The sequence below is a fragment of the Meleagris gallopavo genome, chromosome 1 (assembly GCF_905368555.1).
Source record: "Meleagris gallopavo chromosome 1, MGAL_WU_HG_1.1, whole genome shotgun sequence".
In the NCBI taxonomy this organism is placed as follows: domain Eukaryota; kingdom Metazoa; phylum Chordata; class Aves; order Galliformes; family Phasianidae; genus Meleagris; species Meleagris gallopavo.
Genome location: NC_139404.1, coordinates 18926719 through 19070897, shown reverse-complemented (window position 1 = coordinate 19070897; position 144179 = coordinate 18926719). Strand labels below are relative to the sequence as shown.

Here is a 144179-nt window from a genome sequence, read left to right as displayed (position 1 = left end):
ATAGTGGCCTTAAAAAATAATAATAAATAAAAAATTGTAGGATTGTCTAAAGAAGACAGAAGTGAATCAGTGAGCCAGTTTTAGTTGTCGATTTGATGTTGATGCACAGATGTTTCTTTACAGCACTGCTAAAACAAGGTGAACTCCAGTCACCTAACTGTGATCAACTGTATGAGAACAATAATTGGATTAATGACTTACTTCAAGGTTTCTTACACATGACCCTGGTACACTTCAAGAAGTGCACTTTATCCAATTATATATTTTACTACAAACTGCAAATATTCTCTTCAAATAAATTGAAATGTATGCTCAAGCTGCTACGTATTACATTTTTCATCATAATAAAAATTGAAATCATAATATCTGCTTATTTACATTTCACTCAATTAGAGGAGAAAGCATATTCAGGCATTTTGTTTTTGTTTTTGACTTGTACAAGATTAAGACAGACTCTTAGGTAATGTGGATTATTGTCCTTGTGTATTCTGCAAATAGGATATCTATAAATAACCTTAAGTCTTGATTTAGTTTGGTTTTTTCTATGTTCCAGGATTAGCAGAATAGGACCAGAGTGAGAATATGAGGTGAGGATGAAATAAAATTTTATATGACAAGAAGAATCATCCTGTGCTGCTTCTCATGTAGATGGCTTCAATTTAAGACTACTTTCTACTTCACAGCTTGATCAAGTATAGGAATATAGAATATTGCCATATTTATTCTGGTTGGCCAGTTGTTTATTGCTGGAGCACTCTCTGGCTTAATTAGAAAACAAAAATGCAGATAAGTTCACATAGCAAAAGTGAGGAATATCTAATGACAGCTGATAGATATGTCTGTTTACTCATTTATCATAACATCTAAAGATCTTGAACTGAAATTACAGAATAGTGGGAATGTTAAGGAATTTGCACTGCTGGGACTGCTTTGAGATGACAACACGAAGGTTTGTTTACTTTTTCAATGAGTCATGGTCTTTATAATGCTATAAAAATAAAGAAATGCAAATGTCAAGATAAAACCTCTCCTCAGAAGTCCATTAATATCCTAGGATTTTTATTGTTGATTATATGAGTTCCAATGGAGAAAAGTGGATAAAAGTCATCACTAAATGATTTGACTTCTATGATTTTATTGAAAGAACTTATATATGTGTATATATCATGATATAGCATTTCTTGAAAGTTCAGTAGTCTCCATACAAACAAGTAGATTTAAAAAAAAAAAAATTAAATAAAAATAAGTGCATTTCAGCTAAAAATAAAACGTTTCAGATTTTCCACTTGTAAATTTTTTAATGATTGATTTCTTAGAGGTAGATGATAATCAATTACAATCTCACAGAAGAAACATAAAAGAAAAAACATCTTAGATTAGAAGCTGGATGTATTGTTAAAATGGTAGATTGAGAGAAAGTATAAAGAAGAACAAAGGTTGAAAGTTGTAAAGAAAGTTATACAGAGATTTCTGTATTGTATTAGAACTGACTTTGAAGAGCTGTAATCTCAGCTCTTCACACTGATTTATTTTTCTGTCCTGAGCAAGTCACTGAATCTTTTTGTTTTGTATATCTATTTTTTAGAGCCAAAGTGCTGTTGAGATTGTAGATAGTAAGTGGCAATTTGGATTCCCTGGATAAAACTCTGTACCTGTGATGTGTGCACAAGTGTGGGACTAGGCAGCCAGTGACAGGACTAAATGTAACTTCACCATTCCCTGGCAAAGGCAGTAAGATTGCAGTGTTCCATATGTTATATTTCCCCACCAGCCAACAGGCAACAAAAATGAGAACTTGTCCTGGGAATTCCCAGGAATTAGTCTCTGCAACTAAAATTTATAGATGTTTCAGTAATGTCAGAAGAAATACTCTATTAATTTTACAGTACAAGAATGAAAATACTGACTGGACCACAGTACTTGTTTAATGGAAAATATAGAATCATAGAATCACCATGGTTGGAAAAGACTTTCAAGATCATCCAGTCCAACCGTTCACCTATCACCAATAATACCCACTAAACCATGTCCCTCAGTAATCTAAATGCTTCTTTCACATCCAGGGATGGTGTTTTCACCACCTCTCTGGGCAGCCTGTTCCAGTGCTTAACAACTCTTTCAAAGATAATTCCCTCCTAACATCCAATTGAATCTCCCCTGGTGCAACTTGAGGCCATTCCCTCTAATTCTACTGCTAGTTGCATGGGAGAAGAGGCCTAGCCCCACCTTGCCACAACCTTCCTTCAGGTAGTTGTAGGATTAGGGTTAGTACTGATCACTGTACTCAAGGTGTGACCTCACCAGAGCTGAGTACAGAAAGTACATATGGAGGAAAAGCTAACTGCATTTAAATCAGGCAAGGACTGGGGAGAAGATTTAGTCAAAAAGTACTTCTACTGAATGCTTAAGTGTGGGGTGTTTTTTTTGTCTGTGTTGTCCTTTAATTTAAAAAAAAAAAAATGTAATTGAAGCTGACGAGATGATTTTCAAATTACAGTGTATGATTCAAAGACCTGGCAAAGTTTTTTTTCATTTGTGGTGTTTGGAGACCACAAGGAGATAATAAATCTGCTTCAGTGAAGTATGCTAGGCTTTTATGTATACTCTCTTCCTGGTCTGCTTAAAAGCTTTGCTTCTCACCATGCTTTGGGTGCTTAAGTTTGGTGACAGTGGAATGTTGTTGTTTGACTAACTCAAGGTCATTTTAAGTCTCATGTTACAAGTTTGTTCATAACATCTGAATAAATAAGTCACTTAAATTCAGGGCCAGTACCTATTCATTTATACATTCTTGAGTCCAACAGGTGAACTCATAGACAGTAGCTTAAACAGAAAAAAATAATTTCTGTTAACTGTCTCTGGCTTAGTGAGTTAGCAAACAGGATTGAGTAAAAATAGGACAGTTAGTCATCTGCAGTACAGACAGTGAGGTTATTTGTGGGCTGGGGTCAGGTCACTCCGTTCTCTGTCATTTTGCATTGACTACTTGTATCTGTGCTAGAGAAGCAGTGACCACTGTTAGGGTCAGGCAAGCATTTCTCTTCCTGCTGACAAAATATTCTGCATGCTGAACCCTTTAGGCCCTCTGGTTCCTGCCTGATCAAGAACATCCTGAGTTCTGGGCACCAGGGCACAAACACAGCATGGACAATTGAAATGAAAAATCTATGAAGACAGAAACAAAAAGGACTCAGCTATTCCCTTGCTCATCTCCTTTTTTTGCCCAAACAACCCAAAGGGCCATCTGTACCCTTTGGTGCACCAGGCCCAGCACTGCCACTGGGCGAGAGAAGAGTTGTCCCACTCTACTCTGTGCTGTGTAGACTCACCTCCAGCATTGGCTGTGTTTGGGGCACCATAATATGAGAAGGATAAAAATATACTAGAGTGTCCAGAGGAGAAGTAAGATGGGGAAGGTTCTAGAGGGCAAGATATATGAGAAGAGGCTGAGGTCCCTTGGTTTGTTCAGCCCAGAGAAGATCTCTGGTGACAGTGACAGGACCTGAGGGGGGTATGGAGGTGTCAGTGGAGGGTCAGGTGGGTATTAGGAAAAGCTGCTTCACCAGAAGGCTGTTGAGCAGTGAAACATGCTCTGAGGGCAGTGGTCATAGCACCAAAAGTGTTTAGACAATGGACTCAGCACCCTGGTTTGATTTTGGGGCAGTGTTGTGTGGAACTAGGTGTTGGACTTGACCATTGTGAATCCCTTTCAACTCAGAATATTCTATGATTCTATCATTCATGTTGTAGTCTGTTTTTAGCCAGATACTTAGAGTTTGATTTTGCCTCACTTGCCTCATACTGAGCAGCTTTTAAGGGAAAATACTGCATTCAAGATGGAAGATTTTATTCCTCAAGAAATTCTTTTTGAGATGACTGCACTGTGGACATTCTCCTATTGTAAGGGAAAAGAGCAGACGGCAAGACTAAGAAACATTAAATATTGCTCATTCTAGAAAGTAGGCATTGCCATTGATGGTGCCATTTGTGCTGCAATTACATAGTGATGTGATGCCTTTCAACCATGCAAACACCATACATTACAGATTTCTATATGTACTTGGAGAAATACTGACAGGCATTAGCTGACTTTCCTTGGGATGCAGGAGATGCACTTTGTTAGGATGATGGAAAGACTAAACTTGAACCCATCCTCTTCTTTTCTGTATCGGAAAGGGTCTGTGGAAGCAAGAACCATATCTGTCCAGGTAATTGTCCCTACTCAATATTGAGTCTTCCACTCAATATTCAATATTTTCTTCCTTCCCCCACATTAGTGACTGTGAATAACCACAGATCCCATTTTACTGGTGCTTCCAAGTAAGTGGTGTTGTAGTCCACATTTAGGAAGTTCAGCTTGCTGAGCATACTTTGCCAAATGCTGAGAATTCAGCAATCAATGTCAGATTATTCATGAAAGTTAAGACATTGTTCAACTCCGACCATAAACGTTAAGCAGTAATAAATAATAACAAAATAATCCAAATTTCAAAACATATTTGCATCTAACAACATTTAGAAGGATAAGTTTTGTGTGTGGCATTTTTTTTTCTGTTTTTTTTTTGTTTGTTTGTTTGTTTTGTGTGTGTGTGTGTATCTGTGCAACCTTTACAACCAAGAAAGTTTATAACCATTATGTTACCCAAAGCTCATTGTAAATGTTGCAGATTCACCATTTGTTACTCTCCGTGCACCTACATGCATTCTTATGCATCCACAATTAAGAAGCCCAAAATTTGACTTCCTAAAAGCATCACTGTAACAAATACTAAAAAAGTTTCCATTGCCAGTGACAATGAGATCTCACTTGTGTACTCTGGTAACTGGTACATTCTTTCCTTCCCATAAGATAATTCACTTGATGTTTTGAAGCAGACTATGTCACTTTCTGGACTTCTGATTAAGTTGTGTTTGTTTGATTGTCTTTTTCTTTTCTTTTTAATTGTATTGTATTCTAATTTAATTTCTATTTCTTTTACAATAAGAACTACAGAAAAAAAAATGCTGAGATACTGAATTATATCTATTACTTGAATGTAGTCTTTTTTTTCAATATCATTTAGCCTATTCTGTGATATTATATATTTTATCCAGAAAATTTTTAGACTAGTATTTTTGATATTGAAAAATAATTTAATTTTTATTTTATTTTTTTTTAACACAGAGATTTTTCATCTCTGGAAAATGCAGGAGAAATCAAGTTGCATATATTAACCAATAGTTGCAGGTCAAGGACGTCCTGCAGGCCCAGTTTGTAAAAAGTTCAAAATCTTTTGTAAAAACACCCACATCTTTGACCCAAAAGAGCCAATGGAAATGAAGCTTTGTGATAGGTAGTGTATTTATAATGGATTATATGTTAAATTGTTCTAGCTGCAATTTTCTTCATGATAATCCTACTATGGTATTAGACTCGGAATAGAAAAATGTTTGAATCTTTTTAATGATGCTTCACCCTTTAATTTCCACTGTCTTGATTCCAGTTGAAGATGTGCAGTCTTTGCCTTGTAGTTTTGGAATACGATCATGTGCACAGTTTAAATCCTTACAAAACCCAAATTTTCAGATACATTTCAAAGAAATTGTGAGTTCTGCCAGAATCGTTTGGCTTGAATACATTTCAGTTCTTCAAAGGATCCATAAACTGAATATGGATAGATAGCTTATCAATGTATAAATAATCTTATTAAGAAGATGTAATTATCTAAAAAATATTAATTTTAATTCATGTATGAAGAAAGTAACCTGGTAGCTCATAAAAGATAATCCAAATTGCGCTAATTTTCTTTCCAGTAAATTACAAATGAGATCTTATAAATGTGAAGTTAATGAAACCTTGTTAAAATTATTAACCCTATTAATTTCTCAAGTGGAGTAGATAATTCCAGTTAATTCCACTAGCAAGCTATAGGAAAAAAATTGTATCACAACTTATAAAAACAGCTTTCACATATTGACAGTTATTTCTTAACATTCCAGAGGTCTTAAAGGAATTATAATTACATATTTTACCTTTAAATTATGTACTTATTAAGATTTGTAAACCATTCATCCGGCAGATTAAAGGGCAAACTGTTACATGTACATAGTCATGGGAAAAATTAACAGTGAGAGTGTGGACCTTCGTAACCAAGATCGGGACTGATATCTCTTGCCATTAAAGTAAAATCATGTATTTTCATCTTTTGCACTTTTGATTTTATAATTTTTATTTAACTCTTATTTCATATTTTGAAACTAAAAAAAAAATAATTCACAGAATCATAGAATCATCGAGTGACTTGAGTTGGAGGGGAACACAAAAATAATCTAGTTCCAACACACCTGCCGCAGGTAGGGTTGCTGACTGCTAGATCAAGCACCAGATCAGGCAGCCCAGAGCCCCATCCAGCCTGTCCCTGAACACCTCCAGGGATGGGGCATCCACAACTTCTTCAGGCAGCCTGTTCCAGCATGTCACAACTCTCTCAGTGAAAAATTTCCCTGACATCTCCCTTTTTTTTAGTTTAAAACAATTCTCTCTTGTCCTATCACTATCTATCTATGTAAAAAGTTGATTTCCCTCATGTTTATAATCTCCAATTAAATATTGGAAGGACACAATGATGTCTCCTCAGAGCTCCTCTGGACTGAACATGCCCGGCTTCCTCAGACTGTCTTTGTAGAAGTGCTCCAGTCTTCTTATCATCTTCATAGTTCTCCTCTGGATGCACTACAAAAGCTCCATATCTTTCCTGAGCTGGGAGTCCCGGGTGTGGACACAGTACTTCAGACATGGCCCTTCTCTTCCTCTACTCCTTTACCCTGCTGGCCACCCCCTCTGTTGATGCAGCTAAGACAATTAAGTGAAAGGCTGAAAGAACTGTAATTACCTATGATGTGATAGGTGCTTAGTCCCTGGTTTGGACTCATGAGAAGATGACCATATTAGAATGCATTTTCTTTATATTTCTTTACATTCATTATATAAATGATAGAATATACTTGTATAAAATATATATAAAATAATTATATAATATATATAACGCATATATATTTAACATATATATAATAGTTATTATAACAGGTTATTATAATATTATAATATAAATACAAATTAAATAGATATATAAATTGAATATTTTATATAAATTATATGTTTATTATTTCTAGTATATTTATATTATATTCTTTAGATTATATTGCATATGGGAAACTTTATTAACATTAACTGGATGTTATTCACAGCACCATCTAGAAAAATATTAATATCACTATATTGATAGGGAATATTGTTGTGGCCTGACTAGATTCACCAGGAAATTCCCTAAAAAACAGCTCCTACAGAAATGCACATGTTTTTTTTAGAGGCAGTCAGATGAATGCATTACTGTGCTTTCTTTGTGTGATTTGCAAATCCTTCCACTGAAACACTGGAATTAAATGCTGAAAAATCAGTCTGAAAAATGTCTGGTTTGTAGACAAAAATATAGTCACACATCAAACATTGAAGTACTGGGGCTTTTGGGCAATTTTGCCATCTTGACATTGAATCTACTTGCAAATTGCTCAGAGAATAATTTCCTTGCCCCTTAACGTTTTTGCTCTTTTTGTTTGTTTGTTTGTTTTGTTTTGTTTTGATTGACAGAACAACAGGATAGGAGGTTATCTAACATAACCTCATATTAAATTGTCCTATTGGATGGTTTTACGTAGAATGTTATGCTCAACATAGCAACTCACTATCTTGCTTATGTATTCACTTGCCATTCTTAAGTAGTATAGAAAATGTGTACTAATATGCTGTAAATGTAACTTAAGAGCTAGAAATCATGCAAAATCAGTAGTAAAAAGACAACTGATTCCTCTGCTACTAACTTCCATGCAGTTAAAGCTCTTGTTTTTTGAACATAAATGATGTGTTCCTGGAATTGGAAAATATAACTTTTCTCTGCTCCCATTTTCCTCTTAATATCTTAATTCAGATAAATTGTGATGAGTTCCATGCCAAAATCATGTGAGAAACTAACAATATCAGACACACAACTACCTAGATCAACCATGGTAGTCACTTGCGTGAATTATTCAAACCAATGATGCCGTGCCACAGTGCCTGTTGCTACTGAAGTGGAAACAAAATCAATTGTGTACAATATGTACAGTAATATGTACAGTGCGAAGAGAAAGCAGATGGCAGGGACATATAAAACTTTAATGTCCTCCAATCTGTTTACTTATTTTAAAGAGCTATCGTAATCATCACACTCTCTGTGCTTTGTTTACATGCGTAAGTGCTGGTGTGATCAAGCAGAAGAAAATCCCAAGAAATGTGCCAGTTCCAAAACCTGGCTAATATGAATTAGAAAGCTACAGTGTGCTACAAAGGGTTATGACAGATTAGGAAAGATCACGAGGAGTTGCCATCCATTTAGGACTACATTCAATAATAATGACATTTAGGCAAAATGGGGATAATGTATCAGCAAAGATTTAGCAGGGGACAGATAGAAGGACTAGCCATATTAGCACTGGACAGTATGCCTCAAATTTAACATCATGGTAACAGATTCTTTTCTAGATGGAACACATTTTCTACAGTTCTTATTTCCTTCAGAAAGAACTTTCTAGCTAAAAAATTCAAAATGTAGGCCAGAATATTATTTCTAAGCTAAGAATATTAATTAGTTGGACTGGAGCATGTTTGTTGTTGTTGTTGTTTGTTGTTTTGCTGCTTTTTTTTTTTTTTTTTTTTTTTTTGACATATGCAGATCTGAAGGAAGAAAGTTTCTGTCTTCCTATGCTGGAGGAAAAAGGACCATCTTAAATTCTGAGTCCTTCTGAGATGTAAAATATTTACAACCTTTTTTTTTCTATTTTTACAACAGAATCTTTTAAAGCTCAAGTATGGAATTAGGCCTGTGCTGGAGGGCTGTTGTGGTTTAACTCAGCAGGTAGCTAATCAGCACAGAATTGTTAGCTCATTCCCCTCCTTCCCAGTGGGACTGGGAGAGAAGAGAATCAGGAAAAAAAACAACCAAAGTATAACTGATGAGTTGAGATAAAACTATTTGCTAAGATAAAGGAAAAAGATAATAGCTGTGATTGTATATATATATAAATCTACATAACAAGTCTTGCACAAGCAATTGCTCATCCCCTCCCAGCTGACGTCTAGCTAGCCCATGAGTAGCAGAAGAGAGACAGACGAGCTTTCACCCTTTTCAAAAGTCCCTCTGCATGATGTCGTATGATATGGAATGTCTCTTTGGCCAGTTTCAGTCAACTGTCCTAATTCTGTTCCCTCCCGGTATTTTGGGCCTTTTGCTGCGATTGGCCTTGGCTCTGTACAACACTGCTTAGCAGCAGTAAACATAGTGAACATTAGTGTGTTATCAAGAGTGTTTTCCTCCTGGAACAAAAACATAGCGTCATACCAGACACTGAAGAAAGCAATTATGTCCCAGATGAAGTTAAGACAACTGTATTACTTTGGAGTTATGCTAATGACAACTAGGGCAAGGAAAGCCTGCAAATAGATTATAGAACATAAAACAACTGCACATGAATTTGTGAGAATCACATTTGTTCTAGATTTTCATGCTCTGCTCTAGTTCTCAGTGCTTATTATGATGCTATAAGGATTTTTTAGATCTAAGATTTGTTGTAGATGACTTTGTCCAAAAATCTGAATTTAACGGGGATAGCAAAAAGAGTTATAGATCAGTAAATAATACTGTTGTCAGAACAGATGCCACGCTATATACTGTTAAAAAATAACAACAAAGAAACGTTGGGAGAATAAAAGGAGTTACTTGTTAGTACTTTTAATGTGTGGCAAATAAATTGTATTCTTAAGTATTTGTTATAAACCACTGAATCTATGACATCTAGTTATAGAAATCTATGGAAAAAATAATCCCTCCGAGAGGGGAGCAAACTGGTGTACGGTAAAGAATTGGTGCTATATTAATGTCAGTTTTGTTTATCAGGGCCCATGTAATTTCATAAAATCAATGGAAAATACTTCTTCAGTAAGTAGATGGAAATGCAATTCCTAGGTACTTTGATGGAGATCTTGACATCCCTGAGTTTTGGAGATCCTAGCCTGTAATTAATACTGCTAAGGTAAGAAAGAAATAATCTTCAATATAGAAAGGATCACCTGTGGAGTTAAGACTGCTGTCCTGCAATTCACTTTTTTGTGGGCTACAAAAATACATGAGGGGAAGGAGAACCATTGAACCAGAGGACTTGAAAGCCAAAAATGGCCCCTTAGGAAGTGAACATATAGTTTAGCTTAGGTATGATGTGAGATGCATGGAAACAGGTGGGTTGAACTTCTCAGACAAACTTGAGCAAATATGGTGGAGTAGGAGAAATACAAGGCCTGACTGGTCTACTGTCAACTGAATAATAGCTTACCAGTGTTGACATATCTCTCTATAAAGCAGGGTTAAGGTTTATAAACCGCTTGCTCACATTGAAAGAAAAAGTCTTAATGTTTGGGTTACACCAATTGACATTTCCTGACCCTCAGCAAACTAACAAGCCTTAGCAAGTTACTGAAGAGCTTCAATATGTTTAAATGAAGATGCCTTGGTTAAAGGAAATTTATTTTATCCTTGCTTGACTTCTTACTTAAGTATCAGGCTGCATCTTTTCACTTCTGTCAAGTTTATATGTTTAGAAATTTTTGAAAGATTGAATCACAAAGTATTTTAATCACACACATTAAAATAAAAACCTAATATTGACCTGTCATGACATTCAGCCACAGTTTAAAATCAGCTCACAGGAAGACAAGGCTGTGTTTAGTTTGAAGAGTTTTTACATGTACTTTATATAAACTTACAAAGCTGAGAGAAGTGAATAGAACTGACATGAGAGCAAAGTAAGAGGTCATGTCAGGCAAAACTGATTTTTTTCTTTTCTGTCTTTTTTTAAGTTTAAACAAATGCATTTAACCATTTAACAACAAGTCAATTAACATAGAGATAATTCTATTTATCTCAGTTAAATACGAGGCTTAACTTAAGACAAAAAAAATCTTCAGTGTCTTTGATTTTTCACCCTTTAAGTATGACCTGGATTTTTGCCCAGTGCCCTGATAATATGGCCTTGTGACTGAAAGTAAGATATTTAAAATACTATAATACCATATCTTGGCACAGGAGGATACAGAATAAATGACTTAATATCTATCTTAGATCTCTGATTTGCTCAAAGGTTTCACACATAATACTTTGCTATATTCCAAAGAGAAAAAAATATGAGATGCGAAACAACTATGTGGAAAGACTTATAATAAGAATTTGTTTTATAACGATAATGAATGCTACATGCCATAGTCCATTTTGGAAAAAAAAAATCTGTTTTATCTGAAGTAACTAGGCTTATTGTTATTTTGTAAGAGATTTGATGTAGAATTTAAGACTGGAAAAATATTTGCATAGAACAATGTATTTTTCTGTGTTCAGCAGGAATAGGATATATTTATGTGAAGCTACAGCGGACACCCTTTTCTTCATTTCTCCTGTGATGTCTTTTTTTTTTTTTTTTTTTTTTGTACAGATGGAAGAGACATCACAAATACACTTATCCCCAAATCCCAGCCTTCACTTTCTATTTTCCACTGAAGTGGAGTTCAATTGCTAAAAGATACAGAACAAGAAAATTAGAAGTGAGATCAGCTTTTATTGAAAATCAGACTAGCAGAAAACACAGGGACTGAAACCTCATCAGATGAGCATTTCTCTGTATTTAAAAACCTATTCATCTATTAACCGCGATTTACACTTAGTACACAAATACACATAAATTCATGTGCAACACAAATGAAATATGCAACGTTACCTTACTATATTAAAGATGCAAAATCATGTATCTGAAGACTAGGAAATGCTGGAAGTAAGTTACCTGGCTGCTATTAATTCAGCAGACTTTTGTGAAAGCTTTTGATTTGTGAATTACAATGTAAATTTAATGAAATGGATTTTTTCTTTCCAGGAGACCTCTGTTTCATTCACAATACAGAGTGGATGATGCTTACTTAATGAGCAGCTGCTCAATAATTTGTTTTTGTTTCATTGTTCAGCATGTGTGGTCCCATTTGTTATTTGCAAGAGACTAACAATCCAGATCCCTATTCAGAACTATCCATTTCCTCACATATTTTTTTCTTCAGATTTCACTATCGTGTAAGAATACACCACAGAAGCCTTCTCAGTATCCTGTGATACCAGGACTTATGTCATCCCCATCAGAAAGAGAGTGGAAATGTGAAAGGATTCAATTCCAACATTTCTATTGCATGACCATCTTCAGACAACTGTTTATTCTTTATTTATAGACTAAATTTAACTTCGTATGCTAGTTCTGTCTATTCAAACATATCTCCCACTATCTCCTACTGTAACTGAAGCAGCCAACAGTACAGATTCCAGGAAATTTAGTTAGGCATCAAGAAAATTAAGGGCACCAAAGGAGTGACCTATGTTTATTTAGCAATTTGAAAAGCATCACACAGCTTTTATCTGGGGCAGTCTTCAACTCCCATAATGGTGAGACAGCTTCTTTTTTTTTTATCAGCAATCCATTCTGCCACTCTGCTTAAACTAAATCTAAATTCAGATTTGTTAACATGTGCTCAATTTTATAAACATTATGAACCTCATGAACCGGGTGGACTTTTATAAATCTTCACCATGCATTCCATATTGTACTTTATGTATTTAATAATAATAATAATAATAATACAGACTGAAAAGGCAAGTTTGAAAGCAGAATCTTCCTGAACTCAGCAGGATTAGATCTATGGATTGGATTAGCAAAATAATGTTTTTATCCTTCTTGTTTTTTGCTTCTTGCCTAGCTATCAAAGGTGGTATAGATTGAAAGATATCCTTTAGGGGTTATACTAGGCTTTAAGAACCACCGAGATTACTGCTTTTACCCTGCATGAGTATCTGGAATGCTTTCTCCCCCACAGTGCTGCATTCACTAGGTCTTGTCTTTCCTTCTTTGCTGGGAGATCCCTGCTGCCCAGGGTGTTTGGGAAGAAAGCCTTATCAGTTCATGATATGCAGCTTCCTACAGCTACCATTCCCAGTCACTACTTGCCAGCTTTCCTGGGCATTGACCAGGAATCGTCTCCACTCAGCTCTTTGGTAGCCAGGATCTTCTCCCACTTGCAAGACGTTTCTGCCAGTCAGGATTATAGTGATTTCCTTTCCAGTGCCTCTTTTTCTTTCTGAAACCATTTATTTTCAGGAAGTTTTCTTTTTGGAGCTGGATCCTTCCTAAGGATCTCAAGTCTTCCTTTTTTTTCCAATAGATAATATATGTGCAGAAGAACAATGTGATGCACTTTCTAATTGATGGTTCTATCGTGTGCCTCTTTTTTTAATTGGGGAATTCAGAATGGATCACTTTTGCTTAGTCCAGTTGTTACCAAAATGTACAACCAGCTGGCACCAGTTGCTTAGAGCAGGTAATAGATTTCTGCTACCTGCAGAAATTTCAGACATTCATACTCCTATACACATGTATCAAATTAAGTGCCACCTATGAGCATTCACAATTTAATCATTTTTGCCTACAGTGTTAACCAGACCTAGGTTTATGTCCTTCTCCAGTTTCTGGTACCATTAAACTCCTATTTCACTCTATCTCTTTGTTTTGATTCAGCCTCCTTGCTCACACAAGATTATTTTCTTATTTCCAAAGCTGGAGAGGTATCACTTAGCCTTCTGTGGTTCTATGATCTGATGATAAATTCATAGACCCGTTCTCCAAAAACATAAATTTTCTGTTTTGCACTTCTGGAGCATTTTTAAAATATGATTTTAATTTAATTTTACAAGGATTAATTCATATATAAGATATCTATTCATATTCTCAGCATAAAAGACATTCATTTGACAAAACTTGACCAAGGCTTTTATTCTTTGTTGTTGCTTCTTTTTTACAGAAGCCACTCATTTTGGAGTTGACTTATCACTTGGTGTTGGGGATTTTGTTTTCTTGTTTTACTTTTTTTTTTTTTTTTTTTTTCCTCCTTCAGTTTTGTTGTTGTTGCTGTTGGGTTCTTTTAATGTTTCAATCAAATATTCTTATGCTGATTATAAATTTAACTGACATTCCCATTCATATATTTTCTCTTTTAATTTAATTTTTTAAGATGTCAGGCATGTATTTGCATACTAAAAAAAACCAGGAATTATTGTCTATGCAGCCTTGCCATTAGTATTTTAAAGTATAGTGTGTAGACTGTATGTACTGTGCTTGGAATTGAAGATTTTGACTAAAAAATCTGAACTCAGTCACAGATTGCTAGTGTTTTTTTCAAGGGAATAATGATTTAGTGAAATCATTGTTTCAGTTCAGTTCTGCCATTCAATCAAAGTGCTAGATATTTCTATTTTACTTCTAAACTACACCATGACATCATTTTTGGATGACTACACCTCAGCATTCATGTTACTGAATCTGTATATAATAATCAGAATACATTTTGTTCTGAAGTTACTCTAAAATGTCTCTATTTTTCAAATGTTCACTTATTATCTGCTTTCTAAATACCATACTGGAATTAGAAGAAGTTATACATTTTAAGGAGTGGAAAGGGAAGTTTCTACTGCAAACCCCAATATATTCTGATTCAATTGTGTACTCAGTTTTTATACAGATGGACAAGGACTTGGTTTCATGAAGTGTACATAATATGGTAAATATGTTGATTATGTACTACTGACATCAGAACAGTGCCATTATATCCACAAGAACAGAAATTTGAATCTAATCACAAAAAAGTAAAGGAATAAAATATTCATAACTGAAAGGGCAATTCTGCTAACATGATCTCGTGAAGAACATAAAAAATTGCTTAGCTAAATGACAAAACAAAATTTAAGAAAGAATCTCTATGAGGTATGAGATATTTTATAGTTGTGGACTACGTACAGATGTTCATATTTCATTCACTTGCTGCAAAAGGTAGAGATACATGCCATTCATAACTGCAGTGCATGCAGCAAACAGAAAGGCAAAGGGAATGAATCATGAAAATGTACTATGAAACTGTTTTGAACATCTCTGTGTTAATTAAATTATCATTAAAAATTCTAATTAGGAAAAGAACCTCTCTAGGCACGACTACTGTTTAGTCTGGCACTATATTTTAACTGACTTGAGGATCACAATATATGATATCATTAGGCAGATTTCACTAATATAATTTTCAAGGGTAGCACACTCCTTGTACTTTGATGCTGAAACATGCAAGAGAATTAATGATTGGTTTATCTCTTATTTCATGCTTTATTCTGAACTGAGTATATTATTAGGACTTTCTCTTTCAGAGAACGTGAGTTAGAAAAAAATATACTATTTCCAGAAATATCCATACAATCCAGAAAAAATGGCAGTCTAGAAGTTTCCTTCAGGCTGATTTGAATATCCAATTACCCAACCTCACACACTCTTTGGTATAACTGACCCAAGAGAAATTGAGTTTGAGTAGGATATCATTCACTTCTGCCAGTATTCTGATGAACTTTTGTTCTGCTCTTTCTCAACTGGATATACATAGGCTCTGGTTAGAATACTGAGATCAGGAAAGGCAATAAAGAATACTAGATTGCTTTGTGTATGAACCCGCATGTTCTGATGTTGCATTTAAATTATTTCTTATGATTTGTTCTAATAGTAGAATCTTAACTCCTGAATAAATTTAATTCAAACAGGATAATCCTGCTACAACTTCATGAAATAAATTAGCAAAGAATCCTGGAAACTCTATCACTGTTTTTTAAAGATTAACTTCAGTGCTAAATAAAGGTCACATACGGGAAGTACCTGTGAATGCTAGGTCTACTGTGCTAGTATTGAGTACTGAGATGTATCTAATGTAGTTCAGCTGAGGTAAGAGGCAGAAATATTGACCTACAGAATCTCTTAAATATTTCAACACATCCATAAAAGAAGGAGAAGAAAAAGAAGCAAATTTGACTCCTCCTCTCTGGGCTGAACAACCTCATGAGGAACTTTAGCTGCTCCTCATATGACTTCCCTTCCTGACCCTTCACCATCTTTGTAGCCCTCCTTTGGACATTCTCTAATTATGTCCTTTTTGTATTGTAGCACCCAAAACTGCACACGGTACTCAAGGTGAAGCCGTACCAGTGCAGTAGGAAGTGGAAAAATTCCCTCGCTTCCCTCAACCAGCAAGCAATGCCGTGCTTGATACATCTCAGTATATCGTTGGCCTTCCTGGCTACCTGTACACACAGTTGAATGATGTTTACCTTTCAGTTGACCAAGACCCTTAAATACCTTCCTGCAGTTATGCTTCTTTCCAGCGTCTTATCTCCCAGTCTTTATGAATAGCCAGGATTGTCCCTTCCCAGGCACAGAATCCAGCACTTACTCTTGTTAAACTTCACGTGATTGGTGATTGCCACCCTCAGGACACCAGCCTGATGTAACTCCATTTACTGCAATCCTTTGGACCTGATCTGTCAGACAATTACTCACACATCAAATTATGTTTTTGTTTAGCTCTGTAGTGAACGTTTTGTCCAGAATGATACTGTGAGAAACAGTATCAAAAGCTTTAATGAACTCCAAGAACTTAAAATCTACTGGTTCCTTCAGTCAACTAGATAGTTGACCTTGCTCTGAAACTGAGACAAAGCTTCCAGTTTAGGCTTAATGCTTTTAATCTGTGACTTTACTTGTATGAATTACCTTTACAGTGAATGTACATATAGATAGATAATCATGATCTCAAATCCTTATAAACTACAATAAAATCAAACAACCCTCTCTACATTTCACCATACATTTTTTTACTTGTTTTTTTCTTAACCCATTTCCCAGGTCAACACCATGGCAGTTTTGCACTATTTCAAGGTATGTCAGTTTCACAGCCAGTCATAAAACAGCGTGTAAGTTAGATCCAAATTGGCAGTTCTGGAAGTTAGCACAGTTAGAAATAAATGTAGAGCCAGTAGCAAAAAAAAAAAAACAACTGAGTGATTTCAGTCATTCCTTTTAAGTATTTTTAACTTACCATGCAGATTTATCAAAGTAGAATGGACAGTATTCCATTCATAGAAAATAAATTCAGTATTTATTTTCTATTTATGACAGAAAAGTATATATCTTCTGATATACTGTAGAGTAGGTGTTATCTCAAACTCTTGAGCCTTCTGTTGCCTTCAAACCCAGTTACAAAGATAATGAACTGTCTAGGAAATGGAAGCATTGGTAAAGAGACTGAAAAAATCACAGGTTTGCCAGGTTCCTCTAGAGTTAAGGGAGCTAGAAGAGCTCTGAATGTCTCATTTTGTGCACAGCAGCTGGAAAGAACAGAAAATGCAACAGCAGATTTACTTTAAAACGTAGCAGTGGAATTTATATTTACTTTCAGCCCATTTTTTGTCATAAATGAAGCATACTTATTTTGTCAGTAGGGAATTTTTCATTTTTGTTAACAATATTTTTGAGAAAAAACATAGATCATAACAATTCACAGATATGAATTAGATAGGTATAAAAAAGTGAACATATATGTGTAAAAAACCATCCTGGATACATATTTCTGTAACTTCAACACAAAATTCCAGGTAAAGAAAAAAAATTTTGTTCATGGCAGTTGTTTCGTTTTTTTTTTTTTTCTCTTTTGAACTATTCTAGTATTAAGCCCTAATGCCATCAGAGGATATTTCTAGATTCACAACTATAAAATTAATTTGGCATATAAATATTTTCCACCTCACACAGTTGCACAGATTTTGCTATGACAGCAAAAACAAAACACTGTAGAAGTTACTTGGAAACATTTGTATTGATTGCAATAATTTTAAAATACTATGTTGAAGTCAGCAGTCAGCAGATACAACCACTAATAAAAATCTACAAAAACACAAGAAATACATGCTATAATGAATACAGACTCAGTCAAAACTTGTCAGCCATCACATCACAGACACTTGTAACAGAGATCTAGTCTGGTTTGGCTTAATTTGCTTACATGTTAACTCACTGATTTGAGATATATCAAAACAGTATTACTAAAAAAATTATGGACACTGGAAGTTTTCAGGGATTAAAAAAAATTTAAACTTCTTTAAATACATATTGTTAAATCTTTCCTCAAATTGATTTGATTATTCAAATCTAAGGAAAATCCCATTTGTAATTTACTTACTCTGTTTCCATCACCAAACCAAGTCATTAATTTATACCTCAATTTTTCCACAGAGATTGAGTAAACAAACCTAGAATAATTAATTTTTCACCCTATAAAATTTATGTTCAGGGAGCAGAAAGCTACAAATGAATGTCTTGTTTGTCCGAGCATCAGTTTTTGAAAAGGTCTTTGTTAATGCCTGGAAAGCAATTACATCTGAAGTACAATTGATGGCTTTGAATTCTGCTGCTGTATTCTAAATAATTATTGCATGTTTTGTAAGCTGATGGAACTTCAAAAGTTTGGGAGATTTAGGTCAGTTGAATACTTAAATAGGAATGGTTTTTCCCTGACCTTAATCAAAATGTTTTGATCTGTAAAACTGAGTTGAACTGTTACAAGAACTGCTTATGGGGTAATTTATGATGACTGTGTTTTCTCCCCAAATTTACTTTTCTTTATATTCCAATCATAAACATTTCAATTAAAACAGGCATTTTTTAAAGATAGCATTGTTACCTCATCAACTTTTATTTACCCCGTACAGCTGCAGACAGAGCCACATCATAGGTTATGCTATATTTTTAGGCCATGTCAAGGAAATGATGGTGCTAATTGTCAGGATAGCACTGTACTAAAATGCTAACTCAATTCTGGAAGAGAATTTCTTACAGGAAAAAAAGAGATGAAAAGCCTTATTCTTATTTGGCTCTAATATAACTGTAATCTTTTCTCCCCTCTTGTGAACAAGGCTAAATATCCGGAAGATAGCTAGATTCTCAGTGCAAGGCCTCATTACCCTTAGAAATTAATTTAAATGGAAATATTTAGCATAAAGGCCTCATTATAAGGGAAAATGCAGCACCTGTCAGTGGTAGAAAAATTGATTCTTGCAAACTATATTGTCTGTTTTGTTCATCGGAAGGTCACTGACCTCTCTGAAGTGCTTTAAGTGAAGATTGCTGTGATCTTCCAGAAGTAATGATAATAATATTATATCTACTGTATAGAACTATTTCCGTAATAGATACAGAGAATTTTACAATTGTTTGTACATAGTACTACTAAAATGCAGTTATCAGAGAAGTGGAAATCTCAGCCATACAACATGAAATACAACAGTGAAAACTCCGAATATTTCAGCCAAATAAATATACTCTATTCTGGAAAATTTATAAGGAAACTTTATTGTCAAATCAGAACAAAGCATATCTTTTTTTTTTTTTAGAAACTGTTTTGAAAGATATTTCTGCACTAAGTGTCATTTGATTAATTCATGTAATGTAAGACTTTAGATATTCTCAACCCACTGGTTGGCTGCTCACAAGCAGTTTGAGGCAATGAACCAGCTCTTTATACTTATTGTGCAAAACTGTGTACTTCTGAAATAATATCTACAATGATCTGCAATTAGCTTGATTTATCCATCTCCTGACTACTTTTCTGTTATCACACAGAAAACAAACTGGTGAACAAAATTGAAATGGAAGTTATTTAAAAAATAGTTATTTTGTAGGACATCTGAAGAACCACAGAGTGAATAATGCAGTAAGCCATGCAGCAGACGTTGAGCCCTTGAAGAACCAACTCTTTTTTTATCAAAAACTGTGCTACTGTATTGGCAGTTTAGGTTTTGGTAAAGTATTTTTATTAATTTATTACTAAATAACTTCACTCAAATAAAGCTAACTTGACTAGGTTATGTAGTCAGAATCGTATCAGCCTATGTACAACTTTATAATCCATGTTGGGTCCACACAGGAGATAAGGCTTTTCATGTTTTCAGAATCACAGAATCACACAGATGTCTGGTGGGGCCTTGAGCAAGGCTGGTTCAGAACTGCACCATGGCTGAGGTTGGCAGGGACTTCTGGAAGCTACCTGGCCCAAGCCTGCTCAAGAAGGTCCAGCCAGAGCAGGTTGCCCAGGATAATGTCCAGGTGGCTTTTGAAGATCTCCAAGAAAAAGGCTCCACAGAATCTGTGGGCAACCCATGCAGTGCTCCATTATCCACACAGTAAAGGTGCTTAGACTGAACCACCTGTGTTGCAACTCTTGTCCTGGCACTGGGCATTGCTGGAAAAACCTGCCTCCACCAGGCTGGACTCTGGTTATTACTGGCCTCCAACTAGACTTTGCGACATTGACCACTACCCTCTGGGCCCAACTATTAAGACAGTTTTTTATCTTAAAAAACACCAGAACTCAAATATAGAAACTTGGTTTATGGAAACAGAGTCAAAAAATTATTTGTACTTGAGCTAGATTTGGCAAAAACTTTCTGAATGGACAAGCCACCTCAGGGACAACTTGCTAGCATAGTGTTTTAACATAAGCTGCTCTTCTTGGAACCTGGTGGAATCCTTTTGCAGTGATATTTGTAGAATTGCCAAAATTGTACTCAGTTTCTCCAGGTAATAGAGATCTGATTATAGTCTGCACAATTTATAATATTTCTATCTGAAATTTTAAAGACAGTTATGCTTTCAGACAACCAGAAAGTATATCTTAAAATATTATACACCCGTTCCTCCTATGCATTCAGTTGTCCTGTGTCTACACAATGAAACGCTTCAGAAACAAACCACACAATTAGAAATGAATTAGCATTTCCAAATTGCAGCAGCTCATATTCTGTTATCCTAAATTAGCACTTTGAAATGCTTGATTTTACCCTACTGACATTAATTAAGCTCACCATGTGCTCATATATGACAAATTAAGGGAACTATTATTTTTTTTTTAAAGAGCTCATCTAGCTTTAATTACAGCAGACTGTATATTACACGGAAAATACTGCTCCAAACTACTGATTTCTATTCACATCTGATAAATTCAAATTAATTAATGGCTATAATTTAAAATGATTAACAAAGAAACAAAGATAGTTAAATTGGATACTTTAAATTACTGTATGTCCGGCTACTTGAGAATGAGATAATTATTGTCTCACAACACTCAAGGGAGATAGAAAAAATCATTGAGTAAATTAGTGTGGCATAAGCTAATTTTGTATTTCCACACTGTTTAAATAATTCTTTTTCAAATCTAACAAAGTCTTATGTGGCATATCCATTCCTAATTTAGCAAATTGTCCTAATTCATGTAGAGCATGTAATCATTTACTTAGGAGAATTAGAAATTTGATTATTTTTTCATATTCATTTGTCTATCTTGTTATTTTAAAAAATAAATCCTTCCAAGGAAAAACAAACAAACAAACAAACACACGTGAGGTTCAATCCCATTTAGTTGAGAGCTTTAATTTTGAAAGACAGCTAAGCAAATCTACTTTCCTGAGTCAGGGACCATCTCACTGTAATCTTTCATCCTGAGTCAGTATGGGACTTTGTTTCATCAATGGATGATGAAGAGCCAATGCAATGATTAGTTAAACCTTCCTGGATATTTTGATTAGTAAAGCTCATTTGGGCTGGCAGTCCACACTGTTAATAAATTCTGGTCATGGGGACTAGTGTGAAATCTCTGTCCAGACCTGTATTTGCCAGTCATGTGACAAAGAAGTTCCACGGGTTGCTTATTTATTAGATAATTAATAATCATTATCTCACTGTATACCCTCAATGAAAACCAAATCCAAAGCAAATAGTAAATATTTTCTGAAGTGTATGTAAAAAAAAATTTACATTAAAAATAAAAAAATAATATTTTTGAATTTAATCATTTTTTGAGACTATCTTTAATTTAACAGTAAATGGCTAATTAAAAAGAAAAAAAAAAAAGAATTGAAATGTAGAATAGTAAAGTCCCTATGCCCCTTCCCTCCTGCACCCTCAATTTCCCCCACTCAAAAAAAAAAGAGAAAAATTGGACAAATTAGGGCATTTTGCTTATGCAGTCTAGGATTTCAGTCTGTGGTCAGGTATTTAACAACCAGGCTTTAGGGAATTAATATGTCAAAAAGCAATCTGAAGTAAATATACAGTAAGTCATACATAAGTCTTTATGTAAAGTCAATGAACAGTATCCTATAGAAGCAAGAGTAGAGAAGAACCTAGATAATCATAAAATGTGACCTGGAGATTAAAAGGTAGAGATGCTTCAAAATATGAACAAAAATATTTATAAAAGAGTGTATCATAAGTTATCTATGTTAAGGAGAATGAATATGTTGATGAGATATGAAAACTCAAAATATAGTACACATGCAAACAGATAGTTCTAAAAATAAATAAATAAATAGCAGTAAGAAAGAATGACTTTCAGACTACAGAAAGTCTAAAAAGCCGGATTATAGCAGCAATTAAATGTGGTATTCCTTGCATGCAAATAAGTCTCGCTTTCTTTACTTACCTTAACAATGATTCAATGCTTCAGATATACAGGCTCTGAAATAACTATATAGCTCTTTTGATTTGAGAAAGAGGTGTAAACTATAGGTCAAGTCTGAAGCAAAGATAAAACTCCAGGACTTATGAACATTTCCTGTGAATTTTGCTAGATGTTTCAAGTGCCCTTGAGAGGACTTTATTCTGTTACACCCTCCTTCTCTATAAAGTCCTGACCTTGTGATGATTTAAGAGGTCCAACCACTTGTGAATCAAGATAAAAGATCAGAAAACACTAGCTGCCCAATGAATGCCACATTCTCTTTTCATGTTAACATAGTTCCAAGTATATTAATATAAGACACTTCACAAGTAATACAAAAGAGTTAGTTCATGGTGCCAGATTTAAAAACAAACAAAACAAACAAACAAATAAATAAATTTAATTATTTCACTGAGGCAAACATACTTTTAATAGAATAGAGCAGAACACCCTACTTAAGGTCCCATCCCATATGAACATTGTCTTCCCCACTCCCACATGTACTTCAGTGGATTGTTTCTATTTATATAAGACCATCAGCATCTATCTAAATCAATGTGGTTAAATCTTTCTTGTTTCAGTTGCAGAGAGGAATGAGACGTCCACTGCCTCTTTTGCATTTGGCAGTGACCACAGAATATTTGCAAAGAGGGTAGGAACAAATGAATCCATCATGTCATCCATCAGGTATACAACTTGGAAGAACACAACAGAAAATAACTACAGATGATGATGATGATGATGATGATGATGATGCCACCATTATTACTTCTATTGAACTTGCTTTAAATTCTTACAAACAATCCATGATTTCAGGATAATGACTGGCCATAAATAATGCCTAATGTAAGTGTTAACTAAACGTGATTTAAAGTCATTTCAGCTGGAAAACATTTGGATCCTAAAAGATATTCAGGAATTGAAACTCATAAAATCTAGATTTCAGTAAGGAGTAAATATCAAAACACTGATAAGAAGAAAAACACAATGCTCATTAGTTCCACACAGTATGTGTGGGAAAATCAATCATAGTAAAGTCTTTTGATTAAAGTATCTTTCTTATTTAATTTTTTTCCAATAATCCACTTAGATCACTCTTTACTAGGTACAAAGGAATGTACATAGAATACAAAAATGAGAATGAATAAAGATTTTTATATGAGAAAAAGGTAATTATTTGTCCTAAATATTACATATTACTACCAGGAGAGGACTCTATATTTGGAGAAGAAAAACCTGTAGCTGAAAGAAGATGATTACCTAGCCTCTGTTACAATATATTTTGCAATAGGCAGAAATGATCTCAGATATTTATTTTAGCCTTTGCATTTATCCTGCTTTCAGGAACAAAACAAATTAACTCCACCATTATTCCACTACCTTCCTTAATGCAGGCAAACATAGAACTTCCTGCAATAATTTTAGTTTGAATTGAATTGCATATTGAACATGAAAGTAAATAACTGCCTTCCCACATGGACATTAAAGCTGTCAGTGATAGAGGATCCATCAGAAGTGGGTAAGTTATTCATATCACTAATTGCCTTGTTAAATATGTGCATTTCAGTCGTAGTCAGAAGTATCTATCAGTCTCCTATGTCCACTGCACATAAAAATTTAGCAGTATCCCACATTTGGCAAATGTAGAAAAAACAGCTTCACCCAATGTTCTTCAGTTGCTATGTTTAAAGGTCAATCTAATCTAAAGGACTAATCTAATCTATCACTCCTGCTATCCATTCTCATGTTTTCAGTACTTTTGTAGAACATTTCCTCTCATGAAAACACATTAAATAAATGGTAGTTCCATGGTCTCTGTGTCTCTGTTGTCTCTAAAGAGCAGTACTGAGCAAGCAGAGTGATGTGAGTAACAAAATTTGTTTAAACTGGATGAGTGCTCCAGTATAGTTTTTTTCTACTTTCTGTGGTAATGAACAGTATCAGAGGATTAAATATTTTGCCTGCACCTGTGAACAGGAGACCTCTCTTCTAATACTAATGAGTTCATTGTAACATGCAGAATTCAAATCCTGTTTCTGAGAATTCTCATATTCAGAGAGGGATTGTGTCAGCAATACAGGATCTTCAACTTAAGAATTGTCTTTCTTTCTGCATGGACCTTTATTTCACAGTTCATTTTTGAAAAATAAGTATATTTTAGAATATTTTGGAGATCAAAACTTTTGGAAATTGAAGACCTCCTCAATCTTCAGTTATAAATTCTCATTTTTTGATTCCATGTTATTTCTTAAACAAGAGTCATATCATGCAAAATTACATTTAATAAAACAAAATCTTATTAAATGGAAAGCCGTGTTGGAGATTTAAAAGGGTGAAAGAATCTCCCACAGAATCTTCCATTAACTGAGAGGAAGATACTTAAATATCTACTGCTCTTCCTTCCTATACATCTGTTTGTTTCCCTTTTTCAAGGGCAATGTGGATCATTCTCTCAATTATTTTTCAAACATATCTGTATCTCTCGTATGTGGGAAATTCATGTTAAAGTATGGTCACACATTCTCCTTATATCATACTCCATTTCTGAAAATAAAGGAATTTATAAAGAAAGAAAAGATCAAAAGTAGGGTTTATACTTCTGGTAAACATTTACTAGATCTCTGCTCTATCCTCGTCATATTCTCACAAAACCTTCATATTTGTTCTTTTTTCATAAAGAGAATGTTAGTGAACTATTATCTGAAAATTTTGGTTTCACTGTATATTGAAATTGTTGTGACTGAGACTTCATGTGACTTTGATGAGTTTAGAATATGTGTACTCTTGTTTTTCTCTTTTGCCTTGCTTAAACAGATAAGATTCATTGGCACGTTTTACAATGTGATTTCTATCCAGAATGATTTGTCACTGTTGAGATTACACTCTAAAATACGTCTTCATAAATTCCAAACATGTTATGGTCAGCATAATAAAATATAAACTGGCACAAATAAATTATTAAATTTATGGAAAATTTAAAGAATTGGGATATGAAAATGTGACTTTGAATCTCATTGTTTTTAGAAAGAAAATTGAACCTATCCCCTAATTAATTCTTTATATATTTTAATTTTGTATTTCAACTGAAATAAATGCAGTGAAAATCAGTATGTGCACAAGCAAATACAAAGAGCAGTTTTGATTTTTAACTTGATATAAAATTTCAGTTTGTGGCAAAACTGTTCAACTAAACCTGCTATTATTTTCCTTATAGAATAAAATTACTTAAAAATTGCAAGTCCTAACTTTAAATAAGCAAAGTTATTAACCTTTAAAAGAGCCTTCATCTCTTTGGTATGTGAAACAAGGTAACGTTTTTGCTTAGTAATGGAACTGACCAATTTAGTGATACTAGTAGTGGACTAGTATTCTATATGGAAGTCCTGAATTTACTGCCTAATAAAAAACTTCATGTAAATTTTAAAATCAAATTATCTGTACATTAAATTTAAAAACTTAGTAATTTTGTATGATGCTTTCTGATATGCAGTTAAAATGTTCAGGTTAAATAGAACAAGTGCTGGTAAATATTGCTGGGATAGGCTGTCCCTTAATTCTAAATTTCCAGAGTTTAAAAAGCTTAAATTTGCTACTGTGCTAATGTGTGGTTATTAGCAAAGATTTTTTTTTTAATGGATATAAGTGTTTCTGTATAAATATACATAGATCATTTCTGGTTGTTTGCTGCCCTCCAAGTTATTTTTCATATTTGTTTACATTCTTTTTCAGTGCACTTTTTCAAAGGAAACATGAAAGGAAACATCAGTTATCAAGACTGCCTGCAGATCCAGTGATATAGAAAAGGCTACTGATTGTCATCTGTTTTATCCTTTCACTGAATTATATTCCGTGCCACAAAAGCAAGTCTTTTTTCCCCAACAGTTTTTCCCACATCTGGAAATAACAAGATATCAATAGGGAAAATATGATCATTCCTACAGTGATTTAAATGAAAGCAGAAGAGTTATACTACTACAAATTAGCACTACCGGTGTCCATTGAACACAATGATACATTCTTTTTCTTGCACCTCTGATATGGATTTAAGAAATTCTTTTTTTTTAAATTAAAGATTGCAGTTGAATGCCAGTTAAACTAAAGAACAGTGTCAATCATATCAATAAATCTCCTAGACAGTTCAATTTTTTCAAAAGATAGTTATTGAAAAATCTTTAGGCAACTTTATAACCAAATAAATATTTAGGTTTTGAAAATCAGATGTTACAGAACACTATTTTATGCTGTGAATCACTGCATTTTGAGTAATTTGGGAAAATCCATAATTTCATGAGAAATTATGAAACAGCTCTACTGTTCATGCTCTATAAATTCCAGTAATAAAAACATCATAGGGGATTTCAATACGAAGAATTAACATGTGTGTGAATATCTACTCTTTAGGCTTAAAAGGCCTAATGGGTTCAAGAGACAACAAATTACGGACTTGGAAAATTTTGCATTAGATACTGACATAATGGATCTTAGTGGTTTTCATTGACTCAGCTATCTACATGAGCTTGCAAGAAATGTACATGTAGATTTACATTCAGAAACATTAATAAAGGATGTATAGGACAGAGCAGTGATAGATACAGGCACAGGATGGGAGGTGATTGTCTGGAGAGCAGCTCTATGGGAGAGTATCTGTGGCTACTGGTGACAGCAGGCTCAGCACGGACCACCAATGTGCCCTGGCTGCCAAGAGAGCAAACTGCACTTTGAGTGCACTGAAAACAGCATTGTCATACAGTCAAAAGAGGTGATGTTCCTGCTGTGTTTAGCACTGGTGTGGTCTCATCTTGAATATTGTGTGCAGTTCTGGACTCCACCATATAGCTAATCAGGATGATAAAGTATTTGAATGCAACTACAGGAGGGCTGATTGGTTGATAGGCAACCTCATTGCTCCGTGCAGCTCCCTGATGGGGGGAAGTGCAGAGGGATATGCTTGTTTCTGCTCCTGGGAACGACTGACAGGACAAGTGGGAATGGCACAAAAGAGCACAAGGGTATGGTTAGATTGAACATTAGGAAGAATTTATTTACTGTGAAGATACTCAAATAATGGAACAGGCCTCCTGAAGAGATGGATGATGATCCAAGACTGTTCATTTATATAACGCCTTCAATAATATGCTCTAGTTTTGGTTAGCCTTGGAGGTAAGGCAGTTAGACAAAATGGTCGTTGAAGATCTTTTCCAGCTGCATTATTCTATTCTATTCTATTCTATTCTATTCTATTCTATTCTATTCTATTCTATTCTATTCTATTCTATTCTGCTCTGCTCTGCTCTACTCTGCTCTACTCTGCTCGACTCTGTTCTAATTATTCTATTCTACAGAAACCTTTGACTATAATATATATAGAAGAAATGATAAATACTAATGAACAAGGAAACAACATGAAAACATGAACATTTTTCAAAAGCATCATGAAGTTACCACAGATATTTGTATTCTAAGCCACAGAAAATTGTAGTAAATAAAAGGCACTTTTTTACACTCTTTAAATCACTGTTTTCAAAGGTTTTTCATCAGATTGCTAAATGCTATTGTATGAAAAATGTATATGATTCTATCTTTTAAGTCTTTAATGGAATAAATGTAGTTAAGAATGACTTCCAGATGGTGGAGAAAATTCAATATACTTAACAGTGTCTGTTGATTTAGATTAATTATTTCTAAATTTTCTCAATATTGTGATGTGTAGTAATCTATGTCCCATTCTTAAAGGGTTTTCATAACAGTTTCAATTTGTTCAGAAATTCAAACATATAAAGCAGAATTAGGAGACTTGCAATCAGTTTACAAGTAAGTTCACTGCTACTAGCCAAGTATTAGTGTGCATGAAGCAAAGGTGAGGCACTGAATTCCTCCATGTGGAAAAAAATTGCACCTGTTGACATTCATTGATGTTTGCTAAACATCTGTGGAGACCAAACAGTGGATGTAAGCACAGTGAGGAAGGGGTGGCACATTTGAACACTGATGACTGCAATAGCGTGTCCTCCACCTGTGCAGATTTTTATGAGTGCAACATGCAGGCTTTTGTTCATCTTTTATGACACTGTGCAACTAATGCTTGTGACTATGTTGAAAAAGTATCTTGTAGCTTAGAATTTGCTCTATCAAATAGTTACAGCATACTTTGTATCTGTTATATGTGTTGTTCCTATGAAAATAAATAGGAGACATTATTTTCAGAGCAACTTACACGTGCTTATACTTGAGAAGAATAAAATATTATTTGCCATTATATAGTAACACTTTAAACCAGTTTGATGTGATGTGTGAAGAATCAATATAGGCTCACAACAGATGCATGAATTTTTCATTTTCATTTCATTTTCATTTCATTCCATATAGCATGTGTTGGAAGCTATCTGTGAAATAGTTGTAATTCCATGAAACCTCCAGTGCCATTTGCATTGCAGTGGATTAGAGTGCTTACAAAGCAATCTACAGATGTATTTAGGACCTGTATTTTCTCTCCTATGAGATCAGAATTTCTGTCTGATAAACTAGTAGTTGACCAGGTCTTCTTTTTTCCTTTTTAAGAATGATCTGGTGAGCAAGAATAGGGGAAACATTCTTCAACACAATATGAGTGTTGCCTGACTTTTAACATTCAGAAGCAAAAATATCAAAGACTAGGACTGAAGCTTTTAAAATTAGTAATTACCATTCAGGTCCACTAAAACCTGTTTTCGTGGAATCAAAGAAAGACTCTTCAGGGAAGATTTTAGTACTTTGCTTCAAGCACATTGTATAGCTGTCAGCCCAGGGGCAGGGAATCTGAAAAAGGCTGTGGTCTCCTCTTCTCTCTGGGCTAGTCAGTAGCCCAGAAAAACTCCTGTTGGAATTTAGATGTGTCATCCCAATCTTTTCTGTTCAAGACCCACAAGCATGGGCATCATATTCAGATTTGTAAACTTCTTATTTATTTTTTATTTTGGTATATTTTGAATTCTCCTCTGGACAAACATGAGTCATTTTGATGTTTTTATGGCACTCAAATATTTTTACTAAGAGTTAGAGGCAGAAAGAGTTAGAGTTAGAAAGCACGTGAATCTCATCTCCTCATTGTAAATCTAATGATAGCAGGACATACCAGATATTGCAAAATGGTAAGTGAATGCCTGTGAGTCAGGGAAGACAATAGCGTAAGGTTGCTTAAGATATTGTCCTGTCATGTCAATGTGACAAAATCCAAGTTGTGGTATCTTTCTGCTTGAACAACACTAGAATATGCTACTACATTTTTCACAGAATAGTCAGTACAGAAAAATATCTAGTCATCACATTGTGTCCACACACTTGAATAAACCCTAATCTTTCACATCCTTTTACTGGAAGTACTCTTATTTTTACAGTTCACACACAGATACTGGGGGTGGAAAATAATTTTCAGAATAATATGCATGACATTATTTTATATTGGATTTAACAATTGATTTTATATTGACACACATAGTAGTTAATTAATCACTCAGTGATCTCTTTATAAAAGATATATGGCTTAGAATTCTTTTAAGAAGGATATAGGGCTTTATACAGTTACTGCTGAAATACCTGTTTGAGGGTAAGTGCTGCAGTCTTTTCACAAATAAACCACCACTGACTTTACCAGTAAGTGAAATGGAAGGTTAAATTTTATGTGAATAATTTTCAGTTTTTTAATCAATGACTATGTCATATCTGCCTGATTATTTCATAAAGATATTTTCAACATTTAAGGGTATCGTGAAATGGTATATTGACAGCTGTACCTAGAAAATGAATACTGAAAAATTTCCTGGAAATTTAGAAAAATGGATCCAAAAGATTACTGAAGTAAGAAGTATTCCTACAACTTCTATCAGAATAAGTCTTTTCCTATCTGAACTTAGCCAAATAACTTCATAGACTTTAATTTCTGTTAAGTTGTAGTTTCTGTGCAGTGAAGCTATGATTACAGAACCCTACCTTAAGTAATTAACAGAAGAGGAGTATATTCTTCAAGGCACAATAAACAAGAGTGATCTTGTTAAATGAATTGTTTTCGACAGAAGGAGATGGCATGTATGTACTTAACAAAGATGAGGCATAAAAGGAAGGCATATCAAGCATTCTGCAGGTTGTTATTAATCACATTTTAAGACTAACAAGGATTTTGTATCTATGCATTGCTATACTTCTCAGCTTTATAATGAGTCAAAGTGAAATTTCTCACTGCTTGCTGGAATGTTCTTTTTTTCTGCTACTAATAACTTTAAACTGTTGTTCTCTATAAAGCCAAGATAGTATTTCAAGCTTTAATAAGAGCCATTCTTATGGGTTTTTAAATTTTCCACAAATTAGTTATGTATTTTCAAAGAAAAAATATGTAAATTAACTCTTTAAATTATATCAAGAAATATTACCTATAAATAAATAATAGTAATAATTATAAAAATGAAGAATATGATTTTCAGCAGACTCAATGAGTGTTACAACTCCTGTGAAATTATTTAGTAGCTGGATGAATCTCCTCAAACTGTTTTGCTGATTTTATGGTGTGTTTTAATTAGAGGCAGAGAAAATCTGAATTAATACACAACTTGATTGACCTTTCCACGTTGAGTGTTATTAAGTTCTTTAAAATGAAAGCAATGTTAAAAAAATAAGGTATTATCAGTCATCAAGTAGATCTTGAACTACGTATAGTAAAATATTCTAAGGCAGCCTGAGAGCAGGAAGAAAGAATAACTTTGACACAAGAACAGTCACTAAGCAGACACCAACAGTGCTGATTCCCCTGGAAAAGAGCAGTGTCAGAAATTACAAAAAGGTTATTCTAGTTTACAGACAGCTTATATGTGGTTCTTTGGTTTGGATCTAATCACAATTACACATTAAATTTTGTGCTCTGAAGATACCACACAGAGTGTGTTCAAAATGGCAGTGAAATAAGAGACATTAAATTAAGTTCATTTCTCTGCAGTAGAAGAACCTGTTCTCAACTAAATTTGAGAGAATCAAAATATCTTCAGAGGAAAGTCTCAGTTTCTAAGAATAAGAATCCCAATTCTTCATCAGCAATGTGTAGAGTGTTATCCATGAAATAAAAGCATTTATTGGATCTAGTGGTTGACATGAAGGAAAAAAGAGATTGTTTTTTGCCCCTACATTTTATGGCTGTTCATTTTGAGATGCTTTAATATTTTATTATGAACATAAGAATGTTAAAACTTCGAATCACTACTTCCCTATTTTAGGGATATTTATCTTGCAGCTTGCTCTCTCCCCATTTCTATTTCTTCGGGTATTTTAAAATGTTCCTGATTATATTTCCATCTTACACACCCCAATATTTCTCTTTATAATTCTGTATGTTCAAACTTTTAGCCCTTTATTTGTTGGCATTTTTCATATTAATAATTTTACTTATGAAGAATTTGAATTTATTCTATATCGTACTTACTATTGGTTTATGACTTTACACATTATATTATGTGCCACTATATGCATACAAGACTGAGAGTTACTTGGAGACTGTCTGACAGGGCTTGAGATGGTGATAAATAGGGAATGTTCAGAAGAAGGAATAAAGTTAGGTAGGATTTTCTCCTGTCTATTCCCATGATCGTGATACTGAAGCAATGGGCATGGTGTTATCATGATAATGTAAATTTCCAGAACAGGACATATTTCTGATGCAACTTAAGATTTAAAAAAAGTAAAACAGTCTTGGATGATACATTTCTTGATTGCTACTTCTGTTAAAGTTCTCTTCTGCACACAGTCAGACCATTTATGTGGGAATGAACAAAGAGGAAGCTTTGAAAATAAGTTTTCTGCCTGATTCAGTTTTTTTGTAAACTGAATGAAACAATGTAGAATAATTTTTTCTGACATTTTATAGAATAAAAAAAAATTTTGATGAACTACATAGAAATCGATCTTTGGAGTTTGCTGAAGTTGATAAGCCATCTTCTCTTGGGAAGCGATGCAATTACTGCGAAAATCCTGATAGCATTTAGATGATGCTCATTATTATGGTTAAATAAGTGACAGTAGTGGTAGTGGTAATAGCAATAGTTTTGCCACAGGTAACTGAGAATCCAAGGATTATACATGGAATTTGTGTGATATAATGCCTTTTCTCTGGCTTGATCTAGTCATAATGACTAAAGAAAGAAAAAGAGTGAAGACTTGGGGAGGAGTCTAAGTGACAAACTTCACTTTGGGAATAACCTTCATAATAGAAGCTCCCACTTTTCCTCAAGAAAAAGGAAAGTGCTGATCTTTGTAGTTTGACGTTTTGATACAGTAAGCTGGGTTGCCATTTTCTTTGATTTTCCTTATTATGCAATCTTAATAGCAGCAAGGCTTTCCTCTGAAAGGGTGGTAGAATTGTCACTAGATTGCAGGAAATTCTAATGATATCTGCAGTCAAAATGACTCTATTAATCAATAGCCCATACGTTGGACTTAAATCTCGATGATACAGAATGATAACAAAAGTGATTGTGGTTCTTCCTACTCTGGTCTTCTGGCTTAAAGGAGATGAGTTTCATTCTCTAGTGAATTCATATAGGCTGATGATCCCATTTTCTACATCAGAAGGGAAATATTTGGGGATACAAAATGTTTAAGACTTGTTTTACTTTACAGGAGAAATTATCCATTTACTTTTTTGATAAAGTTTATCTATGTAAACCAAGCTTCTCTCTCATGATAACCAATCTCTTCTTTCATTGTAGCAAGGCTTACCAATTCTTACACTAATTCCTCACTTTCTAAAATTTAGAAAATTATTCTTTCCTGCTAATTTTCAAATAAAGCAAAATCCAGAGGAAACAAAGCTTATTGGTGGCTGCCAATGCTAAGACATATTTTGCATGAAATTTAAGACGGGACAGTGCACTTCTGTTTTTCTATCTGTTGAACTACTGGTCTACTAATCAATACGTCAATCTGTCTTTAAAATTTATCAAATAATATCTTGTCTATCCATAGCTGTATGTTTCTGCCTTGTCCTTTCTTTCCCCCAGAAAGAAATAATTTTCTCATAAATGTGTTTCACGTTAACATTGCTCTTTTCTTGGTTTTATTGAAGGTAGTTATGTAGCTTTTCATCAACTGTAAATTAATTAATTATGTAAACAGTTCAAATAGAGTTGTAAAGGGAAAAGAAATCAGAAATATATTACGAATTTGGTACAGCTACAATATAAATCAAAAGAACATTCCAGTGCTGCGACATATTTCCAAACTGGTAGCTTATCAGAAACCATCTCTCTAAAAAAAAGAAACCTCTCTGTTAGCAAGCCTGGAAGAAACTCTTACTTAGAACCAAAAGGTCTGATCTGACCTAGCGGTTGGCATTATTTGTATGAAATATTTCGTGGCATAAACAAAAAAATACTTCAACATCTTGTTTCAAGTATTGTTGAATGCAAATACTGCAGGCCAAGCACTTTCTTTCGGAATAAATGAATAGTTGCAGAACAATAAAAACAGTTCAGGCATTTATGCTATGACATGAAAAGCGGGATGCCAAGGCGGGTTTCTAAACCACATTCCAAGCATTTTAAATGCCTTTTGATTGTTACCACAAATCCACCGATTGTTGTGAAAAGCATATGTGTCATCAAGTCACAGGCGAGGTCTTGAATGTATCTGGCTCAGGATTCGTGGCATTGATGTTAAAATGCCGCACAGTCACAGTTATGCAGCAACTCTTCGCAATTCCACATTACCACCCTTCTGCAAAAGCACGTCTGCCTCTCTGCTATAAATTAATTCAGAAGATGAAGATGAATTCAGGAGCTATATATACACTGAATTATTTTCAGTGTGGAATATATTTATGCCTTTAAAGTTACACCACACAGAACTGCATTCATTCACCAGCTATTGTTTACTCTGTTCTCTTAAGGCTCCAAATCCCCTAGAATTTTCATCTCTACAACTTTTTGTTTGATAGAGCAAGGAGGCTGTCTGCACATATTTTAAGGTACTATTTTATGACACACAGAGTGTCAAGATAAGACTTAAGTAGTTTAAACTGAAATACTGCTTGTATAAACTGTCGCCACTCTCCAAACTGGTAATTGAGATGGTAGTGGGGGTCACCGCAGAGGATCTCATAGGCAGAACTTCCTTAATCCATTTCTCCCCCAGCAGCAGTTGGACCAGATGAAAATCCTTAATAATCCTTAATAAAGTAACAGCTGCAAACATAGAATGACTTTGCAACTTCTGTGTATTTTATCTACAGCGTGCAAGAAAGGATACTCAATATTCCTATATTGAATAGTCTCATTTCAGCTAGTCTGGAGATTCTGTCAGTGCATGTGTTCTCTTTAGAAGTGCGTGTACAGCAGTCTTATGCACCATGATCTTATTAAGATGTTGGTATACCTAATTCTGTTCGGAATTTCTTTTATCAAAATATACAGGAAATCAAATCAAAATTTCTTAGATAGTATTTATAGATCTGATCTGGGAGAAAGGTAACAGAATGAGATGACATTTTCTGCTTTAGAGACAAGATATTATATAATAAAGTAGCAAAAAGTCTTAAAATTTTATTTTACATCACAGGTGCAAAACATAGGTAAACTTAATGACAGCTGAATGACCTCTTGATAGCAATGTTTGTGATTCAGATATTACCTTCATTCTGAAGAAAAGCTGTCTCAACATTGCATGACATGGATGAGATCAGATCTCAGGCAGTTGATTCCTTGCTCTCTCTACAGGCAACATTTGGCTTTAAGAAGTAAGAGAAGAAAAATCTTTAAATTAAAGTAGTATTGGATAGACTTCAAATGATTTAGCAAGCTGTGATATTTATCTGTTCCTCTCTGATGAGATATCTGGAGGAATTTCCAGTTTCTGCTGTCTTTGAAAATGTTGAGACTATTTCTTTCAGAATAGTTTCATAATATTCCACTTTTGATGCTGCTTGTAACAAGGAGGAACAATCTCTTAATATCGGGAATTCTTTCCTTAAAAGTTCCTGAAATCTTACTGAGCTTCCTGGAAGTTCAGAGTTTGTTTCAGTCAGCATTAGCAATGTCTTGAGTCACATTTTCCTTTTTATGTTCTGACATGTCAGGTCTTGCTTGTATTTTCTTCACAAACAGTGAAAGAACAGAGGAAGAATTTAAGAAACCAGAAACCAAATATATGACCCATCATGAGCTTAGAAGTTCAACTTCAGTCTTCTTTAATTGCTTCACATGACAAGATAGAACAAGTCTGTCTTTTCCAGTAAATAGAGAAAAGGGGAGGGAAGATTACAGGGAGAGAACGATAACACATATATCAGTTTATCAGTGGACATACTGCTTGGGGAAATATTTTTCTCTCCTTTTTTTTTTTTTTTCTTTTTTTTGTTCCGAGACACTTCTTCTGGTTAATAAAAATTCTGCTGCAGAATATGCCAATGTGGAATCTGAATGGCCACAGAGATTTCTTTGTCCCTAGAACATCAGGTTTCCTTTCTAAACTCTTACACAATTCACCGGGGATAGAAATATAATGTTGTGACTGTAAATCTTTCGTGTGCTTTCAAAAATATTGCTTCAAAATTAATTTTATTTCTATTTCTAATGGGGATAATGAACTCCATGTGATATAACCAGGGTCAAGAGCAGATCTAGAATGATACGGACAGTGGTCATTTTTCTCAAAACTTCTGTGGGAATTTTGTAAATAAGAGCAGATAATAGCTGTTATTGAATACTCCAAAACAGAGAATCAATTAATAAGTTAAGAAAAATGGAATGAAAATTGAAATCTTTCTTCTCATTCAGGAGAGTAAATACTATCACCTGAATGGAGGAACATTAATTCTAGAGAAAACAAGAGAAACCGAGGGAGCATAAAAAGTTTAGACAATTTCAGCCAAACTGAATAAAGATAACAATGCAAGTGACACAATACAAGGAAAAATAGAGAACATTCCAAATATTATTTTTCTGAGAATTAATACATTAGAAGCCCAATTACTATTTCAGAGCTAATAATACTTTTCTTTGTTGAGAAATTGACACTCAATGAGGTTGTATGCTTGGAAAGGACAATAAAACTAAATGAAAGAAAAATGTATCTCTGAATATAATTGACTAGAAAGTACAGGACAGAAGCATCAAACTTGAAATGGAAGCCATAAGGACAGTATCAACTCATCCAACTGTTTTCACCAAATATTCTTGGGGTAGTGGGATCACTGATTACTATTGGTCATGCTGATAGTAAGATTTGCAGATCTAGTGGTTTCAGCCATACAAAAGATGCACAGGTTCAATATTAGATATTAGTTAGATTGGAACTACTGTGGGTATTGGTATGTCTGTGGGTTTTTTTGCAAACCTACATTAGACAGCTATTTCAAAACATAGCCAAGTATAACTACCATATTTCAAAAAGTTATAAACTAAGATTAAGAAACAACAAAATACTAGATTTCTAAGCAATCTGAATTAATCTCTTTTGTGTGTATGCTGAAGCTGACAGTCTTTAATTACACTACAGCCATTGTTTTTCAGCTTCCTTCAAGATTGAGGATCACATGGTTACAGTGTTAAAGAATGAACAGAGAAAGGAATTGAAATTTAATTTATTAAAGAAAAATATTTACTGCTTACTGAACAAGATACAATATGAGTCAAAGAGCTGGGACTGTGTTCAATCAAGTAAGGGGAATGCTGGGGACTTCAAGACTCAAACACGCTTGATGTTGTGCAAGGTCCACTGTCACTAATTTGATACTTTCTATTTTTCAGGTACCCAGTGTGATAACTCAGTGCCAGATTTGTAAAAATATTGAATGCTAACAGGTGCTCTTGAATTACATTGAGCTGCATGCTGCCATTTTAGTTGTTTAAAGGCTCTAATTCATCTTAAAACGTCAAGTCCTTCAATACTTAATAAAGCACCCTAAATTAGCAACGTTGATTTTTATTTAATATGCAAACCAATTACCTTAAACAGAGGAAATAATATAATTCCCTCTCTCCTTGATACATTTTCAAAATTAATTCCTCAGTCTTTTATAAATACATAAATGATAGTGATAAATATAATGAAACTTATGGGAAAATATTCTGACTTTTGAGCAATGTTTGAATAATGCGCATGAAATAGGATACTGGGCCATGGTTAAATTAGATGATCTCATAGGTCCACTCCAACCTTGTCATTCTATGATTCTATGATTCTGTGACACTGAATAAGAAAACAAAATATGAAATAATTTCTCATTTAGAGAAAACAACCTATCCTTTGCAATTATTGAGGCAGAATCCCTGTGAGGGGAAAAAATTATTTGATCATGTAATTGAAGAATGTTAAAAACAATTCTCTAATGTACCAGGAAATGCATTGAGATTTCAGTCTTAATTCTTTCTTTTTTCTTCACATTTGAATGGCTCTCCCTTAATAATGTTTTTCTTATTAGTCCTTTTTGCACATAATTTTGCATTTTAATCAAAGAAATTTGCCCAGAACCATGTTTGAATGCAAATTCTATATCCGTTAAACATTTTTTGCTGTTCCTTATGTTGCAACTTGTACTGATGTAAATAGCTGTGTCAGGATGATTTGTCAATATATCTTCCTGCTTGTTCACTCTCAGATTTTTGTAATCTTTACTTTGTGACATCAAAATAACTCACGCTGCATAAGACTGCAAAGTCTTTAGAGGATTACGGCACTTTAATTTACTTAAGATGGGGGTGGTATGAAATAAGGTGAGTTATATGGGTATTAATTATTGTGCCAGTGAATTTTCTATGCACAGAGGAAAAGGTTGGGTGCTTGGTTGCTGCTCAGTTGTTGCAGTAAGGACTCAACAAGCAGTCGTGATGGAATAGCTGCAAGGTGCCTGCTCAGGGTCTATAGGACCACATTGTCTTCAGCACTTCCCCGTCATCTGAAGGAAACTCAGCTACTTGGAACGGTATTTCAAAAGTTCATGTGGTTCAAAACTATCTGATATTTTTCAGAGCTTTTCTGTAAAGTAATAAAGCTATGGAAGTCCATTGAGGAAGCCCTTTTCAATCCAATGGCACAAAATGGGTCCCATGTCTTAAAAGACAAAAGGTAAGTAAAAATAGAATTCGGCGCTTTTACATAATTAGTAAGCTGAACCAGCTGGAACATGAAGGATGTTTAAATCTTTCTGTAAAAGGTCAGGGCCAGACTAAGAATGGGGTCATAAAATATGTAGCTAATCCAGCAGCTCTCCCTTAGCCGGATATTCACTCTTTCTAAGACCTTTAGGAGAAATCTACAACTTAGTATGAGCTAATAGGCTTCCTACCAGTAAGATAAAATTCAAAGTGAAATTCAAGTAAAAAGCTCTATTTATTTTTAACAGCAATGAATTTTCATGGAAAGCTAAATGTTTGTGAGACACAAAGCTGACAATCTAAGCCTCTCCTCGTGTGTGTCAGTCAAGTTTCAAACTGTTGTAGTATATCAGCAAAACAGAATAGCAGGTAGCTATTTCTCAGATATGCAGAAGGGTCAGGAGCCAATACTGTGTGCATTTGTAATTCTAATGACCACTAAAGATCAGAATGCTATAAACACTGCCTTGCATTTACCTTTGCAATTTACAGCAAGCTAATCAGATAGCAATTTTAAAGTTCAAACAGAGAAGGAAATGTTAACAGCAGATAACAGTTTTTATAGCTATTCACATAACAAAGCAGTGCAAACTCTGGAATGCTTCCAGCTCAGTGGAATGCAAATTACTTCTGAAGATATCTCCAACAATTATGATGACTATCATAAAAGCATTAAAGGCATAGCGAAAAACTATATATTGAAAAAAGTGAATACAGCAGCAATTAAAATCTACCCATGACTAAATAAACCAAAGATTGAATTGTGTCATACTCAAAATTTTGACAAGTAGGTTCCAATATTATTTTACCTTCTATTTGCTTCTGTAGAATGCTGTCTGTATTATGTGAGACAGAGAAGGAGAAAAGAGGACACTGCAACTAGTTGTATATAACCAGCAGACAGACTCTTTGAACAACCTGCTCTGATTTTTCTGAGGATTGCACTTGATGGACCTTCCAAATACTATCCATTTCTTTTTCTGACAATAAAGCTGTATTGCAATTTAGATTTACATACTATCAGAAAAAAAAAAAAAAAGGAAAAAGAAGTATCAACAATTCCTTTGTGGAATGCCTTGTATGCAGACTCTGGGTGTTACTACAGTATCAAAAGTGATCGAAGTCATATTTTCTCACTTGATGCCAATGTCTGTTGATTTTCAGTTCAGATCTTCATGTTGAGTGGAAATAAATAATCTGCAAATTCAAGAAGCAAAGTTTGATATCTGCTCAAGTTTACATCTCATAAAAACGTTAATATGTGGTATATACATGAATAGTTCTGATGATAAGAAATAATAAATAACTTGGAGAGTAAGTCCATGCTGTTTGAATAGCTTCCAAAAGATTTCCACATAATTTGACACCATCTCAATGGTATTTGAAATTTAGCGTGGTTCAGTAATATCTCAACTCTATTAACAAACTACCCTCTGATAGTAAGGAAATTACTGGAGGGCACTTGAGGCTATTAAAGGAAGAATGTTTTGCTTTCACATTCCAGATAATTCTGCAGAACTGTAGAAGTCATACTGAGACTGCTTCAACAATACCATTCAAACAATTTATAGCTCTCAGCGTTCAAGTTGTGCAGTAACTTAGGATTTTTAAATATATTGCAGCAAAGCAATTACAAATACAGAAGTGTTGTGGTTATTAGTCATCATCAGTTATACAAGGCCTGTATCTATGAGTGTGTTTAGAAGGAAAACTAAATTATAATTCTTCACACTCCATATGCTCCAGAAAGGAAAGCTTGAATGCTTTTTATCTCCTGTAAACTCAGACGACTAAACACTCTGTAAAACAGCAGTGTGTACATAGATATTTTTTCTATTTCCAGAATGTCTCATACAATATTTCACACTCCTCCCCTGCTCCCAGTACTTCTGGCACACATAGAAACAATGTCAAATTTCTATGGGAACATCTATAAAGAATCCATGAGCACAGCTTTAACAATATTCAGGCTGCTTCCACTGAAATCATGAGACTGCACAGGTATGAGGCTCACAGATGCCTTTGCAGGAAAGGAATCATCTATTTATTTGCTAAGTGCAAATTAATAAGTTTCTTCTGCAGAGAACTCCTTACACACGTATGTTTATGAGGAGACATTTCCTCTCTCTCTACTTATGGTTCCGAGGAAGAGGTTTATTTAAATAAGACAAGACATGATCCAATTTTTATATTCAAAGAAGGATTATCAGTTGTTTGAAGAAAAAATGAAGCCTCTGGAAAGCCTTGGTCAAAATATTTCCTCCATGTCTCTCAGGCATACAGGTGTGAGGCAACATAAAGGTGAACTTTTCCATGTTAAATTGATGTGACACAAAAAGGAAGGCATCCCAATGTCAGAGCTCTTCCAGAAATAAAAAAAAACAGGAATTTTTAGATGTTTCTGAAAGCCTTCTGATCAGGCTTTTAATCTTAGCAAATTTCATCCCATGCCTTTTAGGCTGTATTTTGGAAGCAGATTTCTTCCCACTCCTGCTCTGCACATTGCTCCTATCCCACACTGGTATCTCTGCTCTCTTTGTGAGGCTTACTTTTAAAGGAACACCTAGTAGATTTTTTTCCTCTGTCCAGGATGTGTCACAGTGTCTCTATTTCACTTCTTCCCCCAGGAATCAAGCTGATGGAATGACAAGTTTGATTTCACAAGCAGTAACAAGTAACTACAAGCCTGCTGGGGAAGGACAGGGAGGAAAATAGTTTAGGAATGCCTTAAGAAGATACTGTTTTAATTAGTGTCATCTAAATTATCAGCTTGAGATAAGCCAGAGTTAGTTAAGCATGTGAATAAACCTTGTACCCCAATTTTAAAAATAGTATCTGCTTTTGTGACAGAAGAAATAGAGTGGGATACAAAAGGACTTGAGTTGGTAGTCATTCATGTTTGAAAGTTAGTTTTAATGTAGCATTTCACAAAATTTAGCCTGAGTCCAGGACTGACTCATGGAGAGAGAACACCAGTGTTTGCCTTCTAATACTTGGGTGTTCATGACAGCAAATTACGCACCCTGTACTTTCTGTAAACAATTAAAGTTGCTTAAATAATTAAAGTTCTTGCTGCACTGCTTACTCAGGTAGATTATGCTCTTTGGTAAGCACAGTGACATAAGACGACCTAAGTAGATAGACTCAATAGAGTCTAAGGAATAAATTGCAAGATCATGTATTACCTGTTCAGTGACTACCGGCCCAAATGCTTTCTGAGAACACTTAAAAGTAATTCCAAGTGGCAACATTGAGAATTTCAATTATTTTCACAGATCACTGGTAGATATATCTTGTCAGAGATGAAAAAAATATATAATTGTTACCTGCACAAGCCTATTCCAATAAGGCCTATGTGATTACCTTATTTTAAAATACAAAATTGAATATACATATAGAAAATATATTATTTCTGGTACAAGATATGCATATCACCATCAAAAATAGAAAAGCATGCCACGTTCCAGGCTAAATCATTTCCCATTTAATTTTATTTAATGTTGCTAGCAGATGTTTTGAATTATAGGCTATATCAGTAGCACAGTATCAAATTACATCAGCATGCAGTTATATTTACATAATAAACAAACTATTAAGATACACTGGAGAGTGACCATAATCGGTTCTTATCCTTGTCCAGTTAGTCTTGGCTAATGAGCCCTAAATTAATGAACAAATACAGCTCTCATCAGCATAGTTCTGAGTAATCCCTTAGAGAACAAAATTTGCATGCTGTCAAGCACTGAGGTGAAATGCTGTAGAAAATAAACCTGAACATTCATTCAGCAGAAATAATTTGCATACATCTGGACTGAGAAAGCATGGTTGTTGGCTTTTTGTTGTTGTTGTGTTGTTGCTGCTGTTTGGATGATACATTTTACTCATATGAACAAATAGGAAGTACTTGAAAACATATTTTCTGGAAAATTTGCAATTGGTGATTTAATTTAATTTTTCTGACTTATGGTCAACACCATGAGCTGCACTTTTGCTAAATAATCAAACATGATTCTTCATCAATAATTTCTTAATTGTACATATATACTTCTCTTCTTTCTCCAGCTGTTTATCAGTCAAATGAAAAGCAAATATTTTTCCTACCTATTTAGAAGGTTATCTCTCTTTTTTTTTTTTTTTTTTTTTTTTTTTTTTTAAAGAGAAGCTTACCCAGCATAAAGTCCTCATGCTGTAATTGTATATAAGGAAAAAGGGATACTCAGATGGATTTCTGGGTTTGTGTTTCTGTTTGCATTTCATTGCTGTGGAAAGTATCAGAGGTGAGTAAAGAAAAATGACATGATGTGTAATTTGTGCAACTATATCTCCAAAATAACTACTTAATCATTTGGCAGCATAAATTCTTGCTACAAAATAAGATTATCCTGTGAACACAATAAGACTATGCTTTTATGATCTTAGCTAATATTGGATTACTTTCTTCTGTGCTTCAGTGAGAGGGGTAGAGTAGTACAATTTTTGTGAGTACAGGACGTTACCATTGCAATAACTTTATCAATTAAAAAAGACAATATGTTAAAAAGTATACAGCACTGACGTTGTTGATGGAATAATGTGTTTAAATCATTCAGCACCTGTGCTTTACTTATGGCCAGTAAATGCCTAACTCCTCACCTTATTTTTCAGTGACTACAGAGTTTGGATATGAAGCACTGATGCCTGGTTGGATACTTCCTTTATGCATAACACTACTGTTTTTTAGGTACCTGAATTATAACATTTGAAATTAGAAAACCTAGGATGTTTCATATCCTAGGATCATAAATTAAAACATATTTCACTGGCTTACATTGTACCATGTTGCCAAACTGTGTGTCTTTTTCTGCCTCTTAAAGCTTTTACATAGGCTATGAATTCCAGGAAGCAGAGGTGTATTATCATTATTTGTTTTGTTCAAAGAAAGACCCGATGGAAGTTACAAATAAAATTACATCCAGACTAAGAGAGGATCTAATATTAACTGACCTTCATTTCTTTTCATTCACTGGCTGAAAAAGCTGGCAGAGATGATTACTGAACCATTAACTGTCATCTTTGAAGGGTTTTGGCAAATACAGTTGCCTGAAGACTGGAGGATAGCGTCACTCCAGTCTTCAAAAAGGGCAAGAAGGAGGATCCGGAAACTATAGGCCAGTCCATCTCATGTCTGTTCCTGGAAAGGTGATGGAACAAATTGTTCTGTATGCCATCTTCAAATTACTATAAGAGAAAAAGATTATCAGGAGTAGTCACTGTAGATTCATCTAGGGGAAATCATGCTCAGCCAATCTAGTCGCCTTCTATGATGTCATCACTGGCTGACTAGATGGGGGGAGAGCAGTGAATGTCGTGCACTTTGACTTCAGGAAGGTATTTGACACAGCCTCCCACAACATCCTTGTTATTAAACTTAGAAAATATGGGATAGATGAGTGGACGGTGAAGTGGATTGAGAACAGGCTGACTAGCAGAGTTCAGAGTGCTGTCATCTGCAATACAGAGTCTGGCTGGAGGTCTGTAAGTAGCGGTGTCCCCCAGAGGTCTGTGCTGGGTCAGCATCATCAATTACATGGATGAAGAAATAGAATTCACACTCAGCAAGTTTGCTGAGGATACAAAGCTGGAACAAGTAGCTGACATATCAGAAGGCTGTGCAACCATTCAATGAGACCTGGACAGACTGGAGAGTTGGGCTGGGAGGAATTTGATGAGGTTTAACAAGAGCAAATGTAGAGTCTTATACTTGGGGAGGAATAGTTGCATGCATCAGCACCAGTTAGGGGATGACCTGCTGGAGAAGAGCTCTGTGGGGAAGAACCTGGGTGTGTTGGTGGACAACAGGTTAGCCATGAGCCAGCAGTGTGCCCTGGTGGCCATGAAGGCCAATGATATCTTGGGATGCATTAAAAAGTGCATGGTCAGCAGGTGAAGGGAGGTTATCTTCCCCCTCTACTCTGCCCTGGTGAAGCCACATTTAGACTACTGTGTCCAGTTTGGGGTTCCTCAGCTCAAAAAAGACCACAGTCTCCTAGAAGGAGTTCAGTAGAGAAGCACAAAGATGACTAAGGGCCTGTATCAACTCCCTTATGAGGAAAGGCTGAGCGACCTGGGTCTTTTCAGCTTGGGGAAAAGAAGACTGAGATGGATCTAATCAGTGTTTATAAATATATAAAGGGAGGCAAATGGATGAGGCCCAGCTTTTCTTGGCTGTGTGTAGCAATAGAACAAGGAGTAATAGCCTGAAATTTGAACACAAGAAATTCCATACAAACACGCGGAAGAACTTTTTTACAAGTGAGGGTGACAAAGCAATGGAACATGTTGCCCAGAAAGGTTGTGGAGTCTCCTTCTATGGAGATACTAGAAAACTTTCCAGGCACCCACCTGTGACCTATTGTATGGTACCTGCTTTAGCAGGGAGTTGTACTCAATGATCTCTTGTGGTTACTTCCAATCTCTGAAATTTTGTGATTCTGTGATGTATCTGATTTTTCTTGAATTAACAAATCATGCTTATATTAGTTCTGAATATCCAAATAATTCTGAATCTGCTTGAAAGTAGAAAGAATGAGTAGCTCAGCTAGTTGTCTCTGCAAAACACTGCTTCTTACTGGCTTTAATGTAGCACCAAAGAAGCAGGATTTTGTCCCAGTCCCCAGCTAGTCCCGAGTGACAAGAACTGCAAGAAACTCCTAAAATGTAACAGCAAAATGAAAGCCAGCATACAGGTCTTGGCATTGAGCTTCACAAACTGTGACATATAGATAAATATTTAAGTGTTTCTTTAGCGATACAGAGGACATAGTTTAGGCATTTTGTTACTTGAATGTCCTCAAGTGCTCAGCAGAAAGGGAGATTCCTTCAGAGAGATCTTAAGTAGCACTGAGTATGTAAGTGAATCCGGCCACACTAATTTCTAATGTTAGGTACCTAAAATAATATGCCTGTTCCAATTCCATCAGCCAACTTTAAGAGATGATTTAATTTTCATTGTCTCAAAGCTTGCTGGGGACACAGGTGGACTTGTTCAAGTGCAGGCAAGTCCTGGGCAAAGGTTGTGAAATCCTTTCTCTGGAGAACTTTGATGGACAAGTCCTGGGCAAGGTTGTGAAATCCTTTGTCTGCGGGACACATATGGACAAGGCCAGGGGCAAGGAGAGAGAGAGAAGATGCAGATTAGTAGCTGTGAAGCGATCTTTTGTGTGGACTTATCTCAGGATGACAGCCATCTCAGGGGGTACTCACATGACTCTTGTTCAAGTGCCCAGGGATGTCACATAGGCAGGAGAACAAGTAGGATAAAACAGGAATCGAAAACCATGAGGTTTTAGGTTTTCCAGGCAACAGATTCCTCATGAAGAAGAAGAGGTTTCTGCCATGAGAAGCCTCACGACCTGCCTCTCCCCCTCCTGGACTTTCTCTGTTCTCTCCCTCCTGGACTTGCTCTGTGCTCTACCAGCATGCTGAAGAAGAACCAAGGAGTCTGCCATCAGATTCCTCACTACAGAATTCATGCATGCTGACGGACTCTCTTGGGCCTGCTACCTGAGTCCTGCTTCCTTCCGGATTGGCTCCACGACTTCCTCCTGCCACCTACTTGCTGCCCAAGGCCAGCCACGTTACTGCTCTCTCCCCCCGCTGCTTCTGCCTCAGACCTTCAAAATGTCGTGCAACGGGACGGTTGCTGGATCCTGGTGATGACTATCCCCACTTTATGCAATTCTTGCTTCTTTCCTATCTTTTCTATCGCCCTTCCTTCCTTTCCCGTCTCCCTGATTAGGATTTATAATAAACTGGTTGGACTAACATATGAACCGTTGTTTCTTAATCTCACGCCAGGTATACAGATATTAAAAGAACCTCATCTCCCTTCTATAAATTGGAGCGAGACACCAGCATAAGATTCAGTATATAAACTTGTGTTTATTACTTGTTCCTGAAAATTCAGCCCTAATAATCACTGTAAAAAGATGAAGAGAAGAAATATATTGCCTTTCTTTGTGCCTTTTGGAGGCCTCTATGTATAAGTCTGAGAATTATTGTCCTTATAGGCCAAAGGGGAAAAAAAAAAATAAAATTAAATATTTCTTGGGTAATGGATAACTTTGCTCCACTGAGCAGGCAGATGAAGTTTATCTTGGTATGAACAAAGGAAATCAAGGATATTATGGTCTAGACTGAAACATACAACAACATGGTGATACTGGAAAAGACACAGATTTTAAAACTCAACACTTTTATGGAAGCCCATGTAGCATATGTGTGTTTAGAGACATATTTCCAGGGGCATCTGTTCTGGTTAGCACTTGTCTCCATGTGTAGACCACAGATGGACTGGCAAGTGACTGAACATCATCTGCACATGGAGAATTTATTAACCATGTATTATAATGATATACAGGGATAATGCACATCTTTCTGGAAAACATCAATCATGGCAAAAAGTGGTACTTTAACATATTTCAGCTAAGTCTCTTCCTTTCAATCTGAAACGAGGACAAAGACTGCTGTGCTTTTGACTGATGAGCTGAAAGAAACAGCAGCCAAACTACTGGACTAAAATTTGTAATATCAGGACTCATTGCTCTGCCACAAGTTTCCTGCATGACTTTCAGCATGATGTTCATTAAGTCTCAGGAACGCATTATCAAAATGTAGTAGTATGTCTTGCACAGAAAATTTGCAAGGAATAACATGAGTATAAAGAGACTTGTATGAAAAACAGTCTTGTCTTCTATCTCTCTTTAACTTGGATGAAAATTAGTACAAAATGTTGAAGATTTCGGATGCTATCCTTATGACTAACAAAGGAAATAATTAAAGAAAATACATAATCCCATAATATTAATGGGACATAAAACTAACTCTGGAATAGTAAACTAGTAAATATTATGAATAACAATGTTTTCTTCAGACTTGCAGCGATTTGAAAAAGTGCAGCTCAGGATGATATGGCTAATCTGCCTCTTGTGGATAACCCTTGGTCTATCCAAAATCTACAGCTACATAAGGAGCTACATAAGCTACATAAATCTACATAAGGAACTGTTTGGGAGATGGTGAATTAGTATAAATCGTAAATAAGTAGGGGTGTGGGCAATTTAATAGTGAGCTAAATAATCTAATTTTAAAGAAAGAAGAGTGAGCTTGAAATAGTCAAATACCTCAGGGGAACTGTTCTTTATATGGTAGTAAGTACTTCATGGCAGGATGTGTTTTAAGTCTTTAGACAGACATTTTACCCACCTTATTGATTTCTTCATTTACTTACAGAAAAGGAAAAAAAAAAACACAGCCACAAAAACAAAAAGAAATAACAGCTTTTTTGTTAACTGTAAAATTTTGCTAGTAATACATTTCTTTCATCAAGATACATCAAGGAACTATCGAAGGAGTAACTGAGGTTTCCTTTATTTTTTCTTAAAACAGCAAAAACTTCTAGCACATATTTTGACATAATTTGCCCCATTGTTTGAATTATTGTTGATAAATAGAGTCTATTGTCAAATAAAATTTATCAACCATTAATTTTATCCAACAGAGGAGTAAGAGTGAATGTGTGCTCTCACTACAGGAAGATTGTGGGGTTTTTTTTGTTTTTTTTTTTTTTCTTTTTATCCTCTTTTTCTCTTTGTCTGATTCTCCCTCTGGATATAAATATATGCCATGCTATCATAGGCTAGATGACAAACATAGATCTTTGAAGTCGTGGCTGTCTGATTCATTGCTCTATTGTGACTTCTCGATGTATTTAGGATGAAGAAGCTCTCAGGCACTGCATTTGCATTCCTCAGCATTTTCCAAGCCATTTCATTGGAGACAGTAACTATAAATTAATGACCTTGGAGACTGTCCAATAAATTGCCACTTAGATACCTCAGGTGCTGTTAATAGCATTGCTGTAACACATGGACATTGACAATGAAATCAAATGCACTCTCAGCAAGTTTGCTGATGACACCAAGCTGAGTGGTGCAGTTGACACGGTGGAAGGAAGAGATGCCATTCAGAGGGACTTCAACAGGCGTGGAAGGTGGGCTCAGGTGAATCTAGTGAGGTTCGACACAACAAAGTGCAAGGTTTTGCACTTGGACCGGAGGAATCCCAGGCATCCATACAGACTGGAAGGAACAGTCCTTGAAATCAGCCCTGCAGAGAAGCACCTGGGGGTCTTGATAGATGAAAAACTTAACATGAGCCAGCAGTGTGCTCTTGCAGCTCAGAAAGCAAATGGTATCCTGGGCTCCATCAGAAGAGGGGTGGCCAGCAGGGACAGGGAAATGATTGTCCCCATCTACTCTGCTCTTGTGAGGCCCCATCTGGAGTCCTGTGTCCAGATCTGGAGCACCCAGTACAAGAAAGACAGAGAGCTGTTGGAGAAGGTCCAGAGGAGAGCCACCAAGATGATCAGGGGACTGGAGCACCTCCCCTATGAAGACAGGCTGAGGGAGCTGGGCTTGTTCAGCCTGGAGAAAAGAAGGCTGCGAGGTGACCTCCTTGCAGACTCAGTACCTAAAGGGAGCCTACAAACAGGAGGGGAGTCAACTCTTTGAAAGGGTAGATAACAGCAGGACAAGGGGAAATGGTTTTAAGTTGAAGGAGGGAAGATTTAGGTTGGATGTCAAGGGGAAGTTCTTTCCAGAGAGAGTGGTGAGGTGCTGGAAGAGGCTGCCCACAGAGATTGTGGATGCCCCATCTGTGGAGGTGTTCAAGGCCAGATTAGATGAGGCCCTGGGCAGCCTTGTGTAGTAATAAATGGAGAAGTTGGTGGCCCTGCATGTGGCAGGGGGATTGGAGATTCATTGTCATTAAGGTCCCTCCCAAACCTGGTCATTCTGTGATTCTGTGATAGACTATTCAGTATGTAATATTTTGAAATACACTATCATGTTTCTGAAAAAGTAAATACATACAATCCTTCAGAAATCTAAAACTAATCAGAATTCAACAGGATGTGGTGGATTATTACTTTTCTAAGTCTTTCTCCTTATTCACTTGCTAATATTTATTCCTATAGTAAATTCACCATTTTTTTTTAACTTAATTTTTGTAAATATTCATGTTTTGGACATTTTAGACAGCTAGAATTTACAAATACCTATCAACAAAATTCTAATAAGAGCATGCAATCTGCATACATAAAACTATACTACTTGATGTGAAAATCATAGCATAGACAACTCTTAGATATTAATCACATAAACACAGAAGTCAGTTTGAAAATATAATGCCATGTAAAAGCTGACATAGGCTGTTAACATATGTTTCCATGAAGTTCCAAGGTAGGTGTTGCACCACTAGTAAACATACTTCTAGGTACCTTCTTGAAATGCCATAAAAGGCCTGTCATAATGATTTTCTGCACACAGATATGATAGAAATTCTTTGACATCTACTGTATATACATAGTAAATTACGATGGAAATTAGTGGATCTCAAATCTCTAAAAGACATTGTCATAAGATCCATGAATGTATAATATATTCTATAATAAATAGTTGCCTTTCCCAATTTGCAGAGGCATATGTATTCTACTGAAAATTACTTTTTAGTAGACACAATATACATTTCCAAGGCTAATACATAGCTCATTAGATATATTTTCAAGGTCAATCTGATATACTTTGACATGTTTTAGCAGTTTCATCAATTTTATAGAAATAACCATAATAATTTGTGCTGAAGAAACATTATTAGATGTAAGTTGCTTTTTCTAACATGATTATCATTTGATATTGATTTTCTGAATAGTCAGCAACACATGCAACATGGTTTTTCAAGTCCAGTGTTCTCTTTGTCTACTGCAACAAAAAGAGAATTGATATTTTTCATACAAGTTTTAGTGTACTATTTGTTTTGGGACTAAATTTTAATTTAGATTTTCTTGGAAAACTGTTTTAATCATTACAGATAACTGCCCATATTTTCCAATAATATGTATTTGGAGGAGATTTTCTGTGATTCATTACCAATTTAGTCAGTTTTCCAGCTAATTAAACCTGAGACCAAAGGCTGATGGTGCCTTTGCATTTACAGTAGAAAATAGCCATGTTTTCATAGCATTTACAGTGAGCTGGTGCCAGGTATTTCTCTGCTTATCTTCTTAGTCAGTGTAGTGAACAGAGATTCAAGAAAGATTTCCAAATATAGTGTTAAATTATTCTGTGCAGCTCTACTGAATTTGACTTGTGCCAGAGTGCAGCTTCAACTTAAAAATAACTTGTGCTAGTTCTCCATCTGGTTAGGCTGATGAGATAAAATCATTCTTCATTAATGCTTTTGCATGAACAAATGCTTCTACATAGACATAATCTGTGTTCTATTACCTCATCACAATACCATCTGAGCATCTCACACTTACTAATGAATCTTAACATCACAATAGTCCTGTTTCTGAAGATGAGGCAATAACATACAAATGCAGGATTACCCCAAGATCATCATGGGAATATGTCTACAACACATATTGCAGTACAGAGTGGAAACACCCAGGGTAATCCTACCATTGATTTATCCTATCAGGGTAAATTTTCCCCCATGATGTGTCCCTGGCTTTATCAGTACTGTTTTAGATATTTCAGTGTGGTGCTTCGAGTATATCTAGGCTTTTCTACAAACTTATTTTTAGATTCTGTCTAATACATGTTTATTCTCAGAGAGCTACTGTAGAATATCTGCTTCTCAGTGGTCTGTTAAGAGCCTTCTATTTGGGCACTATTCTATAACAAAAGAGACTATATTAATTAAAAAGTTAAAAAGTTAAAATTTGCTTTATATCCAAATTATTTTACATGTGTAGGTAATTCTTAGAAGGCAGAAAGAATAGCAATAAAATAAATAGAATTATTAAAATGAGGAAGGCACCCCCAAATCCTGAAAGACATGTTTCCTATCTCCATTTAAACTATACTTACTCCAAAGACTTTAAAGATGTGCATGCTGTTAAAGAATTAGATAGTTAACATATAGGATCTGAAAACTGTCTGATAAGATACTGTCAGCTCAAAGATATACATAGCACTGCTTATAATAGAATTTAAAATTCCTAGGTACAAATAATAATATGTAGACGAAAGATACATAGGTTTAAAGTATTGAGTTAAAAAAGTAAAAAGTTTTCCATGTTAGAATTTCTTGAACAAGTCAGAATACTGTTGAGATACTTACTATGATCAATTTGGTGATCAGATGATTCCTTCCTCCCCTTGGAAAAAGACACTCAGTGTTGTTAAAATTTTGCACTTTCCATATATATGCTCCAGCTGTTTCAAATCTAATTAAAACCTAGTTATTCAATCACAGAGATTTTCAGAATATATGGGATTCCATTACAGAGAAAAAGAATCGCCCTAGGAATTAAAATTTGATTCCCAGTGTTACCTTAGGCTTACAGGTAATTCTTTGGCACATCTCTTTCCACAAGAATTGCAAAATCAGAAACCAATTTCCAATTTTAAAATTTATTGTTTCCAAAATTGGTATTACTTTTAACCTCTAGAAAGAGATTTCTGAACAATAGAGGGTCTGTACCTCAAATATAAGAAGTGGTTTGGATTGTTGACTGGTTTTATAGTAATAAAAGTCTAGTTACCTTATCTTTCCTTATCTTTCCTTTTCTTTTTCCTATTTTCCGCTGTTTTCCTTTTATTTCTTTCTCTTGACAGTCCTCATCGTTTCAAACTCTAGAACAAATTCAGATGGGAGATGGAACTGCTCAGAAACTCTGAAAATCCAGCACTTAATATTTTGTGTTAGGATAAGGACTCTCAGAAATGTTGATCAGAATTCTCTTTGCCTTCCCCTTTTAAGTAATGTGTGAAACACATATTTGGCCAGGTCCTTGGCAGGAGCAATGCCACATGGCAATATTTGTGAGAAAAGAGGAAGATTTGATGGTTGGACAAGATGTGACTCAGTCAGTAACAACATTGACTGATATTAGGAAAAAAACTAACAGTTGTTATAATATTGATTGTAACATTTTGAGAGAAAAGGATCCTGTTCCCTACTTTTTTTTTTTCATGAAGAAGCTGTGTGTGTGCTTGTTTGCCTATAATTGATGCACAGTGAAAATAATACAGTTGCTGTAAATAATCGCTCAATTGACTTTGGAATATACAGTTTGTGGATTGCTGAGTGATATATAATATCTACATCAGAGCTCTGTGAGTTTGAAATTAGGACAGATACTGAAGTCCTTTGTAATTCTTGTGAGGAAGGGTTTGTGTCACTTCTCTCTCTCTACACTTTACCTTGCTGCTAAATAATGTCAGCAAGATGAATAAAAGAAAACAAATTTTAAAAATTCTCCTTGCAATCAAGTTGATCTTCAATGTATCTCAGTGGAAAGAAATGTATGTTAAATGTGTGTTCATTTATGCATATTATAAAAATATACACACATATTAGGTAGCATCACCTTTCCTCATTAAAACTTTTGAGTTTTGGCAGGCACTGGCAAAACAAACAGGTGGTCTGCTGTGAACTGATAGTGCTGTCAAAGTCTGAAAAGGTAAGGGAATAAGGTCATGGCTTGCATTCAGCCAAACTCAGCATAATTATTATTGGCACTTTTTGCAATGGAACCTGTCAGGGATGGAAATAAATGTATGTCACCGTCTGAACAAACACAAGAACAAAGAGAACAGAAATGTTTATAACTAATTCATATTTAAAGTTTTTTTTTTAGTGGAAAACCCGTCTTCTTATAGTTATGTGTTTGTTTTATAAGGTATTTATTTATAATGTATTAATTTCATAGAACTTAGCCAGCTATATTACAGTAATGTATGATCATCTGATGGGAACTCTTAACTACCAGTCATCCCGTGTAGTGTCTAGATGCTCTATCTAGCCCTGCATCATCCTACAATTCAGTTTCAGATGCTTCAAGGAAAAATGTGATTCTCAGAATGCATTTACTGGAACACTTCTACGCTCAGGGCAAAAGTTCTTTCCTGATTTCACCTGTATAAGTTAAGCACTAGAGCATGTAGATTAGTAGTCCTTATAATTCTAACTTCAGCTACTCTTTTTCCATTTCTCATTATGAAAAATTTTAATGCTTTTGTTCTAAATAAGAATTGAAATTTCTGAGAGGAAATAGTAGTCTTCACAGAATTCTTTGCAGACTTCATGTGTTAATTATATGGTGAGTAGAACAATGATTAAATACTTCCTAATTCAGCTGATCACACAAAAACCTATCTAGTATTTATACCTTTGTAAGACATTATAGCACAGTGGGTGTGCCAGCTCCTAACATCACAGTGTATCACAAGCAGTCAGTACATATCCTCAGTTGTGCTAGAGAAAAGAACAGAATCATCACTCAGAGAAAACTAAGTTTTCTCAATGTGCCAAATGGCGATAACAAATATTCCAAGAATAAATAAAAAGCAAAGACTTTAGACTATGTGTCATATACACACTTTTCTTTGCAGAGAGTAGGCCTCTGGATTGAAGCTAAAACCTATACTTACTTTTCCTAGAAAACCCAACCAACACATTCTTCATATTTTTCATAGAGAACAGATGAACTTTTGGGAAATTTTGAACATATTTCTTCATGTATTGTACTGTCAAGTGCTCCACAAAGGATGTATTTTTTACCCTTTTAATAAATTAACATGTTCTTATTCACAGAGCATTAGGTCATGGCTGGAGATTTACTTTTCTTTCCATACTGCACAGAGATTTGCCAGGAAATTGAGAGATCCATGTTTTCTTGCTGGATTCCATACTGACATTTTTAAACATATGCTTATGTCTAGCGTATCTAGTGTTAGTCTGCAAAACAACATGATGAGTGCTAAATTGCCAAGAACTCCTCCCTTAGTTACATATGTATACAGGCAACTCTCATGTGCCTATAAGTGAAGAATAAAAAATAAATTAAACTTTCTAGGAAATCAAGACCAGCACCTCCAATAATTAATTTTTGTTTTCAGATAAAATATCTGAAGCAGGGTGTTTCAATCTTTGTGCATTCACTGAGATGATAGAACTTGCTACTGATTTCCTGATAGGAAGGCTCCACAACAATAAACATCCTTGAAATCTTAGAATCGTAGATGCTGTTACGTAAATTATTTCACACTTAAATTACTCTGATTAGTATAATACTAACTCATTAGTATAGTGCAAACTAAAAAAATTACAATCTTTTGAAATAAATACATATGTTCAGCATTTAATTTAATTAAGTGTAATATTTTGTGATCAAATGTCATTTATTTCCTTTCTAAAATACATATTTTTAAAAAGATAAAATGAAAAAGTCTGGTAAACTAAAATTGTGTCTGATACTTCAACTAAATGAGAAGGGCAAGGCTTGTAAAAACAGTGCTGTAAAATGTTGGAATGAAATATCGTCTTATTTTGTTAATACAGAAAATCTGTATATGTGGATGTTAGAAAGTGGCACCCTTTTAAGGGAGAAAAACAAGCCTCAGTAGATTTACACAGTTTGCATTTCTACCTTGCTAGTTTGGCTGTCTTTTCTCATAGGTGCTGATATATAGGTGAATGTGGTGAACAGTGTTTTCCCTTTGCTTCTTTCCAGCTAAGTGCTTTCCCAGTCTTTAGCCCTGTTGATATCATCCAGAAAAAGACCCATAAAAGAACTGTGAAAAAGGAAGAACAAGAAAGAGGCCAATTTATGAGAATTTTAGTTTGCTATGGATTGCAATTTACAGGCTATCCTTTTAGGATTTAAAGCATACATACCATAACTTCTGAAATGTCTTTGACATGTCGCTGATTGTAAAGAAAGAAATGTTCCACTGGAAAAGCAGGAGATAGCCAAACACAAGTGTCCTTGAAAAGGTGCTGTGCTGCTGGTTGCTTAGTTCAGAAACAATGTTATCCCTGTCTCTCTGAACCCCACTGGAGACAGAAAAACTAGTGTTCACAAATACACTGGCTGGTTTATGAAATATGCTGTGCAACAACAAACAGTAATTTTGTTCTAACTTAGGGAATGTGAACAAGGTAGTAATCTCTGGCACAGTCTTATGCAAAGAAAACTGAAGAATCATGAAAAGGATTATTTATGTGCTTAAAAACTGTGTACACATAATTTCAAGACATGTCCATCAACAAGAACATTCTTAGACCTAGCTGAAATTTATTTCAGAGTAACTATGCTGCTTTAATCAAAAAGGAAACAATCTGAGATTATACATCCATGAAGTGAAACCTGGGGCAATGTTTGTTAAATAAATGTCAGTTATGTACAAACAATGGGGAAAAGGGAATTCTAGTAAAACGGGAGAATCTGCAATCCGTGAATCACCGATAACGGAATAGCTTATCAGTTCAACAAAATCACTGAATATCCTGATTTGGAAAGGATTCACAGGGTTCACAAGGAGGTAGAAGAGACCCACAAGGATGAGAAGAACTAAACTAGGAAGTTGATTCTATATATATACATAATTTTTTTTCCTGTTGTTTTGTTTGTTTGTTTCCCAATGTTCTACAAAACTAGCATAAGTCTCTCAAGCCCAGTAATCACAGGGATATTCACCTACTTACCTGTTTAGTTCAGATCAGGAGATCAGGGGTGGGAAGTTAATCTCTCAATCACCCTCATCATACCTCGCTTCACATCATGTGGCTCTCTCAAAGTACACAATCTGGATTCTTTCCAATGAAACTAGACTGCTTCCAGAAACCCGGGAGCATACCCAGTGTGTTGCCACCACTAATGAGCACTTAGCACTCAGGGCCAGACAACAGCCAGGCCAAAGTAAACCCTTGAGCATATTTAGCAAAGGTTTGAGGACTTCAGCAGAATATTTTTCACTGTCCAGACCAATTGCACTGCATTCATTGCTGTTGTTGACATAGTCTGAATGAACCTCTTCTTTGTTTTGTCAAGCATGGTGAAGAAAGTCTGTCTTTTGTTTCCTAATTCCTGGAAAAAAAAAAGTTTACAAATGTGTGAATGTTAAGTGGAGAAAAGCATTTCCTTGCACCTCAGACTTAGGCACATCTTTGTGTCCAGAATATTAAGGCTCACTCTTAAGCGTAGTTTAAGCATCTGGATTAATGGCTTGCATATTTTTGTTCCCATTTTCACGTACTGAATTCACCACACACATGATATAAACAGCAGAAATACTTGAGTTGGTTCTGGAGTTGCCACAAATTACTGAGTATCTAAAACTTGTTAGTTTAGTTAGCATTTGGTACTTCTGAGTACTAACAGAAGAACTAGGTGCACTTGAGTTTACAGATGGCATTCAAAAGATTTTCTTCTAAGAAGAGGCATATCCTGCAATTTTTCTTTTAGAGCGCTCAAATAAATGAGCTGACACCACTTGTATTACCTTGCATTAAAAAGTCACTCTTTTTACTTTCTACAAAAAGCAGTGGAAAAAATGATCATACAAATCCACCTTAGTCTACTTGAATACCGATGACTCCTTCACAGAACATCTCTGAGTCACTATCTCCCTAGACAGGGGTTAGATTGTCTTCTATCAGAATTCACACTGTTTGCTCTTCATCAACACGGCTCTAAGCATCAACCATGAAATTGCAGCATCTCTCCCTGTAGTTGAGAATTTCGCTAGAACATGTAAAGCCATCCCACAGAGCATTGTCTTGCGATTAGGTCACCCATTGCTCTGACAAAGATGATTTAGGAGTGATTTCAGACAGAGAGGAAGGGTGATTTGGAGGTCAGAGTATGTTGTCTACTACAGAGACTAGAATGCAAATTTGTCTGACTGAATATAAGTTCAAAAAATGCTGTGCTTCTCCAACTATCATTTTGCATAGACACAGACATAGCCATTGAAACCCATAATACAGAGATTAGAAGGTGATCATCAAATCAAATGACTGTTGCATCTTGCTTTGTAGTATGACTTTTTTTTTTGCTTTTTGTTTATTTTTTGTAGACAGAACCACATTAACTTTGTTTTTTCTTTTTTGTTTTCTTTTACTGTTTCCTATTTTTGAAGCCAGAACTCAAAATCAACATCAGTTCTATAGAAATAAACACATGAAAAAAAGAAAGACACACTGCATGTGTCAGTACAGGTTAGGGGCTGATGTGCTGGAACTAAGCTCTGCTCACAAGGACCAGTGTGTGCTGGTGGATAGCTGGTTGGCTGTGAGCCAGCAGTGTGCCTTTGTGGCCAAGAGGGCTAATGATACCCTCGGTGCCTTAAAAAGAGTATGGTCAGCAGACCAAGGGAGATGATTCTTCCACACTGCCCTGGTGAGGCCACATTTGGAGAACAGTGTCCAGTTCAGGGCTCCCTAGTTCAAGAAAGACAGGGAACTACTGTAGAGAGTCTGGTAGAGGGACACGAAGACAATGAGGGGCCTGAGCCTGGAGGAAAGGCTGAGAGACCTGGGACTGTTCAGCCTGGGGAAGACTGAGAAGGGAACTTATAAGTGCTTATAAATATCTAATGGATGGGTATCAAGTAGATGGTGCCAGGTTCTTTTCAGCTGTGCCCAGCAACAGAAAAAGGGGCAATGGGCACAAACTGACACACAGGAAATTCCATGTAAACATAAAGAATAACTTAACTTTGAGGATGACAGCATTGGAATAAGCTTCCCAAAGAAGCTGTAGAGTCTCCTTCTCTAGAGACATTCATAATTTGCCTGGACACTTTCCTCTACAGCCTACTTCAGGGAACCTGCTTTAGCAAGGTTGTACGAGGTGATATCCAGAGTATCCAGAGGTCCCTTCCAAACACTATGATTCTGTAATTCTATGGGGGAAAAAAAAAAAAAAAAGAAAAAAAGAAAGAAAACAAAGTAAAACAAGCAAAACATGCTGCAGAGTTTGGAATGTCTTCAACCAAGCTATAAATTCACATCATTAAGAAGAGCCAAACCACAGTCACCGCTGATTTAAAGGATCTCTTGTACTTAGTGATCATCTCTTGAAGCAGAATACATGGAAAACAAACATTAAAGTTTATAAACAGAAAGTAAATAAATGGTGCCTAATGTTGGTCATGATTCATTTATAGGCTGCTCTGCTCAAATCATCTGCCCATAGAACAAAAAAGCATAGAAATCCTTTGAAACTGTAATTTTTACTGCAGAGTATGAAAACATCCCAGACAAGCTGAAATTCAAACTCATTGTATTTGTGTGTATGTATGTGCATACACATGGTCTTTTGCTGATGTGCATTATTACAGAGCTGAGTTTTCTGCGTACACTGGATGACACCTTTATACTATACTACAGCTATTTTGAGACACAGAGTAAACCAAACAACTATTTGCAAAGTTTGTGTCATCCTTAGGCAGAAAGTCATCATGAACATCCAGTCCTCTGAAGTGCACTTAAGCTGAATTTAAATGATGCACATGACTTCTAACTGATTTTAATATTTCATGCTTACGTTATAGGTGTTTTTCCACTTTTGGAAAGATTTCTCTGAATAGTTGTCTTGAAAATAAAGAATCACATAAGGGTGACTGTGACCTTACAAAAAGCATGTTATTAAAGGTGTAATTGGGTAGAACTATCATCTGTCACTAATTCTATGCACTTATATTTGTGTAGATGTAAGAGATAACTTTACAATTAAAAATATTATAAATCCAACTGATAGTATGATATATTTTAGTTATACTTTATTATTTTTAGTGAAAAACACAAAGAAAATAAAAAGCATAAACGTTAAAAAAAAATCAGACAATGTATACACCAAGTTACACCAAATTTCCTTAAATAATATCTCTCTGTGTTAGAGTCAGAAAAAGGCCATTGATTTGAGAATACTATTAGATGAACTCTTTACTGAAAAGAATTGGACAAATTATGAGACCTGGCAGAATTCTTAAAATGTATTTTAAATTTTTCTCTTATTGTATGTTAATAAAAATTACTCCATAAATAACGGAAGTATTTATTCTTCCTTACATAACATCTTTTCTGCTAAAAATCATTTTCATTTATTTCCCTTTTTTCACAATTATTACTAGCTCCATTAATAATGATGTTTTTCTCATCATTCCCTTTCCTTTACTCATAACCTGAACAGGAATGGTATTAAAGTTGTCTTTAAAATAATTTCTGTTATTTTTTTAAACATCTGCATTTGTTTAGTGCATTTTGGAAAAAGAGGGGGCATTTGCTCTGCCACAGCATTTATTAAAGTAGGAAAGCAAGGTGAGGAACTCTCAAGGGGATATAGAGTAGTTTGGAGGTTAACCATGATCATGACATACTTTATCCCAGTACACAGGGAGGTCATTAGCAGGGAGAATTATGATTCACCGCAAGGTTCCATAAGACTTTCTCTAATGTTGTTCACTTGGGTTTCTTTTATTGACAAGTTCTATAATGTCAGCTACAGCCTGGATGAGATGAGTGCTAGAGCAGTTCACTGGAAATTCTGTGTTATTGTGTTGCAGATGAATGTGTCTATCTTCTCTTTCTTTCTATTTTCTCTTACCCTTAGAGAAGAGAAAGTTTTCTTTAAGACAGAATAAAAAAAAAAGTTTGTTGTTTTTTTTTTATTTTTTTTTTCTCTATGGAAGAAGGAAAACACTTGCTAAAAGCAGTGAAGCTAACAAGAATAGGCCATGGCATAGTTACACTGAGTAACCATCAACCAAATAACAATGCAAAAGTGCTCAGGAAAACATACAGTGACTCCTTCCAATATTTTTGCATCTATTGATTGCTATTTAAGATGAAAAAGAACAAAATCTGGTCTATGAGAGTATAATGTCTTCTTTTAACTAGAGGTCAAAAGGACATGTTGTGTGCCTTAACTATGTAGTGAAAAATATAACAAAGTAATTATTCTCTGGAAATCATAAGTACTTTTACAAGACTTATACATCTAAGGAACATGTGCAGAAGCATTCAAAATCAAATCCATTATTGATGCAAATTACAATTTCAGATCAGGTTTTGAATGATAATTTTTGAAGAACTTTTAGCTACATCAAAGTTTCCTTACTGCTCTTTCGGTTTGGACTGTAACTAAATTAGCATCAAGACAAATAACAATTAAAAAAAAAACAAACTGTTAAAGATTGTCAGCAAGAAAATTGAATAGTTAAAATAAAAAAGTTGAAAGCATAATTTCCATAATAAGAACTTCTTCATAAATCTTAGATGAATACTTACGGAGCACTGTGGCATAACTTCAACATTCTAGAAAAATCTTTGAAAGGTCTTAGCCCAAAGAAGGTCTATATTGTCATATTCTCTGCCAAGTAGTTAAATAAAAACATAGAGAGAAAATATTTGTATCTATTCGGCCAGGTATTCAGCTGAATATTTATCTGATATTTATCTGAAGTCTTGACTTTTTTTCTCCTCAGAAAGATGTTGTAGACAAAATACCAGAAATGCCAATATAAACCAAGCCTAACAGACTATTTTGAAAAGAACAGTTTATATTTTAAAAACTGAACTCTAATGAGAGGTACTAAAAAACAAAACAAACAAACAAACAAAAACCCAAAACAAACAAACAAAAAAACAATCCCTCAATAACTCACTTAAAGAGAAAATAAACAGTGCTGAAAGTTTCCTGTACATCTCCAACAAACCACAATATACATCATTAAAATCAACCAAAAGGCTCTCGTTTGCTTTCTTGGACACAAATATGGTCCCTCATCCTGCAAAATAAGTAAAATAAAGGAAAAAAGAAAAAGAGAAGGAGGTAGGGGAAGCATTTCTGCCTTCACATTCACTGTAAACTCTCCATATAAGTTCTCTCCACAGTAAGGGGCTTGTAGTAAGACTATCAGCAGCTGTCAGTCAATCATGAGGATAAGGCACTCCTGATTACTATTAATACTGACTGTTCTGTCTCTCTGGACTGTAGGCAGATGAGATTTGGGATCCCATGAGAGCACTACTTGTTAAAGGGATAAACTTACAAGGAGCACAACAGAGTTGTGGGTAATATGTCAAGAAGTCCCTTGCATTTCCATGGCTTCCCATCAAATAAGATACAGAGTGTTTTAACCCCTGCTCATTTTGTGTGGCAGAGGAAACCACAGTCTGCAAGTAATGGTGTAATGCATTATACAGGGTCCTCTTCCCGAAGTCTCCTCTTTTCTGCTTTTAATAAGGATCTTTCTTAAAATAGGAATTGTAGCTGTGATATTTCCACAAATAACTAGAGAAGATATGAAAAAATAATTAGGTGCCAATGAAAAGGATGGATGATTACATGATACTGCTTCCATAGTAACTCCAAGATGCTGTTTGTTTCTAGTATGTACTTGAATCTATTCTAAGTACTTCTGTTGACTGTATCCAGATTAAACAGTTTAAAGCAAGGGCTTTTTTAGTCACTTTGAAGGTGGGGAAGTTAAACAGTTTACTAGAGAGGATTTTCTTAGGGAAAAACAAAAACAAAAACGAAAAACACTTAGTTCTGTACAATCTTTAATGACCTCTATGGTTTGGGATTCTGTTTGACCCTAAATTGCAGCTTGACTTCCTGCAGAAGTGGGCTGGGACACCCAGTGAAATGTGCTAGTTTTCTTCCTGACCACATTTCACTAAGAGGGACCTGGGCGCTACAGAGGGACCTGGATAGACTGGATCAATGGGACAAGGTTAACTGTATGAGTTTCAATAGGGCCAAGTGTTGGGTCCTGCATTTTGGTCACAACAATCCCAAGCAACCCTACAGGCTTGGGAAGGAGTGGCTAGAAAGCTGCATGATGGAAAGGGACCTTGGTGTACTGATGAACAGTCGACTGAATATGAGCTAGCAGTGTGCCCAGATGGCCAAGAAGGCCAATGGCATGCTGGCTTGCATCAGGAATGGTGTGTGAGCAGGACTAGGGAAGTAATCCTGCCCCTGTACTCAGCACTGATGAGGCCTCACCTCAAGTACTGTGTTCAGTTTTGGGCACCTCAGTACAGAAGGGACATTGTGGTGCTGGAGCAGGTCCAAAGAAGGGCAACAAGGCTTGCAAAGGGTTTGGAGAATATGCCCTACAAGGAGAAACTGAAGGAACTGGGGCTGTTCAGTCTGGGGAAAAGGAGGCAGAGGGGAGACCTTACTGCTGTCTTCCAATATCTGAAAGGTGCTTACAGCGAGAGTGGGGTTGGTCTCTTCTCACTAGTGACAGGTGACAGGAGAAGGGGAAATGGCCTTAAGTTGCTCCAGGGTAAGTTTAGGTTGAATATCAGGAAACACTTCTTTACAGAAAGGATTGTTAAGCACTGGAATAGGCTCCCCAGGGAGGTGGTTGAGTCATCGTCCCTGAACGTGTTTAAAAACTGTTTGGACATGATTTAGTGGTGGGTTGTTAGAGTTAGGGTAATATGGCTAGGCCATGGTTGGACTCGATGATCTCTTAGGTCTTTTGCAACCTGAGCAATTCTATGATTCTATGATTCTATGATTCCAGAACTCTGAAGAAAACTACACAGACAGAGCATACCCACAGTCTCATCCTAGAAGGACACTGGGGCTTCATGGCAGTTGGTGCTCAGCCCTGAGCATCTGGAAAACTGGACAATTTATCAGCATTTTATAAGGGTCAGATTTTTTGCTATAGATGTCTGGGAAGCTATTTCCTTTTTATGGCAATAATCACCTCAATATGTGCCAGAAAGCCTTGTGCTGTTGTCCCACAGTACCTGAGACATGGAATAAACACACAGGTGTGCCAAAAGAGAGAACATCTGCTAGATCCACCTGAAAAAATGTAATGATTAAGAATTTGTGTAACTGTACACTGCTGAGTTAGGACTTGATAAAGTAAAAAAAAAAAAAAAAAAAAAAATCATACAAACTCTGCCCTAATTTGGGCCTCCAGTAAGGCCCAGTCTTTGCTTGATAGGTGAAAAACCACAGGAATGTTTGGCTGCATACTTCAGCCTGTGATAGCTAGTTACAACCTATTAGGGGAATGCTGAAGGTTGCTGACTTGCTGAAACTGGTGAGATCCACCCTGAATATAAGGGATGTGAAAGTAGCCATAGGGAAGAGGAAGTTTGTCTTTGGAACAAATACTGTGGGAAAAAGCCTGTTGAGTCAGTTTTCAGTAGAGTCACGGTGTTTTGAATTATGCCTCTTCATGGTAAAACGAAATGCCAAACATGGTGACTATAACTACAATGATTTTTAGGGTGGAGATTCCTTTGGCTCACTCTATTCTTTCAACATTGCCATATTAATTTGGGGAATAAATTTTAACCTGCAAAACAAAACAGAACAAAACAGCAACAAAAAAGACTATATTTGTAGCATTTCCTGTATAGACCTGAGCCATGCATTCATAATATTGTTTGCATGAACTCTCTAGCATCATTTCCATTATACTGGATGCATTCACTTGACTACTCATTTAATCTTGTCTGGAAACATATTGTCAAATGCCTCTATGAATATTAATCAGAACAGAAGGCATTATCTATCCCCAAATATCCATTTCTAGCATTCAGTAACTCTATGTTACACGAAAAAAAAAATATGGACAGTTGACAAAGTAGTAAGGGGCTGGAGTCAAACCCGGTAAGCATCAGCAGTATAATAAGACTTGGATTTTTCTACAAAACCTCCTAGCAGCTTAGAATTGAAATGTGTTCCAAAAGTTGAGTTTGTTTCATAAACTTTGTTCCTCACACTTTAATTATCTCACCACTAGAAATCTAAGAGAAAATGGACTTGATACCAAAACATTCTTCCGCAATACAAAGTTTTAATGAACAATTGCTTTTATATCACTGCCTGGCATTGGTCAGAACCCGCTAAAAGAAGAGATTAATGTACTGGTCTGTGAAATATCTTGGTAAAAGGAATGCATGCTTAGAGTATGTGTTCCCCCTTCTCTCTCCCAAACTGTTCCCCACTCTCAAAATTTTGCTATGAAATACCACGTAAGATGGGGAAAAAAAAACAAGTTATGTTCCACAAATCTGTCCCTGTCTAGAACTGGATGCAGCCTGTGTAGAAGTGTATATCCTTCCTGTATAGAAACAGCTAGATCATAGAATGACTTGGGTTGGAAGAAACCACAAGGATCATCAAGTTCCAACCCCCCTGCAACAGGTAGGGCATAGATAGTCTGGGGACTTCCAAAAACATTTGGCTTCAGCTGCCATCACAGTAGCTCAGCCCAAAATGTACAGAAATTCACAGAAATTTTTCGTGGTAGCTACAACTTTTCAGTTAACTTGGAGACCTACCTCAGGGCACTGCAATAGCTATTCTTTAGAATAGTAGTAGAAATAATATGCATTATTTAGTAGCTCTCTCTTCTTAAACCTGTTGTTGTTATTTTACTCTAAAGTAAATAGCAACAGATAGAAGTGTTTAAAAACAAGTCTCTGTTCACATATCCCTGTCAGTGCCTTGCCAGCTTCCTGGAGAGAAACTCAGTGACGCAGGCCTTTATTCACTGGAAGGCCTGTGTGTTTATTTGCAAACAAAACATTTGCATGTGATCTGAAGCCTATGATTTGGTTACAGTATGTTGTCATCCCAACTGTGTTTGTTAACACTAGACTGAACAAATCAAAGAGAGTACTAATGTCAAAAGTTCAATGACGGATTGAAAGCCTGGGTGTGTCTACAACATTCACTATTGCTTATCAACAAAGTTGCATATAATAGCATGACATCCTTTGTACCTAAATGGCAAATGAAGGTGGAGAGAAAATGATAATTGTTCTACTTATACACAGTGAGCTTATTAAGACTCTAGGGCAAATTTCTTCTTTATTTTCCTCTATAATCAGAGCAGCTTTTGAAATGGCTTTTGTGATTTATTTGAATGCTTGTGTTCTACTACTTAAACTTTATATTGTGGAGTCACTCCTTGTTCAGGATTTGAGATTTTCCTCTCTTTCATCCCAATGAAGAACTGGCAGTATCACAATGCCTAAAGGGTCTTATGGATAAAAGTATTAGTTTGCTAAACCACTTAACTGGCTTCCTTCTTTCATTTAATTCTCTCACAGGCAGTGTATAATCCAGACCATGCATTTCACAATTGCTTTTACTCAGCAGTTAATGTTTTTTGCCATTTTACACTAGTATGCCCTCTCCTACTGAACAGTTGAGAAGATTCTCTCCTATAAATAAACATGAATGAAAAAGAACTATCAAAAAGGCAGCTCAGTCATTCACAGAAACAGCTGACTTTGCTCTGGTTGGGGAGCTCTTTTGGGATAGCTCCTATTAGCCACAATCCTATTACTGACACAAGAAAAATTACCAAAGATAAAAGGAACATAGCTTAATTTTCACAGTACCTTAATGTTTCTGGCTGCTGTATAACTAATGGCTATTTGAGACCCTGAAGACCACTGTCAGTTAAATTGCTCTAACTCAAAGTCGGTAGACTGCATAAAAGCAGTAGGGTGTTATGTGTGTAACACATAGCTATGGTTATCTCTAAAGTGCTCCAGGTTTCATGGATGAGAGAACTCCTCAGCATGCCAGATGACATTGACTACATTTTGATTTCAGGAAGGATTTGTGAAGCTCTACATTTGGAATGAATTTAACCCAAAACTGGAAATAGCTCTGTCAAGGAAGCATTCAGCCTGAAAAATAATCTCCCCAGCTACTTAGCCATTGTAAGAAAATGCACGCAGCATAACACTCCACTAGCATAACTGTGTTGCTCCTGGGGCCCTCTGCAGAGTTCTGTGCTATGTAATAGAGATACGGCAACTTCTTAAAAGTAGCTCAGGTATTTCTTATGTGCTTACGCATTATGACACACACAGATTCCCAGGCTATGTAAACAATGGATGATCCATTCCACAGTGGGATTTCTGGAAGCAATGAGATAAAGTCTGTTAGAACTCTGCTGCAAAAGAAAATTCTTCAAGACTGTCTTTTAAAACATAAAATGTCTCAAGAACTTCATCTCAATTCAGAACAAAATCTTAAGAAATAGGAACCTGCAATCACCTGCAGCTTAAGCAAAGGTTTTAGTTACACAGCTAGTCTAAAGAAATGGAACTGCTAGTATAAAGGAATGGAACTGTCAGTGTGTCATCTCATCATCTCCTTTAGCCATCTGTTAAGAGAATACAGAGACTGCAGTTGCATTTTCAGGTGTTATTTTGACCACCGAGGTTATCATTCTAGGGACCAATGTGTATGATCTGAACCCATGTGGCCTGAATGCTGTCAGAGAAATACTATTGGTTTAAATTCAAAGCAGAAACTAATTGTAGTTTTATCCTTCCAAGTAGCTTGTTACAACACCTTGGGAACACATACTAAGAAAGCAATAAGACAGCTACATGTCCTCAGTGACCTAGAAGATGAATACGGAATTGAAAGACTGCCATTTTGAATTGGAGAGTCTGTTTTGTCACTCTGCCCTTGAAGCTTTTAGATTAGTCTTCTTATATTGGCTTTGGACCTACATATTCAGGTTTCTCTTCAACTTGTTTCTACTAATATGTTTTTTATGTTATTCTTGTTTCTTACACCGTTTCCTGATCACCCTTTCTCTCCCACTTTCTTTATTGAGTTTTCTGCCATCAGAATGATTTTCAGGACTTGCAGCCTGGCAAAGTTTTCTGAGGACTTGAAAAGATCCAGCTTCAATTTTACTAGTCAATAAAACCATGGAGACACACATGTCAATAAGTGTTAGATCTTCTTTTATCCTCTGAGCCAAGAAATCAATTTGTATGGGTTGGTCTGATCCTTCAGTAAATTACTGCTATGCTATGTGTCCTAATAGAAATAAATTTCATTCTGTATATTCTGACCGGCTTTCCTGACAGGACCTTCTTTTATGTTGGTTGCACATTTTAAGATAATTGTCTGAAAAATAATGTACGTTTCTTATAAAGTTCATATTCTGAACATTTTCAGAATGAAAAACATATCCACTCTTAGTTCTTCTGTACTTGCCCACATTTGGTGCATGAGTCAGATCAAATCAAAGGCAAGTCTAAAACTGAACTGAAAAATCTTCAACATTTTTTGTATAGATTAAATATGAAATAAATTCACAGAAAGTCTACTTTTGCTTCTACTGCTAGAGCCATTGAGTGAAAAACTACAGGAGCAGATAAATGGATGCATAGTTTTGAGTTTACATACCTTCTTAGAACAAAGCTAGAGATAAAATTAAATCATAAATGTTCTAAATATTTGACAGGCTTTGTAAAACTTTAGCCTGAATTTTAAAAATGTATTAATAGAGAGCTATCAAAGCAAGCTATTAATATCTTGTAAGCACTGGGCTACTATAACTTTCCACCACTGGTACAGAGACAGTCTCTAAAACATGAAGCTATATCCAGAGAAAGTCAATTTGTACTGCTTGCATTGCTTTTTCCTACCTGAAATAAAGCAAACTTGAATGGAAAGCAAAAGGAAAGCAATCATAAGTACATACTGAGTTTGAGCTACCAAACAGATAACTCCATGTTCCTGTGAGTATGTTGATGGCCAGACTGTGTTCCAGTTTCATACCAAGAAAGGTATGATTATGGACCTGCTTCCTTATGCCTATATAAGAAGGCTTCATTCAGTAGACATTGGAAATGATGACCTACTCTAATAGCTTCTTTGAGTTTTTAAGTGGAAGGCAGTGTAATGTATGCAGTACTTTCCTTAATCAGTCTCTGTTTTATGTCTTATAACTGGTGCTGCAATACAAATGATGTTGTGCAAATAAATAAATATGAAGGAAAAATCTAAAATCAAATTTTTATCTTCTTTGAAACTGTCGAATTATCTTAGCAGGTGACTCACAAGGTATACTTACATTGCTGAATAATCTAGTACAAAGAGTTCTAGTACAAAGAGGGAAAAAGTGAAAAATGATCTGGATGCAATCCCGGCAACCTACTCTTGGTAGTCTTGCTTGAGCAGGGGGTTTGGACTAGGTGCCTTCAAAGGTCCGTCCAACCTCAACCGCTTTGTTATTCTGTGAACTAATGAAAAGTGACATTAAGAATAAAACACTATTGATATAGTAACTATAATATTATTAATGCTTTACCATTTTTTAATTGAAGAGTTCCCATTTCAGGAAGTACAAACATACCTTCTTTGGAGTAGTTTTTCACTCACCTAGAACTCAAAACCATTTTTCTGCCTTTTCTTAATGCATTACACATCACTGTAAAAAAATCCTTTCATTATTTTCATTTCTCTCCTGAGAAGAGCACCTTCTACTGGAAATTTGACGCTTGAAGCAGTACAGTCAGTTAAAAAGTGAGAGTAATTACATGAAGATAAAAGTTTATTGTGTATACAACAAACAGTAAGGTAGAGACACTGCTATAACAGTCCTTGCAACAATGCGGAGGGCAATGGATTTAGCTACCTGACTACTTCTTATTCTTTGCCCCAGTTTAATTATTTTAAAAATGAGTACAGAATAAAGAATTTTGATGCTCAGTTGGGAGAGGCATTCATGAAGCATTTTCTCTCTTCCAATTGAAGTTCCATTTCCTACCAGATGAACTGTGAAGTGGTAACAGCTTGGGGCAACATTTTTTGTATGAGAGCTCTCCTAGAAATAAGGCTTTGAGAGAGTGAGAACTAGAGAAACCAAAAGAGAGGAGTATACAATGAGAATTGATATAATAAAGGACATATTTTGCTAGAAGATTTTAAAAAATATTTTAAAGGAGTTAATATATTACACAAATAAAGCTGATTGATTGCATTCTCAATGCAGTTAAGCAATTTGAAGAGTGCCAGATCAGTATTATCATGCTATAATGGCCGTGTTAACTCATCATATTTGCTTTCCTACTTGTAATCATATTTTATTTTCTTTACCAGGATTCTACAAGTAATTGCTGGTGGCATATAGACTAAGTCACAGATGTTAAAACAAAAGATAAAACAAGTACACTGAGTGTACATTTTGCATTTACACCCAACAAAGGTTGTCAGCTGTTCCTTCCTTGCAGCTGCTTAAAGGTCTTGCTGTCCTCTCCCAAATGAAGCAACTATCTGTTGAGAGACTGAAAGGCAACAATGCTCTTGTTAATTATTTCCTTGTTTAATTGTGGTTAACATCAAGCATAACAATCAGAAAATATATGATATGAGCTGTATATTTTTCTCAAGTTAAGTTTTCATGAGGCTGGCAAAAGGCTTCTACATTGTGAAAGGGCTATTTGAAAAACTAATTTGACTGCTGCTCATCTGTTATATCAACCTATCCGGTACAGAATCACGGAATCATAAAATCATAGAATCAAAGAATCCCTAAGGTTGGAAAAGGCCATCCGTCCAACTGTCCACCTACCATCAATATTTCCCCACAAACTATGTTCCTTACTAAAATATCTACATGTTTCTTGAACATCTCCAGGGATGGTGACTCAACTGCCTCCCTGGATAGCTCATTCCAGTGACTACCACTCCTTCAGGGAATAAATTTTTCCTAACATCCATCCTGAATCTCCCCTGGTGCAACTTGAGGCCATTCCCTCTAGAAAGAAAGAAGAGGCTGACCTCCGCCTCACCACAACCTCCCTTCAGATAGTTGTAGAGAGTGATAAGGTCTCACCTTAACCTCCTCTTCTCCAGACTAAGCAACCCCAGTTCCCTCAGCCACTCCTTGTAAGATTTGTTCTCCAGACCCCTCACCATCTTTGATGCCCTTCTCTGGACATACTGCAGGGCCTCAATGTTTTTCTAGTAGTGAGGGACCTAAAACTGAACACAGTACTCCATAGAATTATAGAATCATAGAATGACAAGGTTGGAAAGGACCTACAAGATCATCTAGTCTAATCGTCCACCCATCACCATTTGCTGCCACAAGCTACTAAACCAAATCTTGTAGCTCCCCATCCAGATGCCTCTTGAACACTGCCAGGGAAGGTGACTCCACCACCTCCCTGGGCAGCCATTCCAGTGCCTGACTACTCTCTGAGGGAAAAAGTTCTTCCTTATGTCTAACCTAGACCTCCTCTGGTACAACTTGTGGCCATTTCCTTGGGTCCTGTTTGTTGCCTGAATACACTTGAAGCTATACTTGAGGTATATCTTCAGCAGAGCTGAGTACAGAGTGACAATCACTTCCTGCTCTTACTGGCAATGCTATTTCTGATACAAGCCTAGATGCCATTGGCCTTCTTGGTGATGTGGGCACACTGCTGGCTCATGTTTAGCTGACTGCTGACCAACACCCCCAAGTCCATTTCTTCCACACAGTCTTCCAGCTACTCTGTGTTGCCTGGAGTTGTTGTGACAAAAATGCAGGACCGAGTACTTGGTTGAACCTCATCCCACTGGCCTCATCCCAATGATCTAGCCTGTCCAGATCCCTCTCTAGGGCCTTCCTACCTCCAGGCAAATCAACACTCCTTCCAGCTTAGTGACATCTGCAAACTTACTAAGGAGGCACTCAATCCCTTTATCCAGGTCATTAATAAAGATATTGAACAGGACAGGCCTGAAAACCGATCCCTGGGGAACATCACTCATGATGATCATGACCGATCACCAGCTGAATTTAACTCCACTGCCACTCTCTGGGCTCAGTGCTCTGGCCAGTATTTTACGCAGCATAGAGTGTATCTATCCAAGTCATGGACTGCCAGATTCTCTAGGAAGATACTGTCAAAATCTTTGCTGAAGTCTAGGTAGACTAAATTAACAGCCTTTCCCTCATCCACCAGGTGACCTACCACCAGATAACTTTAGAATCTACTTACTCTAGAAGTGACTAGTTCTAGGTGGAGACATCCCTTCCCCTCCCCATACCGAAGATGAATCAAAGAAACAATTTGTAATGCTGATTTAATGTTTTTAAATTTCACTTAGTAGACATGCCTAAACACCAAATTGTTTCACTGGTAGTCAGGAAACAATTCCAAATAGATCCCAGGATATTCCCTGAGAGTCTTTAATTACTAATGTTTGCTGTTTTACTGAGTAGATACTAAGTTCAACAGAAACACTTCAGTGTGTCTACCTGTCACTTTCTACAGCAATTGACTCTCTCTGAAGAGCTCCCACTGACTACACCCAGCCCAGAATTTCTCTCCCAGCTGAGGAGAGGGCATGGTGCTGAGCCCATCAAGCACTATGACAGAATAGTATTCAGATCTAAACATCAGATCCATATCCCTACTGCTCTGACTTAGACTCATCTTAGAAGCAGCACATCCAGCAGCTAAGTAAACAGAGAAAGTGCAAGATTGATGAGCTTCGTGGTGAGAAGAGTGTGGCTATGTTAGTAACTTCACCATCCTGTTCACAGCAGGCTTACATATATTTGTCCAAGCAGGACTTTGCCTTGCAAAGCAAAAACTCACAGGTAGTCCCCATCAGCCCTGCTCAGCTTACCTAGTAACAATTTTCTTCTGAGGTTAGTAATTAGCAAAGCCCCTTCTAGAAAAAAGCAAGTATGTTTAGCGGTTGAAACTTCCTTCACTTTACATTCGGGGACCAAGTGACAACAAAAATTGTATCTGCAGTTCTGTCACTGCAGTATTCCATTTAAATTAGGTCAACTAGAGACTTAACTACGTCAAGACTTCAGAGCTGGACCCATAACAAATATGACAAGCAATTTAGAAATCAATCTTATTTTACCCCTGAAAACTGTCTCTTTAAAATTCACTGTCTCAAATGAAGAATAGGTTTTTAAATCCAAAGTTTATATTAAACTTTCATAATAAAACATGAGACAGCTGGGCAGCAATAAACATTGATCTACAGTTAAATGACAACAGCATTATCAGAATACTGAACTAAAGCCTTTTATACTATAGTCAATAATATAAATGAGAATAGGCAGGAGAATGAAAAGAGCTGCTCTGATTATATGAGACCCCAAATTACTTCTACTGTGACAGAGACCCCGTAAATGAGTTTGCAGAGTCCCAAACTAGGAAATTCAGGATTTCCTTTCTTCTTGATACAAACACTGGTAGCCACAAGTTCCCAAGCTTACTCTCAGTCACTCAGTGACTCCTGACATGATATGAAGTGAATACTGATTGATGAGGTTTGCAAGGAAATTGCATGGCATCAAAATAGTAAAAAACACATCTACACTAGAATGGAATCGCTGACTAATAATGTGACATAAATTGCATTGATGCTTTGCATTCATATTAAAGTGCTGAAGAGGACTGGAGAACTTTAAATAGCCAGTATCTTTTGATCATTATTATTGCATGGTTGACTCCTCACTCTGAATTATAATTTTTATTTAAGGTTTAAATTTAAATTTAATTTTAATTTTATTTATTTATTTCTTTACTTCCACTGAATTCCAGTATTTCGAGACAAACGTGCATGTTACTTTTTAAGATGCTCTGAATTTTTCCTATGGACTACTTCATTGTATATGTGAGGTAAAAAATTAGTTATCCTTTCAAAAATTCTAGAGAAATTTTATCTTTTGCTAAGAACATTTTATCCATTTTAAAGTTGGCATATTCTTCATATTCAGATTAGGAAGTTCAATTAGGAAGTTCAATGTGTTGCTGTTATTTTTCATTGCTTGACAATAGTGTTATTTGAACATGTTTCAACAGTTTGGAATTCAGAAATCATTTTCTGCTCAAATTTGTAATAACTGTATGTGTAATATATTAAACCTGTCAATTATATTTATTTGATAAAAAGTGGAAACACTGGTTTAAAATGTAAACATATGCCTTTGTTTAATAATCAGATTAATTTGAATGAATACACTATATCTACCTATGAAGTGTTGTCAAGTGGACTGCAGCCTAATTACCTTGTACTTTCAGTCTGTCTTAAAAATATGACCTATCTAAAATATTTTGTTCCTAAAAATATGGGGTTGGTTGACTGTGGCCAGATGCCCACCCTGTCACTGCCCTTAAAAGGATGTGGCAAAGAAGGCTTGTGGGTAGAGATGAAAACAGGAACATGGGAAAAATTTGACATGGAAAAAAATATTTATCATCAATTAAAAAAGATGGTGAGAAGATAATGAAAGGAATAAAATACCTTCACCCCAGCATCTCTCTTTTCTACAGGCTGGAATTCACTCCTTTGTTCCCAACTCTTCTATTTCTCCTACCCCTCCACCCTTATCCTGGGACATACAGGGTGATGAGGAATGGCAATTTGTACCTACGTTATAACAGTACTTAGTTCCTCTCTGCCACTTTCTTCCTTACACTTTTCCCCTGCTGTAGTGTGGACTGTCTCTGAGTGAAAGCTGTAATTCTTTCAGGGAATACCGAGCTGTTCCAGCATTGTCCTCCATTGGCTGCAGTGTAGATGTCTATTTCAGGTTCTCTCCATGGACTGCAGTGGAAATACCTACACTTCTGTGATCCTCCCTTTGGATTACCTCCGTTCTAGAAACAGTAGAAACAGACTAGAGACTGAACTAAAGGACAGAGTAAGGCCAAATATTCTTCCCCTGAGATTATATTTATATCCATTCAATAGGATCCCCAAAATTTAAAGTGCAGCACAGATATATCCAGGAAATTTCTTACAGACTGATTTGTATGCTCTAGTAAAGGCCACAGGCTGAAGTGGTGTGTCCCAGAAAACATATTATTTACTGGTCTGATGAACACCTGGCTAATGGGCTGATACTTGATGACCATGAACAAGAACTCTCTTGAAAGATAAAGGCAACTCTGAGACAGATGTTTTTAGTTTTTTTACTGCCTAATCAGATGAGTCTAACTTGTGTAAGGAAGCAGATATAATCAAGACAAGAAGATGGAAGCATTACATGACAATGTTAAGTAACAGGAGGAGCATCAGTACCAGCACAGGACAATTTGCCTGTGTTCTGTGCTCAAGCCAGGCTTGAGCTCAGGAGCAGTCCAAACTCATACCATTTGCCAGACCTGGTTATATAAATTTTGTGTTTCGGCTCCTGGTAGAACATAATCATTTGTATTACCTCTTAAGTATTTTTTTGAATGTTGCTTCATTGATTTCAAGTGAATTTCTGTTAATCATGAAACCATTTGTTGTAGTCTGAAAATACATATCAATTAAAAAATAATAATAAAAAAGAAAACCAAAAAACAATTTACAGAGAAAAGTCATGATAAGCAAATTAAAATCAATTTTGAATGAATGAAAAAATATTAACTTTTAAACATGCAACTATTTTTCTAACTTGTATTGATTCTCATTTGCAAACTGATTCAAAATTATTACGAATTAAACTGCTCTGTTTTTATTTTTTTATCACATTTTTTTCCCTCACTGCTTACCGACAAGCATTTTAAACATCTCTTAGAAATGTTTTCCCCAAGGCACTGCCGTGTTGGCATTGGTGCCCAGCCATGCCCCATCACAGGGCTGTTGGAGCCAGCTGGCATCATCTGTGTCTGACAGAGAGCAGCTCCAGCCTCTCCTCACATAGGCCCCTCCATCACCCTGTCAGCACCTGGGCATGGATACCCAGTGAAACAACACAGGGAGAACCAGCAAGCCAGAAGGCAGCTCCAGCCTGGATCTTGACTCCTTCAGTTACTGCTGCAATCTTGAAAGCTCTTCTGGGGCCATAGGACAGTGCTAGACAAGTTTTGATGCATTTCTGAGCATGCTAGTCCAACAGAAGGGACCAATACTGTGGCTAAGTCCAGTAGCCCCACTACCAGAACAGGATACCTCTATTTTATTGCTTTAACCTTGGGTGTTACGTTACACATATTTGATGGGCTGCTATGTTTTATCTCAGTGGTGCGTTTTTTTCTGGCGGAAGAGCCAGTGAATGTCTCACAGATCCAAATATAGGTGTGAGAACACCTTTTCTGATGACAGTACATTAATGAGATGATTTAATGTGACAGAACGGGGACATCCTACCTGTATGATAAAAGACTGATTATATCTGCTTCGAAATGTTCCTACTGAAAAATATGACAGATGAAATTTTAGATAAGCCTATGTATTAAAAATCATTTGCTTGCTTGTTTTCACAGAAAGTGAACATGAGGGATCAATTGTTCCTGGCAACACAGAAATGAGTTAGTCTGAAGGAGGTGCACTAACTCCCCTTTTCTTTGTTAGAATTAATTAGTGGTGCAATTTCTACAAATTTGTTTGTATATCTATCTTTTCTGTGTTGTTTTTTTTTTGTTTGTTTTTCCAGTAGAATCTGAATATTTAGAGACAAGTGTCAAAACAGAGTAAAAAATGGGTTAGAGAGAGAAGATGGTCTTTCCTTCCTATTGCTCAATTACTTCAGAAATCAGACAAAAAAATCTTGGTTTCTTAGCACAAGGCAAAACAGCCCTCAATAAATTAACTAGAGAAAATAATACAGCACATAAAACATGGATAGGTAATGTTCACATTGAAATGTCAGAGCCCTCTTTAAATCTCAAATAGAACTTATCCTGGAACTCTAGGACTCTCAGTTTTCTTACTTTTCTACATTTCGGACCTCCACAATTTGTTTCTTGAGCCTCCATTTGGAAAAGCGTTAAACACTTCCTTTGTGTTTAATTTTTAAACCATAAACAAGAGCAGACCTGAAGCAAAACTACAGAGTGAGAGAGTATCCCAGTATTGTCAAGAATACATTAGCTCTCCTTTCAGGAGGAACGGATAGTATCCTTGGACAATTTTATCACAGAACTCATGACTGGATATACAGTAAATTTACTAGAATATTGCTGATGAAAAAAAATAGAGAAAAAATAAACATCATTTGGAAAACATACATTTAAAATGTATAAAATCACTGGGAAAATTTGTATCCCAAAATGTATCATAGTAATATATATCCCAAAGTAATCACAGGAAACTTTGGGTGATAGAGAGGTTCCTACTTCCTCTAGGAAACTGTAATGATTTCTGGCTTTCCATACTACTATGGATTAGAGTGAAAACAAGGGCAGTTTTGTCCAGCCTTGGGCTGTTTGGATATAGACCTGTGTTGCTCTAAAAGCACATTCTCCACACCATGAGTACATGCAGAGCCCTGCACCTTTCGCCCCTAGGTTTGTTGTCAGAGAGCCTGAAGATAGCCTGCTGGCAATCTTCTGTGTGTGACTCGTGGCATGTTAATTGCACTCCACATCTTATGCTAGTTTGTTTTCTAGGGTAGTCTTGGGGTCACTGTCAGCAAACAATTTGTACATTCCTTAGGTAAATTTTGAAACCTGTTTTATGAAACAAAATGTTGACTAATAAGATATGCTCATTAATAAGTGAACAAGTTGGATGGAGCTTCAGAGTAACAATTTGGGAACGTTATTATCTCCAAGGCTAGCTGTTGAGGAGACAGCTGTAACAAAAGAACATTGATAAAAAAAGAAAGAGGCCCTCACCCTTTCCTTTCGTCAAGTTCCCACTACTCATGTTGAACTGATCTGATCACATCTACTTTGACTCTAGATGAATAAAAGACAGGTCTCAGATGAGAACAGTGTGTAGTTGATCACATATGAGTTGGAGCTGGCATAAAAGAAGGACGAACTAAATACATGGTTGGAAGCAGGGGGAGTAGAAGGTAAAAGCAGTGAAGGAGGAAGGCAGGAAAAAGAATGGAGAAGATGGGAGGAAAGTACCTATAAACTGGATAATTCGACTGCCTCATGAAAATGCACCCTTAAGATGATTCCTGTAAAGTCTTGTTGCATCTTGAATGTGACTCTAAACTTTGGTAAACTATGAGGTATGTTCTGAAAACATCTATTAATAGCTTGCAACCTTTCCTTTTATCTCTTGCATTGGAAATAAAACCTAAAAGATAAATAAAATTTTCTTTACCCTGTTTCACTGTTTTCTCTAGTTTCTTTATTCTACATGAGTTGGATTTTGTTGCAATACCAAACAGCAAAGAACCATGTAATTTTTGGTATCTTGTTTCTTCTTCTGTAAACTATCAGGTCTTCTGACCTGAGACATAAGCAGAGGTGAGAGCTATAACTCTCTACCCTCTTTAACTGTAATGTATTCAGACCCATCTTGCCTATGATACTGGTGCTTGCAGAGAACCCAAAGTAACAAATCTTTAGTATCGATGAAAGAATTCAAATGAGCTTTCCCCGTTCTCCTTCTGAACAAAGATCTACATGTCTTGGCTTTTTTACCTTTCCTTCTGATTTCTCCCCTTCTTTATAGTTGTCTTCCAAATATGGAAACACCGACAGAAGGAAAGCTTTTAATTTCCACTATTTTCTTTAACTTATGAATAAAGTCATATAACTGATTTTTCTCTGTTGGACCACTGGGAATCCGGATGGCTGATTTTCGTTTTTGCAGAAGATTCATTCCTTTATCTATATAGAAATGCTAATGAAGGCGTGAAATATTAATATTGCATACCTAATTGTGTGATAAACTGAAACATATGCAGCCATATTTGAAACCTCCAGTCTAAATAGCAGTAGCCTGATAAAGTGGAATATAGAATGTTCAGTCTTATCCAGCTAGTATTTTTTCACATGCAGTTGTATTAATAATTACAGTAATAGATCAAGTAGAATAAATACAAAACATACATACAAATATACATATTATTGTAAATACCAACTAGCTGTGGAGTGTAGTAACCAAAGATTGACTTGTGTCATTATTACTAGTGTGCATTCTTTGTTATGGTGATGTTTTGTTTATCTGTTTGCTGGTGTTTTGTTTTTTTTTTTTTTTGCTTTTAAGTGCTACTGTCTAGTTTATTCTCAGCTAGTATTATTTTCTGTGATATGTAAATATGGTGAAGAATATTGATGGAAAAATATATTTCAGTTTTTATTTTACTCTGAAGACCCAGGCAAATAATCCCAAATTTATCCTATAAATGAACCATGGAGGTTTTTCCTTTTCTTTTTCAGAAATCACGGAATCACACAGAATCAGAGAACGGCTCAGGTTGGAAGGGACCTCAACAATCATGAATCTCCACATGTAGGACCCCCAACCTCCCCATTTAATACTACACCAGGCTGCCCAGGGCCTCATCTAATCTGGCCTTGAACACCTCCACGGATGGGGCATCCACAACCTCTGTGGGCAGCCTCTTCCAGCACCTCACCACTCTCTCTGGAAAGAATTTCCCCCTGACATCCAACCTAAATCTTCCCTCCCTCAACTTAAAACCATTTCCCCTTGTCCTGCTGTTATCTACCCTTTCAAAGAGTTGATTCCCCTCCTGTTTGTAGGCTCCCTTTAGGTACTGAAAGGCTGCAATTAGGAAATTAGAAATCTCAATTGAAATGTCAGTATCTTGTCTTCCTACATTTAACAGAAGTATTTCCCAGAAACAAGGAACACAGTAACTCTTTACAGTGGAAAATCTGGCAGTGGAAAAATAAAAACATCCTTATCCCTTTTCTCAAAGGTTATGCATGATTTCCAGTTAAGAGAAACATCTTGTAACAACAATATCAATATACTTCTAACAACAATATTAATATACTTCTACCATTTAAATGTCGCAAAAAGACCACAAATGTGTTTGAATAACTGGAACACCTCCAATGTAAGCAAACAGAATGAATATGAATCTTTTTACTTCTGCTTCATAAATATACACATTAGTGGCCTCTGTTTCTTCATTATTAAGCCTAACAATAACACTATAATTGCGATGTCATAGAAGTGGCATTTCATTTTCTGCCTCCATAGCAAACTTTGTTGTTTCACTTTAGAGGTTTTATGCACAACTGTAAAAAGTCAAATGTTAGTGCACTTTAGAACTGTTGACATTTCCCTTCCCTTTCTGGTCTCACAGCAACTGTAAGCTTTAATTATCCAATCAGAGCAAATTGATTGGAATTTAATATTGTCAACTTATTGACATTCCTTTTCAATTTGTTTCCCTTTTTCATGCACTGTGGACAGCATCTCTCAGTGCTGAATTATTTATTTGTAATCAACAGTTGTTTGACATGGAAACGGTGTACCACTTTATCTAGATGAACAAAGAACAGATTGATGAGTAAGTACATTTACATAATGAGCATTTAATCTATACCTTTGAGAAATGCTTTAGGATTACTTTATCTGAAAATCACAGTAAGCATGACACTCTCACTATTTTTTTTTTTTCTTCCCAAAGTCTGGATTAAATTCTGCATCACTTGCACTCAATTGAAAGCAAATTATTGACTTTTCTCTCTCTAGAATTTCCATAGATGCTTTTTCTCTTTTCTTTCTTACATATGGAACTTACATGCATATTAGAAGTGTAGCTTTATGTATTGTAGATAAACAATTAATTCTGCTACAGGATATGGTACTAGATTCAATACAAAAAGTCATCTTTATGAGACGGTAGTTTTGCAATAAGTTGTTAACAGAGATCATAGTTAATTGAAGAATCTTTTCAATTACTTTCAGAATGAATAACACTGGAGGTTGTAATTCTGTTTATTCTGTTTATTCTTTTATTCTTTTATTTTTTTTTTTGCACAATTTATGCAATGTTGATATCCTATAACAAAGAAATAAGAGATTACAAGAAAGGCTATTAAATAATAATCAAATTGAAGTGATTAGGACTGTTACTGAAAGATGAAATTTTACTGAAATTCCTATTACAATTAAAATTCAAACCAAATTCAGTGACATTTTTTTTACCTCTGATATTTAACCAGATTGGAAGGTCATGAATGACTATATGATAAAAAGCTCTTGGATGTTTAATTGTTTAAAGAATCCCTCCTTTGAAGCTAAACTTCATGATAGATGGAAAAGGTTATGGGACAAATACTATAAAAAATGTGTTTACAGTGTTACTAGGGATTTGCTACGTGCTTTGCTGAGTCCTAGGTGCAAATCAATCTATAGGACTCTCAGACACCAGGAAAACCTTAGTGAGAAGAAGTTGGCTTCATCTGTGCCTGTCCTACAACAGCTTTACAGTCCCAATCAAAGAAGAAAGGACATTTCAAAGACAGTATTGGCAGGATATTTAGGATACTCATTGAGGATGCAGACAAACCAGATCCATGTCTGCCTTAATCAGGTGAATAGGCTGGGAGAATATCATTCTAGGTAAGCCACCACTGTTCAAGTTCTCTCCATTCCTCTCTGGGGTTCAACTCATTCTAAATACAGATCTAAAATAAGGCAAACCTATTTATTGTTCAAAGTTCCTGATTTGCACTACTAAATTTACAGCAAAATGAATCATATATAGTACAAAATACGACATTACATATACTAAATAAATCCATTTTTTCCATTAAACATAGTAATACTGTATATTTTCACATGGCATTTATGCAGTTGCTCACTGGGCACAAATTTTAAAGATAATTTTCTAAATAGCTAACAAACAGATAATATAGACTCATCTTAATAAAAGACTATTTGAAAGAGGTTATGGCAGCATACGCATTTTACTGAAGTGTTCATAATCATCTGTGGCACGTACCATATACACCTGTAACTCACTTGAAACTTTTATTAATAATTAATGAGCCCTAAATAAATTATGTATCAGTTTACCTTCACTGTAAAGTACAACCCTGAGGCTGATGATAACCATGAAGTACTAAGCACGAAACCTGCAACAGATTTTCCTCTGCTAATCCAAATTTTCTATTAAGAAAATGGTTATTTTAATTGTAAGTTAAGTGAAAAAATTGTAAACCTTTATCATTTCAACATTTCCTTTAGGACTTGAAGATAATGATAATATTCTCATTTGCAGCCAGCTGCTTCCCTGAGATTGCTGTAGTAGAAAATTTGTTTATGTAGGGGAGCATTTGTAAGCAACAATAGCAGTCTGTAAATTGCATACTTAGCTTAAATAATTTTGAACATCAATTTTTAGAAATCACAGCTACAAGTTTTTATGATTTATCCAATAAAAGAATAATGAAGCAGAATGTTATGATTGAAAATAGTCAATTAAAAATGGCTACTGAAGGTTCTTCACCAAATTGCTTTATGGATTATATGGAAAATAAATTCTTAAACAGTTTATATTCTCCCTTCCGAAAACAAGGAGTGAGTTTCTGATGCTTGACTTTGCAGACTTATCTGCTACCCCATAGCTCATCCCTCCTATACTATCTGGGAATTATACTATTCATCTAGAATCACCCTCAAGGTTTTTACCATGCTGATGAAAAACAACTGCTAGACTCCTGAAGTCTCTAGAGGCAACTATACTTATTTATTTAAAAGGTATCTTGATTGCAGAAGAGTCAGAAAGGCTGTTATAGCTGATCAAATAAAGTGAAAATGATTTGTTGAATAATTTATTTGACAAATATGGGTAAAATCTGGCAAATACATTGTTCATCAAATAGTACTTGCACAAGTGAATTGAAAAAAAACGACAATCACTAACAGTCATATGCCAAGATATACAAAAATCCGTTTCTAGGTCAAATTGAAAATAACTTAAAGGAATTTTCTTGAAGTAATTTAGGGACAGGTTCATATAATTTAAGCATTTAAGTTTAACAGTGCTATCTTCAAATTGTCTCTCAAAACCTCTAGATAGTGACGGTCCATAAATATCCTAGCTTTCATCAGTAAATTCCCTGAGCAACTAACCTCCTTCTTCTATATGTCCAGAACTAATTCACTTTTATCAGATCTGAACACCTCTGTGTATATTTCACATCTAGTATCCAAAGACTAAGTTTTTCATGCTTATTTATGCTGAGGATTCTGCTCTTAGGGAATAATGTACTCCTTTAGAGGCGGAATTCAAATATCTTCAGAGCCTCCACTTTTATTCAGAGCTCATGGTGATTTCTTTTATACACTAGCCTCATATCTTAAAGATGCAGCATAGAAAATGTCAGTTCTTTCTTTTGGGAGGATTAAGGGACATATATTCTACTTTCCAGGAAAGAGTTTTTGACTACTATTGACTTTACCAGATTGGAAATGAAATTAATGATAGTAAAGCCATACAATCATTAAAATACCAACTCAGGCTTTGTTTCTCTCATCCTGAATAGATTAAAAACCTACACTATAAACATGCTGCTGTGATCTGAGAGAGGAGCAGAAAGTAGCATGATGACTGTTATTTAGGAATACCATATAAAAGAACATTCCCCACATGTGCTTGCATTTCTATCTACCTCTTTCCTTCAAAAATGTTCTTCTCCCTCTTATGTAAATCCTGGTTAAGGTTGCTTCTTTGTCAGAACAGGTAAAACCAGTCTAGCATTTCACCTGTGGTGAAATTACGTGCTTTCTGCTGACGGTTCATCTTAGAAGTTGAAAGATTGGCTGAAAAGCCTGTATTTGCTGGCACAGTGTCTTTTAGTAGAAGAATGGATATCACATATATCTGATTCAGGGAATATATTAAAAAAAAAAAAAAAAAATTTGTCCAAAAGTCAGTACAATCATAACCATGTTTTTGCATGACATTGCTTCAGATTGGGAAGGCCATAGGGCTTGGCCACGTGGGGCACTTTAAATAGTACAAAGAACAACTATATTTCCTTTTGTGGTTTATGTGGGTTTTTTGTGGAGCATAATCTTGCCTTGGATTGCTTTTGTTGATGTGAACGTCAGGCAAAGTTTCACTAGTTTGTGTTCACTGACTTGTCTATCTTACGAGAGTTTTTATGCAGTTGTAGTGCATAACTATGTAATTAAGACCAGGAAAACAGGGTGAGTCCATGAAGTACTCTGTCTGATGCATCATTCTTATTTTTAGAATGGAGCCAGTATTTGTTTCAAGCAACATGGAAGCAACTATGCTTACATTTCTTCCATTTTTTTCCATCAGTTGAGATAGTTCTACAGGGCTGTAGAGGCTAATATAGTGTAAATTACAGTATGTGAGTTTTTCTGTTCTATGCCTCTGAGGTGGAGATGGAATTTCCCGGTTGTTTAAAGGGATAAGAGGCACAATAGGTTAATTACTTTCAGTTCAGGGCTCTCACCATAAGTAGGATAAAAAAAGAGAAGAAATGGAGCTACCAACCTCAGAGCAAATTTCTGTAAGGTCATCAGGAGGGATGCAGTACTTGTGGGCACAACTGGTAGTTGATTTTCTTATAGAGAAATACATATCAGGCAATGACAGCTTGCTGAAAGTAACCTCCTGACCAGTGTTTGTCTTCTCAACATCTGTGTTTAGTTGAGGATTTTATATGAAGACATTTGCATTTACAATCACTAGAGATTGAAAATTGGGATTAAATGATTTATAGCATTCTTTCATTTCTTCGCTTGATGATTCATATCGATTGCATTAACGCAGATTTGCATACAGCTAAGGTTTACGTAGTGATTTGATAAAGATATATCAAATATTTACTTTCAGGGAGGATTGTAACTAGTGTAGCTACATATTCTACTTTTTCTTTCCTTCTTCCTACCATATTCTTTTCCCTACCTTATCACACACATGCTGCATTTTTCAGTCTCCCTTCCACACTTCACTAAGTTTTCACTAAGAATATATGCAGTTCCAAGTTATGATTCCAGAAGCTCCAACATCTGATGCATTTCTATTAACCATTCACTAGAATATCTAACATAACATGAACCAAAGACAGAGAAAAAAAGTAAAGAAGTAGTAATATTGGCAGGGATTTGTGGTGAATAATTAATCCAATGAATTTGTTCAAATAAATTATTTGCATTTTTTTCATTATGCCACAAGAGCCTAGCACCAGGCATGAAATATTAAAACACAGCAGGAAATCTACCATATAAAGCTATAAAAATTGAAACCATTGATAGTTCTAAAGAGACCCAATAGCCCAGCTGAAGAAAATAATGATGGTTACTTAGGAAACACTGGAATAAAAAACTTCAGCTTGCACAGTGTTTTGGCCTAGTCCCAAGATTTAAGATAGCCCTCTTTTTAATATTCTGAAAACTGGTAAAAAAAAATGTAATTTCTTATTAATATTTGAAAGGTTCTTTTGAACAAAATTAAGAATCTTGCCTACAGAAATGACAACTGCATTTTAAACACAAGCAGTACGTGATCACACTAGTTAAGATAGCGGACATCTCTTAACCTAGAAGTCTTCTTGCTTACTGTTTGTTCTGAGATCATTAATTTGGTGTACCAAGTTAGAGGCACAGAGTCAGGTTCTCCTGTAGTTTTCTTCCATTTGATTTGACTTTTACCCTACAAAAAATATACCAACTAGGCTTTAGGTGGAAGACTGCAGGTAGGTGAAAAAGAATTAATGTGGTGAGGGCTATCACAGCATTAATATATTGCTGATCCTGGTATAATATTCTCTGAGAAGATCCAGAGATATTTGCTTGTGTTACTGCAGTAAAATATCTGCATGACTTTTTAAACTTGAGTCGTGCATTCCAGGCCCTGCTCACTCAGAATCTGTGTAAAATGAGCTCTGTCTGCCTATGGTCTCCCTTGCCCCTTGACCAACCTTTTCCATAGACTAACTTACGTGCAATTTCTAGTCTGTCACAAGCGTCAGTAGGCTGCAGTTTTCAGAGCATTGTACCTTTGCTCCCACTTCTTCTAAAAACTGATTATGGTATCCGCCCTTCTGGAATATCAGACACTTTTATACTCATCAACAGTTGTAATAATTTTGATTCAAATTTTAATATTATTACAAAAAATTTCTAATAACTTTTAATTATGGTACTCTTATGTGACATACATATCCTTCATTTGTATCATAATAATTATTTGGTTTGACTAAAGTATGTGTGTTCATACGAGTATCCCAGGCTGTCTTTAACCATGAAATGTACCTCTTTTTGTAGGTCACGTATCTTTGCATTTTCCCTCAGCTGTCAATGCAAACTGTAGAAGTGATTCATGACGTGGAATAGAAATCTGTACTCCTTCATCCCACTCCTATCTAGCATAAGACTTATGACAATGTTATCTTTCTGAAAGTAACTGAAGCACCTTAGTGCTAGTGACTTCATCAGCTTTTATGCAGCTGTACAAGTTTCTAGACCTCTCTTTTTCCTCACTTGTTACTGCCTCTCTTATCTTCAGCATACGTGTATGTGTGGGGCACTGAATAAAATAGAAATTCTAAGTGAATATAACTCATAAGCCATAGAAAAAAATTTCACAGGCCAGCTGGAACTGGCAGCAGTCTATTTCATTTCATAACCACACAGCACAGAAAAAAAAAAAAAAAAAAAAAAAAAGAAAAGGAACCATTTATTATAAATTCTTAATTAGAATTTAATAGGAATTATGTAGCATTAGCATTACAGAGAGAGTGGTGAGGTGCTTGAACAGGCTGCCCACAGAGGTTGTGGATGCCCTATCCCTGGAGGTGTTCAAGGCCAGATTGGATGGGGCCCTGGGCAGCCTGTTGTGGTATTAAATGGGGAGGTTGGTGGCCCTGCCTGTGGCAGGGGGGTTGCAGATTCATGATTGTTGAGGTCCCTTCCAACTCGGACCATTCTGCGATTCTGTGATTAAAAATTATTATTAATTGGAGGTATTTCTTACAGGAATAGTCAGGCCCAGGATGTTGTGGTCAGGGACAAAGTCTAGCTGAAGCAGTTCAATAATGAGTCCAATCTTGTTTGACATTTTCTTTAGAGGATGATCACACAGGATGATGGTGTAGAGTGTACCCTCAGTGAATTCACAGATAACACAAAACTGGAAGGAATGGCTGTTTCACCAGAGGGCCATGCTTCCATCTGGGGTCTCAAGAGTCTAAAGAAGTAGTAAGGTGACAAGAATCTTGATCTGTGACTTAATGCTGTATGATCTACTTTCTAATGGTACCAGTACTTTTCTATTTTGACTTTATCTTGACTAACATATGAAAACTATACTAGAACAAAACAAAAAGAGATTTCAAAATAATAAAACTAATAATGAATGACTAAAAATAGTTTATAACAGGTAGAGATTTTCCTTGTGTTAATATACTTTGTATTAATATACTTGTTTCTTTCTTTAATGTTATTTAATATTTTTGGAGACATAAAAGTTTTCAGGTTCCATAATAACCCTTTAGAACAGGGAATAAATATGAAGCCACTAATATCATAATTCTCTTAATCATATACAAGAGATGATATTTTCCAGATCAGACTGATAAAATAAGTGTTGTATGTTTCCTCAGGACGTTAAGTTTTCAGATCCTGTCAGAGAATAAAGTTCAGAAGGTCATATTCCATTCAAGGAGTTCAATATGCAGAGCTATAGAACATTTTGGAATCCAAACTGTGTTATAGCTGTACATGTAACTGACTCTGTCACAGTAGAACAATTTGTCTGTTGCATTGTGCTGCTCAACTTAGAGTTCCCTTCTGTGGAAACTAAGAGATTGGTATGGAAAATGCTATATTTTGAGATCTTTTCCCTGGAACTGACATGTTACTTGTTCTTGCAAAGTACATATCACCTATGTTTTCATTTCCAACCACTTCATATGGAATCAATATACATTGTGCACTTCTTACCAGAGACACTGCTTTCTACTCCTACTTTTAGATGTTTCTTCAGTGTCACTAGCCATGGAATTTTTTACATCATACATTAAATGATTAGCAGAGTTGTTTTTTTTTTGTTTTTTTTTTTTCTCTGGAGTTAAGTCTCCAGAATTAACTCTATAGAAAATTGATGATTTATTTGTAAATCAACACTATTTTTATGTCTAAAAACTATTAGTATTAGACACAGCAGATATAAGTAGAGACAACATTACGGATTTGTAGTAGTTCTTTAAAATTGTACTAAAATATTATCAACTCCCAGTCTTTATTTATGGTTTTCAAGAAAACTTTCATGCAAAGACTTTATTAAAACGATCAATTATTCCAAGTTATTCAGCATTCTGAAATTTTCACACCTAACTGGAAGCTCTGCACTTAGGAAAATCCATTTGCTTGGAAAAACTAGCTGTTTACCACTGACAGATTTTCCAACAACTCTTACCCTGTAATTTTACCCTGAAATCATTTTTGCCCATAATGCATAATAGGCATATTTACAGTTGATTTACTAGCTGTATTACATACTGAGATTCTCCGAAAATTCTTGGAAATATTATGATGTGACAAGAAAAGATTGATACTTTGAAGCTTGCACTTTGGTTTAAACCAATTAACAACACAAATGCAAACTGTTGTGGTTTTTTACCGAGTTTGCAATCTTGCAATTGGAATAACAGGATTTATGAGTTAGCAGCTTAGACTGGAGCCAGTAAACAACGACTTTCATCCTTTGCCTCTTTGAACTCTGCTTTTCCAGGTTACCAAACATTACAAGGAAGTGTTCTTTTAAAGTGGAGATTCTTACTTACGAGGACTAAACTCACCTTATGATAATAAACAAGTCCTATAGATTTTATTTATTTTTCCCAGATGGTTAGCAGTGAGTATAGCATGCACAGGATCCTGGTTAAGGAGAGAAGTTGTCTTGGTGGGAGAAAGGAAGAAGGATCTGTAGGATAAGTCCCTAAAAAACACACTGAAGTTGTTTATATTATCACAGTGGTAAGTGAAGTTAAATGTTATAGCAACAAAGTGTCTTAATTCACAATGCAGGCATTTTGTTTCGTATGTGGAAGAAGGACACTTGTTTAAAATAAAGGGCATTCTAAAAGGCGAAGAAACTACATAACCACTCTCTAAGTACAGGCTAGATAATATCAGAAAGCTTTACTGAATTATTATCTGCAGATCAATTTCTACGGAACTACTCAATACGGTGCTCCAGATTATGTAAGTGCATAAGGAAGTGGTATCCACAAAGATCTATCTGAAGAATTACTTTCCATCAAAGGGGAACACTGGCAAAGTGAAAGAATAGTGAAAAAAAAAAAAAAAAAAAAGCGCAAGAAATATGCAGAGAACATCATGAAACAGAAGGAGCATTTTTGGGAAAAAAAAAAAAAAAAGTGCACTAATGGATTACTTAATGATGTAGGTAGGTTCATTTAGGACAACTTGGGAATGCTTTAATTCCAAAGATGTATGAACTGTATATCTATGCAATCGATTTCCTCACTAGTAAAGCCCTTCTCTACTCTCACTGACACCAAGACAATCCCGCATACTCTAATACAGAACAACTTACATTGCTGTAGTCATTTATGGGTCAAAATCATTAATTTACTCTTGACTTTAAAACACTTCTTTCCCTAAAAAAAAAAAAAAAAAAAAAAAAAGTAAATAAATCAGTCCACATAGCTTCAGACACATAGGTCAATATACAGTTGTGTAGAATTGTCTCTACTAGGGCAGAATTTATTAAAATAGCATTGCTACAGAATGGAATGCTTTCTATAAATCACATAGAATCACACAATAGTTGAAGTTGAAAGGGACTTCTAGAGATCATCTAATTCAGCTGTCTTGCTGAAGCCTGGAGTACATTGCGCAGGTCGGGTCCAGGTGAGTTTTGAATATTTCCACAACCTCCCTGGGCAACATGTGCCAGTGCTCAGTCACCCTCATAGTAAAGAAGTTTTTCCTCATATTCTGACGGATCTTCCTCCATTCCAGTTTGTACCTATTGCATAATTCCTAAGTGGGAAGTTACTCAAGACTGCTAATTCAGTCACTACCAAAAAAGGTCTTGCTTCCACTCTTCTTTCATCTTCCTTTTCAGCTCCTTTTTTTGCTTAGTGAATTCACTCGAGTAATACTGAAATTAGCAATTATATGTTGGTTGTTGCTGTTTTTCTTATTGTTGTTGTTTCTTTCAGGAAGTAAGAAGAGGGAATTAGTTTTTTAGTACGTTTATGACAAAAATTCACTTTACAAACCAGAACTAGTATACTGCTGTTGTGAAGATATTTTGCATCTACATTTTGCATAACTGCACCCTACCTATCTCTGTGTATATCGCTGGCATATATTTGCAGTACTGTCTGGACCTTACACTTTATATTTAATCCATAATTTGAACCTGGTTCACTGAATATCCAGTTATATATATGTCTACTACCAACCACAAATACTTCCTCTAGAATATTTGAATGTCAGCAGTGTAATCCTTTTGCATTCTCTCTTTTTGCAAGAATAAAGGTCTAATCTCATTAAACCATTTTCTTTGATCAAAGAGATGAAAATATACCCTTCATTCTGTGATCTCAGCCTGTATTAATCAGAGGCATCTTTCTGACTCCTCCTTAAGGATATACCACTAAAGTAATTAGTCACGCTAGGGAAGGAAAAAGGATGATGCTCTGGTTGAAGATTACTAATATGCCAGACAAGTGCAACTTTCACTCAAGAAATTGGTAAAGTGGAGCAGAAAGAAGAACATTTATCTTCAAAGATAATTTCATACATTTTCTCTGCAATTACACTAAATATACTGTTGAAATTCATTTGTGTAAAATAAACTGTTGCTTTTTTCATAGGTTGATATATCTACCTAGTAGCTAATCTGACTGATGCAAAACTGTGATTAACTTTAATTGGTGATGTGAACTGATTATAAATTTTGCCACAATGCTTACACATCCAGTTATTTTCAGTAGACCCACGAGCCTGAACCTTTGTTTAAAGTTGATGGGAAAGTGCAAGTCTTACTCTTAGTAGGAGGTGAAATGTTAAAACTGATACAGAACTTTAGGCATCCACAGACATTTCAAGACGATGGGAAAGAAGGAAAGAAAATATATATCATGGGTGTGGTATCATCATTGAATTAAATAGTTATAAAACTGGTCTGCTGCCACTAATAATGTTCCTCCTCCCTTCCTGAGCTCTTGCATTTATACACCTACCAACTAAGATCAGCTCTCTGACTCAGGTGAAAAACAAGGGATTTATTTATCTGCAATCAGGTCTGTGAGCCACTTTGACTCATTGAGAAGCCATACAAAGCCAGTGCTGATGCAAGCGATGATTGTGAAAACTACCCTTAGGGAATATGATGGAGTTTAAGAAGGTCAGGAAATCTCAACATTATTGTCCAATGCAAATAATTAGTGCAATCCATCCTCTCACGAAAGAACTTGTTTGTTTCTGTAAGAAGATTTACAACCTCATCTAACTAACTCATTGTAGCTATTTTAACTTATCAGCACAATTTTAGAAAAACATAAGGAAACCAGCCAAACAACAACAACAACATAAAGCCTCCACTGTTACGTGTTTTAATATCAATTATTATGATTTTAAGGATTATGCTAGGTTTTCTCACCTGCTGTGAATAGTTTAACAATTTCAGATAATCCAGAACCCACTTAAATATCAATCCAACATATTAGAGCCAAATATTTCCTTCATTGAGAAGCACTACACCATATCTGTCTCTTCTGATGAGGGTCACTCACTGGAGCAGGCCACTGAGTAATTTTTCCGGCCTAGAGGAATCACATGCAGGAAAAAGCTACCATGTTATTGCTGTGCAAGGATAAATCATTTGATAAATCACAGAATCACAGAATCACGGAATGACCAGGTTTGGAAGGGACCTCAACAATCATGAATCTCCAACCCCCCTGCCACAGGCAGGGCCACCAACCTCCCCATTTAATACTACACCAGGCTGCCCAGGGCCTCATCTAATCTGGCCTTGAACACCTCCACAGATAGGGCATCCACAATCTCTGTGGGCAGCCTCTTCCAGCACCTCACCACTCTCTCTGGAAAGAACTTCCCCTTGACATCCAACCTAAATCTTCCCTCCTTCAACTTAAAACCATTTCCCCTTGTCCTGCTGTTATCTACCCTTTCAAAGAGTTGACTCCCCTTCTGTTTGTAGGCTCCCTTTAGGTACTGAGTCTGCAAGGAGGTCACCCCGCAGCCTTCTTTTCTCCAGGCTGAACAAGCCCAGCTCCCTCAGCCTGTCTTCATAGGGGAGGTGCTCCAGTCCCCTGATCATCTTGGTGGCTCTCCTCTGGACCTTCTCCAACAGCTCTCTGTCTTTCTTGTACTGGGTGCTCCAGATCTGGACACAGGACTCCAGATGGGGCCTCACAAGAGCAGAGTAGAGGGGGACAATCACCTCCCTGCTGGCCACCCCTCTTCTGATGGATACCATTTGCCTTCTGAACCGCAAGGGCACACTGCTTTTCATCCATCAAGACCCCCAGGTGCTTCTGCTCCTTCTAGTCTGTATGGATGCCTGGGATTCCTCTAGCCCAAGTGCAAAACTTTGTACTTTGCCATGTTGAACCTCATCAGGTTCACCCGGGCCCACCTTTCAAGCCTGTTGCGGTCCCTCTGAATGGCATCCCTTCCTTTAACTGTGTTGACAGCACCACTTGGCTTGGTGTCATCAGCAAACATTGAGACTTCCCAGCAGATCAATACTCATGAACTGTAACAACATGGACATTCCTTAATGGCTATTTTAAATAAAAATTAACCTTAAAACTACATTAATTAGTAATTATTCCCAGGCTTCTGGCAGTTTTAATTAATTGTGGGTGCCAGTAGATTCAATAAGCTATTATGGATGGCAATGACTCACCCAATTAAGGAATATCTTACATGTTAGAATTTTTTTTCTTTGGCTAACCTCCTCATTCTTTCCTGCACATGGAATCTGTGGTGAAAAGATTTCGATAAAGGCAGTTACCACTGACTAAATGCTCCTGCTTAGATATTAATTTGCTTATACAGGGAAATAGAATAAATAAGTCCTAAAACCACAGTGAACCAAATTAACAATAGAGAAAGGAGATTTTGAATACATTTTCTAGTTAACCAAGGGCCATATAAGTTGAAGGCTCAAAGTTGCTTTCACAGCAATCAAATAAGCTCATGGAGTTCAGAAGGTATCTTGAAGACTCTTTACTGATTAAGATAACCCTAATATCTTTAACTTCACAAGTCCATTAGTTGTCTTGCTCTATATAAGATATATATATTTCTCTTAGAACAAATTTATTTTATTTTCACTCACATGTCTTTTCTAAACAGGATTCTTCACCTTCTTTGTGTTTATCTGAAACTAAAAGTAGGCTTCAAGATGATATTTTGTGTTAAGGTAGGTTAATAGTTATGTTTCGTTGCTGTTGTGTCTTGGAAAACCAAAATTATACTTCAGAGGTGCTCTCACAAGTCAGTTCTGCTGCTAATTTACTTATCTGAAGCTTTCTCATCTCTGTGATATTTTGATCTGTTTATGCATTAAATTTTGAGTCAGAACAGTATGGATACTCCAAGGTTTATTGTGCCTATATAGGACTAGCACTTCTGGTCTTTCAGTTTTGTCTTTGTCTTGGCCCTAGTATACAATAGAAAATCACACTGACCCCAGAGGATTGAGTGTTCTTTCTTTGCCACTATACCCTTCAAAGTTCTACTAGCATTTTATTTTCCCTTCTATATATGCCTCAGTAAATTTTCTTTCAGTCTCAACTGATTAGCTATCTGGAAAGACTACAAGGACTTTATTTTTTAATATGAGAATGAGTTTACAGAGTAGATTTTTTTTGTCACTATAGAAACAAGCAGTTCTTTAACAGGGAATATGAGGCAGTTGTTATTTCATGGCTGATTAGTTGCGAAATATTCAAAGTAAATGAACAAGAAGCTCCAGCTTAAGAATATACTGTCTCATCCCGTTCATTAGCACAGAGTGATGGCAAAAAGCTGGCATCTCAAGGCAGTATTATCCTTCCAAGTGCATAGCTGCAGAACAACAGTATGCAAATAATAATGGAAAAATAAGTTGGTTTTAATTAGCACAAAATTAGCTGCAAATATCATTAATGAATGATGTTTTATTTGCTAATTCAAACTTTGAACATGACAGAAATTTATTTCAAACTTCTAACTGAATTCCCAAGTACCTCCCAATCGACCAGAGAGAAAAAGAAGAGGTTGCCTCCAGCATAGTCATTTTAGAATAAGACTGATGAACAAACTGAGTGTTTTGGTCTCTCAGTTCACCCCTTCCATTCCAAATCAGTGAAGGCTCATGCTGAGGGAATGCCTTGCCTTGGCAGGTAACTATCCGAGTAGAAGATTCTATGGAGGACATACTGGTATGAGGCAGTTGATGTAGATAAACCTCCAAGAGACAACAAAATGTAACATCATGTAGAGATAAGTGAAGTCATTTTTATTGATTTGTCGTGTTTCTGTGGCTCAGGGAAGTTCTGTAAAGAGGTAAGGTCCACCTGGTATGGAAACATCACTGTGAAGCTGTAGCAGAACTAAATAGTCTGGACTCTAGTTTGTCTCAGACTGAAAGCTTTCATAAAGCCATAAGATCTATGAAAAAGAAGAAAAGGGAATGAGAATTATCAACCCTAGAAACAGTTTATCAGAAAAATAAAAACTGTAAGAGGACAAAGTATGGATGCACTAAAATGAGTAAAGTAATATTTCCTACATGTTGGTGTCTCACGTTTGGATTTGATTGGATATTTTTTCCCCCCTGGTTGGACAAAATTTGAATGTCTCTCTAATCCTCATATTTTCTCACATCCATCAAAGGGTGAGCTGCCTTTTCCTTCTGCACAGGAAAATCTACAGATTGTGTTCTCCTTTACTCAACTGTGTATTTTCTCAATATTTGGAAGCATCTAGCCACTGTCAAGATTTCTGCCACTCAGCCATATTTTTGGAAAGTCAGTCATAATTATTTAAGGGTTGGGTTTTTTTTTTGTTTGTTTTTTTTGTTTGTTTTTGCATTTTGGATGGATGAGGAGGGGAGAGGCAAATGAAAATTTGCATACAGAGGAAATTTACATAGGCTTAATTTTCTAAGTGAATAGCTCCCTTCTTTGAAAATCTGTACCCTCTACTCTGAATATTCATAATTGCTTTAAGCTAGTGAGCATTACATCAATGCCTATGATCAGCTGAGTAGTCATCAGGTTCCAGATGTGCCTTAAGACACATCTGAAATGCCCAGTTCTTATAAGTTCAAACGGTTTAGTTGGGCCAAATGAGTAAACAAACAGAAGATAGTATGAGATCAAGCTGATTTTTTTAAAGAACTTAGACCTATAATGCCAGAGAAAAAATATCCCAGACTGGCATTCATACCAGAACAATCAGAAAACAGAAGATTGTTACCAATCAGAAAATTGATTTAAAAAAAAAAAGAATGAAATAAGACAAAAGTTGACAAAATTTGAGTTAAAGTCCAGTCTAATTTAATGACCCATTTAGTTTAATATTGCAATACTTTCAACAGTCCTAAGACATTTTGTTTATTACTATGATATTTATGAACAATAATAAATATCTGTGATGCACAGACCAAACTAGTCCTTTGATAGTCCTCAAACATTTTATTTATTAGCTATATATATATATAAATACTATTATATTTATGAACAATAATAAATATCTGTGGTACATGGTCATACTAATGAACTAGATAATTCAGTCCCACTTACATTTTTCTTTCAGTTTGTGCCTTGAGATAAAACTAGAACAAGGGTTTGAGAATGTCTTTGGTCAAGAATCTGGGCTTAGTTTCTTTTGACAGTATCTTCAGGGTTCCTGAGAATTTTTAAGCAAATCAAACACTACCAAGAGATTCCCAAAGGCTGTATCTTACTTTCAGGATACCTAGAGTCCTTAGGCATCTTAGACTTACGAATGTGTTCCAGAACTCTCTAACATCTTATGAATCCTCAATTGTTAGACATTGATGAGATGTGAGCCAAAATACTTAAATATCTTGTGATTCTTTTAGAATTTTAATCTACAATACTGAAAACTTTGGGAAATTCACTATTTTCATTGTCTGTGTACATTTATTAATGTACACTGGTGGATTTTATGCTACAGTATAATCTTTCTTCATATACCAGTAACATTATTAAACACTGCAGGCAAACCAGTTATAGCAATTGTAAAATCATATGGTTTTCTGCTAGGCTAAAATTGGAAATTAGATGATAAGATAACTTGTATGAAACCAATAGAAAGTATTTTAGGCATATTCTGAAAAAATGAACAATCAAGCAAAATATAAGCTCACTTAGTAACTATGTTATGGCAAAATAATTCATTTGACTTGAATATGACATGAAATCTCATTTATATATTCAATTTACTAAGTTAATTTATCTTAATTTTAAACAAAAAAAGTTTGATATAAAAAATATAAACTTTCAAAAACAAATACTTAGATTAAAATGCAGCAGTTGAAGCACTTGTCTTATATGGAGACATAGGGCCTTGCTTTCGTGAAGTAACTGTTCATGAGTTTTCCACAACAAGCAAACTTTAAATTAGAAAAAAGATGCTGATAGAGAATTCTACAAGCTCCCTGACAGAGAAAAATGGAGATTTCCTGACCCTATTAATAGAAGGGTCTAGAGAGGTTTTTCAGATAGATCAAATCTTATCTCACTAATGAATCTTGAAGACATGAGGAAGGTGGATAAAGCTAGTTGTCATCTGGCAAAGGTCATTTCTACTTTAGCCGGAACTAGAATCCGCTAACAATTATTGCAAGTTTATGTCTGCCAGCTACACTCTTTAAAGAGTACTTGGGTAGGTAGAAAGTGAGGCAAAGGGGAGTGATAGAAGAATTAACTGACTCTTATTCTACACTCAGTTTGGTTGTCCATAAAGCGCAGTTGCAAAGTATAAAAGTATCAAGATAAACAGCTTAAAGACTTCTAATATCAAAGGGGCTCTTAAGGCAGAGTAGCAAAGGCAGTGGCTGAAGCTGTTTTCATTGTCTTGGTGTTGCTTCTGTAGTCTTGGGCATACTGGTGAGAACTAAATAAAATAAGTTACTTAAAATGTATTAACTGTGTATTTGTTACAGGAACACGCTGAAAGAATGAGAGTCAAATCTATATCAAGAGGTCTATACAGGAATAGAATAATGTGGTACCCAGGACCATGGGTAACATGATGTAAGACCTCTAAAAACAACTACAAGACAACTGCCATAATTATCAAGTCACTTGTCTGGGATTCCTAAAAACAATGGCTACCATACCCACGAAAAGCAATTTATCATATATATGTAAGATCAGCTTATGTGACTAGCTACATTATGATAGTTTTCCATCACTCTGCAGTTAAACTTGTCAGATTCTTACTTTCCCACTATGCACCTTAAATGGAACTAAGGCAGCTTTGCAATTATTACTAAGGATGAGTAATAAGCTACAGCTTATTTTCCCAGGCGATTTGTCTCTTTTATGTGGTGAAGAACTTCAGTTTTGTCGCTGTCATAACCTAACATTTCTACAACAACAACAAAAATACAGTAAGAAACTTGCCTGTATAATTAATCTGATCTTTTAATATGCCTGGATTGGCACATTTGACTCTGGTGTATATCCTTGAATTAAAAACAGTGCAGTATTGTGTAGGTTTTTAATAACCCGGTCTGATGAAGACTGAAACTCAGATATATTTTTTATATTGTTTGAAAGCCCTTAGCATACATCTTAAAACTCAATATCATATATGACTTCTAAGAGTAAAAAATATATTTAAGAAATGCACTAATATTTAACAAATGTAAGTAAAAGTAAAAAGGTAAAAGTGTTTCAAGAATTTTGACTTGGCAGTGTTTAATTCTGTGCTTCTTCTTTTTTAATGTTATTTTCTGAGATACTGTTGATGTGGGAAATACTCCAGACACAGATTTTATGATTCTTCTGGGGAAAAAATCTTCCTTAAATACACTGTCCTAATGAAAGGAAGATTGTAACAGAAGAAGAAAACTAAAGACCAAAATCTTGATCTGGAAATTAAGTACATTTTTTTTCTACCATGCAAGTAGATAAGGTAGGGCAACCTCACTGCCTATTGAAGGCATCAAATACATGCTAAAAGAAAAGAGTTTACATCTCCCACTGGTAGGTGATGGAGATTTCTCTTGATCAGATTAATTTCTAGGATAAAAAAAAAAACCAAAAAAAAAAAAACTGTGGAATTAAACGTGTTCCACATAATAAACGAGCTTTTAGTGGGACAGGGAAAGTTCATGTAGTCCAGTCACATCTCAGGAACTGAAATATTTTTGTGTTCAATAGTCACAATTATTAGAGAATCTGGGAAAGAAAACAAAACAAAACAAAAAACACTTCTCATTTTCCTCAGCTACAAACATTAAGTAGTCCACTAGTTTTTCCAGTCAAAGTCTGAATAGAAGAGAGAGAGAGAGAGAGAACTTCCTCAACTTCTCTCTTAAAAGGCTATTTCACGCTCGATAGGTAACATGGTCTTGGAATTCACATTTTAAGTAGAGAATTTCTCAAATACACTCAGTATAACAGTGCATATTTCCAGATTTTTTCCTATAGTTTTTACTTCTTTCATTTCTATGAAGTCTTCTGTATGTTAAATTAGTTATATCCAATTATTGTTTGCATCCTGTAAGAATTAATATACTTCTCTCATGTGCTTTCTTGGTTATCACTTAAATATGCTAAATATATTACTCAGCTCATCTTTTTCCATGTTATTCTATCTTTTTTTATATTTGTATAACTACTTTTTTAGACTCCTTCCTATTTGCCAATATCTCTAACTGGTGGAGAGATAAAACTAATTATACTGTATCATATGAATAGTCTCAGTAGTCATATATTAAAGTACATCAACATATTGATTTGGTCCAGTGATATTTCTCAGGAAAGGGTGGCAGAGTGTTTCAAACACTAACCTGGAACTCAAAAGATTTGGACTTTGTTCTTTGAAATATCGGAAATTTCCTCTGTAATCTTAGTAAAATCCTTTAGGGCTAGTACAAAAACAGCTCTTAAAGCACTGCATACTGCTGGGCAGCACACTGCCTTCTGAGCAGCCCACAGGACTACAGATGCCTCTCCACAACAGTATGCAGTGTTCCATGTTTGGACCCTGTATCTAGAAAGTGTTGTATTCAGGTTAGTTAAATATGGTTCTATATTTCTAATTCACCAATGTTGGTTGAATTAGAATTCACTGTTCTGTAGCTATTTGCTTAGTTTGTTCTTCTCCAGAAGGTCCAGCGCCACTCTCAGCACACTACTCTTCTCCTTTAAAGGTATTTACAGCCTAGTTCATCTGTGTGAGTCTAACTGTTCAGTGCTCAAGAGGTTTCAGAAATTAAGAAGGGAATATGATCTCCAATCAGATGCAGTAATTGGTTCTAATTCTGGCACTAGCACAAGGATTTCTACAACACACTGCTGTGAATAACAAAACATGACCAGTTTAGACAGTAGCTGCTACAAAGATCAGGCACCTAACGCATACCACTCTTGAGTCTCAATCCCCTATTCTTCTGGCATGCAGCTTATCAGCATCAGTTCCAGTGGAGGTATGTGTAGGGACCAAACTGTCTAAGTCATTGAAGTGATGTGAATAAGGCACATCCAAAATCATGTTCATTTTTAGGACTGACATTCACTTCAGGAAATATTCTCTTAGTTTACCTAGATTCTGTATTCCAGAAGCTTCTTTTTTGAAGGTAATGACACCAATTCTTTTAAAGAAGTGTCCTTTCATAATAACAACAAAGTATTTAGACCAATTATTTTGGAAAAGACACACAACTAAGAGACCTTAACAGAGCTCAGTTTTAAGTATGACTAAGATATGAGGCCAAGCACCTTAAGCTTCCTATATAATTATTATAAAAATACAGGCTCCTCTGGGGAATTATTCAGAGCAGAAATTCAATTTTGAGAGACAAGTAAATTATGTGCCCAAAGTTAGGAAGACTGAACAACCCTGAGCAACCGTTATCAATGGATGCAATAGCTCAGCTTGAAGAACTCCTAACAGTCAGACTAATGTTCAATGTGAACACAAGACTTTATTCACCCCCTTAAATAAACATGATTGAATTCAGTCATAGGTGGAAGAGAACTGATGGAATCGGTAAAATGACATGATATGAGAAGAGTTCAGGGTCCAAAATCTAGAAACATTTAGAAAGCAGAAATCAGAACTTGTGATATGTAAGCATCTCAGCTGAGCTAAGAATCCATTTTTTCATGCTGTAACAAAGTTCCGAACTCTCTTATGCGTTGAATCTGACCCATGTAATGATGTCTCATTACCAAACATTGTCACATTATTATTGTTTGACATTTGTTTTCACACCTATGATTTTGAGAGTATTAACTCTGATCTTCATAGAACAGTTGAGTTCTTTCTTGATTTTCTTCCCCTCAGATTTCTGTCAATTATTACAGCAGAATGAATACTTTATTTCAGCACATAGGTGGTAGAGTATGTTGGTACCACAGACTTCAACATCTTGAAATCATCTCAGGCTACAGTTGATTTAATCTATGCATAGATTAAATGTAAGAAGAAATCATAAGTTTGATAGAACATGTACAATTAACAGAAATCCAAATCAAGGAAATAGCTAAGAATGTGTAATGATGAGCTTAATAAGAAAAAATGAGAAATATTATTTAAGATTCAGGTTGGATATTAGGAAAAGATTCTTCATGGGAAGGGTGTTCAGGCACTTAAACAGCCTCCCCAAGGAAGCGGTTATGGCATCGAGCTTGCCAGAGTTCAAGAAATGTCTGGACAGTACTCTCAGACATATGGTCTGATTTTTGTCTGGTCATATGGGAAGCTAGGAGTTGCATTCGATGATCCCTGTGCATCCCTTCCAACTTGAGATGTTCTATGATTCTAAGATTCTACAATGTCATCAAGAAATCTGTATCTGGAAAGAGCCACTGAGGGCAATAATATATGCATGTTAAAAATTCCAAAGATATTTAGATGTAGGCTTCTACAATTTGAAATGTCAGAAATTAGAAATGTCCAAATCTTACTAGATTGTGCAACAATATGAATCTGATCCAGATTTTGGTCCTGCAACCGAACTATAATTCTGTGATAAGAACAAGAGCACATCTAATGGTGTTTGTGCTTTCATGCTATCTCAAGGTGGACTGAGGACAAGATTACAACAAAGTTTTGGTGTTACAGATGTCTGGCACCATAATCTAGTCTAAAATCAGCTTTTTCAAAAGTAGGTAAATGAATTTTCTGAAGAAGCTGGAAACTGGAAACAGCGAAGTGAGCATATGCTGCAGCAATGTTTCATACAACATTTCAAAATAATATATAGACTATGAGTCTTATTGCCAGATTAATGGTGTAAACAAAGGAAAAGTTCTGACAGGTAAAGAAGGAGGTCATCAAGATTTCAGGAACTCTAAAATTAATTGTGAGGGTAACACTTTTTAGGTCAGTACTGTTGTATTTACTGATTAGTAAGATGGTTCCTTCCTAAAGAATTCTTATTAAAGAAGTAAGCTGTTGTAAGCGTAGCTGCCTGTTAAGTTTATTTGGAATTGCATTCTATTTTAATTTTCAGAGTAATAAAGAATTTTTTTTTTTTCAAATACATTTTACATATTGGATTCTCTGTATTCATACACACAATCTTTATTAACTTTCTCCTTTACTTTTTTGGCCAGTATGTTTGAATTCTCTCTGGCAGTAGCAGCAAAGACTAGTTTTCAGTATTAGTTAAACCACTCATCTGGTACGTTCTCAATACACAGAGGTGGTAAATGTTCAGTTGTCTTTCCAGTGAAAAAACTTCCTACCAATACATTACTGCAGCTTACAAAAGAGACAGACTAGGAAGCAGAGATGATGCCTTGCATTAATTCATTATTAAGAGAGTATCACTTTTAACATAGTAACTACATTCAAAGTTCTTTATTGGATCTGGTTACTAATCTTTCCATATCAGATTTCCTGATTGTAAGAAAGAAATAGTAACATCTTCCAGTAATCATGTTAAAACTATTTTCCTTGCAGATTTGTAATAGGGTTGAATATTCTGGAGATTTTGAGATGCCCATATATTATACTATGAGGGACAGTTGAGATCCTTCAATATATAGCTAGGAAGTCTCAAGCTCCATGGCTTTCTGTCAACCCTATCAAACTTGAGTTAGTTTGCTTTCTATTAGTGGTTTTTAATATTATTTCTTCCCATTCTTTTCTCATTACACATGTATATATGTGTCTCTGAGAGTAAATGCATGTATATATTTATTCTCTTTGTGATAAGACATAATTTCCTTAAGAGCTTTTTTGCTGCCTGGCTTAAATTTCCATGCTAGTCCATCCTTTTATTGCACGCACACACACACACACACACACACACACACACACACACACACACATATATATATATCGGTTGGGCTATTTCATATATATATATATATATGAAACAGCTCAACCGATACACTTTTGTGAGTTTTATTAACATGCCATTAGTCTGCTTTCCGGATCATTAACAAAGATGTTATCTATTACAGCACTTAAAATTGATTCCTCTCTATACTCTTATTTGCTCTCTCTATTCAATACAATGCCATTTGAGACTAATATTTATTAATAGACCTTCAAACAACTTAGTTCATCCATTTATTTTTTTTAAAATTCTCTTTAGAGAAAGGACATTTGGCTTGTTTATTTTCTCCTTACACAATATTGAACACTTGACTAACATCTAAACCTATTCCACATGTCGTGTTTGCTCTTTCTCCTAATATTTGTCCTCTCAGATATGATCAATTGTACAAAAGATGGGTATGGTAAACCACAGAATCACGGAATGACAAAGTTTGGAAGGGACCACTGGAGCCAGCTGAATCCAACGCCAGCTCAAAAATGTTCTGTCCTGGAAGCTTCTGAACATCTTCAAAGAGGGAGACTCTAAAACATCTCTGTGACAGTGCTTTGTCACACACACAGTGTGAAAGTGTTTCCTTATGTTCAGTAAGAAATTCTTTTATTTCAATTTGTTCCCACTGCCTCTTCTCCTGGCACTGGGCACTACTGAAAAGATCCTGGCTTCATCATTTTTTCCACACTCCCTTCAGGTATTTGTGTACATTAATTAGATTTCCCTAAGCCTCCTCTTCTCCAGGCTGTACAGTCCCAACTTGCTCAGTCTTTCTTCATAGGAGAGATTCACCAGTCACTTTGTCATCTTTGTGGTCTTAGATTCTACTCTCTGCAGTGTGACAAGATCTCTCATGTACTGGAGGAACTAGACACAGCACTCCAGGTATAGCCTTACCAGTGATGACTTAACCTCCCTTGACCTGCTGATGACAGTCTGGATAAAGACTACCACAGGTTTCCTGTGCTGGAAGGGAATGGAAACACTGCTGGCTTAAGTACATTTTGTTGTCCACCATGGATTCAGATTCATTTTTGCAGTCATTTCCAGACTCTAGGCCTCACCCTATTAGATTTTTTCTCCAGCCTGTCAAGGTCTCTCTGGGTAGCAGCATAGACTGTCTGATTGTCTGGCATACCATCCTCTCCTCTCAGTTTTCTACTACCACTAGGTGTACTGAGAGTGCACTGCCCCATCATGGAGATCGTTTATGAAGATGCTGAATATGATCGGATTCAGTATTGACCTCTGGGGCATTCTAATTAATGGCCTCCTCTAGTTATGCCACTCCGAGCCTGTCCATTTAGCAACTCTTTAGTCTACTCCACTGAGTGCTCATCTACTCCACACTTCATCATCCTTCCTACGAGGCAATTAGCAGGAGACAATGACAGATGTCTTAGTTAAGATAGAGAACATTAACTTTTCTCCCCTCATCTACCAAGCCAGTTTGTTCACTGTAGTTTATGTGTATGTGCATGTAGATTATATAACATAATAGCATGCTACATGCAGCATAAAATGTAAAAATCAAAGAAGAGAAATATTTTAAAATAATTGTGTACAGCAAAAAAAAAAAAAGTGAGAATAAATAAAACAGAAAATATAATATAAGGAAATATAAGTTTGCGTTTGAGAAATTTCCTCATGGTGGGAGATGCTGTCACTTCAATGAATCTCCTTGATCAGCCAATCATCTACAGCTAGCAACTCGATTACAGCATGTAGTTATCCTCAGGAGAGGAAAACACTGGGTAAAAGAAGAAACAGTTCCCCTACCCAGCACTGGAAGCTTGGAAGCTGAAGCCATAAAAATGTGATTTGGAATTAAAGCATGTGTATGAACAGCAATACGATCAATTACAGAAACAGAGTATCAAAGATGTATATTCCACATGCTGATATGGCATGTACATGATGGTGGTAGATGCCTGTCTAGGATATATATGGTATCCAAAAGTAAATTAGTGAAAATGAACACAGATAATACGATGGGAAGAAACAAGATGCTCCGATGGCTCATTCTGATAGGAATACAAGGATAAGTGTCTGCTAGAAAACCTCGTAGTTCTGTGTTGCCAGTTCTGATTGAAAGATCTCTGAGTAATTTGACATACACATTTGTAATTGTAACAGCAGTTAAATTTCCAGAATAATGCCATTCTATTCCCGCAAGGGCACAAGGAGCTGTTATACTGGAAAAAAAGACAGTCCACTTTTAAATGCATCCTCACCTCCCTGCTGTGTCATGCTACACCCGACAGTGCTTCTCTTTTCATAAAGTTGTCTAGACATCTGCTAATGCTCATTGCTTTGATGACAACTTATTCCATATGTGTCCTGTTCCAAAGAAATTACACTGCCTGAAACTCTGGCATTTGTTCAGGTTTCTATCTGTCAGACTGTGTATGTTCTTATTCTCCTTCTCGCTCTTGACTTATGGACCGTTTGAAATTCGAAAGATCAGGCATAAAACTGCCTATTTTAATGCTTTAATTCCATTTTCCCCTGCACCTCTCTGACATCTGTTTCATCTAAAAGTATATTTATGGGAACCCTCCTGTTCTAGTCTTTCTCTCTTCCCTGTATACCCTCTGCACTCCTAACTCTTTCCTTCACTCATGATATCTATGTGACGTGTCCCTTCTCAGAACTTTTGCTTTACTCCATCCTCCTTTTGGACAGGTGATCTATATGGTTGCACTCTCACCTGCTGAGCAGTAGGTGCTCTCTCCAGGGGAGCTGGTCAGATGTGAAAATAAGGGCTCTCATCTTCTCTTCACTTGCTCATGTTTTGCTCTAGTGCCCATATATCTATGAAGGTGGAGCCAAAGAAGAGAAGGAGATAGGAAGCCTAGGCCTGGGTCTCCTAAAATATGCTGGGGAAGTTTGATAAGAGCAGTATGTTTCCTGATTGCAACTTGCTTTCATCTGCAGATTTATCCATTGCTGTGTTTTCAAATAGTGTAGCCCAGAATTCATTAAACTTCAAATCTTACTTACTCCCACCCTTTTCAACAACACAAACAATCTTGCCTTCCGAGTTTACTTATAAATCAACCATTTTACATCTTTGCTGCATGGACAGAAAGATGTGAAGTGAGCAACTATTCCAAAAAGACTTCTGCAGAAACTTCTCATCGTTGTTTAATGCCCTGGAGAGGTTTCTGATACTAATATGACTCCAGCTCTCTGAGTAATGCTTTCTTTAACAGTATTGCCAAGAGTTAATTAAAAAAGAAACAAGAGGTAGTTCTTTGACTTGATTGTAGATCTGCACTATAACTGTGTTTGCCAAGTCATTTTGAATTTAAAAAAGAAAAAATTGAGAGGGAGAAATCCTCTTGTGCTTTAAAAGCACACTGCAATTTTATGTATTATGTATCATGCCCTTAAAATGTCTTGAAAAGAAAAAAAAGAGAGAAAAGGACAGGCATAAGCCCTATGCAGATTAATCCTTTTCACTGGATATTAATTTTTGAACAATAGTCCCTTTTAATTGACCTTTAGATACATGATTATACAGACAGTGAGCTCTGCTGACCAGTGTGTGTATAATTAGCATATAGCAAGGTGAGATGGAACTGGTTTAATCTCATTTCATCCATGAGACTTTAGTACCATTTGGCCTAGTTCCCTTTATCCATCCAGAGATAACAACAGCTTTATTTGGCAGTGAATTAAAGAACCGAGTAGCTTTACATTGTAATATAGGTCAAACAAAAACAGTATGTTTGGTATTGGGTTGCTTGACAAGAAAAATGCCTCGAGATTGTTGGGTGGAAAAGCAGTTGCAAAAGACTCAAGAAGATTTTCAGTCTGTTAAAAGTGCAAAAGCTTTGAAAGGTTTTAATTTGAGCCAGTCAGACAATCTTGTGGCAGTTCACTGTGCCATCGGGGAAAAAATCAGAGTTTAAATTCCTTACTGGCTGACAAGAACTCAGAGCAATGTGAAGACAGGATGTCTGGCCACTGTCTGGGACGTTTTCCCTCATTATAATTTTATAAAAGTCCTCCCATTTGATTCCAGAGCAAAATAAATAAATAAATAAAAGTATAAGAAGGAAAACAAATAATATTTTCTTCTGTCACCACATAAGTGATATCACTGCTAACATTCATATGAAAAAGGAGAAATGAATTACGTCATAGATCTTTCCCTCCCTACGTGGTCTTACCAATGAAAATATCCTGTCTTCTGACCTTCAACATCATCTACTTTCTTCATTATTAGGTGCTTGCCAGTCACTCTGATTTGCCACTAAATTTCTCCATTAAGCAGTCCAGAATTGATTGAATAATTTCTCTGATTTTCAAGATTAGTAAGGCTGTATCTCCCTGCAGGCTACAATGTATCATCATCTCACTTGAGGTTTTACTAGGTTATTTCAGGACATTATGCATCTCATGAAACTTAACGTGTCCCAGTGCCTCACACAATACTTAACAGATTTTAATAGGGTTGTGAGATACATAATTTCTTTAAAAGTGTGTGGGTGTAGGTATTATACACAAGCAGCAGATAAGATATTGTGCTACAGCTTCTCCTGATATAAGCCTTTATACTGCATTCCACTCAGCAACCTGCCCCAGGTGACGGTGCTGCAATATATGTTTGGGCTTTCTAAATGTGACCTACCACTTACATGCTGACCCGTAGAAGTCTAAGAAAAATGAGAGAAGAAAGACTGTAGATAAAGTAGGCTTTGTGGTCTTTCTTTTGTGATGTCTTTTACCATAACTAATATTAAATTTCTTTCTGATGCGATGAGGAATAGAGAGGAAAATAAAGGCTTAGTAAGTCTGATTTATTGCTGGGACAGCCTAACTGATGTGGTTTATACCAGTGATCATTGAGATCTCTTGCCCAATGGTAAGGAGTTCTTTCCCTCTTCTTCACAGGTTATTGGAAATAGATTTTCAATCAATAGGTAAGGGGCTGATCACTGCCATTGACCTTCATTAAAGCGTCTTGAACTTACTGTTCTTTGGAGATCACTCCTTTAATGACTGGCAATCAGGAAGTACCTTCTGGAGAGGAGGCACTGAGTCCTCTGAAATGTCAAACACTGCCTAGCACATGGTGCTTCACAAGAGTTTGTGGTTACAAAGCGTAAATTATCAATTTAAGCCATAGTAGTGAGCCTTGGGTCATGTGAGAAGATGTTGATTTTCTCCATGCTTGTGTGCACTAAAGGAAGCAACACCAGCTTCTTAAGTTACATCTGAACAGATAAATATTCACAATAGTGCTATGTCTGCAAGAGCAAAATTGATTATTGGAATGGAAATTAATGAAGTAGGAAACTCTGCCTCTAATCCTGTTCAAAGAGTTGTGTAATAAGGTAGACAGTATTCATCAAGTAGATCATGCATTACAAGGAAGCAGCTTTTTGTTTTATTGAAACCCCTTCAGACAAAATTAACAGGGGAAAAAAAAATAATACTTAAAACTGCTTTCATTCATCTATGCATGTTTTTAATAAAGAATTAGGGTATTAAAAAAACAAACAAACAAACAAAAAAAACAACCCACAGGACAAGAGCAACAGAAGAAAGTTTAGGATGGAATTTTAATTTGTAATCATATTATCAAGACTGCAAAGCCAAAAAGGTAGACAGTCTAAGATTAACATTAACACATTTGTAATTCAAGGAAGTTCTGTTATTCTGATATATTTTACTATTTCAGTAATGATTCTCTTTAATGTGGTCAGGTCTGGTAACTTGATGACCTCTGAAATTGCAGTATAATCTTTGTTACCACACATGTAGGCTGTTCCAAAAGTAATGTCTCCTATATTATGCTGGCCCATGATACCAAAGAGGATATTGGTGGTGTGGTAGCAGACATTGAACTTTCCACAGATATTCCATTATATTTTTTTTCTGTGTGACAGATGGCAGCAGAGGGGCTACCTGACAGAATGGTATCTGACATGGTGTGGTACTGAATTCTTTCATGTAGAAAAAAATTGCATTCACTGTCATTCACTGATTCTTGCAGACCTTTTATGGATGTCAAATAACGGTTGTGACCACAGCAAGGAAGTGGATTGTGTGTTTCAGCAAGAATGTTATCACAGCAGCTGTGAAATGGAGGGTTCACCTCTGCTTATGCACGCAGACGCTTGCTCATTGCTTGTGAAAATGCACAGCTAATGGTGATAATTACATTGAAAAATAGTTGAAAAATAGTGCTTTGTAGCTCAGAAATTTCTCTCAAACAGTGTTATTTTTCTCTTTTTATCTGTCATAGTTTCCATGGCAAAATAGGAGGCATTACTTTCAGACCAATCTACGTATACTAAACAAAAAAAAACAAAAAGTCTTTGAAATATACACAGAAATATCTTTTTGAATGATTATGTCAGGAATCTAAACCTATCATAATGCTAATAAAACACCTGTTCTATAAAGATTTACTTTTATTTTTCAGAGAAATGGGGAGCAAAGGAGTATGTGTAAGTGGCTTAGTTCTTATTATCCTCTGAGATATTATTAATCATTATTCTACTAGATTTCAGAATCACTTCTTCAGTTAGAATAAGCAGATGGATTTATGTTGATAGTTTTGATATTACACACACATAATTCCAGGGGTTGATGTAGCTTCTTGCAGCACTCTATGCAAATACAGATTAACACTCAGCAAACAGCACATTTACAAAAGTGATGCATATGTCTAGGAATAGATCCCTAAGTTTTTCTCCAACACAGTGATGTATTTTTGTTTGTAAGAAAATGTTACCTGAAAATGTAGAAAAAGGTAGGATATTTTAATCTTCAATGAGTAAAAGAACAAAGAATATTACACTGGATTCAGACTTGTCTTAAAAACCAAAGAAATGTGTCTGACAATTTTTAGGCTCCTTCTTTTGAACTCTATTAAGCAACACAAATAGAGCCCCTGGGTCAGTTCTTATAAATGGAGAAATTGAAATAATATGACTCTAAGAAAAAAAGTAAGAAAGAAATGACTTTTTTTTTTTTTTTTTTAATAATCAATACAAGAGGAAAGAACTATCTCTTCCAAATATATCAACAATTACCGATTTAAAATCACCTTCAGACAAATTGCTCTCTCTCTTTTTAGACAACATTCAGGTAAACTAAAATAATTTGCTGAATGAATCCAGGAAAATGGTGGATCTGTCCATTTTTAATTATACAACCAACTACACTTCATTGTATACCATGAGTTAGACCTGTCTACCTTTAGGCAGTGTTCAACTTCAAGAGTTAGAGAAAAAGAGCATAACCATCAGGTTCTTTGAGATACTTTATAGCATCGTGTGTTGTTTCCAGTTTCTATTCCTGAATCGCCTGTAAGAAAAAACTACGAAGACCTTGAAGTTAATTTACAATGTGACATAGCTTTAAAAGTGCAACAATTTTGCAGATCATTTGCATAGGAAAATTAGCTAAATATTATTTCACTTTATCTACTGTACATAGACATATATCTCATATAGATTAGTAAATGTCAAAGTAAGTTATAGCTGCCTGCATGAGGACAAGTAGGTAACACACCTATCATTCTAAATCCACCATTTGGTCCCACCAAGCTGCTCACAGTGCAGGTCTGTAGCTTCACACTCCAGTCTGCAGTCACCTGTTGTCCTATAGGGGCACAGAGCTTATGCCAGCGAGATGCTGCAAAGCCTCCTGGCTCTGTTCCTTGCTCTGAAAACTGAAGTTCTGAAACATCTCCAAAACAAGATTGGGTGTCTGCAGTACAATTTAGCCCTACATTCTTTTTTTTTTTTTTTCCCTCCAATTTTTTTCATTTCCTATGGGAAAAGAGTTAGTTTCTGCATAATTATTCAAGTGAAACAAAACTTACCTCATTTGGAAATACCATTTTACTTCAGTCGTGAACTGGGAGGGCTAAGGTAAAATGATATGATATAAAAGGATACTGCTGATCTGATGAGAAATTCCAAATTGAAACAGAGAAAGAGTAAAAAAGGTTCTTATAATGAGATGCTTGTTTGAATGGATATGAACTTAAGCCCAGACTTTTAGAAATAACTATTAATTTTGAATATCTTCATTTTAGTCTCTAGTAGAAAACCTTCAGGTGGGTTCTGGAAAATGATTAGTATTTTCTATTTTGTGCATAAGAGTATTATTTTTTTGATCCATGTAATCCTCAAAATTTTTCCTGTATGTGTTTCACTGTTGGCTAAAATGCATCTGCCCTACTCACTTATTTTAGCTAAAGAATGAGTTCATGCCATTATAGTATTTCTAGATTACTACATCCGTTTCTGCCAGTGGTTTAATTTGAATCTTATCAAGTATTTCCAAAACAAGTGAAAATAAGGAAATATATATATGTTCTTTTAGTCAATTTCAGAAAAGCATTAAAAAATGAAAAAAAAAAAACCACAAAACAATCAAAACCACAAAATATTAAGAAATAATATAATGCATAAGCAAAGCAGTCAGCTCAGTAGTTAGCATTGTTCTTTTTTACTGGTAAAATTCTACCATTTGCCATAGTTTTGATTACAAATTTCACTGATTCCAACTACTGTTGGAGCCACTGTTGCACTATGAAAGATGTCACATCATTTGAAAATGTTCAGCATAGATAATTAGCAGGTGACCTTTAAAGTTAACTCTAAAACTGTTCTAATTTATTTTAAACGGAAAATATAATATGCATTTGTAAGTCATTCATGCATTAAAATCAATCATCTGAACTAAATTCCAGTTCACCTTTAAGTATCAAAAGCTTTAATCCTGTTTACAGCTTGGATTTTCTAATATTTAGAGAAAAAATATAGGTTAGCAAATCCTTTCTGAAGTTACAAATCACATAACAGAATGTTTGCCTTCTAAATGTCATATTGAACGAAGCTTCTCTGTCAGAGAAGAGAATAGTACAGTTGTTGAATCCAATTTCTTAAGAATCCTTGGGAACCAGGATAGAGAAAGAGGTGTGGTACGTTTATTCTCATGCTTGAAGCACACGTATCTGTAAATGCTTGTTTGCCTTCCCTTTAACCACAGTTTTTGACGTGTCTAAATGCCCTGACAAATTATTTATTTGGATTGCACTGCACGTGCACCCTCTATTGTTTATGATTCCCAATATTCTGAGAAAAATAAATTTGATTGCATGATTTTCAATCTGTTTAAGTTTTATATATTCTCCACTCCTACAAATTATAGTGAAATAATGCATTAATCTTTTATTCCTCTTTTTCCTCTCACGGTACACTCAAAGATACAGGTTTGTTTTTATGAACCCTAAACAGATCAGAAAAGAGTTCTATTTATCTTAATTATTTGAGGCCCAAGGTGAGCTAGGACATTTTATGCTAAAACACATATTTTTTCATATAAGATAGTTTACAGGAGATATGAGAAGTTGTAAATCAGTATGTGTTTACTGATAAAAGTATTTTTATGTAGGTGAGCCCTATGCCAGAGAAGAGCAGAAAGAAAACAAGAGTTGTCCATATCCCTTATGAACGCCATCTTCTGAATACTTGGATCTCAGATAAGAAACATAAACAGTTCTGGTAGAATAAGTAGATGACAGGAAAATTGTAGTTTAGACATTGGCTGCATAATTTAAATATTTCGTGTTTTTCTAGTTGATATATTTAAATATTGCATTTGAATAGGTAAAAAAGGAAGAACTCTTGCTTTGTGAAACATAATTTATTGAAAATTAAAAAACTCTATGAGTCAATTTAATTTGTTTTGTATAGTTATTAATAAAGCTCAAGAATTTTTTAGATATAAGTGACAAACATACATGGACAATAATATCAAATCTAAGACTAATCTGTACTAAGTATGATATATATGCATTCAATTTGGTACAGAATGTGAAAGGATTGACTAATGCTTAAAATACATACATCTGTTGTTAATATAATTCCATGCTTTCCTGATCAAAAGCGCTGAGGAATGAAGCACTGAGTGTACTGTGTGCCCAGCACCCCAGACAATTGTCTCCAAAGCATCATCTCAGTCCTAACAGCACTTTCCCTGCTCTGTGCAGCATGGGCTGTGCATTTCACATCTGCTTAACTCTGATCTGGGCACAACAGGGTTACTCATCTGCTCTGAGGGTAAGCTTCACTTGGATCTCCACTGTGGGCATTGATCCACAAGGGTAGTTTGAGTTTAGTTAGGATCTCCATTTTTCACTTGATTTCCTTTATAGATATGGACCATTCTTGACTTTGGAGGAAATGATCCTTGAAAATCAACCCACTCATCTGAATTCACCTCTTTCCAGCACCATCCCTCGCAGAGTCTTTCCAGGTAGATATATGAAGAGGCAAAAGTCACCTCTCATGAAGGAAGTTGTGCAACAAAGTGAAACATTGCAGTGGATAACCACTTTACTTTCTCTAAAAATAGTACACACTTTTCTCAAACTTGAGAACAGTTAACGACATTTCTAAGAGATTGGACATGTAAAAAAAGTGTTTTGGATGCTAATGGAAACATGCTTTATGTTATTTGGGTAGAAGTGGAAAGTTCTTACTGTTCTTTTACACAAAGAGATATTTGAAGATCAATCTCTCTAGATTATTACTATTATTATTATTATTACTATTATTATTATTACTATTATTATTATTTTCTACGGTACCTTAATCTTTAGAATGTATCATAGATAGAATTACCAATCACTATTATTTTTTATAATCATTACTATCATGCCTCGCTGACCTATGTGTTAGGAGACAATCCAGAGAAAGGAGATTTCCTGGTCCTACGAACAGATAACAATTTACCAATTAAATGCATAATATTTTTAAATATTAACACAGTATCTGGTGAGGTGTCTGGAACAGCCTTTGAACTTGTGTGCTTTACACACAGAACTTTACTTAACAAAAAGCATGTATTGTACTCAGAACAGTTTTTTGGATGTTTAGTATTCACTAAAACTGTCACTTCACTATTTTAGCTAGATGATTTGATGCAATATACACTTGTGCCTCAATCTACACTATTGCAAAATATTTTAAGATATATCTAGATAGTGCTATAAGATTTAAGTAAAATATATTCAAGGTTTGCATACTTTTACCTTTTCTCCCACTACCCCCACTACTGAGTGTGAAGTCAGCTTTAATTTCCTTTCCAAGAACCAATATTTCTAGTTCCTGAAGTACCAAACATTCTCAGTCATAAACAGATTCTAAAATACATGACACCAATGTAAATAGTAAGAATAATACTAATAAAAACAAATGAGAAGGATTTTGATGAAAACTTCTGCATATATTTCAGCATCTAAAAGTCTTCCTAGGAATTAAATTTGCAAAACAAATTCTCTAGTCTCTGTTTTCAGAAGAATTAATTATCAGCTAGTATACCAGCATCTCACCACATGCAAAATGCTAGGAAAGTTAGAAAACAACATTTGTGATTTAGATTAAATATCATAACTCATTATAATATGGTTATTTTCGGTGGAAGAAAGAATGTACAGTGCTCTTTTGTAGCTTTGGCTATATGAATATCAGCTGCATTTTTTTATTTTTGATCTTTTTCTTTTAACAAGAAGAATGGAGTTTATCGCAACAGTTCAGAAACTTGTTTTCTGCATGCTGTATGGTTTTAACATAAGACTTTAAAAAATGTAGCACTGTCTGAAAGCAGAGGTTGTTTAGTTTATGATTCTGTATCTCTAAGGTAATCCAATAAAGGATGCTAAGTAAAAACATATACAAAACAGAACAAGTACACAGAAGGACTCTGTTCCTTTATATAAACTCCAACAAACTTCCAGTGAACAGTGGTTTAAGACCTTCCTGAGGTGCCAGTTGCCTGCAGATTGTCATCTTCAGTTGACACCAGTGGACCTGTTACCATATTTTTTTCTAGTTGTTTTCTAGATTCCTTAGTGCTTTTCCTTCTAAATAAATAAATATATATATATATACACATATGTATTAGATATATGTTATGTATATAAATATAATTATATATATATATAAAAATTCATAATCTCATTATGCAGCAGATGAAAAAAAACATTCTACTGTATTATTGCATTGTATTTTCAGATTGTATTGTGCTGCACACTGTAAAATGTGCAGTCTGACAATATTATTAGCAGCCCTTAATATTGAGGGAGAAAATAATCAGTACTTGTTTCCTATTCATTCACTCAATTTTACACTCTCATCATCTTTTATCTAGATGAAGTATTTGTCCTCCTTTCATAGGAAACCTTCTGGCATACATATGAAATAGCAATACAAAAGAGGCTGATCATTTCAATTTATCTTCCTAGTATTTTACATTCAATTTGCCATTTCTTGCATTTCTAAAAATATTGACATAATTTTTAACTCCTAAACAGCATGCCACTTTGTAATAGTCTCTGTTATTTTGCCATTAAACTCTGCATATATAATGAATCTCAAATGTGCTTGCTAACTGTAAGCAGTTTCAATTTCCTTCTTTTATCAGCTACTTTTAATGTCCTTGTTATTAGCATTCTCACTTAAGTATAATTCTCTTTCTTAAAGACAAACAATACTGTGCATTTTTCTGTGTCTCCTTTCATCCACCAGAGACAATAAATTTGATACTTTAATCTCAGTCTGGAGGAATGTTTCCTTGAAGAAATTGTCTCCTTAAGAACTGGATCTCTATACCTCCTAGAATCAAATCAAGGATTATTTTTGTTCTCATAAGTTTTCTGAGTAATTGCTCCAAGAAGCAACTGATTTTTCTTATTGAAAAACATACTCCCAAAACTACGCCTCTAAATGACATTCATCTAGTTTATTTGGGAAAATGACAAATCTAAATCACCAAGCACCACTATTCCGAGCACTGTTCCTTGTTCAAACACATACATTTGATTATTTTCTGTTTGCCCTCATAAGGGCAGAATAGAGGGTGAACAATCATCTCCCTCTCCTTGTGGACACAGCTCTGGACATCACTGTCTGGGATGCAAGCACATACTGCTGGCTCATGTCCAGCTTTTCACCCACTAGAACTCTGAAGTCCTTCTCTGCAGGGCTGCTCTTATTGAGACCTTCTCCCAGTTTGTAGACATATTTGGGATTGTTCCAATTTGAGTGCAACACCATGTACTTGTCTTTGTTGAATCTCATTAGGCTCACATGGGCCCACTTTTCAAGCTTAGTCGAGGTCCATTTGAATGGCATTCTTTCTATCTACTAAATCAATGGCACTGCTCAGCTTAGTCATCCTCAAATTGATACAAAGGACTCAAGAAGCCACCACATAATTTCTAATTCATTTATAATTTGCATAATTGTAAGCATTTGGAAGACCAGATTTTTATTTTTTTTAATACACTTTCTGATTTTTAAATGTACATAGAAAATGGCAACACTGTTCTACATATTTCTTGCAATATACATGGGCAATATTTTAATAGTATCTGTATATATTTCATTATTATTATGATTGTTATTATTAATATTTAGTGTATATTTATTACTACCTAATTTTGTGAGGTTCTGCATCACTCTTGACTAAATTTAAGCATAGAAATCATATTGCACACTTGGTTTTCATTTTTTAAATCATACATACAATTTCTCTTTCTGATCAACTAAGTTTCACTCATTTTTTTCCGAATGCGTCTGCTGCCCAGAGTTTCAGAGGCCTAATTTCTATGCAGAGGCTCATGGGCCATGCACTGTAATGCTGGTGTGGCAGTCAAAATTCTATTTACTGACAGCTGATGTGACTACAAATCCACCATGCATGAAAGGAGTTTTCTCATATTTCTTAGAGAAAAGAATTTAGCACATATGCGCACATGGTTTTATCTTCTATAAAAAAGAAGAACTTATATTGGGTCAAATAATAGTATGTTAACTACAGAAATGTTGAAATTTATGAAATAAATGTGCGCTTAGGACGGCCTTTGGGAAAAACACACAGGCAAACATGTTTCTGTCTCTTAGTAGATTACATGTTTAATAGTAGACTCTACTTTGTCTACCCTACTTTGTCATACAGCTCCTTCCAAAATACTTCCTCACTCTGCTAAGTAACCCACTCCAAGCCAATAATTTTTTTCCCATATCAAAAAGCTCTGAATTACTTTCACAAACATTTCATCTTTTTTAAACTTCAGCTTACAACACAAATCCTCCCATACATGCTTATTCCCATGCCCTTAATTGGTCTTCACATCCCATTAAGACAAAATCTCTATGATTCTCATTTCTCTTCAAAGGGATTTTTACCCAAGTCCAAGGTTAAAAGAAAAGATCACTATAAAGAACATCTGTAGCTTGTCTTAGCTAATTTGCATCTGAATTTTTCCTTCTGTCTTAAAATGTATCAAAAGACCCACTGATGTCAAGTGAAAACTAAATGAAGTTATAGCATTTAATTGTGATGTCGAAGGTTAAGAAGGATGGTCATACTTTCAGAGTTCTTTTCTACCAAAAGTAATAATACTCATAATCATAGTCATAACCTAAGCCTGATCATTTCAATGGCAATATTTATGGATAACTGATTGGAAGATCTTTAAAGTGTGCACATGTGCTCTTGGCAGAGTACAATACAGAATTCTTTATACTGCTTTAGTAAAGGAGAAGATTTAATAGAAAAAAAAATAATATTAACTCTGTCTTTAAATATCAGTGATCAATAAAAGGGCATATAATAACATTGAAAGGACAGAAGATCCATTAATAAATTCTCTATAAATAAAAAATACCTCTTAAATTCCACAGGGCATCTGAAAGATGCATACACTTCCTTTAGTGATTTATCCACAGCTATAAGAATAGACATTAAATACTCTAGAATTTGGCTACTGACTGGTATGAATGACAGCTAAATAACAAAAACATTCAAAATCTGTTCTTCATCTTACTCTCTTTTGATGCAACTTAATTATTTGCATTTTTTAAATGTAGGCCTCAGTAATATTTTAATATGCTTTGCACAGAAAATCTTGCGCAAAGCACAGCTGTCCCTGCTGTGTCTTCTGAGTTATATTGTGATGGAGAAAATGACATTTGATTTTATGCTGACAGATTATTGATCATGCCTCTCTACTGAATGACTTGACACTATGGATTTTTGCTGAGACCTTTGGGGACAAGCCTCAAGCCCTCTGTGCCGTGCATATAGTGACAACATTCCATTGATAGAATTTATTTGCACATTACAACAATGACCACAAGGAGAAAACAGAACCTTAGAAAGGCACCTTTGAAGCAGAAAGTTTAAGAACAGGAAATTAGAGGATAAAAAATGCCCATAAATATGCAAAATTATAGCTGTTCATTCAAGCAGAGAGCATGAGATGAATGCTTAGTATGGACATAGTATTTTTCAACAGATAACTTGAGATCTAGGCCAAGACAAACAAAGAACTTGTGCTTTTTTATTACATTTGAAGAGCCTTTTAATTAATTAATTTATTTATTTATTTATTGCTTATATGAGCATGTCTTTTGTGACTAAAAATTTTAAAATCACATCCTTATTTTTCTTCAGATTTTTGCCTTATTTAATCTCTGTTCCTTTTTTTTTTTTTTTTTTTTTTCTTCTATTGTTCTACTTTAATTTTAGCTTTGGGGAGAATAAATAATATAACTTGTTCTTTGTTACATTCGTGCTCCTTCCCTCTTACAAACAGTTCATTTTATTAAATGCTTGTAATGAGAAGACCCAGAATAGTTTTAACATGGATATGCTTAAAATTCTTCGTAAATGAATTCTGTTTACAAATTTTCTTGGAGACACAGCTGCTGAAATTTGGCAAGCATTGAGTTATTTTATAGATAATTTTACTTTCTCGTGATGTTATTAAATCAGAAATAGGCTTCAAAAGCTATGAAGTGATATTGCATTCACAAGATGACAAGCCAAAAGTAGAAATAGTTGTGTAGGAGGTTCTTTTTCAAATGTGAATAGTCTTGCTTCACTAAAACTACAGAATACTGGATTTTTTATTTTTTTTTAATTTCGCAACACTCAAAATACAGACATTACAGAGTCAATTCTTATGTGTAAGATCTTATAATACGTATACATTTGTGTCATCGTCTTGAAAAAGGAAACCCTCCTAAAGATGGTTAAAATCCACACAATGTATTAGTAAGCCATAGTTGGGGGCAATCTTCTATCATTTACTGAAAAATGGACTTTGTAAAGTTCATACCAACGTGCATGTGACTTTCATATGCTGGATGTTCTAAGAGGGTCTTAAGCTATATACAGTCTCTGACTTTGGAGCACTATTTTAATTCTATTTTCTCCAGCTTTTGTTTTGATTCCCAGGATTTATAGGCTTTCAGAAAGAACAGACTGCATGTAAGAGATTTTAGATAAGGCTGCAAAGGACTTCATTCTTCGCAATTTTTTTTTTTTTTTTTGTCTGTATTTCCTGCTAATGTGATTTGAATAAACCAATTACATTGAAATATAGTCTGCCAACATGCAAATAAGTTCATGAGCACGGATCTCTCTGTCTTCTATGGAACTACTTGATAAGTAAAACTGGTCTGGTATTTTGTAGTACAAGACACCTACACTGGATTCTGTGGGGGCATGCTTCATGTTTGTTTTGGAGGTTTCATTTTGGAGGAAGATTTCCTCTATAACTAGAAGGAAAATTTCAGGCGGATGGGATATTTTAAGAAAATAAAGATGTAGAAAGCGCTAACATGCTAAAAACTCTAGCTGAGTTTTTTTCTTGGTGCAGGTTGCAAACATACAATATTTGCTACATATATGTTAATCATCTACAGAAATAAAGTTTAAATATAAGATTTGCTAGAGAAGTAATTCCACTGAGAATATCACCTATAGCTTGAAGAAAATATTCCCAAATATCCAAAAATACTTATTGTGTACAACTTAAAACTGATAAAAAGTGCTCTGATATGTGTGTTAAATTTAACTGTTAAATCTATCACTGGGATCCTATGTAGAAAAACAAGCTATTTTTCAGAGTCTTGGGGTTCCTTCACTTTCTTTAAGTACCAGCAACCTTAGGAGGGAATATTTTTCAGCTATAACTTCTTTACACACTGACAGCAATTTAGCTGCCTTACCTGTTTCTTACAGTTGCTTCCTGCTTCTGTAGGGATACCTTAGGAAGTCGATAATTAGGATTTCTTCAGGAAAATATATCCCGGGCAAATATATGCAATCTCTATTCCATTTAAAGAAGACACTCCCAAGACAACAGCGCTATAATACTCTGTGTGCAGGATAGTGTTCACACCTGTTGAACTCCACAATTAGCTTGTAAACAATAGAGATATAGGCTAAATGGAGAGACTTGCCAAATTTGCTGAGGTAGGAGTTGCTGAAAACAAACAGGAGAAAATATAAATGGCTTGTTATTTGAACACCTACAACAACAATTATCTACTCCCTCCCAAGTTTAGCAGGTTAAGTTCCCACATTATAATGCTCTTAGTTTTGAGAAAAAGCCAGGCATCAAAATCTGTTATAAACAGAAAAGAAAAAGGCCAAACCACTTACTTAATATCTGATATTACATGAAAAATTGTCCAACGTAATTTTATCTAAAGAAACAACAAAATGCAACAGAGCATAAACTTAATGTCAGCATTCTTTTCTTTTAAGCATACAATTGCAGCTACCTACAATAACTTGAAAGTTGTCAGAAAAAACAAATTCAGGAGTGAAATCATGACCACTCTGAAGTTAATGTAAATTTTATTTGGAAAAAAAAAAAAAAAAAACTCTTAAAGATATTACTGAAAATCATTAATTTCTATAAAACTTTAGAAATAATATATAAACACACAAAATGCAGTTACTTGACATTTAGTCATTTTAACAGACCCACAATAATACACTCACAATAAAGATAACTACAAAATGACCTTTATGACATTGTGACAAAAATTTTGTCCCACATACTCTAACGTGCAGAAATCAGAGAAAAGAAATGCATAAAGAAATTCTTAGAGTGCTAATTTGTAATCTTGTGCAAATATAAATGTTAATTTCCTTTATTTCCCAATGAAATGAAAATAGATTCATTCGAAGATTCCCACCTTGATGTAAGCTCTTTTCAAATTTCAAATTTCCTTTTTTAGTTATGAAGCACCCCAGAAAATCAATGATTTCAAATATAATACAAAGAAGAAACAAAACAGAAAATCTGTTTTATATGGGAGACTTTCTGACATCACAGTGAGAGCAGTAGCACAAAACCTCAAGCTCCAAACTCAATTTGAGAACAGCTATACACAGAGCCAGAGACTCCTGATGTGAGTTTCACAGTGTTCATACATGAAAGCATGTCATAGGTCCCTCCAGCAATATTTCTGTGCATCCAACAACAGCATTAGCCTCCATCAGTACTCTGCTATCAGTTAAATACATTTTATTGTTGCAGGAAAGTTGGCTTTGTATGATCTCAAGAACTCAGAAAAACACAGCACTGTATTTGGATCTTACAAGGAGATCAAGGCCAAAGAAAAGGACATTTGACAACACACACAGTTTTCCCAGACTTCCCTTTGCATTCTACTGAAGGAAATAGTTGTATTCAAATCCAGATAATTTTATACATGCCTAAAGACGGGCATGTGCACAATTGCTTTCTGAGCTTGAGGCCATCTTTTAAGTTTTTATTAAATAAGAGAAGCTTGTAATCTGATATTAAATAGTAGGTCAGACCTCAAGAACTTTGCTCAACTTTTACTCAGTCAATGTGATTTTGTTTTATTAACAGACTCAAGATTTGGCAAGCCTGATTTTTATAAAACAAACAAACAAAAAAAACTTCCTGTACAGTATATCAAAACCTGGTATGTCCACCAGTTCCACTAAGTACACAGATGATGGCCCTGAAGGCAAAAGCAGTAAATCAGTTACAGATTACAGCCAGGCTCACTTATGTGGCACACAAAAGCTGCTCCTAATATAAATGGCTGGAGAAAATGTATGCAGTATGACAGAACTAAATCACAAAAGTTATTGCTCAGTGACAGTACGATACATCAGTAATGCAAGATAGATAATACACTCACTGGATTACAATTCAACTTTGAACACTCTTAGTTTGTAGCTCATGAGTTCAAAATTACTACGGATCATACTTAGTTTTTTTTTTCCTTCTTTTTCTGATCAACACAATGTTTTCATTTTGTTTTATTTCTAAATGATGATGACAAAGAAACAAATTCCAGTGTGTACCTTGCCATTCATTGTGTTTATGAATTGAAGACATGCTTAATTAAAGTTGGTATCAAGAATAACTAATGTTCATTAGTACTTTGGGGATCACAAAAGTCTATACAGACATGAAATACACAATTATTTGTTTAAATGTTTTATAAGCCCACTGTTTTTTCCTCTCTGCTGCTGATAATTTCAAAATCAATTTGAAGTACTTTTACATTTCAATAAATTGCCTCAGAGTTGTCATTTGAAAAATGCATAGCTTGCTACTTAAGCTAAAAATATTTATTTAATGAAATTAAAAAAAAAAAAAAAGTTATTTATGGTGAGTGGAAGCTGCCCAAAACACTGCCAAAACAAATTTCTTACCATGTGATATGTCTCCAAAACTGTGGTCAGTCCCTACAGCTGACAGCACCATACAAACACCTCATCTCTTCTGACACCTTTTCCTTGCAGTGGCTACCTGCTCTGCTAAGAAAGGCTCTGTGTTGAATTCATTCTCTAGCACAGGAATATGACTGTATTTCACAACAGAACTTCTGGCCCATGTACGTTTTGGATGCATGCCTCATTTACTGAAACAAACAAATAACAATGGTTCGTAATACAATTCACTTGGAATTAGTCATCATAAAATGTTAGTCTAGCCAGGCTGTGAGAAGGGGAAGTAATAAAGAAAGTAGGTGAGTACTGCATTTGTTATCTCTCTTTGTCCCAACAGGAGAACGAGAGCAGATGGAAATTAAAACAGTGAGCTTCTACTGGGGAATGTTCTGCCATGTGCTTCCTCTTGCTTGTGCACAGGAAACTGAAGCTCTGTGTTAGGACAGCAAAGATAGACCACAGCATCTAGGTTCAGATCAACAGCTTAGGAAAGAAAATCAAATTCTAGTGCAAACAAACAGAAACAAACCAACAAACCTGCCTTTACCTACATCTCGCACATGTGACTATATCCAACCTCCAGATCTAACTCCTTGGACATCCCCTATCCACCTCTTTCTCCCTGCTTCCCATGAGAACTCGTGAGTTGATCTAGTAGACTTACATAGAAAGTGTAATTAGATACTGGAAGACCATAAACAGGTGCTTTCTTTGAAAATTTGAATAACTCCTGTGAATCTTCTTTTCCTGTACTGAACTGCAATCAAACCTCAGTTTCATAATCCCAATAACAGTTTATGTAACAGCCTTGTGGTCAGAGGTGGTGGAATGAGGTCTTACAGTAAGGGGACATGTAAGAGTTATCTCATCAAGAGATTAGTACAGAGATTTTATCCCACTCTCTCTCCCCTGCTCTTTATCCGTGGTAAAGCCTCAAACTATCAAAACATTGCCATTGTTATAACTTCCATCAATATGATCACTTTTCTTAACCAATGAACTCTACTCACCTCTCTGTTTCCTCTTCCCCTCTCAGATATGCAATAGCATAAGGAGATTATGTTTAGTTTAATCAAGTCAGGGAAATACAAACATTCCTGAAAATGTATTCATTTCTTCCTGCTCAAAAGATTATTAGCATTCCATTTGACATGATTATAGGTTTATGTACTTCAAGGAATTTTTGAAATGATGCTGTCAAAAATAGAAAGGAATAAAAAATATTCTTGTATATTCTGCATGATTAAGCGATGCGTTGTTTTTTTCAGTATCCACAATCTGTTTTCATGCCTTAGCGCATTGTGAACAAAATCAACTCCAGTGTTGTAGCATTAATGGGGAACTGCCTGGCCTCCACCTAACCCTGAAGATAATTATGCTAAAACAATAGTGATGAGCATTCAGCTAACTAGCTCTAACAAGGAGAGACTGCTGCTGCCATTCATCAAAAAGGCTATTTGGATAATGAGAAGAGATGTCTACTGACATATTTCAGCAGGGGAGGCTGTCCTGCTGGGACCTTCTTTCAAAATGCCAAATTCTATCAATTTAAAGAGCAAATATCACATTCACTTTGGTTTGTCCAGTGATCTGGGTAGCAGACACATAAGTAAGAGAGCACTGTCCAAGTTGGAATGAAGAGCTGGGAGAGATACCTAAGGAGAAAAAAAATACTGTAGTGTACATATCATTGTAATCTTCAGTCTCCTGAAAGGACTAATCCTAATTATGAACTACATCACTGCTGTCAGTCACAAAGAACAAATCCTTTGCTTTCTGTAAGAAGCTCTTAATCTGATTATTGATTTACAATTCTGGTGATTAGTTAAAGAATGCACTCTTCAAGGAATCTCAACGTCCTTAGTGGATAGACAGTAAAATAGTCATTTAGAAAAAACTTTCACTTCAAAAGAGCGTACAATTTCATTACATATTCATTTAAACTCATAAATTTTGTGTGCCAGAATTAAACAGAAGAAATATTGGCCGTTTCTTCTGCTTTTGCAGGTAGTGTCTAATTTGGCATCCACTTTATCGTAACAGAGATGCAACTCTTTTTCTGATAGGAAAAGACAAAACAACAATGAGCTGTAAAAATCAGTACAAATATTTATTAATCCTGTGCTGGGTCCTTTGATGGGTTGTAGTCATAATTATTTACTCAAGCAGTTTACCTTACATAAACTTCTTGAGTATAAAAGGATTAAATTCTCCAGGAGACCTTCATAGACTGCAAATGTCTGTAGAAGGCTCAGAGAGACATTCACAGTAAAAATTCTGTGTATTCCATGTATCAAATATAGAGAAAAACATTTCTGCAGAGTTCATTAGTTTTAATTCAAATGTATTAAACTGAGGAAGAAGTTGAATGTTCAGAAGTGCTTATCAATAAAAGTAAAGAGTTATCTATTTTACATCATCTGTAGTTATTCTATGATATCTAATCTTTATACTCCATCACTTTCTTTTTTATTATTCTTTTTTAAAACTCTTCGTATTAAGATGCACAGAGAGGCATGTCCACACATAAGCTTTTCATCTTCTACATTGTTGGCAAAAAAATGTAGACTTCCTTGGGACTCTGTTACAATCTCATGATTGATTGATTGATTTGTATCACTGTTTTCTGGCATTTCTGGGAAGAAAAGCAACAGGAATATTATTAAGAAAAATATTTTCTGAAAACGAAGAGCCCAGGCTTATCAACCCCTTAACACTTCAATACATATCTTCAAAGATCTTCAAAGAAACTTCAAAAATGGATGTGTTCATGTTAGGTATTCAAATATATCCACCTCCTTTTAAGCCAAGACATGATTTGGGAAAGGTCTTCAGATATCTGTTGGAGAGCCTGGCAGTGCATGGTAGAAAATATTCTTAGCTGTCAAATGCGCGCTATGTCTTCCAATTAAGTTAAGAGCCAGGCATGGCAACCACATTTTAAAAGATGCCCTGTGAATCCCTTGTGAGACTTTCTTACTTTTCAAGAGATAGCCAGCATGACCTCTGAGTTAGTTTCTCAAAGCACAGTTCAGATATATTTTGTAAGAGAAAAGGGAAATCACACAGAATCACAGAATGGCCAGGGTTGGAAGGGATCTCAAGGATCATGAATCTCCAATCCCCTTGCCACATGCAGGGCCACCAAGGTCCACATTTAATACTAGACCAGGCTGCCTAGGGCCCCATCCAATCTGGCCTTGAACACTCCAGGGACAGGGCAGGGAAAGTGAGATTTTTGCACCAATATTACAAGTTCACCACGTCCCACTTAACAGAAACAATTAATCATGTAAAATTCTGCCTTCTGACCCTGAACAGGGAATTAAAATACCAGTACCAGCCTTAGACCTGTTGAACGTGTGCATGTCGGCTACCTTGTTCCATTTCTGACAGGAGCCTGCATGGTCTTCTGCAGTTTTTTTCCAGTGTTTATTTTATATCATATGTGATCTCTGCTCAGGAAGCCACTACTGTTTGTCTGTCCCTGGTCAGACTGCATTTACGATGGAATGATGTAAGACTTCTGCTACAGGAAATTCACTCTGTCTCTTTTGCAGGATCCTTAGTGTGTTACGCTATAGTTGTTGCTTTCCCTCTGGATAGGATTATCCTGACCTTTAAGTGCCTCAGTAATTAAATGCAGGGAATTAATTAAGGATAGTCCAGAAATTTTAACAGACAATTGACATTGCTTGCCATGCATGGTGTTTTCTATCTGAAGGCAATTCACCTTCTTAGAATTTGTGGTTGCCATGATGGTGAGGAAATTCTTTTTAATTCGTGTTGTGTGAAAAAAATGCCAAAGATATTTTTTTATATAGAAAAAAGAAGAAATGAAGTTTCCAGTGACTTGTTATTGCAGGCAGAAAAGTAGCAGACCCCTTCCATGCTGTAAAAGTCTTCACTGGTAACACTACAGCATTTTTTTTTTTTTCAAATTGGAATCTGTTACCAGTAGATATGCTTTTGGTGATCCTGGAAAAAATGTAGTCATGGACCTAGATGCTTTCCAGACTAATTGGAAAGAAGCACATTATAAATTTCTTCCTCGATATCCAGCATTGGGTAAAGAGAGTAGAAAACAGAAGCAGCACATCTTCAGATCCTTTGCTTCCAGGAAGTCATCAATTTCTCTCTGCAGACTTGCCATGTCAGGTAAAATATATTGGCTCCATAGCAGCTTCAGGACACGTAAGATACAAAAATAAATAAATAAATAAATAAATAAATAAATAAAATTAAGTTAATAGTTGTAAAGGACAAGCAACTAGAGGAGCAGAAAATTCAGATAGAGTGGGATGCTTATAAAAGCAGACATAAACTCAGTGAAACTGATCTCCATCAGCTACTTCTACAGTTCATAGGTGGCATGAGATTCCTCCATTCAGAGCAGGAGTTTGGTAACTACTTCTTGACAAACCTAAATGTCTGTAACTGCAGGGAAATACTGCAGGGAAGGACTACAGAATTAGTTTCAGCCTAAGGTTTGCCTCTCTGAATAGCTGGTATAACAAGTCCAGCTTCCAAGTGGCTACACTGAAAGGACTATTATTCTCTTTCATATCCAAAGGATCAGTTTCAAAGAAAAATTTTGGGATTCTACAAGAGGAAACTTGCAGCTGAAAATTCAGAAACAGTCATGAAGGCATGAGGCTACTGCAAAAAATGTTTTTATATCATGATGGAATTTGGTATCATTGGATTTGTATTCTTTACCTAGATTTCACATAAGTTCCTACAAAGTGGTTGTGAAGTACAAAGGTACCAGCCATTATGCTGTCTAGAAAAAAAATAGAATATGACACATAAACTTAAGAAGCAGTTGCTGTTTTAAAATCTGAAAAATTATCATGCACATGTCATTGTTTCAGTTGCATTAACCAGACTCTATCAGAACTTTGTATTTCCACTGAATTCTTTCTGTTCATAATGAAGTCACTGGAGGAGACTGATAATAATGTACTTGGTTTCTTTGACATATTTGAAGGCAGGAGAGAATTCCATAGTTCGCTGAATGCTTTTAGGCAGCAGATAACAAAAATTATATCTCATGTAAAAACTGTTAATTGAAACAAGTTATAAACTCATTGACTTTTTTTTTACACAACATATTTTTTTCTATGTACATTTCTAAGTTCTGTGAAAGACAATCTATTTACTGTGTTTACATTTTCTGTTCCTAGTACTGATCTATGTTTTCTTATTTCCATGTTACAATGAAGAAAGAGAAACAGAAATATTATTTGCCTTTTCTTGTACCGTCGTCTAAGTTGATACAAGAACTGGAATCAAAGTTAAAGGCCCCATATCTAGTCTCACCTTGATCTCTGAAATACTTTCATTCTCTCCTTAGGGCATGAATAGTTGATACTACAAAATTTACATGTTTGTGTTTCTGTAGGATAGGCAAATTGAGACAAAAATTCATAACAACCAACTTACTTCTGTAGTGAAAATAATTACTTTTTGTTTAAATGGCCTTGCTTAACCATGGGAAAAATCAAAATTGATCTGCGTGTAAGTGGTCACAGAAATACTTCTTGGCTCAAAATTCAGGCATGTAGAGTAGTTTTCACTTGGTAGAGCTAATAGTCTCTAATATCTGGAGCCCAAAACTAAAGGTCTTACTGTATGCAAACCAGAGAAAACACATTTCTCTCTGAGCTGTGATAAAACAAAAGAACAGGGTGGTGCCACATTGGCAGCACTGTTGTTGCACTGAGCTCTGTTATTTTTGGCAAAAAATGAAACAATTCGGCCCATCTAAAGATCTTATATGAGGTTAGAGATATGCTATTAGTGTAGAGTTAAAAATTACTGCTGTGGTGTTTACAAAAAGCACTCACTCAAATTATTCTATTTGAAGTCAATTAGAAGAATCCTCTGATCTTACTGGCATGTGTTTTCAGTGTAAGGTCTATACAGTTGTTATTAACTCTGAAAAATATAGCTCTCCTGGGAGAATGTAAAGTCCTTCTTAAACTGTTTCTTGCTGGCTTATGTATCTGTTCTAAAAAGTTACATCAAAATGATTTCCTCTAACTATTATTCAGACAAACAAGTCAAGCAAATGCCAGTTTCCAGAGTGCAATTCATGTATTTTTTGGGCACTGTGGTTCCACTCAATGTTATTTTTCTCCACGTACTTTCTGAAACAATGCCACTGCCCAACACACCACTGTTTTGAAGGGAAGAGCAACTCCATAATAGAAAGAGAATTTGTTGCTGTGGCATTTCCTAATTCATTTTTAGCTTACCTCTTTTTGTTTCGTTTCAGTGGTCTCACAAACTCAGCTATGAACAATTTCCTGCCAACTATGGTGTTACTGGAAAGCATTGGTCTATAAAGCTTTCGCAGACAATAGTCGTGCGCATGAAAGCCAGGTTAGATACATATATCTTCATCTTTGTCTTAACCATGTGAATGAGGTAAAATAAAATGCACAATGTTCCTGTATCTGCCATGTACATGATAGGCAAAAGAGACAATCTTAAGATTACCATCCTAGCCTGCAAGCACTAAAATATATCTACCAGAGAAACCTGAAAGTATTCTGAACTAGAGGTGATGTCCTCTCTTCTGTTATTCCTACATAATTTTATCTTGCAAAACATTTCTCATCAAATGCTAAGGCCCACTTTTTCCACTCATGGTAATATCTTCAGATACAAGCCTTCAAATAAGAGAGGATACACATGCTGTCACCTCTATTACTTCTGAAAACATCGTATAAGGTTAGATTAGGTGTTTTTTCTTTTTTAAAAATTTCTTTCTTTTCTTTCTTTCTTTCTTTCTTTCTTTCTTTCTTTCTTTCTTTCTTTCTTTCTTTTTTTTTTTTTAACCCACACAAACATTGACCTACCACACCATTATGGATCCTGGAGAACACTTATTGTGCTCATTATCTACAACTGAAAAAGGAAGGATATTAGCCAGATAAATAAATAAATTTATATGACTCATTTTTTTAGAAAATGAGGCAAAGAAGTAAATATTAATTGAGAATAGAGGAAAAAATGTTAAGCTTAAGGTTTTTTTAAGGGCATTTAAAAGGCCAGTGACAGGCTTTAGCCATCTTCTAGAATCTTTCTTGTAAGCACACTGCACATCAGCAGCTCTATTGAATGTAGCTCTTTCTGCAGAAAGCTACTTTTTCTGAATTCAGGATAGATTTCTCAAAAGACAGTTTCATCTTTATTTACTGGAGCCTCTGCTGTTAAAGTATTTTGGAAAATATAAGCAGTAAGGTCTAGAGAAAGAGAAAGATTTCCAGGTTGTGTAAGCTAGATGTTGAATTCTCACTCCTGGCAATATTCTATCATATGCTTTCTGATTTTGTATCTATATGAAAAACTAAAAAACGCACAATGATTTTATTTTTAATTTGGTCACAACCAAGAGAATATTTCTCTTTTTAAGCTTAATATTTATATAAAATTGATTTATCTTACTTTTAAAAAATACAATATGCTTTTGAAACAGGAAGTTTCTGAAGTTCTTGGTTTTTTTTGAGAGCTCTAGCAGTGCACCATCACATACGGTTCTTTATATAACTCTGAGGAATAACACTAAAACATCAGTCTGGAGTTAAAATGTAAACAACTCAGCAATAAAGTTACTAATAAATTCTTTTAGGTAAGGTACGTTACGTTTGCAGACAATATTTTTATCAGTCAATAACTGCACAATTCAGTCTGTCTCAGCAACAATCTGTGTCTCTAGCACACCATCTACCAATTCAATTTCTTACAGATTTGATAAAATAGAATTGCATCTATTCTGAGGTCAAAGGCTCAACAGTGTGATTACTGATAGACAAATGTCAAACATTGTGAAGCTGTGTAAAGAGAGAATCAGGTTGGGTATTAGGAAAAGGCTCTTCGCCAGATGGTGACTGGACACTTCCCAGGACAGTGGTCATGGCACTGAGCTGCCAGACTTCAAGGAGTGTTTAGACATGCTCTCTGATTTTTGGGTGGTCCTGTGCTGAGCCAGGAGTCGGACTCAGTGATCCCGTGAGTCTTTTCTAACTCAGAATATTCAAACTATGCTGGTTTCTAGAATACACTTAACAGACTCTTAAATTCCAGAAAATGTTGTGCATCTAATTTCTAAAATGAACTCCCGTGTGATTGGTTTCTAGTATCAGCAGTTATTTCAGGTAATTTAGGCCAACAGTGTCATTTGTATAATGAAGTAAAGATTTTTAGACTGATAATTTTTTTAAAATGTATTTATTTAGCAAATTGAAAAAAAAATTTAAAATCTTTTCTGGAAACAAATCTTTCCATTTGTAGTCAATATAGTCTACTTGTCAAAATATCTTATTCAGACAGACATCTGTTCACCTTGCTCTGGGGAGCTGAATGAGCAACGACACATTTAAAGACATATGTGGTTAGAGTATTAATTCATCAAGAAGGGTATTTTTCAGCAGATTATTGTAACTGTTGATTAAAAATAGAAAACACTGTTGTGTTTTTAAGACTAATGAAGGGTTTGTTTTCCCATGCATTTATGTTTCTTACTGGTGTCAAACTTATAGTATAATTAACTAAAAATAGTCATGAAATAAAAGCAAATATTTACTTTATATTTCTGTTCATCATTATAAATGAAGAAAAGATACGGGTACAGCACAGCAATCATATCTTCAGAAGTTTATATCTTTGTTACTGGCTGAAATATATTCTGCTATCTGGAGCATGTTGCAAAAGGGCCTCAAGCTCCCTTGTGGATGCGGTAAAGGAGGTGCTGACTCCTTTGCTGGTGCAGAACAAAAGATCTTCACTCCAGGTGCTTACCACCTTTTATACCCCCGCAATACAACAGTTTTCCCGCGCAAACAAGACTGGTTACATGTGAGGGCTAGGCGCCTTGTGGGTGTATAGGTCTGGCTCAAGTTATTGTTGAGCTTTGCCACTCATTAGCAATGCTACAACCCACAGGAACATAGTAATACATGCAATCATTTGTCTGGATAATGTTTTACTTTTTTGATAAATAAGGAAATGATAAATTTTACAAGACAATCTTGTAAATCTGTTCAGTGTTTCTGACTAAACTGTATAACAAGTAAATACTGTACCTCCAAATTAGAATGGAAAGTAGTAGATTCATTCACTTTTACTATCAGCTACTGCATAGTCTCCTAATCTCTGCTGTCAAAAATGTTCCTACAGAAAATATTTCATCACCTACTACTCCTTTTTTCAGAAGATATAAATGAGAAAATAATAATCAAAAAAATCTGATAAATAAGTATATTAGGTACATTGTTTTGAGATAAAACTGAAATCCTAACTGAATAAACTGAAGTCAGTGAGACCACTGATATCCTTCTGAGTCTGAAAGCAGACTAAAATGAAAGTTCTGGGGAACTTAAGTCACAGAATTAACTCTGGGTATTAGTTGTATTGATTTAACTGTCTCTATTTATAATTATTTCACTGACAGTTTTAGCTGAAGAAAAAAAAGAAATAAACAATGTCTGTGCTTATTCTATACTTCCTGTCTCTGAAACTTTATTTGCTGATAGAAGCCAAAAAAACATCTTTTATGCTGGATAATTGTGGGTTTTTTTTATCAAGTCATAATGGAATAGCTAAAAGATTTCCAGTGGTCTTCATAGGGTTTATCAAAGAAAAGTTAAGACAGATCCTTTTGTGTTTTTTCCCTGTCATTAGCTACATAAGGATTTGCATCGGCCAGGATGTGTATGTCCTTTTGGACAACCTACAGCCTAGCATGCTGTAGAATCTCCTTTCACTGCATATAACAAACAACTATCAAGTTTCTGTTCTGATTAAGGCTTTTTTGCTTGCAGATTTTCTTTAAATTCAGTAAAACCGGAGAACTATCATATATCCTACCAAGGCAGTGTTTAGACTATGTCATGTACATGGTCCCTAACACAAGAATGAGATGCCTGACCATTCTGTATTCCAATGATTTAAATTCATAAAGAGGGACGGACAACTTAATAAGAATGCTGCACTGCTAAGGCTGTTCTTCAGAATTGTATAGAAAGAAACATCAGGAAAGGCATAAGTAAGCTGTAGGAGGCAGTAAAAAAAAAATTGCAAATAGATGAAAGGTTTAGATATGTGTGACAGAGAATATGAAAGAGAATAGTTAAAGCCAGATTCAAAAGTAAGTCATAAAATGGCTTCTTTTTTAATTGCTAAGTATTTTAATCTCTTTTAAAACACATGTGCATTCCATTTAAGACCTAAACAAACCTTAATTTAACTCCGTTTATGTATTAACAAATGAAATCAAATGCAAAAGTAACTGTAGTTTATTCTATACTTAATATAATCCCTTCAAATTCATATCTTAGGACAGTTTTTATTATTTATATAAGGATTAAGAATAGCATGAGGTTATTAATCATGGAAAAAATGTACACTGACAAAAGTCTCATTAATTTTAAAGTATTCTTTTGAAACAGATTGTTATTATACATTATTTCATATATTATGTGATTTTTATTACTTTTATTAGAATATAAAAGTGCTATTAAACTGTTACAAAACTGACACTAATTGCAAATCTGTGATCTGTCAAGTGTTGAGCTGTTTATAAAAATAAGGATTTCTCTGACAGTTCTACATGCAAAAGTCAGTGTGGGCAAACTTTCCAGACTAAGCTATGGCAAATACGCTAAGGATGCAACAGCTGGCAAATTCCCTTTCATTTGGCCAAGCATAGTACTTTCCTATGAAAGCAGTTTCCACTCATTCACTTGCCAAACCATTTTTAAATTTCTATCCTATATGAGCAGTATGTGATTCTTTTGACTTCAGAAAGCCTTCCTTCATTGACATTTACCCAATGAAGTACTGTATACACATAAGCGCAATAATAATTTAGTATTATTCCTTATATGTCCTTACACATCATAGTCTAAAAAATATTTTCAAAGATGTTGATTTCCTATTGCTGGATAAAAAACTAAGTGGCACAACTTTGCCAAGGACATTTTTCTAGCCCATGTCAAGATTCAAAGTAGCATGCCACTTTTTTTGTCCTTATTAACTCCAAACGAGGTAGCTCCGAGAGAACCAACACTGGACTGTGTAACTTGCAGGCTATTCCTTAACTTCCAGCAAATGACTTTAGAGGTGAAACTTGCCTTATGCTACACAAGCACAATTCAAGAACTGCTTTTTTGTAAAGTAGGTTGAAATTGAAATAGTTTTATATCTTGTTCTTGCCTGAATTTAGTTCTCAATTGAGGTACATTAAAAACACAATCTCCAATTAAAATTCAATATATGGTATTAAAATTCTGCCCTTGCAAACATGTTCAGTAATCCAATTGTAGACAATAATTGAGATTTTCAAAGTCAGCTGAGAAATACAAATCTATATATTCCATTAAATTTGAGGAAAGTCACATAGCTGATTTTGTCTAGTCAACTCCAAGAAATTCAAGCAATGTGTATAGACATTGTAATAAAAGCCAGAATTTGCACTACTCGGTTTGACTAAGGAATTATAGAATAACACTATAGGACTATTACAGTTGGAAATGACCTCTAAGATAATCTAGTCCAACTGTCAGCTCATCACCACCATGCCCACTAACCCATATGCCTCAGTGCCACATCTATCCTTCCCTTGAAAACCTTCAGGGATGGTCTCCGGGCATTCTCTTCCAGTGTTTGATCACTCTTTCAGAAAATAATATTTTCCTAATATACAACTTGAACCTCCCCTGGCACAACTTTAGGCCGTAATCTCTCATGCTATTACTAGGTATCTCAGAGAAGTGCCTCCCTCCCCCTCCCCCCACCTCACCGCAACCTCTTTTCAGGTAGCTGTAATGTCTCCTTTGAGCCTTCTCCAGACTAAATAGTCCCAGTGATCCTCAGGTGATTTGTGTTCTAGTCCCCTTAATAGCTTCATGATCCTTCTCTGGACATGCATCAAGGTCTCAATGTCTTTCTTCTAATGAGAAGCCCAAAACTGAACATGGTACTAGAGATGCAACCTAGCCAGAGTTGAGTACAAAAGGATGATCACCTCCCTGTTCCTGCTGATTACACTTTTTCTGACACAAGCCAGGATACTAACAGCCTTCTTGGCCACCTGGGCACACTAATAGTTCATGCTCAGATGGCTGTCAACTAACACCCCCAGACCAATTACAGCCACCAATATCTGCCCCAAGCCTGTAGCGTTGTATGGAGTTGTTGTGATCAAATAGCAGGACCTGGTACTTGGTCTTGTTGAAACTCATACAGCTGGCCTCAGCTCATCAATTCAGCCTGTCCAGGTCCTTGTATAGGGACTACCCACACTCAAGGAGATCAACATTTCCTCCAAACTTGCTATCATCTGTAAACTTACTGAGGGTGCACTCAGTCCTCTCATCCAAATCATCAACAAATATATTAAATAGGACTGGCCCCATTACTTACCCCTGGGGAGCACTATTCATGACAGCTTCTCAGCAGGATTTAGCTCCTGGGACAGCTTTTACTCTGTAAAGAGTACACTTGTCCAAGCCATGAGCTGACAGCTTCTCCAGGAGAATACTGTGGGAGGCAGTCAAATGTACTAAAGTTTAGGTAGACTGCATCCACAGCCTTTCCCTCTTCCACTAGAAAGGTCACCTAGTCATAGGAGATTAATTTGTTCAAGCAGGATATGTTTTTCATGAACCCATGCTGGCTAGACCTGATCTCAGAGATGTGGATGCCCCATCCCTGGAGGTGTTCAAGGCAAGATTGGATGGGGATATAGACAACTTAATCTAGCAGGTGGCAACCCTGCCCATGGGTCCTGCCCATGGTCCTTCCAACCTAAGGCATTCTATAATTCTATGATCTTCTGATCCCGTGTGTCATTCCTCATATGCTGTGTGATCTCACTCAAGATGATCTGCTCCATAACCTTCTCCAAAACCAAGGTCAGACCAAGAGGCCTGTATCTCCTCAGATCCTCCTTCTGATCTTTCTTGTAGAAGGGTGTTGCATTAGCAAGTCCAGTCAGCTTTAGAGGCTCCAGTTGACCAGGTCTGCTGATAAATGACGGAAAGCAGCTTGGCAAGCACTTACACGAGCTCCCTCAGTATCCTCAAGTGGATCACATTCAGAATGAACCTGATGAGGCAAAGACATACAGATGTCAAGGATGACAGACAGTAGAAAGGTTAATTCAAATTCTGTTTTAAAACAGATCTGCAATGATGTCAGATCTTCTTGAATTATCTGAAAAAAATTTAAAGAAATGTTTCAAATTTCTCCTAACAGTCATAAAAAACACAAAACAAAAATTCTCCTCTTCAACATCAAACAAATACACTAGCAATTACCTTTTGAAATCAAATGGTGAAGTGGAAAAGCATGAGATGCTCTTAAGAAAAATGATGATATAATCAAAAGATCACAGAGTACCACTTCTGTTTTTCTCGTCTGGAAATATTGTGTTAACAATTTTCTCTGACCTTGTTTGTCTGTTTTTCCCTAGAGCTATGCCAAATTATCAGAAGATTGTATATACAGTCAGAGGCCCTGAATAGCTGCTAAATGAGAAATGCTGCAGATGTGGCTGGTATTCGCTAGTACAAACACAACTCTTCAAGCAGTTTCGCATTGCCTTGGGTCCACAGCGAACAGCAGTATATAAAAAATACATGTAATTATTAAATCTGCTATCCACATGCTATCCACATGATAATGGACATTTTTTAACTTACCTGTACTCATGCATTTATTTTTGTCCTATGTAGATTTTAGAAAGTCATCCTGTGCAAGAGGAGCATTGGTTTTGTCTCCTATGATGATCAAAAGAAATGAAATTGTGTTTGCCTTCATTAGAAAGGCAGAGCCACAACACTGCTGCTTGACAATAAATCCCACTAAGCCTGTAAGTAGAATTCTACTCTGATGAATACATCTCCCAGTTATTATGGCCTCCATGTCCCATCTCATGTCTCTCTGCACATACATTACTGAATCAATACACTGAACAACAGCATAAGAGTTTAAAATGGTACCTATATATGCAGAAGTCTAATATTCCTTAAATACCCATGTGAAAGAGGAAGTGGCAAAGAAAGGCACTCTTCAAAGTCTGGTGTTTGCATAGCAGATCATTGCGTATTTATTGAGTTCTCACAGCTCTGACGTACGTAGTGAAAGACATTCCCATAAGAGGTTATTGAAATAAAACCTCATTCATGTATGGTTTTTTTTTTTTTTTTTTTTTTTTGTTATCAATGCACAGCATGTACTAGAGCTTAATTTGATTTTTTGGATTTGATTCACAGCCTATGTGTATGTTTGCCTGAATTGTAATGAAATCTTGTGTATGAGCTGAACCTTTTGCTTCTGTAAAAATATGGACTGATCACTCAGTGGAATTTCTTGAAACGGAAGTACACAACCTTCATCACCAACTTGACCCTTCTAATTTATTTTCTCTCCCTGTTTCAGTTTCTCAAAAACAAACAAACAAACAAACAATTTTCTTTGAGAGAGTGAGCAAAAAAGGCTTCCTTCTCCAGTCAGATTAGAGAAAACAGTAAGGTATTTATTTACTTTTTTCCTCTTTGCCTGAGAAATAAAATGTGTGCAGTCATATACAGTATGTATCTCTTTCCCTAACTAAGAAGAACAAAAAGGTAGTGATACAGTTTGATAAATAATGGTCTGGATATTATGAAAATAAATGGGTAGGAGAGAGCAAATGTATCGTAACTTCCCATAAACAGGCATGCTTGAGAGAAAAGGTGATGTGTAATACTTTAGTATCTGGTAAATTCTTCACAAATTCTAATTCCTTCTGAACTGAAGCTATCTGTCTAAAATGTCAAAGCTGGTATTCAAAAACGACTCAGTTTCATAGCAAACTCAGTTTTACTACTCACAGAATAACCTGGAGCTACTAGTTTGGCAACAGTTGTAGGACAGCCTTACTTGTGGACTGTAAAATTTTACCTATGGGGATGAATACTCAATATTCTACTTGCTGAACAGTGAAACAAACTTCTCCTTTTAGCATGTCATTGCAGGAAAAGTGGCAGAGGATAAGAGATAATATTTACAAACACTGTGACTGACGTAAAGTGTCCCCTTGGGAGACTATATATGTCTCATTTATATGATTAATTGTGGTATTAATTCGCATTTGGACAACAGATGTGATGAAACTTTAAGGTTCTCTATTCCAGCTCAGGCAACAACTGGTGTGTATGTGGGTTCCTCTACATGGGCTCCACTGGGTGCAGCTGCACCAGCTCCCTGTGGGATGCTTATGCCATCACTTACATAATATGAACACCCATTTTTGAGTTTCATGTTTGTCTCTAGACAATGTGGTTTTGTCAGATGCCAGTAGTTTTTGGCTCCTGCAACGACAGCTGTTTTTACTACTCAAGGTAGGTGAATGCTTACTCCACCCATTTGTTTAATGAGACCTGTAATAAGCATCAATTTTATTAGGTCATTAACACCTCTCCCACAGCAATGTGAAGACAAAATTGAGCAGGTTTGCCATGCATGTCACAGCATGCTGTGAAGATACTTTATGCAGGTTTTAAAATGTGTTTGTTATAATTCATATTGGTAATTATTACAGTGAACAATCCACCTTGCTACAGCAGCAACAAAAATAAGTAGCTCCTCTTGTCCTTTATTTCTCTGTGATTATGCCTTGAAATGTGCAGAGAGAAAGTGCCGCAATCATTCTCAAAGCCCAGGGCTTCTCTATGGCCTGAATGTTCATCTTTGTTTTATTTATATGATCATACAATATCTGTATACATTAATTTTCTAAAAGTGGATAAAGTGTATCAATAAGTGAAAAGAACATAATCTCTTTCAGTGAATTTTGCATCCTGTTTTTATCTCTGTAGATTTGTACGATCTGGAATTTGGGCTAATTGAGAGAGTTGGACCCCACCAAAGAAGTGAGTTCTTGACATGAAGTGCAGTGGAGAGGAGAAGCAGATGTTTTTTTTAAAGAAGTGGATGGCAGAAGACCATGAATGCTGTGAATGCCTTCTTCAGTATAAAACTTCTGTTACTACTGGTAGTATGAGGTGTTGAATATGACTGCAGGTTTTCAGTCCAATTATGTTTGACAGTTGCCATTATGAAAAACTACCATTAATTTTGTTTTTATTTCAAGATACCTCCATGGAGAACCAAAAGGCAGAAAATACATGAAGAAAGAGATCCACATCTCACCCTTAGAAATCTCTGTTATATGTGAACTAGTATGCTGGGAGTATACAGAGCTCTGGAAATTTTCTGGCTAAGTCTGTATCTTGCCTAGGAGATCAATTTCCATTACTCCCATCCTAACTCCTTTTCCAACATTTATATGTATTTTAAAGCAGATAAAGAATTCCATTTGAAAGTATACAGAGCATAGTAAGTCAAGACATAGACTCATCTTGACAGTCTCCTATTAGCACTATCGTGTAGCTGTAATTGAAACGTCCTTCTTAAAAGTATGCCCTGGATTATTTTTTGCTACAGGAAAAAACGTTTGGAAATGAAACGTAATAGCTTAATATATTTTTCTACAGACAGACTTGCAATTGTATTTTATTGTCCTTCAAGTTCTTTAGAGTCTGTGGAGGTATTCATTGAGATCTAATGTGGAAGTAAATTGGGTAGAGCTCACATATATTCTGTTGTATAAACTGGGAAGACCTACATAGACTCTAAGGAAACCACTCTCCATCATTTTTGAGAGGTCTTGGATAACAGGGGAGGTCCCTGAAGACTGGAGGATAGCCAATGTCACTCTGGTCTTCAAAAAGGGCAAGAAGGAAGATCAGGGTAATTATAGGCCTGCCAGCCTCACCTCCGTCCCTGGAAAGGTGATGGAACAGCTTGTGCTGGATACCATCTCCAGACAACTGGGAGAAAAGGAGGTTATCAGGAGTAATCAGCACGGGTTAACCAAGGGGAGGTCGTGCTCGACCAACCTGGTGGCCTTCTATGATGCTGTCACATGCTGGGTGGATGGGGGAAGAGCGGTAGATGTAGTCTACCTTGATTTTAGAAAGGCATTTGATACTGTCTCTCATGACATCCTTATAACAAAGCTGAGGAAGTGTGGGATAGACGAGTGGACAGTGAGGTGGGTTGAGAACTGGCTGACTGTCAGAGCGCAGAGGGTCGTCGTTGGTGGTGCAGAGTCTGGCTGGAGACCTGTAACCAATTGTGTCCCCCAGGGGTCTGTGCTGGGTTTGGTCTTGTTCAACATCTTCATCAATGACCTTGATGAGGGTATAGTGGCCACCCTCAGCAAGTTTGCTGATGATACGAAGTTGGGAGGATTGGCTGACACGCCTGAAGGCTGTGCTGCCATTCAGCGAGACCTGGACAGGCTGGAGAGCTGGGCAGTAAGAAACTGGATGAGGTTCAACAAAAGCAAGTGTAGGGTCTTACACCTAGGGAGGAATAATTGCATGCACCAATACAGGCTGGGGGATGAGCTGCTGGAGAGGAGCTCTGCAGAGAAAGACCTGGGCATCTGGTGGACAACAGGTTGGCCATGAGCCAGCAGTGTGCCCTCGTGGCCAAAAAGGCCAATGGCATTCTGGGGTGTATTAAAAAGAGCGTGTCCAGCAGGTCGAGGGAGGTGATCCTCCCCCTCTACTCTGCCCTGGTAAGGTCTCATCTGGAGTACTGTGTCCAGATCTGGGCTCCCCAGTACAAAAAAGACAGGGATCTCTTGGAAAGAGTCCAGCGGAGAGCCACAAAGATGGTGAAGGGCCTGGAGCATCTCCCCTATGAAGAAAGGCTAAGTGAACTGGGTCTGTTTAGCCTTGAGAAAAGACGACTGAGAGGGGACCTGATCCAGGTTTATAAATATCTGAGGTGTGGCAGCCATAGCGGTGAGGCCAGTCTCTTTTCAGTGGTACGTGGAGACAGGACGAGGGGAAACGGACATAAGCTGCAGCGTAGGAAGTTTTGCACGAATGTGCGTAAGAACTTCTTCACGGTAAGTGTGACGGAGCACTGGAACAGGCTGCCCAGGGAGGTTGTGGAGTCTCCTTCTCTGGAGATATTCAAGTCTCACCTGGACGCCTACCTGTGCGACCTGGTGTAGGGAACCTGCTTTGGCAGGGGGGTTGGTCTTGATGATCTCTAGAGGTCCCTTCCTACCCCTACAATTCTGTGATTCTGTGATTCATATAGTCAATTTACATCTATGAAACATAAAACTGGCCCCTCCAATGGTAGGCTCTTGTACACACTTTGTATACTCTGTCCAGTTCTGGACTCCCCAGTACAAGACATATTGAACATGGACATATGGGAGAGAGTCCATAGAGATGATGATGATGCATCTCTCTGAGGAAAAGCTGAGATAATTGAGAGTGTTCATCGTGGAGAACAGGAGGCTCAGGGGAGATCTCATCTGTCTCATCTGTGTGCATAAACATTTGGAAAAAAAGGAAGGGTAGCAGAGTCAGGTTCTTTTCAGTGGTGCCCTGTACCAGGACAAGGGGCAACATGCAAAAACTGGAACATAGGAATTTGGCTCTGAACAGCAGTAAGCATTTCTTTATTGTATAACCTATGCAGCATAGGTTGCCCAGAGAAACTTTGGAGATATTCAAAATTGTCCTGGACATTGTCCTGGGCAATCTGCTATGGGGAGGCCTGTTTGGGCAGGGATTTGAATTAGATGACAACCAGCATTAGCCATTCTATGATTCAGAGAAAAGTAAGCAGCTTAATTAATGAAATTATGAATTTGGAAGAGATATAAGCTAACAGGCTGGAATTTCTATCGAAATATTTGTCTGAAGCTCCTATCATAATGATTTCTAACTTTGAGGCTTGTGGACATTATCACAGTATAATCATAATCTGCAAATATAATAAAAATAAAAATATTACCAGTGGAGTATCCATATCACCTGTAATGTTCTTTACTTCTTTCCTGTAGACCTGAAGCAGTTTAATGAACACTTAATTGAAAAAAAAAATAAAAATTCCCTCTTAATCTGTTAGTGCCAAAGTTACATAAAAGGAAAACATTGTGTTTGCATATGGATCATAGTAGGATGGATACAATTTGTTGTTTTACAGTTCTGACTTTTCCTGCAGTCTTCAAGACAGTACTTTTAGAAAGAAGATCTGAGCCTTCTATTTTATCCTTTGTCTGTCACAGAAAATAAGTGTAGGTTGTGTGACTCAAAGGGGAGATATACTTTTTAAATGATGCAGATTCTGGTTGCACTTTTCAAAATATCTTATTGGCAAAACTACCAGTTTAACCATAACAGAGTGGAAATAACACAAAAATACTAGTCAGAAAAGGATAAAAGGTACTCAAGTTGGGTGTAGATAGCTTGAGTTTTCATGATACTGCCAAGATTTTTTTTATCATTGTAGTCAAAGAGTTGGCCACAAGCTAGGAACAAAATATAACTGCATTTAAACTTCAAAGATAGTTTACCTTTGAGCTAAACCTAACCTTGTTGACATTTCCATGTCTGAATTCAGAAGCTATCAATTTCATGACATTTTAAAACCTTTGCATGAGTTTGTGTCTGTAAATAGCACGAGAAACAAAGAATAAATGGAAGTATAGAGTGAAGAACCAGACTTTTGGGAAAAAAACATTACAGATCTGTTCTGTTATGTTTTATTTCTAATTGCAGGAACAGTAAAACCCTATAGCTGATTTTACCACTGTTAATAGATAATAAGGGTCTGGTTCCCAGTTTCAGCTGGAGAATGCTGATTTACATCCAGTGAAGATGCTTCTCTTGTTTTAAGGCTTTGCTTAGAAATTTATTGGTAGTTAGAAAAATTCTTTAACAGAGAAGTATATTTTGTGTGTGAGAGAGGTAATACATTGCAAGAAATATAGAAATAAGGTTTGTTAGAAGAATTTTATAAATATCCTGGTAAAATTCTGATGGACATGAGGGTAACTGACTGTTGTCCATAGTGGGTACAGTCTTGCTTGTTCTGTTAACACATGAACATAAACTTCTTCCATTTAGTGAATGCGTGAAGTACAACTGTCAAAAAGATTTCTGGAAATATAAAAGCAAATATTGTTTACAAAAGTATGAAATATATTGTAGAAAAGTGTTACTTCATATTCATGAATTAGTTTAATATAATTCTTATGAATATACAGTATGCACAAATTATAGGTTATGGTTGAAATTCTAACAAAGAGTGTAGCAAATTAGTCAGACTAGTTCTTATCTCCCAACAGCACCTTGTATCATGAGTAAGAGCTGAAGTCATTGGATCTATTCAAGTCTTTAATGTTTTTATAATATATATATATTATAATATACATTATAATATAATGAAATCAGCATCACACTTCACATGTATACTTCTGTCATGTGTTTTTTGACTGCATATATTGTCACCCAGTACAAATATATCAAAGTTTTGCCCTTTTGGGGTACATTTTTCAAACTGATCAGGCATTTACAGAGGAAAGAGACAGTTCACCGTGCACTAAGATAATAGAATACAACTTTAGGAATAAACTCTCTAGTCCTTCTTGTGATCTCCCAAGGGCAGAATGTTGATGATAGAAAAGGAAATGCACTGAGATAATACTCCTGGGAGAAACACAGCACACAATGTCAAAAGACCATCATTCTCCAGTATCCCTATAAAAGAACCACAACTCATTCAAAATGCAAATATAACAGGCATAAGCTTCAGCACAGCCATTTGTCAGAGAATGGAGCAGAAATGTTTACTTTTTTTTTCACTACTCTGAGGAGTAATTTATAACAACAGTATTCATTCCATCTAAGCAGTCTCTGGCATCAGAATATACAGTTCAGCAATTGTACTACAGTAATTCGCAAGTGGCACTTCAAGTCGATAATGTTTATTTCACTTGAAGTGCTGACATGGCTATCTGCAAACAAGACTCAGTAAACTTAAGACATCTGTAATATCATTAAGGAATACTGAGTTTATCTCTTCTTTATCTTTTTCCTTTTTGTAGAACCTTAGTGCATTTAAGTATGCTAGTCACCTCCCAAAATATGAAAACAAAATTTGTATAGTCTATTTTTATATTTTCCTCCATGTATATCCCAAGTAACTAAAAACAGGAAGAAATTAAACCTGAAAGAGATTTGGGAAGAGAAAAAAAAAGGGGAGGAGGGAGGTTGTATGTTGCCCAGATGGTTGTACCAAAGATTTCACAAAGGCATTTTATGATCTTAAAGCTGGTTGTGTAGGGAGGAAACAATTGTTAATAATTTAGTACACTTGGCAGGATCGATATGACTAATTTGTTATGTCTGCAGAGCTAATTCTTATTCCTCTGTGAACTGAAGACTTGAAAAATTGAAGTAACAATTTAAAAGGAAAAGCATTTCTAAGGATTAAGGGGAATTGATTCATTCTGTCCTAAGGTTAAGAAGAATTGATAATCTAAGAATAAATTTAAGGGTTTCTTTTACAGTTGTAGCATGTGCAACTTGAATAATTTGTGACTTCACTTTTTCAATATTTGGAACGGTTTCTGAAAATTGGACATCACAACTGATACACATTTAAGTTATTAAGAAAGAAAAAAAACATCGCTGCAGCGCTGACACCCTTCTGGTGTGTGATAGGAACACTATAGAAGTCTTAATCAGGCGTTTCTGTGGAGTTACATAACTTGATACATACCTGAGAAATGCAAGAAGCTGAGTTTCAGCCAATTGTGAGGAAGTCTGCAAGAAATCAATCTTCCTTTCTCTCTATCTTTGCTGATATATTCAAGTCCTTGAGCAAAGTTCATCCTAGAGTAATGATATATGTTCTTCATAGAGATTTGCATGTTGTTTCAGATTCAATAGAAGAGCCCTGAAGAGTAAATGCCACAGATAAGCATTTGCAAGGACTACACCCTATCATTTAATGAAAGGTGAAGGACCAAGTACAAACCTATGATGTGGAAATACCAGGAGCAGCTACCGGTAGTACTTCTATCCATCTGCTCTTCTTATTCCAGATCTCATTTCTGCTCTCATTTGCTCATCTAGTAATCAACTGAGTGAGCCTTCCTAACATGGAAGATTCCTCAATCAGCAGTCCTCTCTCTTTCTCTGGTGGCAGTCCTCAAAGTTATGGGGCAGGAATGGTTTCCTGATCTCTCCCACTGATCTGAATTTTCATTATATTTTCACTAGTATTTCATGTCTTCAGGTCATTCCTTGTGTGACAGAACTCTTGTCTTTCTGCAGCCATTGCAGACTGATTGTCAGATATTATTAGCCAGAGGTCAGTTTTAGAGTGTCAGTATGAACTTGCACGTTTAGTGGTTTTATTGTTCTTGGGTTGTTTTTTTTTTTTTTTGTTGTTGTTGTTGTTGTTGTTTAGTATTTCAATATTCTGTTAATAACTAAACAATGGCAGAAATATTATACTAAGAACAGTCACTATTAATCTGTTCAACGATTTTCTCTCTTATTTATTTATTTATTTATTTATTTATTTATTTATTTATTGGAGGATGTTTGTCATGTTTGTTATTCTCCCTTCCCCTCTCCACTTGCCTGTTATTTTCCCTTTCCCTTCCTCTTCTTTTTTCTTTTCCTCTTCCTCCTCCTTTTCCTTTCTAGATGATTGCTGTATTTTTAGAGAGGAATCATCCAGATGTCTTTTTAAGTTTTTACGTACTTTATTTACTTACAAGTACATAGCTAGCATTATATATATATATAAATACATATGTATATATATATATGTTTACATTTCCTTTTAAAGATAGTAAAACCAGATCAGTAGCTCAATATCTGGGCAGTTTGTCTTGTGAAATGTGAAGAAAACACTCTGGAGATTTGGACAGTTTTGTTCTCTTTCATGCAAAAATAGTAGACAAATAAATTATTAAATGATCTGAAATAACTATGGCAAAATAAAGCTATTTTCATTGTATATGAAGTAATTTTGTTGCTAATTTTAATGAGATTGGTTTTAATACATTTCCTAAATAAAGTAATAAAGAATAAAATAATTTTTTACAATGGTGGGGTCAAAAAATTTTGTCTTACACAAATATAACTGTGATTTTTGAATTATTAATGGGATTAATTAAAATACATAAGTTTGTGATTTACTTTGCTCCTAGAGTCATAGAATCATAGAATATTCTGAGTTGGAAGGGACCCGCAAGAATAATCAAGTCCAACTTCTGAC

The 144179-nt window shown here is 35.7% G+C and overlaps 1 protein-coding gene across 1 annotated transcript; it reads left to right on the top strand.

Annotated features, from left to right (window-relative positions):
* Positions 1-48515: 48515 nt before the first annotated feature.
* Positions 48516-127440, top strand: LOC146545218 (uncharacterized). The gene is made up of 2 exons (XM_085216881.1): positions 48516-49115; positions 127294-127440. Exons 1-2 carry the CDS (start codon positions 48516-48518, stop codon positions 127438-127440), a joined length of 747 nt encoding a protein of 248 aa, XP_085073007.1.
* Positions 127441-144179: the final 16739 nt, after the last annotated feature.

Coding starts and splice junctions, on each gene's coding strand:
- LOC146545218 (XM_085216881.1), top strand. CDS start 48,516: ATGGACATTGACAATGAAATCAAATGCACTCTCAGCAAGTTTGCTGAT. Junction 49,116..127,293: donor GTGACCTCCTTGCAGACTCA/GTACCTAAAGGG, acceptor GTTTCGTTTCAG/TGGTCTCACAAACTCAGCTA.